The 142,812-nt window shown below is 43.1% G+C and overlaps 6 protein-coding genes, 1 long non-coding RNA gene and 1 other non-coding gene across 19 annotated transcripts; 4 read left to right on the top strand and 4 right to left on the bottom strand.

Moving 5' to 3' along the window:
- Positions 1-8,085: 8,085 nt before the first annotated feature.
- On the bottom strand, positions 8,086-13,152 carry LOC120113250 (uncharacterized). Its single transcript, XM_039134127.3, has 2 exons — positions 12,901-13,152; positions 8,086-8,656 (listed from the first exon to the last, which is right to left on the bottom strand). Exons 1-2 carry the CDS (start codon positions 13,008-13,010, stop codon positions 8,449-8,451), a joined length of 318 nt encoding a protein of 105 aa, XP_038990055.1. The 5' UTR covers positions 13,011-13,152; the 3' UTR covers positions 8,086-8,448.
- Positions 13,153-30,063: 16,911 nt separating this feature from the next.
- On the top strand, positions 30,064-52,090 carry LOC103704236 (cyclase-associated protein 1). Of its 6 annotated transcripts, XM_039134119.3 has the most exons (11): positions 30,064-30,506; positions 38,177-38,345; positions 38,455-38,519; positions 45,288-45,597; positions 45,694-45,841; positions 45,972-46,081; positions 46,171-46,226; positions 46,333-46,389; positions 47,229-47,372; positions 47,868-48,038; positions 51,149-52,090. In XM_039134119.3, exons 1-11 carry the CDS (start codon positions 30,228-30,230, stop codon positions 51,233-51,235), a joined length of 1,596 nt encoding a protein of 531 aa, XP_038990047.1. In that variant the 5' UTR covers positions 30,064-30,227; the 3' UTR covers positions 51,236-52,090. The 6 variants fall into 6 exon arrangements, 4 of the variants coding, with proteins under 4 accessions (XP_038990047.1, XP_088567395.1, XP_026659311.2 ...); XM_088711269.2 differs by lacking the exon at positions 47,229-47,372 and having other exon boundaries at positions 47,868-48,061; XM_026803510.4 differs by lacking the exon at positions 47,868-48,038 and having other exon boundaries at positions 30,067-30,506.
- Positions 52,091-53,162: 1,072 nt separating this feature from the next.
- On the top strand, positions 53,163-55,857 carry LOC103704235 (glucan endo-1,3-beta-glucosidase 7-like). 3 transcript variants are annotated; one of them, XM_039134123.3, is made up of 3 exons: positions 53,163-53,540; positions 54,100-55,103; positions 55,191-55,857. In XM_039134123.3, the coding sequence occupies exons 1-3, from the start codon at positions 53,477-53,479 to the stop codon at positions 55,473-55,475; spliced, it is 1,353 nt and encodes a 450-aa protein (XP_038990051.2). In that variant the 5' UTR covers positions 53,163-53,476; the 3' UTR covers positions 55,476-55,857. The 3 variants fall into 3 exon arrangements, with proteins under 3 accessions (XP_038990051.2, XP_088567397.1, XP_088567399.1); XM_088711271.1 differs by lacking the exon at positions 53,163-53,540 and adding an exon at positions 53,547-53,912; XM_088711273.1 differs by lacking the exon at positions 53,163-53,540 and adding an exon at positions 53,547-53,912 and having other exon boundaries at positions 54,003-55,103.
- A 26,630-nt stretch (positions 55,858-82,487) lies between these two features.
- On the bottom strand, positions 82,488-87,384 carry LOC148699900 (uncharacterized). The gene is made up of 3 exons (XR_015973649.1): positions 84,556-87,384; positions 83,873-83,963; positions 82,488-82,747 (listed from the first exon to the last, which is right to left on the bottom strand). It is a non-coding gene; the product is annotated as an uncharacterized LOC148699900 (long non-coding RNA).
- Positions 87,385-99,845: 12,461 nt separating this feature from the next.
- Positions 99,846-104,573, top strand: LOC103704234 (protein LIKE COV 3-like). 2 transcript variants are annotated; one of them, XM_008787437.5, is made up of 6 exons: positions 99,848-100,061; positions 101,448-101,500; positions 102,270-102,379; positions 103,545-103,712; positions 103,813-104,037; positions 104,112-104,573. In XM_008787437.5, exons 1-6 carry the CDS (start codon positions 99,888-99,890, stop codon positions 104,180-104,182), a joined length of 801 nt encoding a protein of 266 aa, XP_008785659.1. In that variant the 5' UTR covers positions 99,848-99,887; the 3' UTR covers positions 104,183-104,573. The 2 variants fall into 2 exon arrangements, with proteins under 2 accessions (XP_088567720.1, XP_008785659.1); XM_088711594.1 differs by having other exon boundaries at positions 99,846-100,061; positions 103,813-104,573.
- Positions 104,574-105,320: 747 nt separating this feature from the next.
- TRNAE-UUC (transfer RNA glutamic acid (anticodon UUC)) lies at positions 105,321-105,394 on the top strand. The gene has a single exon. It is a non-coding gene; the product is annotated as a tRNA-Glu (tRNA).
- Positions 105,395-109,161: 3,767 nt separating this feature from the next.
- On the bottom strand, positions 109,162-112,879 carry LOC103704233 (proline-rich receptor-like protein kinase PERK15). Its single transcript, XM_088711426.1, has 8 exons — positions 112,212-112,879; positions 111,206-111,802; positions 110,945-111,031; positions 110,778-110,848; positions 110,587-110,663; positions 110,345-110,492; positions 110,110-110,271; positions 109,162-109,990 (listed from the first exon to the last, which is right to left on the bottom strand). The coding sequence occupies exons 1-8, from the start codon at positions 112,765-112,767 to the stop codon at positions 109,721-109,723; spliced, it is 1,968 nt and encodes a 655-aa protein (XP_088567552.1). The 5' UTR covers positions 112,768-112,879; the 3' UTR covers positions 109,162-109,720.
- Positions 112,880-116,588: 3,709 nt separating this feature from the next.
- Positions 116,589-137,531, bottom strand: LOC103704231 (uncharacterized). 4 transcript variants are annotated; one of them, XR_005515046.3, is made up of 5 exons: positions 137,209-137,530; positions 135,925-137,120; positions 133,292-133,591; positions 132,797-132,866; positions 130,755-131,507 (listed from the first exon to the last, which is right to left on the bottom strand). XR_005515046.3 is itself a non-coding variant. In XM_088711455.2 (3 exons), exons 2-3 carry the CDS (start codon positions 137,116-137,118, stop codon positions 133,340-133,342), a joined length of 1,446 nt encoding a protein of 481 aa, XP_088567581.1. In that variant the 5' UTR covers positions 137,119-137,120; positions 137,371-137,531; the 3' UTR covers positions 132,949-133,339. The 4 variants fall into 4 exon arrangements, 2 of the variants coding, with proteins under 2 accessions (XP_088567581.1, XP_038990045.1); XR_015973518.1 differs by lacking the exons at positions 135,925-137,120; positions 137,209-137,530 and adding an exon at positions 116,589-117,964 and having other exon boundaries at positions 129,050-131,507; positions 132,797-134,945; XM_088711455.2 differs by lacking the exons at positions 130,755-131,507; positions 132,797-132,866 and having other exon boundaries at positions 132,949-133,591; positions 137,371-137,531.
- Between the last annotated feature and the right edge of the window lie 5,281 nt (positions 137,532-142,812).

The following is a 142,812-nucleotide window of genomic DNA, read 5'->3' as shown; positions in this document are numbered from 1 at the left end:
TGCATGAGTGGTGTAGAGCTTCAAGTTAAAATTAAACTCAAACCAGGAAATAACCCTCTTGAAGATGTCTTAATTACATTACGTTCCAAAGAACGCCCTACCAAGCTGAGCATGTTTTCCACACCCACCTATCTACTTTTTCCATCATGAAAGATGTAAGGATTTTAGCTATCATTTCCTTGGGTCTATTTGGCACCAATGAACAAAAAGACTTGATGTGGATGTGCTCTTTGGCACTTGGCATTGCCATTCCTCGCTTCCCTACCTCCTCTACTCTTTTTCCTTTAACAATTTCTTTCAATCATGGCACTCTGAGCTCATAAGGACATGTGTGGGAAAGCGAGAAGCCCACAGTAGGACTGTAGTGCCTCCAAGATGTCTCCTTGGAGCACCGGAGACAAAGGAATCCTTCAATGGTAGCTTTGAACAGGTCATTCTCTTTTATCTGATCTTACTAACATATTGAGTTAAGGATCCAAGTGAGTTGCCTTGGCCCGGACCAAGTCCTCACCCAACTCGATTTAGATGATCAGGTCTGACCCATGAGAGTTTATATGTATCAGGGTCCATTGGCTCGTTGTTCAGATTCCCTCAATATCCTGAGACATAGTATCATTCCACTTGATGTCCATCTTAGAACAGCTCTTGATCCCAATATGATTCATTAGCCCCGGTAGCAAAAACCAAAGTCTAAAAACCCTTTCTTCAGATAATGATGGACCAGTTTCACTGCTGAACTTTTTGTAAGCATGCCCAAGTAGGATAGCACAACACAAGGTGTTTTTTAAGATTTTATCGATGAGAAGAACATCTTTGCTGCCGGCAGGAAGATGAAGAGTCACCATCAAGGGAGAACAAGCTAATACAATAGAGAGTAAACAAGCTCCATTAACTTTGCTTTTCCACTCATGAGTTGGGAGCACATGTATCTGTCCTTGTCTTAATGGCCAAAAGGGATTCAGATCAAGATCTAACTGGGAGGGATGAAAGAAAGAGGGCGAGGGCCCTGGAAAGCATGATTGTCCAACCATTTTGATAGATTAAAGGCGGGGGAAAGGTCATGAAGACAACCAGCAAGAATGCTAATGGAGAGATAATTAAGGTGTTGGGTTAGGATGTGACCTTGGCCTTAAAGCAACTATTGGGTGCAATCGTATCAATCACTATACGAAGACCGACAGGGATAGAATGAAGGAAAGTTGGCCCCCAATACATGGGACAAGCAAGAGATTAGCTTGCACTTTTCTTCCCGACTTCTGCATAAAGAATGGACCAACTTCAAGTCTTCCATTCACATGACCCTTGGCTTTATAAAACTCTGAATAAGGATCATATATGATAGATCCATGTTTTACATGGAAAAGCTCAATCAGTACTTTACCGCAGATCATGGATAACTCGAGATAAATTATCTACTGAAGGATCAGCTTAGGTGGTGGTCACATCCCTGATCTCACTCTCAGATTTGAGACTCCAATTGATTTCAGCTTTGTGTGAGAGATAATAAGTACTTTTCTGCTCCAAGGAAAAAAAAATAGAAAGCAAATATATCGTTTTATACACATCCCAAATCTAAACATTGATAAAGGTAAAAATTAGCTCAAGAGTTTCAGCAGAATATATCTCACAAGATGCAGAGCATAACACTTTGCACCCTTCACTGAATTAGATCATTGCACAAAAACTTAAAATGCAAATATTAATATCCATAATCAGCAGACTTGAATTATTTAAACAAAAATAAATTTTTTTAACTAAACAACTGAGTTTTCTGCGAGGAAATGGTTCATGATAATAGTAATACATTGCAAATCATAATAATCCCTTTTTTATTTTCTGAAAAAAATAATCCCAAATAATCCCTTTTCATGAGGAATGATGAAATTTTAGATTTGTTTGAAAGAGAACAAAAGAGGAGCAAGGATTGGTGGAGGCTTTACTTAAAATGGAGAGATTAGGTTTGCATGGAAGGGCAAGGGTTGCGCGCGCGCGCGAGCGAGCGAGAGAGAGAGAGAGAGAGAGAGAGAGAGAGAGAGAGAGAGAGATGGACCAAATAGTGAAAGCATCTCACTATGCATAAAGCCTTTAATGGGTATGTTTTGAAAACAAATATTCTAACAGTGGAAACCATTCGAATTTGACATGTATACTAACTTGCCCAGAAACTTGATACATGCTTAATAAACCAGCTTGAAAAATCTTCGATAATTGCAGTTTCCAGCCTATCAAAAGTATATATTATCGTCATGGAATGGACTAAAATCCTGAAAAGGCAAGTTGCAAACTTCAATCTTATATAGCATGTGACTATCAAACATGAGCTATCCCACACCAACTTACAGCAGATAAGAGAGCCGAAGTCATAATTGCCCTGTTTCTTCCAACTAATCAAAGAACACAGGAAAAGGTCCAAGCAACAACTGGTTTCCACCAAGAATATTTTGGGACCACATTTTCCATAAAAATACATGGACCATTGCTCCAAGATGATCTGTCTTTAGACTATGCCTCATGATCCCCTAGTCAAAGAATAGTCTTCTACTTCAGCCAAACGTACAAAACAGACAACTTCTTGGATTTTGTTTTATTAAGATAAATTCTAGTCATCTTCTGCTTAGGTATATAAATATCCTTCTTATCCATTACTCAGAACTCGGAAAAATTTCCATATAACTGATTTCACATTAAGCAAGAATTCCCCAAGGCTACCCACCCTGATTGCCCTCACTATAAACAACATATATCCCTTATCCAGAGGAGCTCGAAAATTGATGTGAGCATCCTGATTTCAAGGTTTGCTTCTCTTGAATAAGAAAAGTGTAACAGATACACAAGCAACCATTCTGAAAGCCCCTACCATGTGTTAAGGATAGGCTAATATCATCTCAGAAAATCTTGAGAAGAGAGCCTAGTAAGCATTTATGACAAAATGCATATAAAATCTAAATGGTCCAACACTACTGATCTGCATGCTATAATCATTTTAAAACTTACCAACAAGCAGGATCCACTAATACAGATAACATCAACAATATTCAAATTAGAACTTTCCCCCAATTGCCAACGTCCATAATGTTTATCATAGACTACTGGAAATAATTATTAAAACAATTATTGATACTTCAAGTCTTGCTACTTGTTGCAAAGCAACAGATATTTCTTATTGATCAATGAAGAAAAATTTTATTCAGGAAAGAAGAAATAAGCAGTAAGATAGGAAGCCAAAAACAAATTAAGGCTGCTCAAGCCACAAGGTGCAACCACAACTACATAGTTTATTTTGATAATTAATTACTGATCTATATATAATCTTTCTATTGGCACTTCTTGTGAATTTATCAACAATGATATTAGCTTTGATATCACCGTGATAAAAGCACCAATGCTAATCACTACTAAGTTAATTCAACATTTTTAAACAGGCCAGCCGACAAGCACAAAATGTGGCCAGTCAGGTTTCTAACGCCACTTCTTGGGAACTTATCAACAATGGTATTAGCCCCCAAATTACCATGCCAGAAGTTCCATTACTAATCACTACCAAATTGGCACAATGTTTTTAAGCAGACCAGCCAACAAGCACAAAATGTGGCCAGTAAAGGTCTCTGTCGATTTGATCAACTGGAACAATTAAAGGGGACGGGCAAAGAAAAAGTATATGATTGATTCAAGATCACAAACACCGGATGAAACTGGTGAATGCTGCACACACTCATATACCCAAAGGAAGAAGTGAAATGAGAAATCAATTTTTTAAATAAAAAAATTATCCCTATGATGGAGGGTCAAAGGGGGGATTAGTATTTAGCAAATGACCCACAAATTTCTTTTATATATAAAGGGGAATAAATTTGAAATTTCTTTAGTCAGTCAAGGAAATATCATCCAACTCCAGCCTTGACACGTGACTACAGAAGTTCCTACTCATATAATATATCCCACTTGCAACAAGTGATCATCAAGAAAATGATCATAAGGCTTGGAGACATTGTCTCACAGCGAAAAAGAGAAGTTCACTGCAATGCACGAAGTGGGCAAAAAAAGTTCTATATTAGTAGCACCATTCTAATAACAAGGGGACACTATATGTCAGAATTTTGTAAAATGTAAAAGACCAAGGATGAAGGTAAATTTAGAAAGTACAAAGTATCCAATGAATTAGCCCGACTATCTCTGCACAAGCCGATGCTTGTTGTTGAGCAGTTAGAAGTAGAATGAATCAAGAAAGAAGTGCTGAGAATGTTATCATCAAGAAGACAGCTATTGAAAATGATGACTGCTCCATGATGCGAGCAAGGGACCTATATGAACTTTTCGATTTGAGTCGGTTTCTTCCCAAAGCAATGTACAGCTTATCTAGAAAAAAAATCATTTGCTATTTCAAGAAGAGCCACCTCCAAAAGTTCTTTTAGTCAGGGTCTGCTGAACCGGTCAGTTCCGACCGGTTCAGTCTGTACCATATCGGTACCAGCCAGCACCGGTACGGTACAGCCATTGAATTCGATTCTGATCCTTTGGGGTACGAGCCGAATGGCTCCTTGCCCATACCGGTGCGAACCGGTCCGGTTCGAACCGGTACAAGCCCAGTACTGACATCGGGGAAGAAGAAGAGAAAGAAGAAGAGAAAGAGGAGAAGAATAAGAAGAGAAGAAGCCTACCTGTCGCCTCGGGCTGACCTCCTCCTTCGGGCCGACAAGGATCACCCGTCTTGCTCGCGGTTCCGGCCCCATCTTTGCTAGCGGAAAAAGGGGGAAAGCGAGGAAGAAGGGAAGGAAAAAAAAAAGGAAAGAAAAAAAAAGGGCTCGACGTGCAGGGTAGCGCTCCCGCGCGGGCGCAAGTACGCGCGATTCCACACGCAGGGAACCGCGCCACGTGCGGTTCCCCGAGCTCGCGGCACCGCGCGTGAGCGCAAGCCCACGCAGCCCCGCATGGGCATTTAATGCCACGGGGTGACATTTAATGCCACTCCGTGGCTAAAACGCTTTAAAATTTGAGAGAGAATTTGTAAGAAAATAAAAATATGAAGGATTATGATCTATTTCTTCAAACTCCAGCAATCCATTAACAGGGGTCAAGCAGCGAGGAGTGCTTGGGATGCAGTTTTGATAATGGTTTCATTGAGACGCCCAGAAAAGATTTCACCATGAAAATATGACCTCTTGAATCTTGACATTACCCACTCTTAGTCCTGTCTGATTTCCTGAGGTAGTCCTTCTCTCAGTTAAAACATGATATTCTCAGTGTATGCCTTTGAAACACCTTAACTATACTAGGGGATGTTCCCTGTCAGGTGTAACATCTTCTTCATCCTAAAAAGTCCCCCTTAGAGCAATTGGAAACAAGGATAATTCACCTACCATTTGGCCAACATGACAGGCTTCGATGCAGGCTATTTGGGTCTGGGTCATGCAAATTTCATTTTGAGTCAGCATCTAGCCCAAATTATTCAAGGGTTGGACTGAAGGCAGGGCCTTGACATGTTTACTTTAGGAGCAAAGTCGAGTAGCACAAAACAATTGCTCAGTGACAACCGATTTTAAGTACTACTCGGGCCTGATCTATATTGTCCAAAGAGATCTATTTTTAGATGGCCTAAATTTAGTCATAATCCTACCTCCTATTTTTCTTTCTTTCTCCTTGATCATCATCATTCTCACCCCCTCCCCCTTCAACATCCACCAAACTCCAAGCATTCATTGTGGCCATAGGATGAGTTGCGATCCTAGCGATGATTTTCAACTTGCTATCCTTTACCTCTTCTGCCTTTTGCTTAAAATGTCATGTTAATGGATATTTTCCCTCCTCGGCTAAGATGTAGTCCTGTTTACACTAGAATAAACCAATAATATCTGAACCCTTTGCAGCCTCCTATCTAGATGTCCCTCCTTTTCATTGTAGTCCAAGTTATTCAATTATTTCCTTTAAGCATCTCAAATCAACATTAAGTGATCCTTTAGATGGATTGATCGTTATATGTTTATTAACCTCACACAATCTCCCTTTTCTTTACAATCATTATATATTTTTTTTTCCTTTCTTTCTTCACTATTGAGATACCAATAAGTACGTCAAATTGCACCATAGCCCTTGTTTCTATTAGTGTTCGGCTCTGGCATGTTCTTGCTACATAGGGTTATTAGTTACACAATCATTTCATGTATCATGGCAATTGAAAGGCTAGCTAATCATTCAAGAGTCCGGCATTTCAAAATTATGCAAAATCAATTATGACTTACCTCATATTTCCATTAAATCTCTAGTTTGTGAACCTGCACATTCAGTCTTATAAGATGCATACTTCTTTCTTTTCCATGATCCACTATGAATCTGAAAAAGGGAAACACATCCCATATGTTGTACCACATTATAGGTTGTATATATGTATTCTTTGTATTATGCCACATCTACCACCAAGATATTCAGTTCTCCATGTATCATGTGCATTTACAAGGCTGTCATTTTATCAACTAAATCTTGCTTAAACAACTTAAGTTATAATTTTGGTTCTCCCACCATATTTCATCTACTTCTTAGGGTCAGAAAAAGCTATGCCAAATTTTTTAGCACATTAAGGGTGTGTTTGGTGTTGCTTCTGCTTTGTGAAAGAAGGAGAAACCAAAAGCTAGGCTTTCTAGCTTCTCCTAAACGTGCTTTTCTGACATTTTTCCTTGTAGAAGCACTTTTCAGACAATGTTAACACAGTTTTTTAGAAAATGCTTTTCTACTTTAGAAGTCACAAAAGTACTGCTTTTAAGCAATACCAAGCACGCCCTAATCACATAACATAATCACCTATAACAAAATATGACAATACAATGATCATTCGCATATGGGCAGATGCTTTATCATCAGTAGAAATGATGTGGCAAAGAATTTAACAATACTTCCAATTTTTAAGACTTGGCATTTTGATGAGAATGATGGTGGAGAAGGATCTATAAAGTATAACCACAAACATTTGAGTTGAGGCATCTCATTTATGTTCTTATGTGCATGCAAGAAATCCTTAGATTCAAACATTATTGTGAAGGCACCCAGCCATACTGATCGCGATGTGCTCGAGCTACTGTGAAGTCATCAACCACAAGTTAAAGACAGGTACCATGGAGATACTTCAATCATGTATCATCCACCAATAAAGTTCAAGCATTCTTATCTGGCACTATCAACATATCTTCAATAATCACTTAACTCCAACACTAATATACAGATTCAGCTGGCTGTTCAAAGTTAGATATTGCAACTGTAATTTTAAGAAAAGAAAAAAACTACAAGAATCAACTAGAAGCACAAAAGGGAGTTATGCAATATCTGAAGCCTCATTAACATCATTTTGTACTATATTCTTTCCATCAGGTCAAACAACCTAATGCATATACAGATGTAGATGTTTCTATGATCTCAGTATTGCCAATCTTTAGTTAAAGAGAATACATTTCATTTTAATGGTACCAACTCTACAAGAATGCAAGACATTGTCCAAATCCCCAAAAAAAAACCTATCAGAATCATAAAACTCAAAGCCCAATATCAACATTTTTCTAATTTACTAAATAAGGAGCACTGACACAATATATTTTGAACATTCAAAGTTCAGTGGAACCTAATGAATTCTGTGATCATCTGATCAATTTAGAAAAAAATGACTAGGTTTGGTTTACAGTGTTCTTATCCAATTTCTTGTATAATACTGATAAGTAGCCAAAAGTTTTACTTTCACATTCCAAGACTGAAATTTTGAGCAACATGATTCAGACAGCAAAGCCAAGTATTAATTATAATCTGTAAACCAGAATATAGGAGGTAAAAATGTCATTTCCTGTACAAGCACATTTCAAGAAAGATGTAGATACCCACAATGTATGATTTTGAAACCAGACCACATAACAAAATTCTCATGATTTATCCAGGAAAAGGAAACATGTTGACCTAACCCGACTTAAAGGAGCAAAGCAGAAAAGGATTATCATCTTAGCCCCTTTTCTTTTAAGTCTTATTAATTTAAACCTAATGATTAGGTTATTCAATCCTAAAAAAGACAACACAGATTCTTATGATATGGTGTAGATCTTATTGAAAGATACCTTTCAGAAAAGTAACTGACATATCAATTTGATTAATAAATATTGACATTTTACAACCCAACAAAAAATAGATACAGAAAATGCACATCATTTTGATGACATATTCAAGTTAGCTGCGGAGTCATAAGACTTTCAACATTGGCCTCAGCATAATATATTGAAGATAATACCTCAAATACATGGCATTTCAGGACTGAACAGAGAGAAAAGCCATACCATGATAACTCTCCCCGAAAAAGCGGTGGCATGTGCAAGCCAATGTAAATCTTTGATGTGCAATCTCAATACAGTAATCCCAGTTGAGCGACTCTCCACTATTTAGCCAAGTTATCAAGTGAAAAATTTATCAAATCTCCCAGGATATTCACATGGACAAAGGTAACAACATTCTTCTCTCCTTTTTCCTTGAAAGCTTTCTATGCCTAGAAATTTTCAGACACGTAGGAAGAAGAATTCCGAGACATATAAAAACAGCTGAAAGTCTGAAATGTTTGAAATAAAGTGTCACATAGGAAGATATTATGAGGAAACAAAATATCAAGGCATATGAAAGAGCCACAACAACATCCTGCCTGCAAAAACACAAAAAAGGAGTTAAATTTAATCATGCCTATCTAAAAGAATAAACTGACAGATATTCTGATAATGGACAAAAAATAACAAGAATCAGAAGAGCAAATTGTCCAGTAATATCTCAGATAAGATTGGAGACTCCCCCCAGGGAAAAGAAAAGAAAAGAAAAGAATAAAGAGACAGCAGGCTAAGTGGAATGCTTGCCCAATCACTACATAACCTCCATAATTTAACTGTCATCAATCATTAAATTCTCATTTTTTATGTAATAAAAACTAGGTATCACGAGAAAAGAAAATATTCATCCCAACAACTGAGTTCAGGAGTAGTAGCAATGCTCCAATATGCACTCAAGGTTGTTTAGTTAGCTCCTTGTCCCAACTATTTCTTTCTACTCCTCATATTGTGTATCTATTTAATTCAGTCAAAAGGACACAGCAGATATGGTGCTAAAAGTTTGATGATAAAAAGTGAAGACAAATGGCTACAAGGGTGGTCCTTCATCGTGAGAAGGGCTTTAACTAAGGTAAAGGGCATCCCAATGCATGAGGCTCCCACCACTTGAGGGGAGGGGGCGTTCTAGGGAGAGTCAAATCCATGCAACTTTATCTCCGTATGCTGAAAGACTATTTCTGTGTTCCGAACACATGACACCCAGGTCATAGTGCAGCAACATTACCGTTGCCCCAAGGCTCACCCTCTAAGGCTTTTAGTTAAGGTTTAGAAGCCAAAAATGCCCATTTATATTTTGGTTTCTAACATCTTAGGTAGTTTGAAGAAGAAACGGGGCGAACATTGTGTTACCATTGTCACAATACACTTCACTTCTCGTGTAACAAATCTAGCTCTAGACCTTAAATTTTTCACTAAATTGTTTTGTAAACCAACAAATGAATCAAGCCTTTGTCAATAAATCCAACAGCTTTTTGGAGATATAGGAAAGCGTGTGAGATGCAATTTTTTTTTTTTAAATCATGTCCTCTAGGTTTCCATATTTCAAGGTTTTCAAGAGTGTCAAAAAGATTGAAAAAAATCTCCAGTATTTAAGAAATGGTATTGTTGCCAATGATGGCCTTCATAAGTTGAATTTCTAAATAGTTTCAAAAGAACAAAAAAAAGGAGTGACTCTATCACTAGGTGAATGCAGATCCATATAGGTTGAATCCAGAAAAAAGCCATACAGCTTCTAGATAGCAAAGTTTAATGAACAGCACAAAAGCTTAAAAAAGGGATATACTTGAGTTTTAATAGCCATGACTGGCTAAATGATTGAAGGAAAACACAAATATGCAAGAGAAATTGGTTTACGATGAGGAGAAGAGGGATAACTATGATTCTCTGAGAAACTTATGCAAGGATGTGCAATTAGGAACAACAAACATTACAAAATGTTGTAATCTTAGAATCATGTGCTAAACTATGCTGCATATACAACATTTGGGCGACTGCTCATGGTTTATGCATTTTCTAAACTTTGGCCTTTTTTCTTCTTTTTCTTCATTTCTTCATTTCTTTATTATTTTTTTTGAATAGTTTTAAACAAAGTCAAGAGTATTTGGGAATTTAAAGCAATGTGGAATTCTAGGTGTATAATACATTGTTCCATTGCTTCAACCATCTTCAAACAAATCAAGCTAGGTGTTGGCTGGCAAGCACTTTCATAAGTAGAATTTATCAACAAATGCATATGTTGGAAAAGGGTTCCAAAATTCTATGACAAGCTTCCTATCCTCGCCAAAGACAAGTCATCTAAAATGTGATTAAAAAAGAATTGCATTATTGAGTTTGCAAGGAAACCAAAGAAGCAATCTACCATGACTTTTGATAACAGCGGAAATCAGATCCCAAGGGAAATAGAAGAAAGACGAATGAGCTATCCTTTTGTACTGATGTTTGGTAAAGAAGAGAATTAACAAAAAAGATTGATGTAACCCAATAAGATTTTAAAACCTTCAAACTCAGAGCTTGAATCCTTAGCTTTTTGCAGTAATTCTACAGAGATCACTTAGTACATCAATTACTTTCCAACCCATTCTTATACTTCAATAAAAGATTTTTCAAAAAATTGATTGCTTCAATTCACCATGTTTTCAAAGTTATATTACTTTCTTTCCTCAAATACTTCCAATTCAACATCGGTTATTTTCTTTATTAACTCAAATAGTAGAAATCAAGAGTCTTTGACACACTAAAACTTCAAAATAGCCTTAAAATAGCCCCTCCAAAGCATGAAGAATATGATTGCATTTGTAGCTAAAAGGATTAGAAAGGTCTCATCCACAAGTCTTCTACATCCTCCATCCCTTTGTACTATTGTTGCTGCATGTGAGTATCTTAGAAATTTCACTCCACCAAGGTATGCAGGTTTCTGAACATGGTTTTTGTAGCTCTGACTGTAACTATTTATTGTAGAGGTTGAAAACTTCATTAAGAACTTATAACCTTTATAATACCAAGTCCTTTAATCCTTGTAACGAGACTAGGAGAGTGCTCGCAGAAGCATATAAGCATGAGAAATGAAGCAAACTCATCACGTTTTTCATCTCTAGAGTCAACGCTTGGGTGAAAGCATCAAATAACCTTACTCTATCGACTCCATACCATTGTTTTAAAAGATTATAGGTGGGTGGGGGCTAAGACCTAGGTGCTAGGCAGGTGCTCAGGCACACACTCAAAATCAACACAGCAATAAAAGAAATTAATAAATATAAAGAAATAAATAATAATCATTATTTTGAAAAATATAAATACCATATAAGATGCAGTAAGTTACGAGTAGTACCAACTTTGCTGCATTCAGTATCACTTCATATTTAATATCATCCTCGATACTCAAAGATGACACAAAACATCAAGGCAGGAGCATAGGCAGCCAATACAGCTGTTTCCATACATTGCTTCACATAATCATGAATGAGGGTAGATGTTTTCTCTCTAGAAAGTCGAGACAGATATGGAAACACATTATCCGACTTGTTGATTATACCAGACTCTCTAAAGTTTTGCATTGTTTCTTCTTTCTATCCTATAACAAACTTCACCTCGAAAGATTATTAACTTCCAAAGGCCCCTTTCTCGTGCAAGAGATATAACCTTATCGAAGAACTTGACCCTCCCTAACATGCATGAACTTGGGTATCAAAATTTAGTGCAGGCACATGTCAAATTATCGTTTCTTTTGCAATATTTAGAAAAAGCTTTCTTGTGGATTTGTAGACAGATGTCATGCAATACTAATAGTATACATGTCAACACAAGAACTTTACAGTAACATAAGGTCCACCCAACGTAAAATCACATTATAGTTATATCTCTTTATAAGGTCCGTCCAATCTTATCATGTAGTCTCTAAAGCCATGCATCCAAAATAATTTACTTACGTTAGTCATCATCCTCAGGCCTACACCCCTTTCTCTTAGATCCACTAGTTACAACCTCCACACCCCATCCCTCTATGTCTTCTCCTGTCTCTATACCTCCTCCATCTCTAACATAGCCACTTACGACATCTAAATAAATATAACATTAAACTTGTTGAACAACAAAGTTTCCACATCCTTGACCTTCCTTCAAAAGGAAACCATTCACTTTGTACCCATCTGTATATGCCAAGCCCCTCCAAAACCAGATCGTTTACATAAGATTCACACTTCCCATAATAAGTCCCAGATGGTTGATATGCAATTTAGCCACGGAAACCAATATACCTCTCTTTTTCCATCTGATCCTCCATGAAAAGGCAGTTTTACTCTAATTGAACGATAGGCACATCACCCATGCAAACCAGGTTAAAAGCTTGTAGCTTCTCATGGTATCAACACATAGTAGACAAATACCTTCTTACTCAACCTCGCCAATCAATATAGACACAGTTTAAACATTCAAAAATCAAAAAAATTGTTCCATACATTTCATCCCTTCGCATCCAAACCACAATCGACAACTCATATTCCCACCTAAAAGTTCCAGTTTTATAAGTTCTTCTAATCCGTTCCAAATTTCGCCATTTTCTCACTTCAGGGATAATCTTGACAACAAGATTGAAATAAATATAAAAAAGAATCAAATATCTGTCCATTCTTATAAATTTATAAGAAAACAAACGGGCGCTTACATCAAATCAATGGATCCTTATCAAACAATGTTTCCCAGGAGATTGCAGCGAGTAAGAAACGAAAAATCTCCATAAAATCGATGAATTTATCGAGAAAAGGAAAAAGGGGAGAATCGGGTGGAAGAAAACCTGGTGGTGATGTGGGGTTTGGGAGAGAAACTCGTGAGAGCTGCCCACTTGTGCTGAGACCGGATCTGGTATTCTCTCAACTGCTCGACGAGCTTCGAACGGGTGATCATCTCCCCGATCGGGGGGCCGCCCTTCCCCCCTTCCGCCTCCGATCCTCCGATCCACCGATTCACCGAGACGAGGAACCACGCCCGGTTTATTTACCGGGATGGGGGAAATAAAAATGGGAACCAACCGCGTTCTGCTGATTCGCGGAGGAGGGTGGGCTGCGATGACCCGAGGTGGCAATGGTTGGCGTCGGTTTAGAATTTGAGGTCGAAGAGTTGTATATAGTAGTCACGTGCATTGCACGTTTTTTGAGTCTAGTAATTTAATATTCCATAAGTGGTTGAATGTAAACGATGGTTGCATTGTGTTTGAAATAATGTCGGCAGAGCGATGCCGACATCAGTGAAGCATTTTTTTTCCCATTTAAAACCCTATAGGATAAAGAACTCATAATCGTGAAGGTATCTCCCTCCTCCCCATTAGCCTCACCAAACAAAGGACAGCATATCTCTCTCTATTTTTAGTCTGTTTCATCAATTCCTATCTCGATTTTTTTCATCATTGTAAATCGATTTTGTAATTATTTTTTTTTTTTTGGTTCCAAAAAAATTATGCATTGATCCTAAAAATCATACATAAAAAAAATCTATGTATATTTTTTTAATAAATAATTTTATAAAAAAATTTAATTTACATATAAATCGAATCTTTTTTTAAAATATCTGCATAATATATTCCTGTGCTTCCAATTTTTCATCATCACAAGTTAGAACTATTTTTTTCTTGTCTTTTGCGATTCATTCTAGTTTTACTTGATTCCCGATTGTGACTGTCCTATTAGTAAGATCTTTTTTTTAGGAGTGAGTAATTTGTCCAATTCATGGATTGAATTTGAATGATTGATTCGCGAATAATATTAGGTCCATAGATTTATGAATTTTTTTCTCTTTTTAGTTTGGTCTGTAGTACTCTTCATGAGAGATAAACAACAAAAATGCACCAACCAAAAATGCAGCTATTATTATCGAGTTTCATAAATAATAAAAGAATGAAATTAGGCTTTGGTGTATGTTGCATATGCGCATCACGAGTGCAAACGAGGCTAATTATGACCCTTTTCATGCTATGGATCCTAATCTCATTCTAACCTCGAGATGAGGAAAAGTTTAGTATGCAATTACTCGTATAAAAATAATTGATGGAAAATTTAGTATGTCGGAATGTTGTGCAATTGGCATGTGTCTTACAATTAAAGAGGGAGCTGGTTTGGAGAATTGCACCTTACTAATATAATATTTTTTTGTATGAATAAAGAGAGAAAAAAAAGGTGTAAAGTATCTTTTTTGCTGCAATCTTTGTAAATCTTGGTAATTAAATTAATTGTGTGTTGTAAATATAGCGGTGCTTGCCATGTTAGCATATAGTGTGATCTGATAGCCCTTTTGAATTATGTTTGTCAAACTTATTATGTTGTTATGTCATGTTCACCATAATTAAGGAACTAATTGGCAGCCTAAAACTTTATAAATTTTTCATCCTTCAAATTGATAGATAAATGAGGATCTATAATATAATTGCAGTATTTTTTGTGTTTTAAGTAACAGATGTTTTAGAAGGGACAATGGGTCATGGGTCAAATTAGATAAATAATGCAAAACTAAATCTTTCAAGAGGTTGTCTAAACTGTCAATAAAATCTCTTAGGATGCATTTGGTTTGCAACTAGAATCGGAATCGGAATGGATTGGAATGAGAATCTGAATGGTTGTATCTTCCAATGTGTTTGGTTCGTGATCGGAATCGGAATGGTATTTAAATACTATGAGAGAGTAGGGATCGAATTTTGGAGGATTGGGGCATTTTCCGTTTCTCTTGGAATCGAAATGGAAATGAGACTCCTCCCAATCAAATGACTGGAATAGGTGTCACTCATTTCCATTCCCATTCCCATTCCATTCCAAAGTCCAACTCCCCTGACTAAGCATGCTTTTAATGGTTATTGGTGTGGCCTAAATCTAATCCATCCTCACATGTAGACATATGGCAAGCATTTTGAAAAGATTTAAATTTGAAAAGAATTGAATTCTTGACAAGGTCCAAAAAAGAAAAGAGATTATGATTGTTGCTGGAAATTGGACCCGGGGGCGACCGTCAGCTGAGAGGGGGGGAGAGCTCCGCTGCTGGAACAGTAGGTGGCGGCGCGTCAGCTGGTGGCGTCCTCCTGGAGAGTCCTGCAAGAAGCCGGTGGCCGAGATCTCCGGCGCGCCCTCCGATGCTTAAGTCAGAGGGGGGCTAGTGTATGAGTGGAGTAAAAGAGGAGAATGTTTGTTCTTGTGTGTCTGTCCCCTTTCTTTTTTCCCCCAGGTTCCCTTTTATAGTGAGAATATTATGTTACCTGAGAGGTGATAGGGCAAATTGTCTTTTTCGTGATAATTGGGCATGATCATGCTCATTAATGGCGTTGTGGAGAATAAGACCGGATCAGACCGGAGTTAGCGAATTGTCATGGTTGATCGGACCTGTTGGAGTGGTTGAACCGCCGGCCGTGGCGGGCCTGGGGTTCGTAGACAACAAGTGCATTAATTGCTGAGCGAACCGATGATCAGGGAGAGCCATATGCTTTGATGGTCTAGTGATCCGGAGATCATCTTGAGCCGTGTTCATTAATGGTTGAGTGCATTGGAGGCCCGCAGGAGTCGCACGCATTAATGATAGGGCGTGCCGAAGGCCGGCGGAGGTCACGTGCCTTAATGGGTTGACGACGGTAGCAGAGTAGGTGGAGTTGGGTATCCAGTTGTCAGATCCTCTCTAAGGGATTAGGCTGGGGTCGCTCGGCACCTGGTCGGGTGCCGAGCTGAGCCAGTTGCCCAGTGGGGTGCCTCCAATTCGAGCGTTGTGAGGTCGGCGCGTTCTGGTCGGCGCCTTCCTGGTCGGGCGCCTTCCTGGTCGGCGCTCCTTTCTGGTCGGGCGCCTTCCTGGTCGGCGCTTGGGTTTTCCCCCAACAATGATAAATTTAAATCTAGAAAAGGAAGGAGGTTACAGTAGTCCTTGATTCTCACCTCCAAATTATAATAGATCTGATGACCCAAAGAGTGACTTAAAGATTGATTTTGATGATCACAAAACCTTGAAGTATAAATACTAATGTTTGTGTTGCAAGAAGAAAGATATTTATTTTGCAAGGAATATAGCAAGGTGGAAGAATACAAGAAGGCCTCCAAAACTCTCAAGAAAAGGTAGAAGAAAGCTACAATTCATTGGCCCAAGTTTCAAGTTCAAAGAATTCAAGTTGAAGGAGCAAATTCAAAGAAAAATTCAAAAGAATAGTCCTCGAGTCGACTCCTGGAAGTTTAGAGTCGACTCTGGCACTCTAGAGTTTCAAGAAACAGTTCTCGAGTCGACTCCGATACTCTACGAGTCGACTCCGACTAAGAACAAACAAAAAAAAACAGAGAGTTGTTTTTCAGCGCTACAGTGATCTCGAGTCGACTCCCAACTTCAGGAGTCGACTCCCAGCTACAGTGCCGGCAGACTACTATTCACAGATCGACTCCTGTTTCAGCCGAGTCGACTCCTACTTCAGCCGAGTCGACTCGAGCACGCTGGGAGGCATAACGGCTAGTTTTTTCTTGATTCCAACGGCTCTATTTTTGTCTCTAACGGCTAGATTTTTGTTTCCACTCCTTCTAAAACTATAAAATCAAGAGGAGAGCTAGGAGAGAAGGTATGGAAGTGGGAGAAAACATTTAGGGAAGAGATTTGAAAGAGATTACAAGGAAAATCTTCCATAAGCACAAAAGGGCCATTCAAAGTAAAATAGAGAGAAGAAGAGCATCCAAGTGAATCCCAAAGCTTCCTCTCCATCCGTGTGCTGCCTCGGAGATCCTCTACTTCGTGCAAAATCAGAAGAGGGGCAAGTGAAGAAGAAGCCGAGTTCCTCCATCTACAAATTAGTTTGAGGGCTTCTTCTCTTTTCTTTACTTATTTACATTTGCTATATTTGCTTATTTGAGAAGCTTGTATTTGATATAAACTCTTGTTCTAGTATCTTGTAACTTGATTCAATCAAGGGATTGAATCAAGGGGTTAAGGTTTGTTGGTAAGCCAAAGAGAAAAACCAACGTTGTAAGGTTGTGGTTGGTGAGCCTTTGGGGAAAACCAACCGGGTTGATTGTGAACCCGGAAAACAATCATTGTAAGGTTGTGGTTGGTGAGCCTTTGGAAAAACCAACTGGGTTGGATTGTGAGCCCGTGAAAGCAATCGGTTGGTTCTAGTCGGTGAGCCTGTGAAAACCGACCGAGTTCGTTGTGATCTCGCAAAACAACAAGTTGGGTTGTGAGCTTGTAAAACAACCGACTGTAATCTAAGGGATTATAGTGAAATTCCCAAGAGGTCTTGGAGAGTGGATGTAGGTGCTGGGGTGCACCGAACCACTATACATCTTTGTGTTTGTGATGCCTTATCTCTTGTATTTCATGCCTTCCATTCATGCTTAATTGTGTAATATCTCTAGCTTTGTTTTCTATAGAGTTATAAGTGATTTGCTTAGCTTCCACTCCATTCTTACCATACACATAGATTAAAATTGATTATACAACTATAAGTTAGTTTTAGATCAATTGCACCCTAAAGCCATAGTATAATTGCTCTAGCTTAATCTTCCACTGCTTTACTTGTAATTGCCTGGAGCTTAAGTAAATAACATCTTATTATTCCGCTGCATTCTATTCAAAGTAAAAATTAGGGAACATAATTTTTAGAAAACCCAATTCACCCCCCCTCTTGGGTTGTCACCTTGGGCAACAAGTGGTATCAGAGCAGGTGCTCAAGATTAATTGTTGATCTCACGATCAAGAGCCAAAGATCATGACAACTCAAATAGATAGTTTTCTAGGAGAGGGACAGTTAATTGATAGGCCTCCACTGTTTAATGGCATAGACTACACATATTGGAAAGCACGCATGCGCATTTTTATTCAATCACAAAACTATTATTTATGGAAAATCATAATAAATGACCTTCACACACTCTCTCAAACTATTAATGAAAAGGACTTAGCACAATTGAATGCTAATGCTATGAACATATTATATTGTGCTATTCATGAAACGAAGTTTAATGAAATTTCTGCATGCTTATCTGCTAAGGAGATCTGGGATACTTTAGAAAATATTTATGATAAATCTCAGATTAGCTCACATGTGCTTCAATTGCGTACTAACAATGAGATTGCAGAATCCTCCACAGTAGCCGAGTCGACTCCCAGTTTGTCCGAGTCGACTCCTAGAAAAGAACAGTCTGAAAGGCAGAGACACAGTCTTGAAGACCCTGTGAACGAGTCGACTCCAAGTAGTTCCGAGTCGACTCCCAAGTTAGCTGAGTCGACTCCGACAAGGCCCGAGTCGACTCCGAGGCAGAACAATTCAAAAGACAGAGAATCATCTTTTAGGCCTCTGAGAACGAGACGTCTCCCGAAGATCTCGAGTCGACTCTCAAGTCAGTCGAGTCGACTCCAAGTAAACTCGAGTCGACTCGAGGAAGAAATAACAGCAAGAAAATTCAAAAGCTTCCTAAAGTCAAAGAAGAAGAGGAAGCAAGAAGAAAGGAAGAAAGAGATAAAAAGCAAGAAAGCTAGAAGCAACAATGAACTACAAGAGGTAACTAACTTATGTTTTATGGCACTAGAAAATAAAGTAGAATCTGAATCTAGTGAATTTCATGAAGAATTTTCTTATGATGAACTTTTAAATGCTTTCCATGATTTGTATGGTGAATGTAGAAAATTAGCTATGAAAAATAAAAATCTTAAAAAGCTAAATTTGCAAATTTCAAAAGAAAGAAATTCTATTGCTGAAATACAAGACAAACTAAATTCTGAAAATAAAAGCTTAAGGTTAAATTCAGAAGAATTGATTCAGAAAAATCATAGCTTAATCAAAACAAACCAAAACTTGAGTAAAGAAGTTGACCAACTGAAATCTCTTATTAACAAGTTCACTGTAAGTTCAGAAAGATTAAAAATGATGTTTGAAAGCCAACATGCTGATTTTGATAAATCAAAATTTGGCTTGATTCCTTCACTTAGCAATGAATCCCTAAAGAAAAATGTTTTGAATTTATCAAGCAAACCATTAAATAAGATAACATATTTCGAACATGAAAAGAATGGATATAACAACTTTACCTATCGTTCTAACATAATTAAATCAAGTAGTAAAGTTATTACAATTAAACAAATTTGGGTTCCAAAAGGAACCATATGTCCTAACTCTCAAGGACCCAAGCAAACTTGGGTACCCAAAATAAAAATATGAGGATGTAGACATAGGTGTGCCAAGATACCCATGGAACAAAAAGAACTTTCATACAAATGGGTGTTCTAGACACACGTCAAAAAAAAATGAAACTTAAAACATACTTATGAAAAGTAATTTTTAAATAAATAATAATAATAATAATAATAATGAAATCAGTAATCCTTGCATCTCATCATTATTTTTGCTTTAGTATTTGATTAAAATATGAATTGCAAGTATTGATCAATTTTATGATATAGAAAATACTGTTGGAAATATAATCAAATCACTTCATTTTATAGTATACTTTACTCACTATTGGATAAGTTGCTAAATGATTAATCAATTTATTAAAAATAACTCTATGAATTCTCTATATGCTTGATTGAGAGTTTTTTATCCATGGCATTATTGTTTATTGATCATAGATATGATAATGTGTACTTGGTGTGCTTTTGAATATATGCACTATGAATACCAAAATTAAAGAAACCATCTTTGGCATATAAAATCAACTCATGCTAGTATGTACTTAATCTCAAAAGACCTTGCCATTGGCTTACTTAGATTATCTTCTGAAAGGTCAAAGTTTGCTATGCATGCTAACTAAGGAAACAAACAAAAATCAATTTCTAAATTGTTGTTTCCATCACTAAGTTTTCAAAAGCTTACATTGGATTTGTTCTTGGCAAATAAAATTAAAATATTTTCTGTATTTGCTAAATCATGTAAAAATGTTTCAAATGATAAAGGTTTCCAAATTGTGAAGATAAAGAGTATCATGGCACAATGTTGAAAACCAAAATCCTGATAAAGTTTATACAGAAATTAATTATTTCAGCACCAAGGACACCTTAAGTAAAATAGGATTAATAGAATTCTTGAAGAAATGAAAAAAGACAATTGTGTATGATAGTCATCTACTTAAATAATTTTTAAAAGCTATCATCACTACTTGTCATACATATGATTTCTATTAGATCTATTTTTTGATGAAAACTCCTTTTGATCTTCTGAAAAATGGAAAATGAACCATTGCATATCTTTCATATTTTTCAGTCATACACGTTATGCTTGATATGTTCTTTTGAAAATAATGCCAAATCTGATAAAGATACTTCTATCTTTGGATATAATTCATCAAGCAATGCATATAGAACATTCAATGAAAAGATTCGAGTTGTAGAAATATCAATTCATTTTCTTCCTTATGAGATTAATGATTTATTATCAAGATACTAAAATTAAATTATTTATGTATACGGTTAATCTTTTACATATAACAATCTGAAAACATGGTAATAATTATAACCAAATTGAGTTTTTCAGAAATACATTTAATGAAGAAAAATTGTTTGCTTAGAAGATGAAATAGATCTTGATTCTTGCATGATTAGAAGTAAAGATCACCATTATTATTTGCTTGCTTTATGAGCTTTATATTCTATCAAATGAGTGTGTAGAATGGACTCCTATATGCTTACTTTATTAAAGAAGATATATGTTAAATAACCACCATATTTGAAAACACTCATTACAAATATGATAAAGCAATATATAATTTGGAACAAGCATCAAAAGCATAATATAAAAGCTTAAGTAACCTTTTTGATAGAAAGTAATAGTGATAAATCTACACATCAAAAAGAAGAATTTGTGATATCTTATTTGCTCAAAATATGCATTGATGACATCATTTTTGGTTCTACTAATGAAGAGTTATATGAAGATTTTACTTAGCTCATGTAAGGTGAGTTTGAAATACGTATGATGAATGAATTAACATCTTCTCTCAAACTCCAAATTAAGACAAACAAGAAAGGGGATCTTCATTGACCAAAGTTAGTCCACAAGAAAACTCTTATAGAAGATTGGCATGAAGAAGGTATGTCTATAACCCCATCTTGTAGAATTTGAAAAGGATGAGCAAAGTAGATCTATTGTTTTAAAGCTGTAGTGAAGCATGATAGAATAATTATTTTATCATACAGCTAGTAGACCAGATTGTATGCTCATTATGTGACCTTGTGCAAGACTTCAATCTAACTTTAATGAATTATATTTTATTGATAACAAATAAATCAGAATCAGAATCTTGATAGAAACAACTGTTAAGATAAAGTTGATTAAAACTTAGCTAACATGTCTTATTGATAATTATCTTAAGCAAATAGAATCTAAGCTAAATTGATTCTGAAAATAAAAAATTGATTTGACCTTGATAAATCTTTTCATTGCCTCACATGCTTGTCCTTGAACCAGCTTGGTTAATGAAACTATCTCTTTAGTTCAAGTGATATGTGCTTGCTTATATTTAGGCAATCTCTTGAGTAAAGTGACTCAACATGCAACTATTATCATATCTTATATTGAGTCATCTAGTCAAAAAATATGTTGGATGAATGAAGAAACTAATGACTTTCTTTCAAGAAAGAAAAGGAGTTTGTTAATAATGCAGGATCCTTGAGCAAGAAAATGAGAGATCTCAACTTGAAGGATATCTCCATGTAGGATACAATAAACATTCACATGCTAACAAGAGAGAGGACCTTCTTCAGCCAAAAGTTCATACATAAGAAATCTAGTAGGTATTTGACTGAAGAATGCAGAATGAATTGGTAATTCTAGATACTTCTCTCATAAATTAATTGAGCAAAGTCAATAAATTATGGCATGATTAAGGTCTTTAATTATTAATTTTTGATATCATATATATATTGATTGACTTATGCTTTTAGAAATTGTTTCATGGTTTGCCCAAACTATAATATATCTTTGCATATGTCATAACCATGAAATACACAAGTTTATGCTTAAAATTTTGATTTAAAATAACTTGTAAGAAATTATGAATCATTGAGCACAATGAAAATGTTGTTTGCATGATATACATCTATATGATACATAAGATTATTTCTTTATTCTGCTCTTTCATGTAGATTACTTGAGAATAACAAAAAGAGAGAGAGATAAAGAAAAGAAAATGGATATTATTCAAGAGATAAAAAATCTAAGCAAAGGCAAGTACTCCAATCTTAAGGAAAAGCAAAACAAGCATAATATATTCGACACATTTGAAAGGGATAAAATCCGTAATTAATTACACTTAAACAGGGAGAGTTTGAAGTAAATATTTTAACATTTCTATATTGCTCATCATAGGGATGGTGCCAATGTGGAGGCTAGTGGTAGTACCCGGCACTATTTGACCCAACTATTCGGTATAGGGCATATTAGGGACGGCACAAGAGGGAGGCTAGTGGTAGTACCTCGTGCCCCTTCCCAACTCCACCGGATAGGGAGCAAATAGAGTATAGAGCATAAGAAAGTAAAAATGAAAGACAAAGTTAATGAAAGTATATAAGAAGAATCAAGTCATTTGTTTTAAAATCACTTGAAAACACAATTTAAGGATGAAATCAATGCAAGATTATATTTAAATAGGAGGAGTTTATTTGAAAAGAATTGATTTTGATCCTTGACATGCTTGTTCTTATTATTTTGCATGACTTAACACATAATATATTTTGCATGTGGCATGATGTTTTGAATTATGAGTTCTCAATATTTTGTAATGCCCCATGCTTGGATAAGTTGATTGAAATAGGCCTTAACTTGGAATATGTCTTAACATTGCTCACAAATCTTTGCTTCACCCTTGCCTCAAACTAACTTGTGTTCCAATGCTTGAATGTTTAAAATACTACATAAAGTTTTTTTTTAGTAATATTGAAAAGAAATTTCAGTTTTATCATTCACGATTAACTTTGAAAGTTAAATAGATTTACAAAAAGAAGAAGAGAAGGATATTTCTATTTAGGCAAAATGAATTGATCTTGATCTATCTTTCTACTTGCCTAACTTTGATACATTATGTCCTAATACTTGTTAAAATATCCTTTATTTTGTATCGAAACTCAATATTAAATACAAAGATTCTGAAAGTGCTTTAATGTTATTGAAATATGTATTTTTTTTTCAATCTTAGTGATTTAAGATGAGCTACAATGTAGAAGATACATATCTCAAATTATAATTTTGAGAGCCTTCTTGGAAATTCTTATGAAAATTCAGAATCTGATTTTGTGTAAAAGCTTAAACTTAACTTAAAAATGCTTATATCATTACATCTTTGTAACCTTAGTTATATGCTTCAATGATCGTGTCATTTAGGAGAATAACTCAATATGATTTCTAAATGAAAACTTTAACACAAGAAAAACAGAATTAATTTTGACGCCTTGGTTGATTGTCTCGATACGCATCCGAAACATATCTTTTCTTATCGTTAAAATGTACTAATATTGGTCTAAATGATGTGTCTTTCAATGATCTTAATTGCAAACAAATATTTTTAAACATATAATTTTATTTTGATATTAAATAGATTTATTGTGCTTCATGTATACATTGCAAAAAAAAAACTATGATTAAGAAATTGAGTTCTATAAATATATATACTTCAATGATCATGTTTATCTCTCCTACATAATTAAAGACTTCCATCAAATTCGTGAATGATCTTTAGTCTAGAAACATTTCAGCTCACTCAAATGATTCTTAAAAGAAAGAAAATGTAAATGCTTTTGAAAGAATTTGAGCTTCAAATGAATCATTTTTGATTAATAATTCTATACATTTTCTCTAAGATTAGGAGAAAGCATAACTTGTTCTTAAAGGATTAGGAAGAGTGATTACTATAAATTTTGAATAATTCTAGATCACTCTCGATATCAAAAGAAAAGAATGATTAAAGAGGAATGCATCTTTTGAGGGGGAGCTTTAGATATTCAGTATCTTATCCTAAAGATACTTTAATTTGATGCATACCTTGAATTTTATGGATTGATTTTGATGAACCTCCTTATATTGCAAGACATGCTTTAATTACCTTGAGATGAGTTCTATAAAGGTTGTCTTATCTCAAACCTTGAATCTTATGAAAATAAGCTGAAACTTATAGAAAATATATTTTTGAGATTGGCAATTTTATTGAACATTATCTTCAAATTCTAAACTCTTAAATGGAATGATCAATTGAGGGGGAGAAAGAAAATTTCAGAAGGAGAGGTCTTATGGAACTTAATCGCATAAATCTATAACTAAAGGAGAGATGAAGAATACTAAATGAAAAGTGATCCTAATGCTCTCCAATATTTATCATCTGAAATTTAAATCTGAAAATTTTTACGATACACCTTGAGGCTTGTTATTTGGTTAGTATATCCTATGCATCAATCATGAACCAAATTACAATTCAAATAGTTGATCTTAAGAGCCTCTAACTTAATGAAAAAGGGGGAGAATAATGTGTTGAATTTTCTTGAGTATCTCATAGAAAATCTATTTTGGAATTCACTAATGAGTCCTAATTGGCTTGCTCTTTAGAACTTCAATCTTGTGCCAATTCATATCTCTATATATGAATCAAATTGTGCTTATTTTCTAAAAGAATAAAAGAAAGTTTGTAAAAGAGCTTTAAAAGAACCTTCAAAGCTTTGAACTTTATGTATTCTCTAAGATATATCAAAATTGTATGAATCCATATATTGGTATTTGTGCCCCAATGCTCTTATTATCATAAAAGAACTTTGAAGTCATTAAGAGTTAATGATCCAACTTGATGATATGTTTTTCGAGTATATAAGTTTTGATCTTATACTCTGAAAATTAATTAAATTGCTCTCATGTTGATAAAATACTTAATATATTGGGCAAAAGATCTTAAATGAACAAGCTTTCATACTTATTATTGAAGAGATGTTAGATTTCCATTCGTGCTTTCCTTGAATATCATTTGTGGTACTTCTTGAATTAACCTAAGAAAGATTCCACCTACACTTAATTAGAAAACTATCTGTGGTATCAAATTAGAAAACTTCTTGAAATCACATTCGATGTGTTCTGCTCTGAAATTATCTTAATTGGCTCTGATCTATGCTTCTTAATCTGATTCTAACATTATTGCCTTGAGTTATATGATTCATATTCTTGCAATAACTTAACATGCATTAACTAAAAATCAGAGCACCATAAGGAAAAGAAATATTTGAGTACCATTATCTTTGTGCTTAATGTTTCATTATTTTACAACCTTTTTGATGTTGTCAAAAAGGGGGAGAAATATCTAAGTATATGCTCATAATGCTTTATGTTTTGAATTGAATACAAATCAGCTTAAATTGAAATATGTTGATTGTGTTAAGCTGATTAAATCTAAAGCATTATCATGAAGTATGTTTTTAAATATATATGTTTTCTACTTCATGCAACTTAGCTATGCATTAGTTCTAGAACACAACATATTTTATATTGCATATACTCCAAGTTTTGTCATCATCAAAAAGGGGGAGACTGATGACCCAAAGAGTGACTTAAAGATTGATTTTGATGATCACAAAACCTTGAAGTATAAATACTAATGTTTGTGTTGCAAGAAGAAAGATATTTATTTTGCAAGGAACATAGCAAGGTGGAAGAATACAAGAAGGTCTCCAAAACTCTCAAGAAAAGGTAGAAGAAAGCTACAATTCATTGGCCCAAGTTTCAAGTTCAAAGAATTCAAGTTGAAGGAGCAAATTCAAAGAAAAATTCAAAAGAATAGTCCTCGAGTCGACTCCTGGAAGTTTAGAGTCGACTCTGGCACTCTAGAGTTTCAAGAAACAGTTCTCGAGTCGACTCCGATACTCTACGAGTCGACTCCGACTAAGAACAAACAAAAAAAAACAGAGAGTTGTTTTTCAGCGCTACAGTGATCTCGAGTCGACTCCCAACTTCAGGAGTCGACTCCCAACTTCAGGAGTCGACTCCCAGCTACAGTGCCGGCAGACTACTATTCACAGATCGACTCCTGTTTCAGCCGAGTCGACTCCTACTTCAGTCGAGTCGACTCGAGCACGCTGGGAGGCATAACAGCTAGTTTTTTCTTGATTCCAACGGCTCTATTTTTGTCTCTAACGGCTAGATTTTTGTTTCCACTCCTTCTAAAACTATAAAATCAAGAGGAGAGCTAGGAGAGAAGGTATGGAAGTGGGAGAAAACATTTAGGGAAGAGATTTGAAAGAGATTACAAGGAAAATCTTCCATAAGCACAAAAGGGCCATTCAAAGTAAAATAGAGAGAAGAAGAGCATCCAAGTGAATCCCAAAGCTTCCTCTCCATCCGTGTGCTGCCTCGGAGATCCTCTACTTCGTGCAAAATCAGAAGAGGGGCAAGTGAAGAAGAAGCCGAGTTCCTCCATCTACAAATTAGTTTGAGGGCTTCTTCTCTTTTCTTTACTTATTTACATTTCCTATATTTGCTTATTTGAGAAGCTTGTATTTGATATAAACTCTTGTTCTAGTATCTTGTAACTTGATTCAATCAAGGGATTGAATCAAGGGGTTAAGGTTTGTTGGTAAGCCAAAGGGAAAAACCAACATTGTAAGGTTGTGGTTGGTGAGCCTTTGGGGAAAACCAACCGGGTTGATTGTGAACCCGGAAAACAATCATTGTAAGGTTGTGGTTGGTGAGTCTTTGGAAAAACCAACTGGGTTGGATTGTGAGCCCGTGAAAACAATCGGTTGGTTCTAGTCGGTGAGCCTGTGAAAACCGACCGAGTTCGTTGTGATCTCGCAAAACAACAAGTTGGGTTGTGAGCTTGTAAAACAACCGACTGTAATCTAAGGGATTATAGTGAAATTCCCAAGAGGTCTTGGGGAGTGGATGTAGGTGCTGGGGTGCACCGAACCACTATACATCTTTGTGTTTGTGATGCCTTATCTCTTGTATTTCATGCCTTCCATTCATGCTTGATTGTGTAATATCTCTAGCTTTGTTTTCTATAGAGTTATAAGTGATTTGCTTAGCTTCCACTCCATTCTTACCATACACATAGATTAAAATTGATTATACAACTATAAGTTAGTTTTAGATCAATTGCACCCTAAAGCCATAGTATAATTGCTCTAGCTTAATCTTCCACTGCTTTACTTGTAATTGCCTAGAGCTTAAGTAAATAACATCTTATTATTCCGCTGCATTCTATTCAAAGTAAAAATTAGGGAACATAATTTTTAGAAAACCCAATTCACCCCCCCTCTTGGGTTGTCACCTTGGGCAACAAGATCCATGCTCCCTCCTCTATATAAACAAAGCGAAAGGACTCCAAAAATGGAGAAGGAAGGAATGGCTAGAAGCTTCCATGCACATATGGCGAGAGGCTCCCAAGGAGAGGCTCTCAAGCTTTCATGGCGAGAAGCTTCCAGGAAGAGGTTCCCGACCTCTCATGGCGAGAAACTGCTAAAAAGAGGCTCTCAAACTCTCATGGTACAAGCTCTTGCGGTGAAAGGCATTTGCAAAGAGGCTTTCAAGCTCTCATGGCTACCTCAGCATCCGACTCCTCTTCCACAACCATCCCTACATGCTATCTCCTCTCCAGATGAGACCTACATCCTTGGAAACCAAGACGTGAGTCTTTGGAGGCTACCCTTTCTTGCCATCAGAGACACAAGCTCCGTGTGTACGAGACCCACATTCTTGGAGACTAGGATGCGAGTCCCTAGAGGTCGCCTTTCCGTGCCACCCAAGGACAAGCGTTGTGCATATGAGATGCGTGACTGCCGACCAAAAGGTCGAGCTCTCATGCCAAGCACTTCAAGCTGAGTTTCCAAAACAAGCACTCCAAGTTGAGTTCTCATGCCTAGCTCCTAGGTTGATCACTCCAGGATAAGCTTCCAAACAGAGCTACTACACCCAAAGCCGAGCTACCAAGCTCTAGGCTGAGTTCTCATGCCTAGCTCCTAGGTCGATCACTCCAGAATAAGCTTCCAAATAGAGCTACTAAGCCCAAAGTCGAGCTACCAAGCTCCAGGCTGAGTTATCTCTCTACACATGACCCGCATTCTTGGAGACTAGAATGCGAGTCCTCGAAGGCCTCCCTTCCGTGCCACTCGAGATACGAGCACTATGCGTACGAGATTCGCACCATCGAAGACCAAGACACGAGTCCCAGAAGGCTACCTTTTCGTGCCCTCGAGACACGAGTGCCATGCATGCGAGATGCACGACCACTACCAAAAACCTAACCAGAATTAGGCCGAGCACTCCAAGGCACTCTAGGCCGAGTACTCCTAGGCTGAGCCTCCTATCACCAAGCTCCAGATGGCCAAGCCTATGATACTCGAGTCTGTGATAGGGAGCTCCCAAAAGCCGAGCTCCCAAAGGCCAAGGCCAAGTTCTTAGGTCAAGCACCCCAGGCTAGACGCTCAAAGCTTTAACGATTTAGAGAGATCACTCTACTCAGATGTTTTTCATTATATCTTCTCTTGCTATTTCTCACTATTATTCCAAAGTAGGAGATCTGGCTAGAGCTACCTTGATGAGCCTTTCTCTTCTCTTTGTATGCAGATTTGTGACCCTCCATGGTAGATTGGCGCTCCGTCTTCCACCACCATGGACCGAGCAGATTGATCTGTACCCTTTATGTCTCTAGATCATCAAGATATGGTCGGGCACGATTTCGGCATCAACAGTTATAAAAGGGACTTGAGTTTGAAAATCACTTTATCGCGAGTAAGGATTCAACTAATAGGCAAAGCTATCCTACGTTTATATAATTCAAAATTACACATGGGTTTTATTGTTGTAGCGATGCAAATACTTCACAAGGCAAGGCATGTGACTCTATAACATTAAAGTTTTTTAAAAATACTACCATAATCGAGATGCCTTATGAATTTTTGTCAATAAGGGTTACATGCTCACAATGGAAATTTCTTTCACAACACTTTTGAGCATAGAGCTGTCTTTTATTAATCCACCTATCTATGTCAAAAGGAATATAGAAAGTGGAAGACCAATTTTTTTTTTAGCAACATATTTCCTCTTTTGTCTGTTGGTCCCAATTCTAGATTGCTAATGGTGCATTTTGGTAGTGTCGTTAAAAGTTCCTAGATGGTTGTTGCAGGGTCTGCTGTTCACAATAAATCTAGTACCTATTGGAAGCATTTCATTGGTAAATATTTGGTTCCAATGTCCAAGCTAAAGTGTCCTTGGGCAGGTATGCTGTATCCCATTTTTTCTTTAGAGTCGCAGCAATATCCACCAAAAACCACATGACCATGCCATTCTTACCAAAAGAACTATCAAATATAGTAATTTATTTCACGATCAACAAAATTAGTAGTTTAATAATGTTATCACATTATTATAATTTTATGATAAGGTATGTAGTGTTTAGAATATGTATTAATTTTTTTTGCTTGATATATGCAATTTAGTATGTAGTCTAACATTGATTAATTGGAGATTTTCACTATTAAATTAGAAAAATATTGTAAGTTTTATCCAATACATCATCACTTTCCTTCATATACAATTTTTTTTAAGTATTGATGCGCCATTGTATTCAGCAAACACTCCTCGTAAAGATCATCAATATTGTTTTTGATCAACTTCCAAAAAAAAATGCATTCAATAATTCATTAGCACAATATTTATAAGGTGTGTGAGAATTGATTGACGATCCCAATTGAGGGAGTAGTGATAATCACAGCTATTTTAATGAGAATGTAAGCACAATCATTTCCAAACCTTAGTATCCATGATGCTGCTTGCTCTTATTAAATTGTTGGTTAAACATGAAATCAAACAAAAATATGTTTTATTAAATTTAAATTTAAACCTTCATAACCATGAAAGTATAATAATCAATAAAATATTGTTTTTTTCTCTCGAATAAATCATGTGCATGCCTATGACTAGCATGGAAATGAAATAAAGCAAGAACTTGGACACTTCTCTAGTTTCTACGGACGAAGCACACAAAAGTAGGATAAAGTTCATGGGATATCATAGAGCCGCCTGGACGGTGCTCCTTTCTATTTTCGGCAAGTGAATCGCCGAGCCATACGCATCCCGCCTCCTCATCATGAATTAAAGCGAAACCAGAGCCTCCTCATCCCATCCCAACCCCCCGCGCGGCCTGTCTTTTAACCCTACCAATGGAGAAGGAGCTCGTGGAGAGGCTGGAGGCCGCGGTGGCGCGCCTGGAGGTACACGCCGCCGCCGGATCCCGCTCCTCCGTCCCGTCGATCGATCTCGACGGCGCGGCGTTCCTCGATCCGGCGATCTCGGCGTTCGACGACCTGATGTCCGGATCCCTGGCCCGTGTCTCCGCCGCCGCGGGGAAGATCGGCGGGAAGGTCCTTGAAGCGACGAAGATAGTGGAGGAGGCGTTCGCGGTTCAGAAGGACCTCCTCGTCAAGGCCAAGCAATGCGAGGTTGGTTATTTGATCTAGTCGCCTTTTTTGATGATATGTGGCTATGTTATTATATATTTGGAATGCTGGAGCATCTGGTGAGGAAATGGGATTGGAAGCAAGTAGCAAGGGGCATTGAAGAATTCAAACAAGAGAGAAGCTGATTTTTATGATCGATCACTGAACTATCTGCTTTGTTTCGTTTTATTGCGCATTTTTATCGAAAGCCAATACCGAGTAATCACATTGACGTTTGAAATTTGGATCAGCTTGTTAAAATGCAAGTGCATCGAATCATATTAGATACGTTAACCCATGGTAGACTGCAATCGTATACCTTCTTTTGCAATTAGATTCTCGAAATTATGTGCAATTTTTGTTGGATATGTCTTAATTTTACCCAAAATTTTGCGTTCTCATCGGTTTTTGATTTAGGATGACACCATTCACAGTGTAGACGACACATGGACATAGTAAAACTGTAAACTTGTTCTAAAATATTCTGGAATCCTCTATCTCTGCTCAATTCCTAATTGAAGAGATTTTGGTTTATAATCTGTCATCTCATCTTTCATTCACTGATAAGGATTTATAAAGTTGGCTTCAAATAGCTTAGCAAGGCATGATGGTCATACTGCCATAGTAATCCATTGTCTCACTTTTAAGTTATGCTTATTGCAGGTTGGTGTTCGGTTCATTTCAGGATATTTTTCATGTTTTCTTTCTTACTATTTTGTTTTAGTGAAATGGTTTCAGTTGCTGATAATGTAGCATTCATCAGAATGCCTCTTCCTCCTTTTCCTCTCTATTATATGTAGTTGGTTATTAATTCGATCAAGACCTATTGCTCATGTTGCAGATGTTAGCAATAAATCATATAAATAAACAATAAATCTATTAATTCAATTAAAGGAAAATCTTAAAGGGAATAATATACATGCATATTATTCGGCATCCAAATAATTCTATTTCAATGCAAGATAAATCTATTCTAGCACAAAATAAATCTATGCATTTAATAAATTTATATTATAGAATTTCAAATCCTACAAATCTACTAATATTAAATTAAAAATAAAAGTAGAAGAAAGTAGCCTGATTGAAGGCAGGTCGAAGCGCGTAGACGCTGTCCCAAAGAAGTATTTGCCCCTACGTACGGGTCACCCGGCAATCCTTCTCGGAGATACGACGACCCTACAACTTCTTCTTCGGCACGTCTCGGAAGAAGTCAAAGCGAATCCGATCGGACTTGCAGATCCAGCAAAGAACGGAATGAAAAGAACTAAATAAACTGAATAAAAAATGTAAAAACAAAATTTCGAAGTGGCTAAGAGGGAGAAGAATTTTTCCAGAATTTTTTCACTATTTTTCTCAAATTTTTCGTGTACTCAAAGAGATGAAATCAAGGGGTTTAAATAGGAGTTTTTACAGGGGCAATTTGGTCTTTTGCGGACGCGTTTTCAAACGCGTCCGTTTTCAAATGCGTAACGCCCGCTGGGTGTTACCTTTTTCTCAAACGCGCACGCGGCCCGAGATTTTGGCCGCGTGCGCATTTAAGGTTTTTTTTTTTCAACAATCCCCCACAAAAAAAAAAACTTAAATAATTTTAAAATCAAAATAAAATGCTGGATATCTTATATTATGTAATAGGTGTAGGTACCTTTCGGTTTGAACCTTCACTTAGTGACAATTGATTACATCTGTGGAGCCAAGGTGGTCTTAACCTTGAACCTCGGTCCATGGCTCAGATTAAATCAACAACACACATAATATAGCCCGATCTGGGTTCTAAGCGGGTTGCGCTGTTATGGCCATGCGCAGATATCTATCATGTGCTTTTTAGGGAATCGCCCATTTCCCATAATCGCGGCCTCACGACTGCACATATAGGTGAGTCCTAATAAGGAAACTAGCAAGGAAGCTCCTGCCTCTTGGGTCTCGGACTCATTAAGAGTTATACAAACGAACTCATCCTACCGCTTGCTTTTATGAGCACTAGCGCCATAGGGATGAGGAAAACATGAAATAGTGCTCCTCTTAGTCACACTCCGGTTTGTTTCTACCCATTGAACCTTTTAAGGTTGGGTTCCCACCGTGGTGATCTATCTTTATGGGCTAAGCCCCATCCCCCTCGACGACTCTAGAACTACTGTTCTAGACAAGCCTTTAGTAAGCTGATCAGCCAAGTTATTTTCTGATTTAACAAAATTTAAGGCAACAACATTATTTTTCAATTTATATCTTAATGATTTATGACGCACTTTTAAGTGCCTGTTCATTTTTACATTGGCATTTTCTTGGTTGCACTTATCTATTGCAGATTTACAGTCACAATGTAAGGAGACAGGTGGTAAAGGTGACTCATCTACAGGAAGGTCTATTAGTAGATCTCTGAGCCACTCAGCCTCAGTACTAGTAGTGTCTAAAGCTATCAGTTCAGACTCCATGGTACTCCTAGATATTAAGGTTTGTTTGGTGGATTTCCAAGACACAGCAGCACCTCCTAGGAGAAAGACGTATCCTGTGGTGGATTTAACATCTAAGGTATCGCTGATCCAGTTGGCATCACTATAGCCTTCTAGAACAGCAGGAAACCCACTAAAGTGCAAACTATAGGACTTGGTACCCTTAAGATACCTAAGAATTCTCTCTAATGCTGTCCAGTGATCTCTATTTGGATTAATAGTATATCTACTAAGTCTATTTACAGCATATGCTATGTCTGGCCTGGTGTAGTTTGTTAGGAATCCTAGTGAGCCTATGATTTGAGCATATAGGCTTTGAAGGACAGGAGTTCCTAAGTTCTTCTTAAGATGAGTAGAGGGATCAAATGGAGTAGAGACAGGCTGACAATCGGAATAATTAAATTTATTAAGTATCTTGTCAACATAATGACTTTGGGATAACTCAATACTTTTTGCACTTCTAATTATTTTGGTATTTAAAATTAAGTCAGCTTGTCCCAAGTCTTTCATATCAAACTTATGAGTTAAGAATTGTTTTACTTCATCAATTATCTGAAGATCTGTCCCAAAGATCAGTATATCATCTACATAGAGGCACAAGATCACAAATTTGTGTCCAACTCTCTTGTGGTATACACATTCGTCTGTACTATTGATTTTAAATCCAAATGTCAGTATGGTTTCATCAAATTTCAAGTGCCATTGCTTGGGTGCTTGTTTAAGACCATAAAGAGATCTGACTAGTCTGCAAACTTTATTTTCTTGGCCTGGAATTTTAAATCCCTCTGGCTGGTCCATATAAATTTCTTCATTTAAGTCTCCATTTAGAAAAGCTGTCTTAACATCCATCTGATGAATCACTAATTTATGAATGGAGGCTAATGCTATAAGGACTCTAATAGTAGTAATCCTAGCTACAGGTGCATAAACATCAAAGAAATCTACCCCAGGTCTCTGAGTAAAGCCCTTGGCAACTAATCTAGCCTTAAATTTATCTACAGAGCCATCAGGCCTAAGTTTCTTCTTAAAGATCCATTTGCACCCTATAGTTTTACAACCAGGAGGAAGATCAGTCAATTCCCAAGTATGATTTTGGATAATTGACTGCATCTCATTATCCACAGCTTCTCTCCAAAAAGGTGAATCCAAGGATTTCATTGCGTCCTCAAAGGTAGTTGGAGAGTCCTCTATAAGAAAAGTATAGAAGTCATCTCCAAATGTTTTCTCTACCCTGGATCTCTTACTCCTTCTAGGATCTGCTTCTACTTCTACTTCACTTGTCCTTACTTTACTAGAGCTACTAGCTATACCACTATCTACTCTAGTCTTAAGTGGAAAGGTGCCTTCAAAATATGTTGCATCTCTGGCTTCTATGATGGTGTTGTTACTAATATCACTTTCTTCTGAATTTATCACTAGAAATCTATTGGCATTACTATTGGCTGCATAACCTATGAATATGGCATCCACTGTTTTAGGCCCTATTTTCTTTCTCTTAAAATCAGGTATTTTAACTTTTGCCAAGCACCCCCACACTTTCAAATAGCTAAGATTAGGTTTTCTATGTTTCCAAACTTCATATGGTGTTAGATCATTATTTTTAGAGGGAATCCTATTAAGGATATAACAGGCTGAAACAAGAGCTTCCCCCCACAAATTTTCTGGCACTCCTGAGCTTATAAGCATGGAGTTCACCATATCCATTAAAGTCCTATTCTTCCTTTCTGCTACTCCATTTGATTGGGGAGAATAGGGTGCAGTCACTTCATGAATGATTCCATGATCTTCACAAAATTGAGTTATATCATTGGATGTATATTCACCTCCCCGATCTGATCTCAGAATTTTAATTTTCTTTTCTTGTTGGTTCTCAGCTTCGATCTTAAATATTTTAAATTTGCTGAGCACCTCATCCTTGGTTTTAATTAGATAGATATAACAGAATTTGGATAGATCATCTATGAAGGTCACAAAATATTTGTTACCTCCTCTAGAAGTTCTACCAGAGTCACAAACATCACTATGGATCAACTCTAATAGATCTGAATCCCTATTAACGGATTTAAAATGCTTCCTAAGGAGTTTAGCTTCTACACAAATTTGACATTTCTCATGGTTCTTAAGATCACTTTTTGGTATTAGATTTAGGTTCATAAGTTTCTTAATTGAATTATAATTTACATGACCTAATCTACCATGCCAAATAGAAGGAGGTTCTATATTCATAATCAAATGATTTTCATTTATTAAAGGAGCTATTACATTCAACTTGAACAATCCTTCACTAAGGAATCCTTTTCCAATAAACATTACACCATGAGAAATTACAACCTTATTGGACTCAAAAACAAGACGAAAGCCTTGCTGGACAAGCAAGGAACCACTAATGAGATTTCTCCTAACAACTGGAACATGTTGGACGCCGTGCAGGGACAGGACTTTTCCAGATGTAAGCTTTAAGTCCACACGTCCTACTCCTAACACACGCGCCTCCGAGCTGTTTGCCATGATCACAGCTCCTCCACTTGAGATCTGGTAAGAAGAAAACCAGGAGCGATCCGAACAAATATGAATACCAGCTCCGGTATCAATCCACCAATCAAGTGCTTGTAAAGTCATGTTAACTTCAGGAGTGAAGGAAACAGACCTGAAAGCTGTCTCAGAGGAGCTAGCGCCGGAAGTCACCATGTTGACTTGAGCACTGGATGTGTGTGGACCCTTCTTCTTAGATTGAAGAGGTGCAGTTTTCTTATAGAAGCACTGGGGAGACAAATGGTTGGTCCGACCACACACATAACAGAAACGAGCACCACCTTCCTCTTTTTTCTTCTTCTGCTCCTGGGATTGAATAGGCTTCCCATTGTAGTGGTGGTTAGGGTTTCTAGGGTTGTAGGGTTTCTTCTTGAAATTCTTACGGAGGGGTCGGTTCTGATTTTTCTTAAGAGGAGCTTCTACATTATATGCATTATTTTTGGGTCCAGTAGAGGTATTATTTCTGAGCCTATGCTGCTCTTCAATCCTAATGGAGTTTAAGACTTGGGTTAGGGTGAGAACTCCTTGGGTATGGCTCAGGGTCTTGGCAAAATCAGACCAGGAAGTAGGTAGTTTATCTATCAGACAGGCTACCTGGAATGATTCATCCAAATTGGTTCCATTGGCCCTAAGCTGGTGGATCAGGGTTTCAAATTCATGAATTTGGTCATTCATAGGCTTTGAGTCCACCATCCTAAACTTATTGAAATCGGAGGCCTTGAACCTCTTTACCCCAGCATCATCAAGACCATATTTGCTATCTAGGGTGTCCCAGAGTTCTTTGGCACTCTTGGCTGTGTAATAGATATCATACAGCCTCTCAGAAAGAGCACCTAGAATTCTATGGATACAATGATAATCTATCTCATCAGGTGTCCTAGAGGGTGTGCTAGTGGAGGCAGAATGTTCAGTGTTGGAAGAGGTAGTTGGGTTGGACCCATTATCAACTTCGGTCGTACTTTCACCTATGGCTGAGATTAACCCTAATGTGGTGAGCCAGAACCGCATTTGATTCTGCCACCTCCTAAAGTTATGGCCATCAAATTTTTCAGGTTTGGCACTAAGATGGTCACTAGTGTTTGAGGCCATAGGATCAGGGTTACAGAATAGTGACAGAAACCTGATTGAAGGCAAAAAATCTATGTCAAAAGGTTGCACTAATATTTATATTGAACTTTGGATGTCTAATTGATATATTCAAAAAACTAATAGCCAGATCAGCTCCAGATCGGTGGTGGAGCACTAGGCTCACTTAAGTACCAGCCTTTCTTAGGCACGTATGCCTTTTTGACAAGCTTTTCTTAGACACTATTAGTTAGTGGATATAATCACTAGAAATCACACAAATTCAATATTTAAAATAACCTAAATGCAAATTTAAACGAATTAACTAATTTTTGAATTTTTCGTTTGACCTTTCCGAATTAGTAACGATTGATTACTAAATTTAATTCTAGCAAAACAATTATTGTAATTGAAATCTAATTTATCAATTCAATAAATTATATATATTAGAATTGATTTATTTTCTTATTAGAATAATTAATTACTAATTTTGTAGCAAATCAATTATGTAATTAAGATGTCAATTCAATGAATTAAAAGATTTATTTCTTTATTAGAATAATTGATTGAGATCTAATAAGTCAATTCAATGAATTAAAAGATTTATTCCTTTATTAAAATAATTGATTGAGATCTAATAGGTCAATTCAATAGATTAATTATTATGTATCAACCAATTTCCGAATTTCCCGTTTGAATGGGATCTGGAAATTACTCCTTGAGGAGTCCAAATGGAGGTATAATAAACCTCTTGGAGGTTAACCAAATTATTACCTCTTTAGAATAATTTATTATTAATGATGTGCTAGCAAAAACAATTATTGCAATTAAAATCTAATATGCCACAATTGTAATAAAAAAAATTTAATTAATTATATATTACTAACAAAAGCAAATACTTCTTTGGATTGTTAGCAATAAATCATATAAATAAACAATAAATCTATTAATTCAATTAAAGGAAAATCTTAAAGGGAATAATATACATGCATATTATTCGGCATCCAAATAATTCTATTTCAATGCAAGATAAATCTATTCTAGCACAAAATAAATCTATGCATTTAATAAATTTATATTATAGAATTTCAAATCCTACAAATCTACTAATATTAAATTAAAAATAAAAGTAGAAGAAAGTAGCCTGATTGAAGGCAGGTCGAAGCGCGTAGACGCTGTCCCAAAGAAGTATTTGCCCCCACGTACGGGTCACCCGGCAATCCTTCTCGGAGATACGACGACCCTACAACTTCTTTTTCGGCACGTCTCGGAAGAAGTCAAAGCGAATCCGATCGGACTTGCAGATCCAGCAAAGAACGGAATGAAAAGAACTAAATAAACTGAATAAAAAAATGTAAAAACAAAATTTCGAAGTGGCTAAGAGGGAGAAGAATTTTTCCAGAATTTTTTCACTATTTTTCTCAAATTTTTCGTGTACTCAAAGAGATGAAATCAAGGGGTTTAAATAGGAGTTTTTACAGGGGCAATTTGGTCTTTTGCGGACGCGTTTTCAAACGCGTCCGTTTTCAAATGCGTAACGCCCGCTGGGCGTTACCTTTTTCTCAAACGTGCACGCGGCCCGAGATTTTGGCCGCGTGCGCATTTAAGGTTTTTTTTTTTCAACAGCAGAAACCGGACATTATGGGCTTACAAGAGTTTCTGAAACCGCTGAATGAACTGATCCTCAAAGCAAGTGCTTTGACTGAAGGAAGGCGATCTGATTATTTTGACCATTTGAAGGCAGCTGCTGACAGTCTTACTGCTCTGGCATGGATTGCTTACTTAGGAAAAGATTGCGGTTAGTGAATTATGATAATCTTTTTTATTTATTTTTCCTGTTTAATGCATAGTGTTTCTTCCCAAAAGAAGTTCTTTTCATCTTTCTGAATACCCTGGCTTTCTTGAAGGCACGAGTCTTCCAATTGCATATGTTGAAGAAAGCTGGCAGATGACCGAATTCTACAACAACAAGGTACATGCAGCATTCCATATTTAGGTGATCAAATGATTTGATAGTCCATTAGAATGAAAAATAAATTTAAAAAAATGTCGGAGGGTACGTAATGATTCATATTATTTGTTTAAGCTTTTATTGCTTGCTGCAGAAATAGGTAGCTAAAGATATTTTTCTTGTGGCAGTAAATAAAAATTTTAGAAGATTTTTGTGCATTTAGAATCTTGACTGGAGCCTAGTTTACCTTTTGGTGTGCCTAATTTTGCATTCAGTAACCTAAATTCATAATACTTTCTGAGATCTTGGTCATTACCCTGTTATTAAATGTTGTTGACATTAGGATCGTGCCATATATCGTAGAGGGGGCTAAATTGGTTTGATTGCAAACCGGATCGTAGATCATAACATTTTTCTGATTTGCATCAGAAAATCTTAAATATAAGGAAATTGAAAATTGAAATACAAGTCAGCTATAAAGTGGATGGATGGAGAATACCCAGCATATATACAATAAGTCTAATTTCCACCAATTTAGGCCCATATATAGTATTTCTAATGAAACAAATGTTCTTTTTTTTAGTAAGATAAACCAACATTTTGTTTGGTTATTCAAAATGTTATACTATATATAAAGTAATTATCCTTTTATGTAGAATGTTTTAGGATAAACAAAGATAATACTTTAACATATGGCTGTAAAAATACAAAAGCTTGCATCTTATTTTTAACTTTGTGAACTCCTATAATAGACTAACTAATTTTACTCTTTGAGACTAATTAGTGATGAGTAGTTTAAGAACCACATCAAAGACATTATAGAAAATGGAGATATGCATGATTTAATATGTAAATAACATAATGAAATTGGATCCTATATTCCAAACAGATGTATAGTCTACCATATGGATCAAAATCTTGTGATCCTAAATTGATCCTGATCCTAATCCAAGGATTGGATTTGGATCGTTTGGGCCATTTTGTTCCAAATTATGAATTGCAAGATTTAATGAAATGTTGCTATTTGCTATATCTAATATATGTGTGCGTGCTAATTTGCAGTTTATCCTTTTCTATTTAATGAAATGTTGCTATTTGCTATATCTAATATATGTGTGCGTGCTAATTTGCAGTTTATCCTTTTCTTTTTTATTTAAGCTTAACTGAGTGCGTAGTAATAATCATATATGATATTGTATTTTGCAGCATGTTAGTTTTTTCTTAGCTTGGTGATCGGCTGTTTAATTGAGACATCAATTTTTATTTCATTTTGAGATGTTGTGTAGGGTCTTTCTTTATAGCTACTATAGATTGACAGATGAAGCTACACTTTTTGTCTATCCTTCTATATGTTTCTAATGCATATAATTTGATAATGTAGGTATGCATGTGCAGCATTTGTTATATAATATGGGTCAAAAGCTTATTGTAATTAATAAAAAAATGGTATAATTTTATACTTTCCAAAAATTGCTTTATTAGTTTCACCAAACCAGTATCATGAATTATTTTCTTGGCTCACCATCGGTAACTCTGGAAACTCATTTTGAGATATGAGTTCGCTTGTTATTAGTCTTGATTGTTGTTTGCATTGTTGAGATTTGAGTCAGTATCTTCAATGCATGATCATCACCAAATATTTGCTGAAAATTGGACACTTTCACCTGCATATTGATCTAAACATAATTGCTGAAACCTCTGAGCTTGTCTTCTGGTTAAGGGGTGCTGATCTCCCATCTCTGGTATCTTGATGGATAGTCGATTTACGCTCATCTGACGCAGAGTTATTATGTAAAGAACTCTTCCTCTTTTAACTCTTATTAAGAGTCTTAATCATTATCATCTTCATTTTAGGGCTGAGTTACCATTCTATGAATCATCTAAAAAGACATAAAGAATTTCAGTGATGTTATTACCCATGACTAGTTCCCCTTTGTGGACTTTGACTTGACCAAATTTCACTTTTCTTTTTGTAAGAAAGGATGTGATGCCCATCCAAACTCATTTTATAAAGATGGTGAAATGCCAAAATATTAAAAGGAAAAGTGGAAAAAATAAATGGAATAAGGAAAAAAGCAAGGAAGCCAAGGTACTAAAAAAGGCTTTAGCTATGCAACACTGGAATTGGAAATCCTCCAAAGATGAACCAAACCCCTCAATTTGTCAATTTACTTTTGGTTTGCTTAGATACATTCTGAGCTCAAAACATAAAAAGCTTAAGATAGTTAGATAGGTCCTATCTTGGATATTCAGCCTCTAAATGGAAAACTTTGTTGTTCCTTTCCCCCCGGAGGCACTTCTATATCGTAAGACAAGCATATCTGACCTAGTTTTAGGGAAGCTTCAGCTGTCCTACTTCGCCAATCTGACTGTGTTAAGAAAGGTTTTCCTAATCTTCAATCTCTTTCCTAATTCTGATTAAATGAGTTTTGCAAATTGGCAGTGAAGAAGAAGATGCCAACCCAGTCTCCTTATAGTTGCCCCAAAGCACCCAATTGAACAACATTTTATAATTCCTTATATTCTCTTGCATAAGAATATGCTTTTAATGCATAGCCAAGTGATGCTCTTGGCTTTCAGGGGCACAAGGCATCTCCAGAAATGCTTGGAAAGAGGGAAATAATACCACCAAAATTTAGAATCCTATAGAAAGCGGATTAAGAATTTTTGAGGCCATTGTCTTGACAACTAGGGTCTAGGGATCCAAATTCTTCCAACCAAAAATAGTTTTGAGGAAGTACAATGTCAGAGTTGGAATCAATAGAAACTGATTAAGTCATGCACATGTGTGTGTATAATCCTTAACAGGCAAATAACCACCACTTATCTTTCTAGAACATAATTCATTGCCCAATGCTTGACTTGGTTGTCGGCACTACTTGGATCCCTTTCAAGAAGGCTGAGACAAATGGGAAGTGTCGACGAATTTTAGAACAGGATCTTCTATTGTGGTAGTAGGTCATCAAGAAAAGATATTTACAGCATGTAGGTTAGCCTTTAAATGGACTTCAACATTTGCATAGGAGGGCATGATTCATGTCCCAAAGGTTAATCACACCGAGAGTCCCTGGTTTCTGGGCTTGTACATAGTCTTTTGATCGTCAGAGATAGTGTTTGAGAGCCTTTTAACTTGTGCCCTTCTTATGCATCCATGACTTTTATTAGTTAAGAGGCAACAAAGGACATCTAGCAGATAGGCAGGATGAATAAAACTGCATTAACTAATACCAAGCTTGATTATAAAGAAAAGAGACTAAGTCTAAAAAAGCACGATCTTGGTTTCAATTTTGGCAACATGAAATGAGATCCTATTTTGGATATTCTGACAGTTACGATGGTTTTCCTATAGTTTCGGTAGTTTTCATTGAAAATTATAAAGAAATTCAAAGTATTAATTGAAATAAGAAAGTGAAGAGCAATAAAACTACCAAGAATAATAAATTAGACATCATCTCAGAATGTATTATATTGGTTAAGACATTTAGATATATTGCTTCTCAATTTTCACATTGAAACAATATTATTTTTGAAAAATAAAGTGCTTGAAACTCATGTTTAAAGAGTGAACTGTGTCATCAACAAGCAAGGACATGATAAGAGAAATGCCTATGAAATTTGAGATCTTGAATAGCTCACAAGAAATGCCTCTAAATATCTTGGAAATCTACATCTAATTGCTTCCAAATGTTCTCAGAATTTGTAAAATTTAAATTTGGTCCTGAAAAATGCTTCCTAACATTTTGGGAAATGAAGAAATGCAAATAATTAGAATAAACAACCTACGTAGTTTCAAATGGGATTTGTGTTGAAATCAAAATTTTCGGTTTCATTTCCAAAGTTTCAATCTGAACTTTAAACTGGAGGCTAGCTTTCTAGTTGGCATGTATCTTGTAGATTCTAGCGAGCATGGTATTAATCCTGTGAACGTAGAGAATGAAGGGCATGCTCAAGTATGAGAAGGGTAACTCTTCCACTATGCAAGTAAGAATCCTTTCAAATATGCCTCTTCACATTCTTTAAGAGATTAACTGGGAGCTGAAGCTCTTTGGGATGTTAATCTGCAGTAACAAGAATATTTTGAATGCATGATGAATATGAGGTGTTAGATTTCTGAAGTCAACACAAAGGAGCAGGGTATCTGGAAGTTGACAAACCCAAAGAGCTCGAGTCTGCACCTGGACCAAGAAGAGTGGAATGGCCGATGATAGGCGGATTGAAAGTCAGTGGCGCTCTTGAGTCAATGAAAAGGCCATGCTGAAGAACCCACATGAGGGTGCGATTGGGTGATATTCCTTGCCCCTTGTATGCTATATGCTCTGGTGGAGCACTAGCAGCTTCAACCTTTCTTTGCTACTCGTGTGTGTATGGTTATACCTACCAAAGGAAGTATGTGTCTACTTGAAGTCTAGCTTCATTTATGGGTACTAGAAAACTGTTGACTTGCTAGCCTTCCCCTTTCCTCTATTGGTGACTTCGACCGAAGATGGGTTTTAGGAAGATGAGTGGAGTCTTTCCACTAGCTAATCATTCCTCCAGGGAAGCCTATTAGCCTCTTTTTTTTAATAATACCGAGTTGGGCTCTCCTCCTACCAGTATCGAATAGAACATGTAGAACAAAATCTCCATGTAAAACCAGCTAGACTTAGATCGAAAAAATTGTATGGATTTTATGAAAACATGTGCTATGGCTCGAATCTGTAGTCAATCCTATTACCGATAGGAGCACTTGTCAATTGAATCCAATCTTTCCCATTATTTTACTATCCATAATAGTGCGAAAAGAATGTCTAGTACAAGTTGCTCAAGAATAGTGGCATTGAGTTTCTCAACCCTTTACCTTTTAGGATTAATTATTTCTATTCTCAATGGGGCTAGGAAGGGATATAAATTAGCAGTAGAATGTCACCTTGATGTGATGGAAGTCATCAGGTCGAGCTAGATTATCCCTAAACCCAATGTCAATTTTTCTATTTTGACGTTTAGTTCTTTATGAGCAGCTTTCTTTAGGATCCCACCATGAACATCAACAATAGACTCTTAACAAAACAAACATTTATCCATCTAATCCAATAATTTCTGAAGTCTCTATCGCCCATCACGTTGTTAAGGGAGTTCTAATTTGAACCTATCAAAAACTTTATCAAAGTCTAGGACACCATACACTTTTTATCACTTGCATCATGTGATGACTTCATGGGCAAAAGATAATCTATTTAAGATAGATTTGCCTCTAATAGGTGCAAACACCTCTTAATCTACGAGATATAAGATCCTTTTACAGGCTAAGAATTTATTAACTTTTTTTAAAAATGCTTTTAGGTAAGCTTATGGGTCAAGACTCCAAGTTTGCCTTGTTATTCTTGGAAGTCAAGATGATGTGTAAATAATTTAGTCTACTAGATTGACCCTTATCTAATAAAAATTACCAGGATGTTTATAAAGGTCAGCCTTCACCACCTCCCAAAAGGATTGGATGAGAGTCGAGGCCAGGAGTTCTATCTCCCTTTGTCTTTCTGATTTCGTCCTTAGAGAATCTTCGATCGAATAGATACATCAAAAATAATGAATCTTTCCCTAGATCAAACAAGCAAACTAAAGATTCCTCCCTGAAATTGAACAACTTTCTTTTTTTTTTTTTTGTAGGACTCAAAAAAGATTTAAGCAATTGCATTTTACTTACTATTTTGAACCATGTTAACCATTAAGCATGGAATGAAGCTGACTTGTCTTCTTTAGTTTCTAATTTTGTGGAAGAATACTGTACTCCCATCTCCTTCCATTTTTACCTCTTTAGCACCATATAACTTCAAGACAAGTACATGGTCCACTTTGCTCACTCCACCACATGACTAGGTTGATGATATTCCTCCATTACATTACGAAATATAGTTGCCCATGTTTCTACCAGAGTATGGCAAACATCTTTTTTCATCTTTTCACTTGTCCACCAACTTCCTCCATTGTGATTGCCACCATGCTAGTCAAGTCCTAGCGCCATGACATGTCTCTAGGTGATGAAACATGTCTAGATATCATTGTAACCCATCGCCTGGTATTTAAATTGAAAATTTGTTTCACTAGGCTCTTTTATTATGCATTTATTCTTGGTGAGGATGGGTATAGAGTTCAGAGAAACTGCTTGCATTGTTTTTAAAAATCAGGCCATGCGCTCACCTAGGTGCCTGCTCTAGGCAGCTTGAGCCACTAGGCAGCTCGCCTAGGCTTTGGTGGGCTGCCATGAGGTGGGCACCTGGCTGCGTGCCTGCATAAAGCACATCTTTTAGGTGGGCACCTGGATGCTTACTGGGCAGGTGGGGATTTCAAAAAATGGGTTAGGTACCCATCACCCAGGTACCTGATCATAATGATTTTAACCCCTTCATTTTCCCCTTTTATACTATTCTCATTTGACCGCATTGCTAATGTTCTCCCATAAGCTTAAACACTAGACAGGTAAACCCTCCTAATGGACATGAGTTGTGGGTTGGAGATTGGTAGTCCTGAATATTGAAAAATTCTACAAGAAAAATTGCTGGCATGTTGAACCTTTTTAAAATTATTTTGGAGTATGCAATTGTATTGAATGCTAATACTCCCTCCTTGTGTATATTCATTTTATTTGTCATTTAGTTCTAGCTTTTTATAGCCTCCTTTGAATTTGGTCGTATTGCAATGTTTTGCACTTGAAATCCTGGATTTCCAACTGAGTAATTCGACGAAAGGTACGTAGAATTGTGCCAAGTATACTAGTTCATAAACCACTGAATAACTTCCATCTTTCAAATTTAGGTCCTTGTGGAGTACAGAAATAAAGACCCAGACCATGTAGAATGGGCAAAAGCGCTGAAGGAGCTTTATCTGCCTGGATTACGGGACTATGTTAAGGTTTTTTATCCTTTGGGCCCTGTTTGGGGTCCTGCAGGAAGTGCTGCACCTTCATCTGCTCCTTCCACTTCAAAAGCTCCCCTGGCAAAGGCCCCTGCCCCTCCACCTCCTCCCTCAACATCTCTTTTCAGTTCCGAGAATGAACCATTGCAACCTAAACAAGGGATGTCAGCTGTTTTTCAGGAGATCAAGTCTGGCAAGACTATGACTGCAGGTATCCATCCTTGTTTCCTATAAAAATAATGGATCACAGTTCCGTTTTTCATTTTGGGGGCAACTGATGAATGTAATCTGGAGTCCTGCTCCGCAGGTTTGAGGAAGGTTACTGATGACATGAAGACCAAGAATCGAACTGATAGAACTGTTGATGTCGGTACAACTGAAAAAGATTCTCGTGCCAGTTCCTTTTCCTTTTCTAAAACAGGACCCCCAAAATTGGAGCTTCAAATGGGTCGCAAGTATGAATAATTTAACCTTTCTTTCTAATATAAATTTTATTTATTCATGTATTTGAAATTTGGGCTTGCTTTTCCTTATCTTGATGAGTATATATTTTGCAACTTCATTTTTTTGTACATCTTTTGGCAGATGGGCAATTGAAAATCAGATTGGAAGGAAGGACTTGGTAATTGTTGACTGTGATTCAAAGCAGTCTGTGTATTTATTTGGGTGCAAGGATTCTGTTTTACAAGTCAAAGGTAATCTCAAGCTTTACGGTTTAAAAATCTGCGTATTCATTTTTGTTGTTTCTAGTCTTGAATGGGATCATATGATTCACATTGTGCAGGAAAAATGAACAATATAACTGTTGATAAGTGCACTAAAATGGGAATTGTGTTTACGGTCAGTTCGTACATATTCATTTTGCAAATGACTTGTTATAGCATGCTTCTACGTTATAAATCATGTTATAACGTAGTAACACATGCTATTCATGATTTTGACTCAGGATGTGGTAGCAGCTTGTGAGATTGTGAACTGCAATGGTGTTGAGGTGCAATGTCAGGTATCTCCCTGTTCTGATTTGGAATCTAGAATTGAAAAAGAGCTAAGGAATCTATATTTGCGGGAATCCGTTATTTGAGGTATCCACAATTAAGAAAATAATTGCCATATAGCATATGAGCCATCTGGATTTTTCGCTAGTTTTGACCAAAGGTTGAGCTGAAAAGGTATTCTATTGATTTTTTTTTCCTGAAGCATTTGATCTCCTTGTTTCACCTTGTGAAAGGAGTGAAATGTTTCACACAGCTGTTCTGTTCTTCAACAGTACTTTTTAGCCCTTGTCTTTCTCTCCAAAGACTTTATTCAAGGCCAAACTCAGCACACACATTCAATCCAGCACCCTTTAAGTGGAGTCTCTGTAGCTTGTGCATTATAGGACTGCGACCACAGCTCCAATATAGGTGTCTAGGAATTGTTCCAAGTATTCTGAGGAAGAAAATGACTCCACAAAGTTCAGGTGTTTAAGGACTTAGGGTTAGAATATGGAGATATGTTTCATGGAAGAAAGGGAACAAGATATATAGCAAAGAAGTTTGTTTTTCCCCCTTGTGTGCTAATTTTTATCATACAGTGTACAAAATGGTTAGCCTCGTAAAACATATTAAACTTTCTAAACTAATCTAAGCTAGTCAATCAATAACTGGATAGTGAATGAATATTATGGGGATATATATGCAATGAGTGAGTCATGTCAAGCCCGGTTGAATTGGTCATCCAATGATCCAGTCCCAGTATTTAAAAGAAACATTTCTTCACACAGTATCCACAGTTTAGACGTCTTTGTATCTTGTCATATTTTGCTTCATATAAATTGTTGCAATTGTCATCATATACGTGCAGGGTTCAGCATCAACAATATCAATAGACAACACATCAGGCTGCCAGTTGTACCTAAGCAAAGATTCATTGGAGGCTTCTATAACAACAGCTAAATCAAGTGAAATTAATGTAATGATTCCTGGTGCAGGCCCTGATGATGACTGGGTAAGACCTTACATTTATTTTTCAATTTTTACTCCTTTTTTGTCAGATAATAGAAAACTTCTTTTTATTTAAGAATGGGTTTGATTGGAAATCATGATGTCTCCTTTGAATATGATTACATTATTGGCAATTAGACATATGCTTAGTTTCTGAAAAATCAAATTGGCAGTCAAATTACATATGCATTACATCTCCTTGCAATGCTGAATTCAATCTTCATAAAACATAATAATTGGAAATTCCCAAAAGAGAAAAAAAAGCCATTTGGTGATATGCTGTTGGATGATAGCAAGTCTTGCCCTTTTCTTTACCGGTTCAGCAGAACTTTATTTGATATTTTACGTATGAGTGCATCTGACCTGAGTGGAATTAAATTTCTTGCTTATCTTCTTTGTAGATTATGCAGTTCATAACATTGTTTTCTCCCCTTGGAGGCTTGGTTTCTTTTGTTTATAATATTGACTTCCTAAGCTGCATTTATGGATGTTGTATTAGGGTTTGGGTTGTATTTTTCGTGCGAAAGAAGGATTATCTTCTTTTGCGGCATCATCCATTGGATCGCACCCCACACAGATCTCAAAGGATTCCGAGCACCCTCATTCATCAGGATGCATGGATCTCGAACTGATGATTGCGCAATCCATCGGCGGATTTGCACGAAGGAAGGTGAATCCTTCTTCAGCTCGAAAGTACAACCCCTACCCGTTGAATTAGTGGCAAATCATTACAATTTTATATTTTTTAATCTTGTTGTAACTAATTATTGTTGAAACAAGATTTACGAGTGAACCTATGACATAATTCAAGGATGCTGTTTATGTGATGTTACCATAAGCAAGTCTTGTGGTCCTTATTTCATCAATATAGCATTGACCATGAGAAAGAGTTGGTCTAATCAAGTTCTCAAAGTTTGAAAGATTTTACCTCAAAACAATTGTTCTCTATTGTGGAAATTTGGCTTACTGCCAGATCAGGGTGGTTTGGATGATTTTCTTTTAATGAACAGAACGTTTCGTTTGGTCATGCATGTGGGAATGGGTGTGACTATTGGGGAATGAAGGATCAAGGTTCTACATGGAAGGGAAGATGAAACCAGCATTTGGTGGAGGAAAACATTCTGAAACAAGCTTCTATATTTCGAAGTAGAATTTGGAACAAATTTTTTATTTAGCTCTACAAGAATGCTTGATCAGTTCCATTTATCTTTTGGATTGCAGGCAGCACAAATCCACAACACATATTCACATTCCTCTCTGAAAAATAACAAAATAGCAAAAACTATTTCTTTCTTAGTTCTATTCTTAAATTTTGCTTCCTAATCACATCACTAATTGAAGGTATTTTAAACATGTCAAAAGATTTCAGTGCGGGTAGGACTTGTTTAAGCTGAAGTATACTCCTCAAGCCCATCCTCGTTAACATACCTAGTGTCTGGTCCTGTAGCCCCTTACTCAAGCCAGACAGGCTGACTCTCATCCAAAAATGGACTTTCATCGCCGCCTCTTCATGGAGAACAAGTTATCATCTGACTTCTGCTTACAAAAATGCAAGTTATACATGTGCTTTCTCAAAAAGCTGCGATCTATGAATGGCTAATTCACTTTATTATTAGGCATTCCTGTAGGTAGGAAATGGATGTTTCCATTCTTACCATTTTGAATGCTCACAGTAGAACCTACAAGAGATTAATTAAATAGGATATGGTATAAGAAATCAATGGGTCAGTTGTATCGCCTGTCTCTAAACCCTAGACAGATCTCAAGTCGAACCTGTGTGAGGACCCAAGTCATTACTAAGGCCTAAAAAATTACAACCATTATGTATTGGAGATAACAGCCATAATGTATTGGAGATGGCAGACATTATTAGATATTTTAAACGTGTATAGTGGTTTTTACATGATAATCGATATTTAGCTGTTGTTCCATTATAACAAGCATTGTTAATGGGGATAATGGCCATTATTGGACATTTTTAGCTTTTCACCCCAACAAATCAATATTATTATATTCTGATCTTCATGCCAGTTGAACAAATATTTTTTTTATTCCATGAGCAGTGACTTAAAACAAATAATATCATCTTTTTCCCACTTCTATTTGCCTGTTTCTTATTTCCTGTTCTAACCGCCGGCAAAAGCTTGTAAGTTGTAATAACCCCCAATGTCTTAATTTCTAATAAGCCTGGTCCAAGACTAAACTGGATGGATAAAAGGCACTATTTTTGTTTGGAATTTTTTACATGAATACCCTCCTAAATATTGGATTTTGCTTGAATACCTTTCCAAAATTGATATTTGTATGTATACTCTCGTAAAACACTCGTTTTGCTATTCTACCTTTTTTTAACCATTTCAAATTAAAATGACTAAAATACCCTTAATAGGTAGACGTGCAAATAGAAATATTTAGAAGAGTATACAAGCAAATAGCAACTTTGGAAGTGTATTTATGCAAAAAACTCTTTTTTTGGATTAAAGTGGGTGGTTTGTTCAGGCACAACCCCAACCTTATACCGGGTTACTAAATTAAAGGTAGTCCTCACACTCTCAACCAGAAAAAAGTAAAGATAGGTTATCAGAATTAAGACCCATCCATTAAAAAAAATAAAAGCACACACAAACCAAGCTCAAAGAAACAATCAGGTACTACCAGCATTTAGCTGGGCTTTGACGTCACTTTCTTTATTTTATTTTAATAAACAAAAAATAAAAATTTTGTTGCTATTTTTAAATTTTCAATATATATATATATGTATATATTAAAGAAATACAGTGATGGCGGTAGAAATGGTGGTAGCTAGAGCGAAATCAGCTAAAATGATGGTGATGGTGGCAAGTCGGATGATGGTACAGAGAAGATGACGACAATCTAAGATAATGGTATGGAGGAGATAATGATAGTGTCGGAAATGGCAATGGTGGTGACAACTATGGCGAACACCAACAATATAACTGGCGCAATGATGATGGCAGCGACAATATGGTAGAAACAGTGACGGCAACAATAATAGCGATGACAGAGTCACTGTAATATCGAAATAAACTCATGGATATTACTTTTAGAGCATTTATTTTTTCAAAATGCACTAGAACTCCAAATTTTCTTATGTTCCATATTTAAAGCGTTAAATATGACCTTGTGGAGCTTACTGTGGGTGCTCCTAATGGGCGGGGGGAGGGCAAGGAAAAAAAGTAGAGGGTCACCTAATTGCCATTTTAAGAACACCACACACATCCCCTGACAAGGAAAAAAAATAGTAACAGTGACACTTGAACGAACATGAACTTTATTTTATCGGGATCTCGCAAGCACTATTCGCGATCGTGAACGTCCGCGTGATCGCGATCACGATAGCAGAAAAAAAAGACAGGGGCAATAGCATAATTTTAAAATTTTATTTTATTTTTAATTAATATAAATATGATTTTTCTTAACATCGTTAGAACAACCGTTATATTAGAGACATTTCTACAATAATAGAGTTTTACAAGGGTATACATGCAAATATCAATTTGGAAGTGTATTCATGCAAAATCCGATATTTAGATGGATATCCATACAAAAAACTCTTAGTAGAAAGTGGAAGTTTCAGAGGCAGCTCATTATTTGGTTATATCATCTTTATTAAAATCTTTCCCATTATTTGCCTTGATATCAAAGAAAGTCATATTTTGTTGCCATCTCTGCATCAGAGAAGTTCAGCAGTAGTTGTAGAAAATAATGGATAGAATGCTTTGCAACTTACCTGAAATTTTTTTCTTTTGATGATTGTAGGCGGAGCATGCATTGCCACAGCAGTATGTCCACGCTTTCAAGGATGGCCAGTTCACTACATCTCCGGTCTCTCACTCTGCTGGGTAACTGTGCTTATTACCAACATTACCCCTTTATATATGTCTCATAGCATTATTACATGGAGGAGAGAAATAAGACCAAGAGTCTTCTTAATGGGTTTTGCAAGTCTGCATTTCAGTTAATTCTGCAGCTAAGCAGCCCTTTTTTTATTCCCTCTTCTTTTCTGTGGATCTGTTATTTTTGCCGTTTTGTGATTTATTTGGTTTGAAGAGATGCAGAGCTTCTCTTTTGTTGGTGTTCAGCTATTAATTTGATCAATGAGTTTTCTTCGTGGATTTTTAATCTACATTTTTGCAATGGATTTTGCATATTATTATCCCTGCTGTACTGCACAACATTCTCTCATGCAAAGCTCCTGCTTATCTATGTTTATACTGTTATATAATGAAAGCTCCCCAGTTCTATATGAGGCCACTTGTTTTGATAAACAAGTGAGATGGGCCCATCTCATGATTCTTACATTTATTGTGATGGATGTATTAGCAGTCAATGGCATGCCTATGGTTCTGTCTAGTGATCAAATTAACAAGCCGTATGTATAGACAGTTGTATGAACATTATGATTCTTGTATTGATACATAACATCAAATAGGCTTTGGGAACTCTCTCTTCAACCGCAGGAATGATCCAATGGTATTGAATCATTTGGTCTGATAGATCCATCATCGATCATGCTCTAACTATTAATGACTGATTAACTGGAAGCTTTTGCCCTTTTTTTAAGCCACAACTCCAAGCATTCGTCTCTCTCCCTCTTGTGGTTTGGGATCAATCACTGGGATCTTTCAATAGATAAATAATTTGCTGCTACAATAGATTCAACTCTGCTGTCATCTTTCCTTTGTCAATGAAGAATATGAGGTGTCATGTCTCGTGACACATGCTATGATCTAATTGGATAGGGCCCAGTATTTACGCCAATTGCAAGACCTGAGGTTCTTTTCAAGCTTCTATAGCGCAACTTGCCTTCAGTTTATGTAGTCATCAGATGACATATCATCAGTCAAGGTTGTTGGAAATTATTGGGCTATGCTGGCCCACTGAATTAGCTTCTTAAGGGTCCACTTAGGGTCCTACCCACCATTCGATAATCAACTAAATTCTCATTTCTGAGAATACCATTGGTGATGCAGACATGCAGGTGTTTATGTGCTGATAAAACAAGAATTTTTCTTCAGTGGACGTAATCACAGCCAATCGAGACAAGAAGAATGCAAAAAATTGTTTAAAATAGTTAATGTTATATTACATTGATTCTATCTTATATACAACACACAAACTTTACCTGGGGATCTCAACTCATTGCGAGCTCTAAAATGAATGGTACTGTCGCTGTGCTTAAATAACATTCTAGACAGAAGTAAATTATAAAAATATTCATGAAACAAGTAGCTGCAGCTCTGCCTTACCATTTGGTCCTGGTGGTCATGATTACAGCATTACTATTGGAAGAATTGACAAAGAAAATCATAAATTCTTATGAACCCTTTCCTGCTTAAAATGCTACGGCAACAAACTTTCGGAATAAATCGTGAAACTGGGAGTCTGGGACCACCCAGCTCGCGTCTCTTCTTTCATAACGAGTAAACAGAGAGTTCGGTCCTAATAGCGTTTCACTTATTTCATCTCGATAGCAGCTGACGGAAAGCAGCCCTTTTAGTGCTGGTTCCAGGCTATGTACCCCAACCAAGGGGAACTAGTGAAGCGTAAAGATTGATTCCCCGCTAAGTACGGACAATCCCCAATTTTAGAACCTCCATGCCAAAAGAAATTGGCGTGTTATAATAAGACCCAAATTTAAACACGAATGACCCCCAAAGACATCGACCATGAGCGGTCCGACTTTCGTTGGTTCTTAACTTATACTACGCGTCTCCCAGGGGCCACGGCGCGTGTATTTGAGGGAGAGCAGAGGCACGTGTGGCCTTGCTTACACGTTAAGGACAAGGCGACGCCGGTTCCTTCTTCTCTGACCTCGGTCCGAAAATCCAAAGACCACGCCGCTTTTGGTCTCTGGCGACCGAAGGCGATTGAGTCGCTTTGTTTGCTACTTAACGCTTTCGAATTTTGTAGCAGAGTTGTTGAGTCGTCCGTCGAACAACCCTGGAAGACTCGTCCCTGTTGCGACGTTTCCCTGCTCATGCGCCTTTCTTTCTTCTCCAATAAGAAGCAAGCAAAACGAGGGAAGCCTTCCATCCATTCTTTTTTCCCTTCTTCTAACCCCCCTCTCTCTCTCTCTCTGTGGTCATGGAGAAGAGGCATCAGCTCCTTGTTATCTTTCTATTCTTAGCAGCCTTCTTCTCGTCTGGAAGTAAGCTCTCTCTCTCTCTCTCTCTCTCTCTGCGTCTCTGTATATTAAAATAGGGAAAGAAAATCGGTGGATGTTTCGAATTTTATGAGCCGGTTGATGAGTATTAGTTTATTCGGATTTTGAAGTTTTTCTCACAAAAATGGCATCCATTCTTCACTTTCGTGGAAAGCAAGAATTTTCAGCTACATGTTAAATAAATAAGTAAAGGGAAAGCAACCCGATTATTATAAGAAACTCTGGTATAATTACCAATAACCAACTCCTGCCCTTCGAAATCTCAGCGGACTTAATCTTCTTTGTTACATGTCCTCTCCTTTGGAACTAAGAACTGATCCCCCTCTCAGTATGCTTAAAAGCTAAGCAAGTCGAGAGGTAAATTATTATATATGTGCATCTATCTAAATGTTCATATTCCTTTCCGCTCTTGAGAAGAATGATGACTGCCTCAAGATTTTTCTGCAGAGAAAAGAGAAAAGCGGAGAGAAGGGTTTTTTTTTTTTTTTTTTTTTCAACTTGACCTGGCGGGTCGCTGACGGGAAGTCCTGTCTCCACGTGGCAGGATCGCAGTCGTACATCGGGATAAACTACGGGCAGATGGCGGACAACCTCCCGCCGGTGTCGGCGACGGCGAAGCTCCTCGAGTCGACGACTTTCGGAAAGGTCCGGCTGTACGGCGCCGACCCGGGCATCATCCAGGCCCTCGCCGGCACCAACATATCACTCGTCCTCGGCGCCGCCAATGCCGACATCCCCTCCCTCGCCGCCGACCCGTCCGCCGCCTCCCGCTGGGTCTCCGCCAACGTCGCCCCTTTCCTCCCCTCCTCCTCAATCGCCGCCATCTCCGTCGGCAACGAGGCCCTCAACTCCAGCGACCCCTCCCTCGCCTCCAACCTCCTCCCCGCCATGCAAAACCTCCACTCCGCTCTCTCCTCCGCCGGCTCCGCCGCTGCCTCCATCAAGGTCTCCACCGTCCACTCCATGGCCGTCCTCTCCCAGTCCGAACCCCCCTCCTCCGGCGCCTTCCGCTCAGACCTCGGCCCCGCCCTCGCCGCGATACTCGCTTTCCTTCGCGACACCGGTTCCCCCTTCATGATCAACCCCTACCCCTACTTCGCCTACCGCGACGACCCCCGCCCCGAAACCCTGGCCTTTTGTCTCTTCCAACCCAACCCTGGCCGCTTGGATGCGGGATCCAAGATCACCTACACCAACATGTTCGACGCCCAGGTCGACGCGATCCACTCCGCCCTCAACGCCGCTGGCTTCCCTGACGTCGAGATCGTCGTGGCCGAGACCGGCTGGCCCTACCGCGGCGATCCCGGCGAGGCCGGCACCACAGTCGACAACGCTAAGGCATTCAACGGCAACCTCGTCGCCCATCTCCGGTCCATGGCCGGGACGCCGCTGATGCCCGGCCGGCCGGTGGAGACCTACATCTTCGCGCTCTACGACGAGGACCTCAAGCCCGGGCCGACCTCGGAACGATCATTCGGCCTCTTCCGTACGGATCTCACCATGATCTACGACGCCGGCCTCTCCAAGTCCAGCCCCGGCCCCTCCCAGGTCGGTACCAAAAACCCTAGAAACCCTCGCGATCTTGATCTTTTACTCCTGAAATGCTGATCCAGCGGCGATGGTGGTGTTCCACAGGCCCATTCCACGCCTCCGCCGCCGGCCGGGCCGGCAGCGGCGGGGCAGCCGTGCGTGCCGGGGACGGTGGCGCAGGCGAGCACGGGAGGCGGTCCGATCCAGTGCTCCCTACCCAGCGCCGTCGGATCCAACGCGCCGCACACGATGGACCTCTCATACTGGTTCCGCTTTCTAGTTGATCGACGGCTGAGATCGAACGGTTTCATTGTATCAGTCACGTATCGCACTCTGTGTTTTTCTTTTTCTTTTTTATTTTACGCTACGTTGTCGCTTTTGTTGATCTAGCTGGCGCGTACCCATACGGAACGATATGAGCCTCCCGGCGTGCGCACGTAAGAACATATGCGGACGTGGGATAGCCGCCCGTTTTTCTCCCATTCTGCTCTCCCCCATCTCGAGGTCGGGCGGCAGTGGGGCGATCCGCATATGAATTTCTATGTGCGCGTCGGGGAGTCTGCATTGTTCCAATTGGGTTACATTTCAGCGTAGGTATTGGTTTGTTATAGTTCCTGTATATATATATATATATGCGGGGAACTAACTTGTATTTTATTAAGGTGGGGGCCACAAGAGGTGTGGGTGAGTGGCTTGTGGTTCGGGTCTTTAATGGTTGTCTTTTCTGTCATAAATGAATAAAAAGAGAGAAGAACGAAAAGTTTGTGATGTAGTTTTTATGGTCTTATCTTATTCCTTTGTACCTGTCATCCTCTTTGCAGTTTGGCTGGGATTGTCCTGGCTGGTGCCTTCTCACGTAATCATTTCATGAACAAGTGGTGGCCTACGTGTCGCTCGTTCTATGAGATAAATTTGTTTCAAACACATTTATTTGAGATATATTATTTTTGAAGATATAGATTATTCTACAGCATGGTGCTTGCATGGATGTGAATTGTCAGTTGTGTTGGGTTGACTCGTTTTATATATAGGCCTTGTTTGGATGCCGGAGCACACAATATTCTCTAAATAGAAGTTGATGGGATCAAAAGTTGGCAGGAAGAACACATTGGAGTATTCGATCACCTAATGCAACTCAAGAATACATTTTGATTAAGTTTCTGTTTCGAAAAATTATTGGCAGTAGAATTTTTGAAAATAAAATTATTGAAAATAAAACTTTCTGTAGTAGAATTTTTATAAAAAATTATTTATTATTTGGTAACTATATTTTTAAAGTGCTGTAATATTTTAACATGTATTTAATAATTAAACTAAAAATATACTTTTAGTATAATAAAATAATCATAAAAAAATATTATATAATATTATATAAAATAATTGTATCAAGCCTGCAAGCAAAACTAATTAAGGCCAAACAAGCAAGGCGACATGAAAACAAACATTACACCCTCTTCTTATGCGCGCGCGCGCGAAAGTAGCGGACGGTCAAGCAGTCAAATTCATTGGAAAAAATGTGCTGACTCCAACTCTCTCAAAAAAAATTTATAGACAACACTGACCTTGGAAATGGATACAAGCACAGGATTTTAATTTACAAATTACCCGACGGGATTCAATTGGGAATCTGACGGAGAGAGACCATCAGAGTGTAATCTTTTGCACTTGTAGTTTAGCACTAACGCCGTCATTCGGCACACTTTCTGGGTAGGATCCTTGAGAGAAGAATATATATATATATTATTCCAATATAATTAAAAAACCATGGCCATGAACCAAATAGTAGAGGGTGATACTTCATGTGGTGTACTAAAAACAATGACCGGCACAGTGGAAACTGCGGCCGGATAGAAATCACTTGTGAGCGTTTCTGTCAGAATTACAGCAGCAAGAATGCCACAACTAGAGATGGGCGCTGGGCCGGACCACCCATAGCCCGGCACGGCCCGGCACGAAGCGGGCCGTGCCACCCGCTTGCTACAGTAACGGGCCGTGCCTGGCACGGCCCATGAAAGGGGGCCGGGCTGGGTTACCATTTTCTGGCCCGCGGGCCGAGCCCGGCACAGCCCATAAGGGCCTGGGCTGGCACGGCCCGCGGGCCAAGCACGGCACGGCCCGCGGGCCAGCTCGGCACGGCCCATAAGGGCCTGGGCCCGGCACGGCCCGCGAGCCAGAAAATTTTTTTCCCAAAATACCCCTCAAATTAGCCGTTTTTGGACTGTTGGGAGGGGTATTTTGGGAAAAAACCAAATATAGCCGTTGGAAATGGCTATTTTCTCCCCCCTCCAGACGGGCCGTGCCTGGCACGGCCCGTTTGCGCCCGAGACGGGCCGTGCCAGGCACGGCCCGTCTCGTGCCGTGCCCGGCCCGGCCCGCCAATCCACGGGCCTGGGGCCGAGTCGGGCTTGCGTTTTTCGCTGAGCGGGCCATGCCCGGCACGGCCCGCTAACGAAGCGGGCCGGGCCAGGCACGGCCCGTTTAGTCCGTGGCCCGGTGGGCCTAGGCCGGGCCGGCCCGGCACGGCCTGATGCCCATTACTAGCCACAACAGGGGCACCCATAGTCTTGCATAAGAACTGATACTCGCATAGCTCTTTCTTTGCCAGGATAATCTCTCTGCGAACTTCGGACATTCTTAATGGCCAGCTCGAATTAATCATGTTTGAAGTTCGTTCCAGAAATAAGATGCTCTTCTGATAATAGGATCCGTGGAGAAGCCTTCTGCATATGCTCCCAGAGCTCTCAAGAGGGTTGCTAATTTTTCTCCATTGTCCTGTGTTGCTGGAAATTGGACCCGGAGGCAATCTTCGGTCGAGGGAGAGGGAGCTGCGGGTCACCACGGCGGGGCGGCGACCAGTCGGCGGGCGGCGTCCTCCGTCTGGGGTGGCCGGAGAGAGGGAGCTGGAGGTCCTCACGGCGGGGCAGCGATCCGTCAGCGGGCGGCGTCCTCCGTCTGGGTGCCTGCAGACAAACCGGTGGCCGGGTTTTCCGGCGCCGGCCCTCCGACGCTCAAGTCAGGGAGGGGGCAGATAGTGTAAGGAGGAGATGAACAGTGCTTGTAAGGCGCGGAATTTCCCAACCCCCTCCTGAGAGGCCAAGGCTCCCTTTTATAGGTGGGGGTCGGTTTACCTGTGATGTAACAGGGCAAGGCCATAGTACGGCTCGGCATGTGGCTCAGGTCGGCGCACGGTCAGGCGAATCATTGTACTGATGTCGGCGGTGAGGGCGTCGTACGACCCGAACCAGTACGCTACCAGGCGAATCATTGCATTGGTGTCGGAGGTATGGCCGAGATCAGAGACTTATCATGGTTGACCAGACTCTGCTGGGCTAACTTGCGGTGGAGAGCCGAGGATCCGTAGATGTCAGGAGCCATGCGCATTAATGGTGGAGTAAGCCGGAGATCCACATTAATTGTAGAGTAAGCCGGAGATCCACATTAATTGTAGAGTAAGCCGGAGATCCGCATTAATGGTGGAGTAAGCCGGAGATCCGCATTAATTGTAGAGTGAACCGGAGGGTTACAGCGGCCATGCGCAATAAATGCTGAAGCAGTGGCAGGGTATGGTCCTCAGTTGGACCTCAGAGGAGTACGGCCGTAGTAGGTGGCTGACAAGGGTATACCTTGAGCATCAGGATTTTCCTAGGTCGGAGGTCTCGAGGTCGGATGTCTTGAGGTCGGGCGTTCCGAGGTCGGACGCCGACTTCGGCTGTTCAGGGTCGGCGATTGTGCGGCTTCTTAGGGGCATTTGTGTCACTTGGGGGGAAAAATCTTATTCCCCCAACACTACCCCCCGACTTCCGAGTTCGAGCGGCTTGCGGGCTCGGACGTGGGAAGTAAAGTCTATCATTAAAGTTGGGGGGCGAATCTCGTCCGCGCCCTCGTGTTTCTCGGAGTGTTTATGGCGAGACCCGCGCCCTTGGGCGTTTCGAGGTTGCTTTATTCAGCGAACTTATGGTGGAGCTCGTGTCTTTACGTTTCTCGGAGCGGGTGTAACGGGGGTGGCGTCTCTTGGATCGCCAAGATCGCTTCGTGTGGCGGACCCATGATGAGGGTCCTTGGGCTCGACGAGGCGACGCCTCGATCCCGTAATCGAGACTCTCCGCTCATGAATGAGTGTGCCGTTACGGGGTTCAAAACGGACACGCGGCATGACCTAGGATCGGACGCTTCCGATCTCGTATTACTGGATCATGGATCCGGCGAGGTGAAGGCTACGTCGGGGCTCCACGTGCCCCAGGGCCTTATTAAATGAGGGGAGCGGAGGTGCCGTCCGTTCGTTCTTCAAGGCGATTCGATTCTGCGGACCCATAATGAGGCCCCGGGATCCGATGAGACAGGGCTTCGATTTCGTACCCAATTTATTGATCCAGAGTGAATATGGTGCCTCGGCCTCCGAGGTCGACACGTGGCGCGACCCGGTCGGGGGATGGGAACCGACCCTGTTGATCTGGGCCGTCAGGGGGGTCTATATAAACCCCTTGAGGTTGCCCTAAAGGTTTTATTTGGCTGCCTCTTATTTTTGTTGTCTTTCTCCCTTGCTTCCTTCTTCAACCGAACCTTGCCGTTGGTGCCCGGAGCGATTTCCGGCGATGTCCAGTAGGTTTTCACCCTGTTTTAACTAGGGTTTCCTTCCTTTCTTCCTCCCCTATCTTCAGTTCCCCGTTATTTTTCTGTAAAAATGGGTTTGGGTCCCGAGGAGGTAGGGTCGAGTCTGTCAGAGGAGGAGCTGGAGTTGATCCGCTCCCGCTTCTTCTTCCAACCCGGGTTTCGCCTTGAAACCGCGGGGCCGGAGGACAGGGTGACGCAGCCGCCCCCAGGTCGGATCGCGGTCTACCGCGAGACGCTCTGGGCTGGTCTGCGGTTTCCCGTTCACGAGTTCGTGAACAACCTGCTGGCCGAGTACCAGCTCGTCCCGGCGCAGTTGGCTCCGAACTCGTGGAGGACGATAATCGGGTTCTTGTCCCTGTGCCTCGGGCACGGGATCCCGATCTCAGTGGGTCTTTTCCGCCGGTGTTTTCTGTTGAAGAAGAACCCGGCGGACGCAGGGTGGCTATACTTTGCCTTTCGGGGCGGTATGTCACTCTTCCAAGGCGCCCCTTCCTCGATTCATGAGTGGAAGGGGAAGTTTTTCTTCCTGGCGTCCGAGGCGCCTTGGGGGTTCGGCCCGAGGTGGGGACACCCTCGGTTGAAGGCCCTCAACAAGCTCTCCGAGCCGTCGGGGAGGGAGCTGAGGACCCTAGACTCTCTGCGAGCCCTCGGGAGGGGCAACGACCTGACCGAGCTCCTGCGGGAGGGCGCCCTGGCGAGCGTGGGTCTGAGCTCGGCACGCCCCGAGGGTAAGGGTAGTTATATTACTTTCTTTCCTTATCCTTTGTTTTCACTGCTACTGGTCTGACACTTAGTGAAATTTTCGTTCAGACATTCCCTTCATGCCGACCAGCAACACATCGCTTTTTTCCCGCCTGAGGAGGCGAGAGGCCGAGGCCGGCGGAGCTATGCCTCAGCCTCGGAAGAGGGCGAGGTCAGACGGCGCCTCGACGTCGGCCGGGACGAGTGGCCCCAAGGCGGGGGCCTCCACAGCCGACCCGAGGCGGGCACGGGTCGTCAGCGACGTGGGCCCATCAGCCCCTCCTTGCCCTGCCCCCATTGCCCAGCGGGGGGAGCCGTCCACGATCCGGCAGCAGCGCCCGGGACCTGAGCCGACTCGAGGCCCCGAAGCGAGCGGCTCCGGGACCTCGGGCTCGGGCATGCCGGGCCCTTCCCGAGCTTCCCGGGAGGAGTCAGTCGAGCCGGACTCCCCTATTCCCGAGGGGAGCTCGGCCATTCATAACGCCGAGGTCGCACGCTCCGTGTTTTGGCGTGCGATGCTTCCAGCGGACCGGGCCGAGTTCCGGAACATTCCGCTGGAGGTGGTCGTTGACAGTGCTTACTGCTACACCGCCCGGTTTAGCTCTTTTTCTCGATTTCCTTAAGGTCGTCAGCGAGTCCATATGTTTTCAACTCACGATTATTTTGTCTTTTTCTTTACAGCATATTCACGAGCTCGACGCCCGGGTGTGTATCGCCCAGGGTTGTCAGGAAGAGACCCGGCGGTCTGCCGGGAGTTGGAACCGGCCAAGAAAAGAGTCGCCGAGCTGGAGGCGGCGTTGGCCGAGGCCGAGGCTCGGTGGGCGGCCACCGAGGCCGAGCGCCTCGCTATGGCGGAAGGGCTCGGGGAGGAGAAGGCCGCCCACGCCCTAACCAGGTCGGCCTTGCGCGGCACAGAGGCGCGCTTGGGGGAGGTCCAGGCCGAGGTCGCGGCCCTCAAGTATGAGGACGGGGTTTCCCGCCTCCGAATCGAGCAGCTTGAGGCCCGAGAGAGGAGGGCACTTGAGCGGGCTGATCACGCCGTGGAGCTCTTCAAAGGGTCGCAGGAGTTCCGCGACATGCTCGAGGAGGAGACGGTGGACGGGTTCCTCCGGGGCTTCGAGAACTTCCGGCTGCAGATGTGCCGGTACTGCCCCCAGTATGACCTTTTAACGGTCCGTCCGAGGATGACTTGGGTTACGGGTCCGATATGCAAGACCTTCCTGCCATTTTGACGTCCGAGGCAGGATTGTACGAACAAGACCCTGCCGGGCCCTCGACGACGGCGGCCGAGACGGATGACGTCCCGGAGGCGACACCGGCGGCCGAGACGGACGACATCCCGGAGGCGGCACCCGAGGCCCCTGCCCCCGACCCTGAGCCTGTGCCGGCTGAGGTCATTACTGTGCCAGACGACCCCCCGGATGTCGCCCCCGTAGCTTGAGACTTGTATTTTTTCTTTTTCATTGTATCCGAGGTCGGCTCTTGAATGGCCGACTTCCAATTTTGTAATTGGCCCTCCGGCCCTTTGTCAATGAAAAAATACTTTCATCATTCTGTGCTCGTCTTTTCCTTTCTCGTCGTGAATAAGGCTAGAGCCTTAGCTAATCGCCTTTAACTTTGTATCTTGGTTTTCGGGCTGCTTAACGAAGTTGCCCTTTTTCCCAAGTTATATCTTGGCCTTCTCGGATTTTAGTCATTCCGACCAAAGGGAGCTCCGAGCTTAGGTTTCTAGCAAATTTCTCTAAGTCCCACAACTCGGATCTTAGAATTGCGAAAGTCGTCACGTTCGGCCTTCGGGGAAATCCCAAGGCATCGAGGTCGGGCCTTAGCCCTTCGAGTAAGACCGGGGTCGGTCTGTCCGTGCCGCTATTCGGGGAGTTTAGTCGAGTTTCCGAACTCAACTCCGGACCCTTCGTGGGGAACGTGGGCTGATAATTAAGTTATTGCCGAAGATTTCCATAGTTATCGTTCTCGGAATTTACCGAGATTTCGGTGAGTAAGGCAGGAATCTCTAAAGATCGCCTTAGTATCTGTGTTCGGCTGGTATGTTCGTGGCTGAGACCACTTTCTCAGCTAGACATCGGAGTCTGTGTATGGGGGCCGAGTTGGGCCCTAACTTACGAAGACTTTGCTCAAGTTGAGACTTGACGAGTGGAGACTTGTCGAACGGAGCATGCATAATGTAATTAGGAGATCGGTCTTAAGCCGACCCATTGGAGTAGCCCGACTTTGGGGCGAGATAGGACTCCAACGTTAGATGATTAGCGGTATGTAGATAAAATTTGACGAGGAGGGCATCGAATTAGATGTACCTCTTGCATTCTCGGAGTTGTGTTTCACATGGCGGAGTAGGTTGCTTCCCTTCCTCGTCGTCCTCCGGAGTCATTTTTGACTTGTAAGGGGGCTCGGGCTTCTCACGGACCCGACGACACCCACCGAAGTTGAGAGGATCTGGGGAGGCTTTATTGATCTACAGTTCTTTTCGAGGTCGAGGGAGCTTGAGACCCTCTGGTCGGACCCCGGGGCGCCCCAACCTTAGTTGAGGAGTCTTGTGTCAGGTCGGCGGGCCTGTGGGCGCTCTACCGAAGTAGGGTGCGCGCTAGTTCAATGGCAGAGCTCTGCTTCAGAAAGTATTGTCCGCTTCGGGGATCGGGGATCGTCGACCGCTCCCGGGGGTCTACTTTGTGGCGCCCCGGGTGGAACCACCCTTTCCACCCCTCACGGCTTCGTCCCTAGGTCGAGGGAGTTTGGAACTCAGCGGTCGATCCTCGGGGCATCCCGACCTTAGTCGAGGGATCGTTCGTCAGGTCGGTGGGTCTGGGCACGCTCTACCGACCTGTGACGCTTTCCGAGGTCGAGGGAGTCTGGTTCTCTACGGTCGACACTCGGGGCATCCCGACCTTAGTCGAGGAATCGTTTGTCAGGGGATCGGGGATCGTCGACCGCTCCCGGGGGTCCACTTTGTGGCGCCCCGGGTGGAACCACCCTTTCCACCCCTCACGGCTTCGTCCCGAGGTCGAGGGAGTTTGAGACTCTACGGCCGACCCTCGGGGCATCCCGACCTTAGTCGAGGGATCGTTCGTCAGGTCGGCGGGTCTGGACATGCTCTACCGACCTGCGACGCTTCCCGAGGTCGAGGGAGTCTGGTTCTCTACGGTCGACTCTCGAGGCATCCCGACCTTAGTCGAGGGAAAGTATTGTCCGCTTCGGGGATCGGAGATCGCGACCGCTCCCGGGGGTCCACTTTGTGGCGCCCCGGGTGGAACCACCCTTTCCACCCCTCACGGCTTCTTTCCGAGGTCGAGGGAGTCTGGTTCTCTACGGTCGACCCTCGGGGCATCCCGACCTTAGTCGAGGGATCGTTTGTCAGGTCGGCGGGTCTGGACACGCTCTACCGACCTGCGACGCTTCCCGAGGTCGAGGGAGTCTGGTTCTCTACGGTCGACCCTCGGGGCATCCCGACCTTAGTCGAGGGAAAGTATTGTCCGCTTCGGGAATCGGAGATCGTCGACCGTTCCCGGGGGTCCACTTTGTGGCGCCCCGGGTGGAACCACCCTTTCCACCCACTTCTTCCCGAGGTCGAGGGAGTCTGGTTCTCTACGGTAGACCCTCGGGGCATCCCGACCTTAGTCGAGGGAAAGTATTGTCCGCTTCGGGGATCGGAGATCGGGGATCGTCGACCGCTCCCGGGGGTCCACTTTGTGGCGCCCCGGGTGGAACCACCCTTTCCACCCCTCACGGCTTCTTCCCGAGGTCGAGGGAGTCTGGGACTCTACGGTCGAGTCTCGAGGCATCCCGATTTTGGCCGGAGAATCTGAGGATCACAGACGGCCCAACATTAGGAGAGAATTACAGTCATCAAGATAAGAGAATTATTTGCAGAAAAGGAACTGAGCCCATTGTCCTGATTGTCTTGAACCCCTAGGGGTTTTACTGGTAGTACATTCGTAGATTCTCGAAGTTCCAGCTTCGCGGGATCAGGGTCCCCTCTAGGGACTTTAATTTATACGCCCCTGGTCGTTGCACCCGGGCGATTTGATATGGCCCTTCCCAATTTGGGGCGAGCTTTCCTTGCTCGGTCGGTTGAGAAGCCTCGGCTCTCCTGAGGACGAGGTCCCCCACTTTGAAGAGCTTGGGTTTAACTCTGGAGTTGTAGTATTGGGCCGTTCGCTGTTGGTATCTCGCCATGCGGACCCGGGCAACCTCTCTTGTCTCTTCGACGAGGTCCAAGTTGCTCCTGAGCTGGGAGGAATTGGTGTCGGGGTCGTAATGCTCCACCCTTGGAGAAGGCAGGCCAATCTCCAACAGGATGACGGCCTCAGTGCCGTATGCTAGGTTGAAGGGGGTCTCTCCCGTGGGCAGTCGGAACGTGGTCCGGTACGCCCAAAGGACATTGTACAAGTCCTCGACCCACTGTCCTTTGGACCGATCAAGCCTAGCCTTGAGTCCCTGTAAAATAGTGCGATTAGTTACCTCAGTTTCCCCGTTTGTCTGGGGGTGAGCGACCGAGGTGAAACGGTGATCAATGCCGAGCTCAGAGCAAAATTCCCTGAAATGAACATTGTCAAATTGTCGACCATTGTCAGATATAAGGATACGGGGTAGTCCGAATCTGCAGATTATGGACTTCCACACGAAGTCCCGCATCTTTTGCTCGGTGATCTGGGCGACGGGTTTGGCCTCGACCCATTTGGTGAAGTAGTCGATGGAGACGACCAGGAACTTCCTTTGTCCGGAGGCTTGGGGAAAGGGCCCCAGGATGTCGATCCCCCATTGGGCAAATGGCCAGGGGGCGATGATAGAAGTCAGCAGGGCCGAAGGTCGGCGCTGGATATTGGCGTTTCGCTGGCACCGATCGCATTTCCGGACGAAATCCGTCGCATCCTTCTGGAGTGTGGGCCAGTAATATCCTTGCCGCAGGATCTTGTGGCCAGTGCCCGACTCCCCATGTGATTTCCGCAGATCCCTTCATGGACCTCTCGGAGGGCATAGTCCGCCTCGGAGGGGCGGGGGCATAGTCCGCCTCGGAGGGGCATCTGAGAAGGGGAGAAGTGAATGATCGACGATAAAGTCTATTCTCGTACAGGACATACCGGGGGGCTTGGCGCTTGATTCGGCGAGCCTCCGTCTCGTCATGAGGTAAGGTCCCGTCTTGGAGGTAGCAGACGAGCCCATCGATCCAGCTTGGCTCGGAGTCGATGCACATGGTGGGCTCGGGTTCCTCCGTGCTGGGGATCTGGAGATACTCGAGCGTAGTTCCCTTGGGAAGCTCGCTCATGCGGAAGGTTGCCAATTTGGACAGCTGGTCTGCCCTGAAGTTTTCCGCCCTGGGAATGTACTGAATATTGAAAGAATTCAGGGCAGACGTAAGTTCCCGCACCTTTTGGAGATACTTTTGCATGGATGGCTCTTTAGCTTCAAAGTCTCCTTGGATCTGGTTCACTACCAGCTGGGAGTCGCTGAAGGCCGTCAGGTCTTCCACTTTCAGTTCTTTCGCCAGCTTGAGCCCGGCGATGAGAGCCTCATACTCGGCCTCATTGTTCGAGGCCGGAAATTCGAGGCGCAAGTCTTGCTCGGCCACTACTCCGTCTGGACTGGTGAGGATGAGTCCGGCTCCGCTACCCCCCGAGGTTGAAGACCCGTCCGAGTGCAGGACCCATGGCTGCCTCGGGGCTTCCTCCGCGGATACGGGTGGCAACTCGGGGTCGTCCGGCAGAGTATACTCCACGATGAAGTCGGTGAGTATTTGGGCCTTGATGGCCGGCCTGGGCCGATACTCGAGGTCAAATTCTCCGAGCTCAACCGCCCATTTGGCGATCCTCCCCGCACGATTCGACCTTTGCAATATTTGCTTCATAGGCTGGTCGGTCAATATAGCTATTGTGTGGGCTTGGAAGTAAGGCCTGAGTCTCCGAGCCGAGATGATGAGAGCGAAGATGGTCTTCTCAAGTTTAGAATATCGGGTCTCAGCATCCCTGAGAACCCGGCTGGTGTAATAGACCGGCTTTTGGAGCTTGTCCTCTTCCCGGACGAGGACTGAGCTCACTGCGGCTGGGGAGTCGGACAAGTATAAATAAAGGACCTCGCCCTTCTGGGGCTTGGTGAGCAGCGGGGGAGAGGCCAGAAGGCTCCGGAGCTCTTCAAAGGCTCGCTGGCATTCTTCTGACCACTGGAAGTCTTTCGGCCGTTTGAGGCTCTTGAAGAAAGGAAGGCAGCGCTCGGCTGATCGAGAGACGAACCTTCCCAAGGCGGCAACTCGCCCTGCGAGCCGTTGCACCTCCTTAACTGTCTTCGGAGGCGACATCTCTTGCAGTGCCCAGATTTTCTCCGGGTTGGCTTCAATTCCGCGCTGGGTCACTATGAAACCCAGGAACTTGCCCGAGGTGACCCCGAACGCACATTTCGCCGGGTTGAGCTTCATTTTGTATCTTCTGAGCTTGGCGAATGTCTCGTCGAGATCGGCTATGTGGTGTTCCGCCGCTCGGCTTTTCACCAGCATGTCGTCCATGTAGACTTCCATATTTCGGCCGATCTGGTCTTTGAAAATTTGGCTGACCAGTCTCTGATAGGTGGCCCCAGCGTTTTTCAGGCCAAAGGGCATCACCTTGTAGCAGTAGGTGCCCTTGTCGGTGATGAAGGCCGTCTTCTCCTCGTCTTCTGGCGCCATTCGGATTTGATTGTACCCTAAAAAGGCGTCCATAAAAGTTAGCAGTTGGTGCCCTGAAGTAGAGTCGACGAGCTGGTCGATGCTTGGAAGGGGAAAGCTGTCTTTCGGGCAAGCCTTGTTCAGGTCGGTGTAGTCCACGCACATACGCCATTTCCCGTTGGCCTTCTTTACGAGGACTACGTTGGCGAGCCAGTCCGGGTAGGAGACCTCCCGGATGAAGCCGGCTCCGAGGAGTTTGTCCACCTCCTCGGCCGCAGCACGTTGCCGTTCCGGGGCGGAGCCCCTTTTCTTCTGCTTTACAGGCCTGCTGGTTGGCCTCACCTGGAGTCGGTGAACCATGACCTCAGGGTCAATTTCCGGCACGTCCGCAGGCGACCAGGCGAAGACGTCAGCATTGTCCCGCAGGAAGCTGACGAGGCGATCCCTCTCGCGGGTGCCGAGGCCGGAGCCGACCTGCACGGTTAGCTCGGAAAAATTTTCTTTTAGTGGAACTTGAACAAGAAGCTCACCGGGCTCTACTTGCTTCTTCTAGAGGGTGTCCCTCGCATCGAGGGTTTCTATGGGCAATGAAGGGCCCGTTGGCTGAATTGTCGCCTCGGTCGGTTGCTTTACTCCGTGGGCCGCCGTGTAGCATTGCTTGGCGACCAGCTGGTCTCCTCGGACCTCGCCTACTCCTTGGCCGGTGGGGAACCGCATGAGCAGATGGTGGGTTGAAACTACGGCTCGAAGGGCATTCAGCCCTGGCCGCCCAAGGATGGCGTTGTAGACCGAGGGCAGTCGGACCACCAGGAAGTCCGTCCTCACAGTGCTCTCCCGGGGGGCGAGGCCAACTGTGACAAGGAGGCTGATCTCACCTTCGACCGGGACCGAATCTCCGGTGAACCCTACCAGTGGGGCGTTGATCCTCCGGAGATGTCCTTCTGCCAACTCCATTTTTTGGTAGGCATGATAATACAAAATGTTGGCTGAGCTTCCATTGTCAACTAGGACACGCTTTACATCAAACTTATTTACAATCATTGAGATGACCACAGCGTCATCGTGAGGGGTCTCGACCCCTTCTAAGTCCTCGTCCGAGAACGAGATGACTTCATCAGTGCGTGGGCGTTTCGGGGGTGCTCCCAGGGCGGCTGCTCCTGCTGAGGCCCTTCCAATCATGTTGATGGTGCCGGCAATGGGCCTGTTGTCGTCCAGATTTTCGGTTGGTACGACATCCTCCGCCGGCCTCCTTTCCTCGCGCCGATTTCTCACGAACCGGTTGAGTACTCCTCGACGGATGAGTGCTTCTATCTCGTCCCGGAGCTGGAAGCAGTCCTCCGTGTCGTGCCCACGGTCTCGGTGGAAGCGACAGTACTTCCTGGGATTACGGAGAAATTCCGTGTCTCGCATAGGCGGCGGGGGTCGGAAGAAGTCCCGACCCTCGATTTCCATCAGGATTTCGGCCCGGGGGGCGTTGACGGGTGTATAGTTCTCGTACTTTCCCGGGTACGTCCGAGGCCGTGGTGGGGACCTCGGTCGAGGAGGGGTCCTCTGCTGAGGTCGCCCCTGCTGACGGGGCGGGCTCCTCAGTCGGGGGAGATTCTTCTCATGGCGAGGGGATCGGCTCCTCTGTTGGCCGCGCTCCTCGCGGCGCTTCTTCTGCTTCTTCGAGGCGGGCTCAATTGCTCCCCGCCTAGAGGCGACTGCCTCCTCGGCCTTGGCATACTTCCGGGCCCGGGCCAACATTTCGGTGAAGTCGGCCGGAAAGCTCTTCTCGATGGAGAAGAGGAATCAGTAGGAGCGAACCCCAGTCTTCAGAGCCGACATGGCTATCGACTGGTCTAGCTCGCGAACCTCCCATGTGGCGGCGGTGAAGCGGTCCAGGTATTCCTTGAGGGACTCCCCCTCTTTCTGTTTGATGTCGAGGAGGGAGTCTGACGTCCGTCGCTGGCGCCGGCTGGCAGCAAAGTTGGTGGCGAACTGCCTGCCGAGTTGCTCAAAAGAGGACACCGTGTTCGGCTTCAGTCCAGAAAACCAAAGCCGAGCGGTCCCTCGGATGGTTGCTGGGAAGGCCTTGCAAAGTATGGCCTCCGAGGACCCTTGTAGGGCCATGAGGGCCCGATAGCTCTCCAAGTGGTCGAGAGGGTCGGTGATTCCGCTGTAGGGCTCCACCTGAGGCATTTTGAACCTCGCGGGAACCGGCTCATCCTCGATCCGGCTGGAGAAGGGGGAATTGGTAGTGAACTCAAAGTCTCCCTCTTGCCTCGCCTTCTTGCTGTGGAGTGCCGCGATCTGACGCTCCAGATGCTCAACTTTTCGGTCGAGCTCCCCTGCCTGCGGAACTGTTGCCGTGGTTTGCACCGGCTCACGGCGGTCCGGGGCTGACTCAGCCTCAGAAGGCTGGAGCCTTCTGTTGAGATCCTCCTCCGGTAGCTCTCTCTGGGGGGAAGTCCGCTCCTCGTTATTGGCTCTGGAGGAGCCATGTAAATTCTGGCCGGAGAGAACCGGGCCGTTGGGAGGAAATTTCGGCGGGAACTGAGCCCGCGGGGGAAGCGTTGGTAAAGCTTCCTCGCGTCGCAGGCCCTGAACGGCGGCGGCCAGGGCCTGGACTTGCTGTACTAAGGCGTTGAACTGTTCCGGCTGGACCTGAGGAATTGGGTCAGTCGGGGTTGGAGAATTCTGGACGGAGCGTCCAGGACTTTGCGGGGGACGCCGGGAGACGTTGGAGGCTCCCTTGCTTCTCAACTTCATGACTGCTACTCGGGCCCTTCCTCTAGCGCCAACTGTTGCTGGAAATTGGACCCGAGGGCAATCTTCGGTCGAGGGAGAGGGAGCTGCGGGTCACCACGGCGGGGCGGCGACCAGTCGGCGGGCGGCGTCCTCCGTCTGGGGTGGCCGGAGAGAGGGAGCTGGGGGTCCTCACGGCGGGGCAGCGATCCGTCAGCGGGCGGCGTCCTCCGTCTAGGTGCCTGCAGACAAACCAGTGGCCGGGTTTTCCAGCGCCGGCCCTCCGACGCTCAAGTCAGGGAGGGGGCAGATAGTGTAAGGAGGAGATGAACAGTGCTTGTAAGGCGCGGAATTTCCCAACCCCCTCCTGAGAGGCCAAGGCTCCCTTTTATAGGTGGGGGTCGGTTTACCTGTGATGTAACAGGGCGAGGCCATAGTACGGCTCGGCATGTGGCTCAGGTCGGCGCACGGTCAGGCGAATCATTGTACTGATGTCGGCGGTGAGGGCGTCGTACGACCCGAACCAGTACGCTACCAGGCGAATCATTGCATTGGTGTCGGAGGTATGGCCGAGATCAGAGACTTATCATGGTTGACCAGAATCTGCTGGGCTAACTTGCCGTGGAGAGCCGAGGATCCGTAGATGTCAGGAGCCATGCGCATTAATGGTGGAGTAAGCCGGAGATCCGCATTAATGGTGGAGTAAGCCGGAGATCCGCATTAATTGTAGAGTGAACCGGAGGGTTACAGCGGCCATGCGCAATAAATGCTGAAGCAGTGGCAGGGTATGGTCCTCAGTTGGACCTCAGAGGAGTACGGCCGTAGTAGGTGGCTGACAAGGGTAGACCTTGTGTATCAGGATTTTCCTAGGTCGGAGGTCTCGAGGTCGGATGTCTTGAGGTCGGGCGTTCCGAGGTCGGACGCCGACTTCGGCTGTTCAGGGTCGGCGATTGTGCGGCTTCTTGGGGGCATTTGTGTCACTTGGGGGGAAAAATCTTATTCCCCCAACATCCTGTATCCAGATAATAGGTTACTTGGTTGAGAAATGGACTTAACAAACTTCTTCTAAGAAATTGAGTATGTCAATTTTAAAGAATAGCACAAACCTCCGGTTTCCGAAACAGGAAGTCGGATGTTTCAAATGGAACCATGAAGGACCTTTTCAGATGCTTGAATGATCATCACAGAACGCGGATATCGTGGCTAATTGAACTCATGGAAGTTTCAAATATAAGAAGTCTGTCCTACATATATAAAATAACAACTCGCATAAAAAAAATAACAGTTCAGTACAGGAAAGCGGAGAAGATTTGTGGCGGATCAAGAACCAATTTGTCTGACTTCTACGGACTAATTGTTCCCAGTTAGGTTTGAGAATAACTAGGATTCTGATTGATACATCCTTGTCACACACACATGCGCGCATGCATGCAGAGCGAGAGAGAGAGAGAGTCCTGCTAGTATGGCAATTATTGCAGAAAAAAATAACAGTTCAGTACAGCAAAGCAGAGAAGATATGCAGCAGATTGAGGACCAATTTGTCTGACTTCTATGGAGTAATCGTTCTCAGTGGGGTTTGAGAATAACTGAAGATTCTACATGTTACAGAATCCTAAACGTGATGCTTATAACTGAATGTGAAATTTTATGAAATTTTTTGAACTCCTGGGCATATGAAACCTCAAGTTTCAATCATGACCTTAAACAATCAAGAGCAACATGAATGTTCAAGAGTCTCTCTCTACAGCCCAAGTTTCTGACACACCTCTGTCGCATGACTATAGATTGTGTTTGTTAGAAGCCTATGCAAAAAAAATGCGATTAACAGCTTTATTGGGTAAGACATGTATATTTATGTTAGGCTCTGTTTGGAGGAGCTGTTGGAAGTAGAGCTGTTGGAAATAGAGCTGTATGAAGTAGAGCTTTATAAAAAACTGTTTGCTGTTTGGTAACTACATTTCTAAAGTGTTGTGACACTTTAACATGTGTTTGGTAAATAAACTGAGAAAGTACTTTTGTATGACAAAATTACCATAAAAGAACATTGCATAGTATTATACAACAGCGCCTAATAAAATATAACATATATTAATGCATAATACACGATATAGTATAATATTACTGTAATGTAAAATAATATTATTATAATATAGTAATATGACATTGCATAGCATAGCATAATAGTAATATAATTATTAGAGTAAATTAATTTTGCATAATATAACATAATATTAAATTATTTAATATAACATATTAATGTATTATGATATAATGTAATATAATATAATATTTATAGTATAATACAATAATAAAGGTATAAAATAATATAATTATTAGTATAAATTAATTTCTCATAATATAACATAATATTAAATTATTTAACATAACATATTAATGTATTATGATATAATATATTATAATATCATATTTATAGTATAATACAATAATAAAGGTATAAAATATTATAATTATTAGTGTAAATAATTAATAATGTAAATTTATTTAATTATTATTTTATTCATTGAAATATATTAATTTTTTATCTTATTTGTTTATTCATTCATTCATTCATTTATATAAATATTTATTTATGCATTTATTTATTTATTCTTTTTTTTCTTTTCTTTTCTTTTTTTTCTCTTTTTTTCCTTTTCTTCTTTTTTTTTTTCTTTTTCTTTTCTTTTTTTCTTCTCTTTTTCTCCTTCCTTCCTCTCCCCGTTCTCCTTTCTTCTCCTCCCACGCGGCCGACAATGCCGGAAGGGGGCCACGCCGCGGCGGCCGTGGGAGGGGGCCGGGTCGTGTGTTGGGTACCCGGGGACTTGCGGTCCCGATCCCCGGCCCAATCCTCCGATTTGATGTGGCTCGGTTGCCTTGTTGCTTAGGACCGACTTGTGGGTAACGTGGCTCTTCTTGTTGTCTTTGGCCTTCACCAATGCATAGTCCACACAAGGGAAATGGCAAAGGAAATGAATCGATGATGTGGGGAAAACAAACTGAGATTCAATTCCAAGAGGACAACGAATACATGGAATGGTTGGCCAAGGGACGGAAAGTGTCCTTGCCCTATCCTAAGAACAATCTAAGGGGAGTGATATGCTCCTCCTTAGCCCAAGCCTTTCGGCCGAATGACCCCTAAGGGACCTAAGGGATGAAACCCTTTACAAGACTCTAAGTCAAAATGAAATATGATGAAAGATGTCTAACTCGGCCTTAAGGGCCTCTACTTATAGGCCTAGTGCCTTATTGGCTTCATGCCTTCGGAATTCAAAAAGGGAATTGGCCGACTTCATTTGAATTTGAATTCAAATGCATTCGGCCATGTACTTCATGAGTTGCTTGGCCGGCTTCGGTTTGAATTTGGATTCCAACCTTCTAAGGAAGGTCTTCAAGTTGGTGCTTGCGCCGGTTTGAATGCTCCTTGCTGTTGGGCTGATAGTGTGCTTTTGTGCTTGTTGCCCCTTCACGCGGATCCTTGACTTGGCTTGCTGCTGGCCTTCGGTTTGGCAGCCGGATGCATCTTGGCCGCCCATGAATCTGCTCGCCTGATAGCTATGGAAAAGCCTGCAGGCTTCCCCTTCGGTTTTGCCTTGGCGCACATGGGATTTGCTTGGGCGGAGCCTGGGGCGCCGCTGCTGGGGCTGCTGCCATGTGGCGCGGCCAGTTATGGCCGCGCGCCTGGTCGGGCGACTCTGTTGGGCGCGCTGCCATGTGGCCCTGCTCGTGCGCTTGGTTGGGCGCTTCTGCTGGGCGCGCTGCCTTGTGGTCCTGGCTGGGCGTGATGCTGGGCGCCTTGCTTGGCTGTGCTGCCATGTGTCGTGGCTTGCTGTTTTAGGCATGGCGCACATGTCTTGATGGCTGCATTGCTTGGTCGGGCGCCACTTGGACTTTGGCCAGATCCTTGCTAATTCTGTCGGGCGCACACATGCCATTGGTTGTGCGCTGGCTTGGCCTACCCTTGGCTGACTTGGGCGCAATGTGCGCGGGCTCGTGCCGGGTTGCCTTGCTTGACCCTTTGGCTTGGATTGTGCTCGGCCGCTTGGTTGGCTGACCGGACTGTGGACTTGTTGCGCTCGGGTCTTCTCCTCTTGTGCGCGCGTGCCTAGGTGCGCGCGCACGGGCTGGTGCCCCTGGACATCGGCCATGTCCATGCTCATCATTGGCATGCGTGTGGCAGACTGCTGCGCGTGTGCCGGGTGCTGGCGCGGCGTGGCCTGGTGTCCTGGCAGTGCACTGGGCCACTGCGGCTGAGGCGAGGTTCGTTTGGCTGAACCTCGCCAGGATTTTGCTGGCGCGGTCGGGTCGGCCTGGCGCTTGGGCGTGGGTCGGCCCGGCCGGGAGTTGGGCGCGCGCAGGGGTGCGCGCGGCTGGCTGGACTCGGGCGCGCGCATGGGCGCGCGCTGCTGGCTGAGCGCGGGCGCGCGCAGAGGCGGGCGCGGCAGGCTGGGCGTGGGCGCGCTCGGGCGCGGGTGCTGCAAGGTGGTCGCGCTCGGGCGCGCGCGCTGGAAGTCGGGCGCGCACGGGCGCGCGCGCTGCTGGGCCGATGCGCGCGGGCGTGCGCGCTGCAGGGGTGCGCGCGGAGGGCCGCGCGCTTGCTGGGGCCTGTGGGTGCGCGGTTGGCCGCACGTGGCTGGTATGGGCGCGCCGTGGCTGGCGCGCTGCTGTGGGCGCACGCAGTGGTCTGCGCGCGGCTGCTGTGGCCGGGGCTGATGTCCACTGTTTGGACATCCTTCCAAACAGTGAAGGTCGGCTTCCTTGGGACTTGGCTCGGCCATGGACTCCGGATTTGGGCTCGGCGGCCCGAGGTCCCCATCATCCCCCCCTCCTTGGAAAATACCCTTGTCCTCAAGGGTGGCATCTGTTGTAGTCGCCCCACGCCGGAACCCACTCACACCAGCGCCGCCACCGACGTCGGACAAGCAAGAGAGATACAAACGGATAAGCACTCTCTCGCTCCCTCGACTCCGGACTCAAGGATCACCTCTTCGCTCCGCCTACGAAGGGCAAAAGATTACCCCGTGGTATCAGTAGGGTAAAACACTTGAGCACCGCAACGGATTATCAAAGATCAAAGGAAGAAGAAGGAAGAAAATAGCAAAGCAAACACAAAGATGTAACGAGGTTCGGCTACAAATAGCCTACGTCCTCCACCGCTCCAAATCTCAATAAGGATGAACTGATTACAGAGATAGCACACACCCGAACGATCACAAGCGATCGATCTACAAGAGATTCACACAGAATTCCCTTTGCACAAGAAGTAGGATCCCAATCCTCTTCTTCTCTAGAACCCTAGCCTCACAAACAAGAGTATCTCTCAAATATACGGCCAATCCCTTAACCCTAGGACTTTCATGAGTCCTATATATAGTCTCAAGACCTTCAGATGATCATAGCCGTCGAAACGCCAACAAAACACCAAAAGAAACTCATCCGTATGATTTCCCGCGAGCCCGAGTCGACTCGGCTGAAGTCCGAGTCGACTCTGGCACATCTGAACAACTTCCAGTTTAACTGGCACGATCTCGAGTCGACTCCACTGTATCTCGAGTCGACTCGACGATGCTCCGAGTCGACTCGACTGTAGTTCGAGTCGACTCTGACAGTCTAGACAGAAACATGGTTTTTGCGGCTTTCTCCTCTCGGGTCGACTCGACAGACCTCGAGTCGACTCGACTGTTCCCGAGTCGACTCGACTGTAGCTCGAGTCGACTCCGACAGTCCACCAGACGGAACTATTCAGAATTGATTCTCCTTCAATTCTCTTCATCACTAAAGGTCTCCACATACCCCAACAATCTCCCACTTGGAGACCTTGGGTATATTCTCTTGTTACTTGGTTCTCCTCTGTGCTCCCACTGAAACTGGATCATCCTAGTGAAATCGGTACGATGCCTCCTCAACGTCTTCAAACATGAAGACCAGCAGAAGCTGAACAGCTCCTCAGCTTCTCCACCGTGACGACCTTCGTCAACATATCTGCAGGATTCTGACTTGTATGAATTTTCTCCAACTTGACGAGTCCCTGCTCGAGCAATGACCTCACGAAGTGGTACCGTATGTCAATATGCTTCGTCCTTGAATGAAAAGCTGAATTCTTCGCCAGATGAATTGCACTTTGACTGTCTGAATATAACATGCAATCCTTCTGTTCCTTCCCAAGCTCTTTCATCAAGCCTTGAAGCCATATTAGTTCCTTGCACGCCTCTGTGGCTGCCACATACTCCGCCTCCATAGTCGACAATGCAACAACTGGTTGCAACCTGGAAATCCAACTGACGGCTCCACTGCCCAAGGTGAACAAGTACCCTGTCGTGCTTCTCCTGCCGTCCAAGTCCCCTGCCATGTCTGAGTCCACATAGCCCTGTAACCGGATCTCAGAACCTCCATAGCACAATGACATGTGCTCAGTGCCTTTCAGATACCTCAGTATCCATTTGACCGCGCGCCAATGCTCCAAGCCTGGGCAGCTCATGAAGCGACTCACAACTCCCACTGCTTGAGCAATGTCTGGTCTCGTACACACCATAGCGTACATCAAACTCCCCACTGCCGATGCATACGGGATTTTTGACATATTGAGCTCCTCCACCCGCGTCTTCGGACTTTGCCCGTTTGAGAGCTTAAAATGGGCACCCAGCGGTGTGCCAACAGGTTTGGCACCCTCCATGCAGAATCTCCTGAGTACTCGGCTGATGTACTCCGCCTGAGATAGTCTGAGGATATGTTTAGACCTATCTCTGCTGATCCGCATCCCAAGGATCTGTTTTGCTGCTCCTAGATCCTTCATTGCAAATTTTCTTGACAGCTTCAGCTTCAATTTTGCAATCTCATGCATGCTAGCTCCTGCAACTAACATGTCATCAACATACAATAGCAAGATAATGTAAGATGTACCGAAGTCCCGGAAGTAGCAACAGTGATCCTCCTGACATCTCCTGTATCCTATCTCAAGCATGTAACTATCGAACTTGAGATACCATTGTCTGGGTGCCTGTTTCAAACCATAGAGGCTTTTCTTTAGTTTGCAGACTAAGTCACCCGTGCCAGCTGCAATGTATCCCTCCGGCTGCTGCATATATATCTCCTCATCGAGATCTCCGTGGAGAAAGGCCGTCTTCACATCAAGCTGCTCTAAGTGAAGATCCTCTACTGCCACCATGCTCAGCACCGCTCGAATAGTACTCATCTTGACTACAGGAGAAAAGATCTCTGTGAAGTCGATACCTGCTCTCTGCTGAAATCCTTTTACAACCAGTCTGGCCTTGTATCGCTTCTTCCCGCCTTGCTCTTCCTTCAGCCTGTAAACCCATTTGTTTGACAGTGCTTTCTTCCCCTTGGGCAGATCCACCAAATCCCACGTTTGATTCTGTTCCAATGACTTCATCTCATCATCCATGGCCAACTCCCACTCCTTCCTGGTATCAACCTCCAATGCCTCCGTGAAGCATTCAGGTTCGCCATTATCTATGAGCAGCAAATAACTAAGAGTCCCATCATACCTTTGAGGAGGCTTCCCATGAGTACTACGAGTGGACCTTCTTAGTTGTGGAGGGGGTGCCATTGCTTCAGGTTCTTGCTCTGACTGAGTCTTCTGACCAGAATTTGTAGACTCCTCTTCAGGATCCACAAAACACGGCTCAACAGGTTTTGTTTCTGATTCAGTGCTCTGCTGCATTTTCTCATTGAATACCACATCATTACTACGAATGATCTTCTTGTGTTCGGGATCCCAAAGCCGGTACCCAAACTGTTGACCTCCGTATCCAACGAAAATACACTTCTTTGATTTGGCGTCTAGTTTGCTTCTTTGACTGGAATCAACATGGACATAACTGGTACAACCGAATACTCGTAAGTGCGCCAAATCAATCTTCTTCGCTGTCCATGCTTCCTCAGGAATCCCAAATTCAAGTTTCTTTGATGGCCCTCTGTTGATCAAGTAGGCAGCAGTGTTAACTGCTTCCGCCCAAAACTGCTGTGGCAATCCAGCATGTATCCTCATACTCCTGGCACGCTCATTAATTATTCTGTTCATCCTTTCAGCAACTCCATTTTGTTGTGGTGTTCCTGGAACTGTCCTTTGCCTGATGATCCCAGCATCTGCACAGTAGTCCTCAAACTCCCTGCTACAATACTCACCACCGTTGTCCGATCTCAGGCATTTCAACCTCTTTCCTGTCTCGAGTTCTACCATCGCCTGCCATCTCCTGAAGACCCCAAATACCTCTGACTTGTGCTTCAAGAAGAACACCCAAAGCTTCCTGGTAGCATCATCAATAAAAGTAACATAGTACTGAGATCCACCAATGGAAGAAACTGGTGCAGGCCCCCACACGTCCGTGTGCACGAGATCTAGCTTTTCTTGCTTCCGAGGTTTACCTTCTTTCTTGAATGAAACACGCTTCTGCTTTCCGAGAACACAATCCTCACAGAAGTCCATCTCAACACTCCTGAGACCCTGCAGCTTTCCCAACTGGTGCATCACCTCCAGTCCCTGATAACTCATGTGCCCAAGTCTACAATGCCATAACTTGGTGTCCACATCTGCTGCAACAACTCCAATAGAGTTCTCCGTGCCGTTGGTGACATAAAGTGTCCCAACCTTCTTGCCACTAGCCACCGTCAACGAACCTCTGGATATCTTCCACTGATAGCTGTGAAAGTAGCCTTGTACCCCTGGCTCGCCAACTGTCCAACAGAAATCAGATTCCTCTGCAGTTGAGGTACGTGCCGTACGTCCTCAAGCTCAAGTGAAGATCCAGAAACCAACTTCACTTCCGCGCTTCCCCTTCCTTGTATGGTGCAAGGCTCTCCATCCCCTAGGTAGACTTTGCCAAAGTCTCCCTTCTCATATCCTCCAAGAAGCTTCCGTTGGGATGTAGCATGGAAAGACGCGCCCGAGTCTATCACCCAAGACTCGTCACAGGTAGACAAAGATAGAACGAGGGCATCCATATCACCGTCTTCAGCAAGATTTGCCAGATCCTTGCTGACTCCTTCGGTGTGGTCGCCTTGCTTCCCTTTAGGAGATTTGCAATCCCTCCTAAAGTGCCCCGTCTTCCCGCAGTTCCAGCACTTCGCTCCCTTGTTCTGAGGTGCTCGAGACCTGCTGGATCTCGACTTCGAGTCGCTTCGAAATCGACCGTCCTTCTTTTGTCTTCCCCGGTCAGAGGTGTTTAGTGCACTTCCAGACGACTCCGTAGCTCCAGAAGATTTCCTTCTTGCTTCTTCACTCAGAAGCACTCCCACAACGTCATCAAAAATCAACTTCCCCGTTGCCGAAGAGTTGCTCACCGCCATCACCAGGCCCTCCCAGCTATCAGGCAATCCGGAGAGGATTAGCAATGCCCGAATCTCATCGTCAAAACTAATCTCCACTGACTCCAACTGGGCCATGAGTCCATTGAACTCGTTGAGGTATTCTGCTACGCTGCCGCCATTTTTCATACGAAGATTAAACAACCTCTTCATGAGAAATACCTTGTTTGATGCTGAGGGTTTCTCGTACATCCGCGACAATGTTGCCATCAACTCCATCGTCGTCTTCTCGTTTTTGATGTTGAATGCCACTTGGGATGCAAGTGACAATCTGATGGTGCCGAGCGTCTTCCGATCGAGGACCTCCCAGTCTTCATCGGACATCTTCTCTGGTTTCTTTGCTCTACCTCCAAGAGGTAAATAGAGATCCTTCTGGTAAAGGTAATCTTCTATTTGCATCTTCCAAAACCCGAAGTTCGTGCCATTGAACTTCTCAATTCGCAACTTCCCTTCATCCGCCATTGCAGAATAACCAATAGCTCTGATACCAATTGTTGTAGTCGCCCCACGCCAGAACCCACTCACACCAGCGCCGCCACCGACGTCGGACAAGCAAGAAAGATACAAACGGATAAGCACTCTCTCGCTCCCTCGACTCCGGACTCAAGGATCACCTCTTCGCTCCGCCTATGAAGGGCAAAAGATTACCCTGTGGTATCAGTAGGATAAAACACTTGAGCACCGCAACGGATTATCAAAGATCAAAGGAAGAAGAAGGAAGAAAATAGCAAAGCAAACACAAAGATGTAACGAGGTTCGGCTACAAATAGCCTACGTCCTCCACCGCTCCAAATCTCAATAAGGATGAACTGATTACAGAGATAGCACACACCCGAACGATCACAAGCGATCGATCTACAAGAGATTCACACAGAATTCCCTTTGCACAAGAAGTAGGATCCCAATCCTCTTCTTCTCTAGAACCCTAGCCTCACAAACAAGAGTATCTCTCAAATATACGGCCAATCCCTTAACCCTAGGACTCTCATGAGTCCTATATATAGTCTCAAGACCTTCAGATGATCATAGCCGTCGAAACGCCAACAAAACACCAAAAGAAACTCATCCGTATGATTTCCCGCGAGCCTGAGTCGACTCGGCTGAAGTCCGAGTCGACTCTGGCACATCTGAACAACTTCCAGTTTAACTGGCACGATCTCGAGTCGACTCCACTGTATCTCGAGTCGACTCGACGATGCTCCGAGTCGACTCGACTGTAGTTCGAGTCGACTCTGACAGTCCAGACAGAAACATGGTTTTTGCGGCTTTCTCCTCTCGGGTCGACTCGACAGACCTCGAGTCGACTCGACTGTTCCCGAGTCGACTCGACTGTAGCTCGAGTCGACTCCGACAGTCCACCAGACGGAACTATTCAGAATTGATTCTTCTTCAATTCTCTTCATCACTAAAGGTCTCCACATACCCCAACAGCATCTAGGACGGGGCTTCCTTCTTTGTGCGACAATGCATCCGCCACCTTGTTTTCCTTCCCGGGTTGATAAATGATTTCATATTCAAAGCCAAGAAGCTTTACCAAAAATTTTTGCTGATCCGGAGTGACGATCTTTTGAGTAAGGAGATGCCGAAGAGCTTGTTGATCGGTCACAATGGTGAAGCGTCTCCCAAGCAAGTAGGGTCTCCAAATCTTGACCGCATGGACCACGGCAAGCATCTCCCGGGCATAGGTACTCCAAGCCTTCTTTTGCGGACCGAGAGCCTTAGAAATGTAGGCCAAGGGCCTCTTGTTTTGTGCTAGGACCGCTCCAATACCTTCATTGCTTGCATCCGTGTAGACTTGGAATGGTTGGCTAAAATTTGGAAGGGCAAGCACCGGGGTTTGAGTCATGGCTCTCTTGAGTTCTTCAAAGGCTTGCTTGGCGGTGGGAGTCCATTCGAAACCATCCTTCTTGAGCATGTTGGTAAGGGGTTTGGCAATGAGGCCATAATCCCTCACAAACCTCCTATAGTAGCCGGTGAGGCCTAAGAACCCTCTCAAGGCCGAAATGTCTTTGGGCAAGGGCCAATCGGTCATGGCTTCAATCTTGCGTGGATCCACCCTCACGCCTTGGCCGGAGACAATGTGCCCAAGATACTCAAGTTCTTCTTGCATGAAGGCGCACTTGGAAGCTTTGATGTAGAAGTTGTGTTCTTCCAAGATGCTCATGACTTGATCCAAATGCTTCATGTGTTCCTCCTTGGACTTTGAGTAGACTAGTATGTCATCAAAGAAAACTATGACGAACTTTCGGAGATGAAGCTTGAATACCTTATTCATGGCCGCTTGAAAGGTTGATGGAGCGTTGCATAGACCAAATGGCATGACTAGGTATTCATAGTGGCCGGAATGGGTGCGAAAGGCCGTCTTGTGGGTGTCTTCCTCCTTCATTCTAATTTGATGATAGCCGGCTCTTAGATCCAATCTTGTGAAGTACTTTGCGCCATGGAGTTCATCTAGCATCTCATCCACCGTGGGTATAGGAAAGCGATCTTTGATTGTGGCTTCATTCAAAGCTCGGTAATCCGTGCAAAACCTCCATGATCCATCCTTCTTCCTTACTAAGAGGACCGGGGAAGAAAATGGACTTGTACTTGGCCGGATCAACCCTTGCTTCATCATCTCTTCCACTTGCCTTCCGATCTCACCTTTTTAGAAATGTGCATACCGGTAAGGAGGTACATTGATGGGCTTGCTTTCATCCTTGAGCCGGATCGGATGGTCAAAAGATCTTTGTGGTGGAAGATGGGTTGGTTGCTCCAAGACTTTTTGGTGAGCTTCAAGAAGTTGGCGCACTTGCAATGGAAGGGTGTTCATGTCTTCATTTGGCTGCGGTTGAGGTCCCCCCGCAGCCCCTCCTTGGTTGGCCATGACCACGGCGAGGCATAAAGCTCCCCCACGGCATAGCCTCTCAAGCATGTTGGCTTCACAAGGCCGAACTTCCTTTGGATGAAGTGCTGTCCATACCTTCTTCTTAGTGCCGACTTTGAACTCCATTGTCATCGTTTTGTAATCGGTGATGACCTTACCAATACTTCGAAGCCATGCATTGCCTAGAACCACATCCAGGCCAACAAGTTGGAGTACATGTAGATCAGCCACTATGCGGACTCCTTGGATATTGAGCCTGTCACGACCCCCGCCCCGTTCCCGGCGGGCCGCCGCGACGGTCCTAGGGTGCGGGTAGGCATAAGGCCACCAGCCACCGCGTAGAACCCTACTACCTATCAATCATCAATAAATCTTGAAAAATTTGGCATGATACATGCACAAAATGATCACTTTTTCTATAGTGACCTGTCAGGATTATCTCAATACATACAACACACTACCTGTCAGAGCAGCAATCACATAATCCGTCACATAATGAACCTGGACAATATATATCAATACATTATCTCAGGCATATAACTCATCTGTATAAAAATCTGGTTCCCATTCCATCCATGGTCAAACCCATATCCACAACAGGATCTATGACTGTAACTATGCACTATATACAATAGAAGGTTTATAATACACCAAAAGGTATAAACCTCTATTTACATTATACTATACTATACTATGGAGCGGCACAGCTAGCAGGCAACCACTAATCCTGCTCTTCTCTATACAATACCTGCCCTGCAATCAAAAACACCAAACTGGGGAGTGAGTATATAAATACTCAGTGAGTGGAGTAGAGAGTACTATGCACATGAGACAGAATATAATCATGGCTCGAGATGAAATCTCAAGATCAATAACAACATGAACATGAACTCAACATAGAGAATATGGAGTAAATCATCAATATCACCACAATCAATATCCACTCATCTGAAGCATATATGGAATAATCAAGTAAACATATATGCTACTCATGAATATGCTCAACAGATCATAATGCTGGAACATACAAATCAGGTGTCAATATGCTAAAATCATCACTAGACAGCTGTCGGGAGGTGGGTTTTACGCCCCAGGCGAACCAGCAACAACTCCCTACTATCACATGCATATGCAGGATAAGACACCATATCGATAATGTAAATGCCGGCCAGTATCCAGAACAGAAATCCATCTCACATCTACATACTAAACGGCACCTCGCGGAAATTCTACATCCGCGGAAAGCCATACTGCACCTCGCGGGGTCTTACTATGCCCGGCGGCAAGCAGAATATAAGTCGTAGGACCGGCCGATCCTACGCCTAGGGCCGTGTCCCCCCCTAGGAAGGGACTGGGCTCCGCCCACCCAGAAGGCTACTATGTGCACAAAGGCCGATGTTCAACCCCCATCGACTATAGGTGTCCTGCAAATACTGCCAAGCCATGCATAAATGCCATAATGCACCCTCCCAATACTCTACTAAAAAGGAGTATAATCAAGGCTACCACTCACTTGATCATGACCCAATCATAAACTAACATCAGGGTTAGAAGTGAGGGTCAAAGAAGTGCAATACAACTCAATATACTACTAAAAAGGCTCTACAAATCTTTGAAATAGAGGAAATGAAATCAATTTACAAAAGAAATCATTTCACAATTCGGAATCAATTTGATTACTCATCAACCCCTCGTAATTCCTCTCAATGTTCCCTCAAATGCATGTACAGAATAATCAAGCATGGAGAATCAAGATTATAGAGGAATCTACTACAACAATTAATCAATAAGCTCAGGTGGAATCAAGTCACACTTGGCAACATTCATGAAAATGAATAAGGAATGTGCTCATGGTGCAAAGTACAAGCTCCCACTCACCTGTCAATCTGGCACAGCCCTGATACGCCTCCAAAAATCTACAGCAGGCAGTGGGGAACTTCTTCTTCTTGTTCCCTAGCTTCTTGCCCAACTGTGACATGCATTTACAATACATTTAGTCTTGTATCAAGGGCTATAATCTACGTGCCAATTATAACATAGAGAACTTTAATTGATTCAACTCCCCTGTTCCCTAAATCTTTTCTTTTCTTTCTTCTTTTCCTTTTTAATTAATTAACTCACCATTTATGTGTATTAGGGACTCCCTTGCACGAGTACAAGGTCTCCCTTAGCCTAATCTAGGCTTAATACCCTATTATAGCATGAAATCCCTTATTTTCCACCCGGATGAACAGTAACCCGGACCGATAGTGGGTTACTTCATCCCGGTTTTGATCCACTTTCAGGACTCCAAATTTGATGAAATTTTTACCTAACATTCTACACTCATAGAGGATTCCAAAGAGATAACATGCATCATCATCGGAGGCCGTTTGACCCCCTAAATAATTCGCCGAAGTTGGGACTTCGACACAGTTTTTCCGTAGTGCCGGAAAAATTTGTCAAAATCCGATTCTTCCTCTTTTAACCGCCTCTACAACCCTTATCCGACCCCTCTAGACTATATTCACCCTTTGTATAGCCTAATGTCATCAAAAGACTAGATAGGGATGGACATTCACCTTTTTCTTTTTGGAAATCGAGGTCCTTGCGTAGAGGGGAAGGAGATCTACGTTTTTCCCTTCAGCTGGAAGTGCAACCGGGATCCCTTTCCTCCTCGAATCCCCTTCCTCTTCTTCTTTCTTCTTCTTCTTCTTCTCTTTTTCTTTCTTTCTTTCCTCTGTTTCACGCCTGAGAACCCCCTCCCTCTTTCTCTCGGTTTCATTCCAAAAGCCAGCTCAAACCCTCCAATTAAATCACATCAAGATACTATTCACCCTTTTTTTAATATTATTAAATTCCCATTTTGCCCCTAACACTTCAACATATCTACGGTTATGCCATTAACTTTTGATTCCTTTCCAATTTTACCCTTACCACTTTATCGTATCTACAACTATGCCATTATCTTTTGATTCCTTCCAATTTTACCCCTTACATCAATTTTAAAGAACTATTCTATCCCTTTTTATATAAAAAAATATTTGGGGTTATTACATCCTCCCCCCCTTATATAAAATTCGTCCTCGAATTTAAAAGAGTAAATTACCTGATTACTCAAAGGGGTGAGTGTATCTGCTTTTCATATTCTGCTCGGTATGGTATTGGAAATCAAATCAATTAGAAGTGTTTTACCTTCTATCTCTACCACACAGGTAGGATACACATACTTCGCTTTTGTACTATCCCATTAAACTCCGAGGTTCTGAGCCTCAGAAATTCCTGTACAGTAATCCCCTCATCATCTAGAGCTCGCCTGGCCAAACTTCTTGGCACAGGTACAGGAGGTGGGATGGATACTACTGACGGGGCAGGAGATTTTCCCCGAGCAATCTGCTCCCTCAGAGCCTGATTCTCCGCCAGTACTGTTCCATCAATGCATCTCTACTTCCTACCTCTCCTTGATCATTAACCCTCCATCTATCAGCAGGAGGAGATTTTTCTCTTTGGGGCTCGACATGTGCGGAACCCACATCCAATGCTATATCTGGCTCCATCCTCTTTCCAGGACGAGTAGGTCCTCTCCTTGGAGGTATTCTTTATATCTCTCTAAAAAAGTCAAAAAGAGAGGATGGTCGTTACACACTGAGTCATGATATATTTTACTGAATTGTAAATGACTCATAAAATAACATACAGAAAAATCCTATGCTCCATAGTATAATCCAATACTTAATCCTGACTCATCCTATTGCTCTGACAGGACTCTTCTTAACCTTTGCTCTGATACCATCTCTGTCACGACCCCCGCCCCGTTCCCGGCGGGCCGCCGCGACGGTCCTAGGGTGCGGGTAGGCATAAGGCCACCAGCCACCGCGTAGAACCCTACTACCTATCAATCATCAATAAATCTTGAAAAATTTGGCATGATACATGCACAAAATGATCACTTTTTCTATAGTGACCTGTCAGGATTATCTCAATACATACAACACACTACCTGTCAGAGCAGCAATCACATAATCCGTCACATAATGAACCTGGACAATATATATCAATACATTATCTCAGGCATATAACTCATCTGTATAAAAATCTGGTTCCCATTCCATCCATGGTCAAACCCATATCCACAACAGGATCTATGACTGTAACTATGCACTATATACAATAGAAGGTTTATAATACACCAAAAGGTATAAACCTCTATTTACATTATACTATACTATACTATGGAGCGGCACAGCTAGCAGGCAACCACTAATCCTGCTCTTCTCTATACAATACCTGCCCTGCAATCAAAAACACCAAACTGGGGAGTGAGTATATAAATACTCAGTGAGTGGAGTAGAGAGTACTATGCACATGAGACAGAATATAATCATGGCTCGAGATGAAATCTCAAGATCAATAACAACATGAACATGAACTCAACATAGAGAATATGGAGTAAATCATCAATATCACCACAATCAATATCCACTCATCTGAAGCATATATGGAATAATCAAGTAAACATATATGCTACTCATGAATATGCTCAACAGATCATAATGCTGGAACATACAAATCAGGTGTCAATATGCTAAAATCATCACTAGACAGCTGTCGGGAGGTGGGTTTTACGCCCCAGGCGAACCAGCAACAACTCCCTACTATCACATGCATATGCAGGATAAGACACCATATCGATAATGTAAATGCCGGCCAGTATCCAGAACAGAAATCCATCTCACATCTACATACTAAACGGCACCTCGCGGGAATTCTACATCCGCGGAAAGCCATACTGCACCTCGCGGGGTCTTACTATGCCCGGCGGCAAGCAGAATATAAGTCGTAGGACCGGCCGATCCTACGCCTAGGGCCGTGTCCCCCCCTAGGAAGGGACTGGGCTCCGCCCACCCAGAAGGCTACTATGTGCACAAAGGCCGATGTTCAACCCCCATCGACTATAGGTGTCCTGCAAATACTGCCAAGCCATGCATAAATGCCATAATGCACCCTCCCAATACTCTACTAAAAAGGAGTATAATCAAGGCTACCACTCACTTGATCATGACCCAATCATAAACTAACATCAGGGTTAGAAGTGAGGGTCAAAGAAGTGCAATACAACTCAATATACCACTAAAAAGGCTCTACAAATCTTTGAAATAGAGGAAATGAAATCAATTTACAAAAGAAATCATTTCACAATTCGGAATCAATTTGATTACTCATCAACCCCTCGTAATTCCTCTCAATGTTCCCTCAAATGCATGTACAGAATAATCAAGCATGGAGAATCAAGATTATAGAGGAATCTACTACAACAATTAATCAATAAGCTCAGGTGGAATCAAGTCACACTTGGCAACATTCATGAAAATGAATAAGGAATGTGCTCATGGTGCAAAGTACAAGCTCCCACTCACCTGTCAATCTGGCACAGCCCTGATACGCCTCCAAAAATCTACAGCAGGCAGTGGGGAACTTCTTCTTCTTGTTCCCTAGCTTCTTGCCCAACTGTGACATGCATTTACAATACATTTAGTCTTGTATCAAGGGCTATAATCTACGTGCCAATTATAACATAGGGAACTTTAATTGATTCAACTCCCCTGTTCCCTAAATCTTTTTTTTTCTTTCTTCTTTTCCTTTTTAATTAATTAACTCACCATTTATGTGTATTAGGGACTCCCTTGCACGAGTACAAGGTCTCCCTTAGCCTAATCTAGGCTTAATACCCTATTATAGCATGAAATCCCTTATTTTCCACCCGGATGAACAGTAACCCGGACCGACAGTGGGTTACTTCATCCCGGTTTTGATCCACTTTCAGGACTCCAAATTTGATGAAATTTTTACCTAACATTCTACACTCATAGAGGATTCCAAAGAGATAAAATGCATCATCATCGGAGGCCGTTTGACCCCCTAAATAATTCGCCGAAGTTGGGACTTCGACACAGTTTTTCCGTAGTGCCGGAAAAATTTGTCAAAATCCGATTCTTCCTCTTTTAACCGCCTCTACAACCCTTATCCGACCCCTCTAGACTATATTCACCCTTTGTATAGCCTAATGTCATCAAAAGACTAGATAGGGATGGACATTTACCTTTTTCTTTTTGGAAATCGAGGTCCTTGCGTAGAGGGGAAGGAGATCTACGTTTTTCCCTTCAGCTGGAAGTGCAACCGGGATCCCTTTCCTCCTCGAATCCCCTTCCTCTTCTTCTTTCTTCTTCTTCTTCTTCTCTTTTTCTTTCTTTCTTTCCTCTGTTTCACGCCTGAGAACCCCCTCCCTCTTTCTCTCGGTTTCATTCCAAAAGCCAGCTCAAACCCTCCAATTAAATCACATCAAGATACTATTCACCCTTTTTTTAATATTATTAAATTCCCATTTTGCCCCTAACACTTCAACATATCTACGGTTATGCCATTAACTTTTGATTCCTTTCCAATTTTACCCTTACCACTTTATCGTATCTACAACTATGCCATTATCTTTTGATTCCTTCCAATTTTACCCCTTACATCAATTTTAAAGGACTATTCTATCCCTTTTTATATAAAAAAATATTTGGGGTTATTACAGAGCCGCACATCCTTGACAATGGTTTGGCATTGTAGTCGATCTCCACTTGCAATCTTCACATCAAAAGGTTCGGTGGCTACTCCCTTGAGTCCGACTCTATGCAAGGCATCCGGGTTGATGAAGTTGTGGGAGGACCCGTTGTCGACAAGGAGGGATACCTCATGTCTTCCGATCCATGCCATCATCCTCATCGTCGATGGTCGTTGTACTCCGGATAGTGCATGCAATGACACCTCGGCATTCTCATGGGCTGATTTTATGGCTTCCTCTTCTTCATCAAGGGTGCTATCTTCGGAGGATGAAGTAGCACTTGCATCGGTCTCATCTTCGCTGCTCTCAAGGTAGATGGCGAAGGATTGGCCGGGCTTGCATTGGTGGCCTTTCTCCCATTTGTTGCCACACTTGAAGCATAGGCCTTTCTTGATGTATTCTTGCAACTCCTCCCGGTTGAGCCTTCGAACTTCATGTTGAGGTGGTTTGGAGGTCGTTGTTGCAGATTTTTGAGACTTCATTGGCAAAGGTTTGGAGTCCTTGTGGTTGATTGACTCCTTGGTTGGCCGCCGGTCATGGAAGTTGTTTTGATCCATGATTTCGGCCATCCTCATGGCCTCTTGAAGTCGAGTTGGCTGCTTGAGCTTGATCTCCTTGGATAGCCACGGTTTGAGCCCATCCACGAACGTACCAAGGAGAGCTTCTTCGGACCACCCTTCCACCATGGTTTGTAGTTGGCGGAATTGATCGATGTAGTCTTGAACCTTCCCTTCTTGCTTCAATTTGGCCAATTGGCCATGATGATTGATGGTCGGCGATGGTCCCCATTGCTTCAAGAACTCATCCATGAACTCCGTCCATCCCAATGGATTCCCCTCTTTAGCATAGAGGCTCCTTAGCCACCTCCACCATCGGTTGGCCCTCCCCTCCAAGTGATAGGAAGCTAGAGTCACCTTCTCCTCCCTAGGAATTTCGTACACTAGGAAGTATTGCTCCACCCTATCCAACCACTCATAAGGGTCTCCTCCTCCAAAGGTAGGGAAATCTATCTTCGATTTACGGATCCTATCATGCCGATCCGAAACCCTAGCATCATCATCATCCTCTCTTCTCCTCCTTTCCTCTCTTTCTCTCCGGCCATGAGGCCTTCGATGTAGAGGACTCCTTTGGGGCTCACTCTCTTCTCCCTCATACCCTCTTGGCCGATCCTCCTCATGGATACCATCGGCCCATCTTTCAAATGGTTCTTCTCTTCCACTCCTACTTCCTCTCCTTCTTCTCTCATTTCGGAGCCCATCACTACCATTGCTCTCCCTCTCTCCATATCTTCTTTCTAGCCTTTCGGCATTGGCATTGCTCTCCCTCCTCATCTCGGTCAATGTCTCCATCATTTTATCTAGGACATTGCCTAACCTAGCACTACTCCCTTCAATGACTTCAATTAGCTTTTGGTTGTTTGAGTCTCCTCCCGACTCCATGACAACCTTTCTATTTTTCTCCCTTTTGAAAACCAATCCGAACCTCCTATGGCCGTCACCCAAAGGATGATCCAGCCCTCCAAGAGTAGTATTACAAGCAATGCACTCACCCCCAATTAGATCTTACAAAATGAAAAAGAAAAACAAAGATCTAATTTTCAGATCTAATAGAAGTTACAATGAGTGTGTAGATCCGAAAGAGCTTACGTTACCACTTGAGATCGACCTTCCGTGGGTCTCAAACTAGTCGAGCTCCCGACGATCTCCTTGAAGAATTCTCTCAATGAAAGCACCGGTGTTGGGTACCCGGGGACTTGCGGTCCCGATCCCCGGCCCAATCCTCCGATTTGATGTGGCTCGGTTGCCTTGTTGCTTGGGACCGACTTGTGGGTAACGTGGCTCTTCTTGTTGTCTTTGGCCTTCACCAATGCATAGTCCACACAAGGGAAATGGCAAAGGAAATGAATCGATGATGTGGGGAAAACAAACTGAGATTCAATTCCAAGAGGACAACGAATACATGGAATGGTTGGCCAAGGGACGGAAAGTGTCCTTGCCCTATCCTAAGAACAATCTAAGGGGAGTGATATGCTCTTCCTTAGCCCAAGCCTTTCGGCCGAATGACCCCTAAGGGACCTAAGGGATGAAACCGTTTACAAGACTCTAAGTCAAAATGAAATATGATGAAAGATGTCTAACTCGGCCTTAAGGGCCTCTACTTATAGGCCTAGTGCCTTATTGGCTTCATGCCTTCGGAATTCAAAAAGGGAATTGGCTGACTTCATTTGAATTTGAATTCAAATGCATTCGGCCATGTGCTTCATGAGTTGCTTGGCCGGCTTCGGTTTGAATTTGGATTCCAACCTTCTAAGGAAGGTCTTCAAGTTGGTGCTTGCGCCGGTTTGAATGCTCCTTGCTGTTGGGCTGATAGTGTGCTTTTGTGCTTGTTGCCCCTTCACGCGGATCCTTGACTTGGCTTGCTGCTGGCCTTCGGTTTGGCAGCCGGATGCATCTTGGCCGCCCATGAATCTGCTCGCCTGATAGCTATGGGAAAGCCTGCAGGCTTCCCCTTCGGTTTTGCCTTGGCGCACATGGGATTTGCTTGGGCGGAGCCTGGGGCGCCGCTGCTGGGACTGCTGCCATGTGGCGCGGCCAGTTATGGCCGCGCGCCTGGTCGGGCGACTCTGTTGGGCGCGCTGCCATGTGGCCCTGCTCGTGCGCTTGGTTGGGCGCTTCTGCTGGGCGCGCTGCCTTGTGGTCCTGGCTGGGCGTGATGCTGGGCGCCTTGCTTGGCTGTGCTGCCATGTGTCGTGGCTTGCTGTTTTAGGCATGGCGCACATGTCTTGATGGCTGCATTGCTTGGTCGGGCGCCACTTGGACTTTGGCCAGATCCTTGCTAATTCTGTCGGGCGCACACATGCCATTGGTTGTGCGCTGGCTTGGCCTACCCTTGGCTGACTTGGGCGCAATGTGCGCGGGCTCGTGCCGGGTTGCCTTGCTTGACCCTTTGGCTTGGATTGTGCTCGGCCGCTTGGTTGGCTGACCGGACTGTGGACTTGTTGCGCTCGGGTCTTCTCCTCTTGTGCGCGCGTGCCTAGGTGCGCGCGCACGGGCTCGTGCCCCTGGACATCGGCCATGTCCATGCTCATCTTTGGCACGCGTGTGGCAGACTGCTGCGCGTGTGCCGGGTGCTGGCGCGGCGTGGCCTGGTGTCCTGGCAGTGCACTGGGCCACTGCGGCTGAGGCGAGGTTCGTTTGGCTGAACCTCGCCAGGATTCTGCTGGCGCGGTCGGGTCGGCCTGGCGCTTGGGCGTGGGTCGGCCCGGCCGGGAGTTGGGCGCGCGCAGGGGTGCGCGCGGCTGGCTGGACTCGGGCGCGCGCATGGGCGTGCGCTGCTGGCTGAGCGCGGGCGCGCGCAGAGGCAGGCGCGGCAGGCTGGGCGTGGGCGCGCTCGGGCGCGGGTGCTGCAAGGTGGTCGCGCTCGGGCGCGCGCGCTGGAAGTCGGGCGCGCACGAGTGCGCGCGCTGCTGGGCCGGTGCGCGCGGGCGTGCGCGCTGCAGGGGTGCGCGCGGATGGCCGCGCGCCTGCTGGGGCCTGTGGGTGCGCGGTTGGCCGCGCGTGGCTGGTATGGGCGCGCCGTGGCTGGCGCGTTGCTGTGGGCGCACGCAGTGGTCTGTGCGCGGCTGCTATGGCCGGGGCTGATGTCCACTGTTTGGACATCCTTCCAAACAGTGAAGGTCGGCTTCCTTGGGACTTGGCTCGGCCATGGACTCCGGATTTGGGCTCGGCGGCCCGAGGTCCCCATCATCGTGGCCGGTGGCGGCTGCGGCAGTCTCGACGGTCGCGTCTAGCCCCCCGGAAAGTGCTCTCCTCCCGCGAGGCCGACGACACCGGAAAGAGGCCGGGCCGTGGCGGATGCGGGAGGGGGGCGGGTCGTAACCGGCAGCGGCTGCAGGAAGGGGGAGGGCGCCCCCTTCTTCCTCTTCTTTGGCACCTCCCCACCTTGTTCGGCGCCTTCCCTTTCCATGACGGAGACATGGTGGCCGGCGGCGGCTGCGGGAAGGGGAAGACCACCCGTCTTCCTCTTCTTCGACACCTCCCCACCGTGGGAGAGGGAGGGGGTGCGGCGGCGGGCGAGAGGAAGCGGGGTTGGGTGGAAGAGGAACAGGCGGCGAGAGAGAGGTTTTTGGGAGAATTTTTTTTTTTTAATTGAAGGTATTTTGATCAAAAATATAGCTTCCCGACAAAGCTGAAAACAACGTTTTTGGAAAGCTCCAAATTGGAACTTCCTCCCAAAAGTTGTTTTCAGCTTTCCGAAAAAGCTGAAACAGCTTTCTAAAAATTTTACCAAATACAATTTTTTGTCTAAAAGTACTTTTGAAGGGCTAGAAAGTGCTTTTTGGCCCTCCAAAAGCTCCCCCAAACAGGACCTTAGTTGAATAAGAAAGCAACAATAATGGTGTCCCAAGAAACTTGTGAAAGATGTCAAGAAAATACCAGCGGATATATCTATTTCCAGAACAGAATTAAGTAGACAGAGGAAACTGCAGCGAAGTTCAGTGGTATGCCCAGAAGTTTGTATTTTGTGGTCAGACCTGTACATAATTGCAGTTCCGTCAATAAGCAACAATCGTTCATTCAAAAGATCCACACTAGCATCACTTTTAATAAGTTTTGAAGAATCTGCCAATATGTGCTTTTTTTTCCCAAATCTTCAGAAGAAACACATGAATTACTTTGCAAATGCCTTGCTTGAGCAGCAGCCAGTGGCTCCATTTTTGGAAAAATGGGCAGCTTGAAGTAACCGTGAGGATCCGTACGAGCGTGTGTTTAGTCCCATATCGGTTATTCGCTGGGTAGATCTTGGGTACTTATACAGGATCAAAAAACCCAAATAATATTTTCCGGCTAGCCATTTTCGGTGAGATCCTGGGTTATTACAAATGGTAACAGAGCGGACCTAGCTCATAACCTATATGAACCAGGGAATGCTGCAGCACGAATCTATTGGGGCTGACCACAGGCCGATCGCGGTGTTTGTAATTAGATTTAAATAGATTTGAACCTTTAGCCTGACAAGAACGTCATGGCTTGAACGGAGGTTATTCGCTGGGTAGATCTTGGATACTTTTATAGGATCAAGGAATTCAAATAGTACTTTCCAGCTAGCCATTTTGGGTGCGGTCTTAGGTTGTTACAGTAACCCTACTAAATGAACATCTAGTTAAACATAAGAGCAGCACTTGTTGGCAAGTGGATCCTCTCGACTTTCCCATCTTCCTCAACCAGCCGCCTCATGTTTCTTGCTTCACAGCATCCTAAATCCAAAATCAGTTGCCGACTCGATTAGAATCTTACTTTCAGGGCTTTACGGAGGTTATTTTTTTTTTTTTGCTAATGCGAAAAAGGGGAAGGGGGGAGGAAGGGACAAGCCCCACCCCCGCGTAGCAGCCCCGACCACTGGGCCCCCACCCCGCCAGGAGAATGTTCGATGCGGGTAGACCGAGTCGTGTGTTGGGCACTCCGACCTATTTTACTCATACCCTCCCCACCCGTGGGCCGGCTCAGTTTTATCCGACCCGACCCTCCGTGTGAGTACGTCACACCTGGCACCACCCAGGCTACCAGCCGACCAGTAGCGCTTCCAGACCCCGTGTCCAGGCGTGGGGCATCCGGTCCCCGAATTTAATCGACGCCCGCGCGTTTCGAACCTGGAACCACTTGGTTGGAAGCAAACGCCCCGTTCCAACTGGGCTACCACCTTGGTGGTCTTTACGGAGGTTATTCACTGAGTAGATCTTGGATACTTTTAAAGGATTAAGGAACCAAATAATATCTTCCAGCTAGCCATTTTGGATGAGGTCTTAGGTTGTTACAGTAACCCTACTAAATGAACATCTAGTTAAACATAAGAGCAGCACTTGTTGGCAAGTGGATCCTCTCGACTTTCCTGTCTTCCTCAACCAGCCGCCTCACGTTTCTTGCTTCACAGCATCCTAAATCCAAAATCAGTTGCCGACTCGATTAGAATCCTGCTTTTATCTGTGATTGGGATCCAAATTCAAATCATGCAGCTCCTCCCACAGAAATTGGACTCCATCTCAAATCTTCTTCTTAGATCCAACACAGAGTATACGGATTTCCTCTGGTCCCCCATCTCCATCTTTGAAGAAAAGAATCTGAAGGAAGGATGAATCAGAAAACATAAAGACCTGAAGCACGCATCAAAAGACCGAGTAGATCCTCCTCTTTATATCGGAATCTAGAGAGATCTTTCAATGCCTCTTTGTACTCTTTGCAACTCCCATCAACAAAGCAATATAGCTACATCAATATAACTACAGTGCCTGCACGTTGATCAACGTTCCATGGCGCAAGACGTCATCTTTGAAGCGTTCGCTCCCGGTCTTAATACTTGCAAATGGCTTTGAATTAGGGGTGGCAAAATATGACCCGACCCGCCAACCCGATCCATGTTCGACCCACCATAAACAGGTTTGGGTTTGGTCTAAACAGGTTCGGATTGTAAACAGGTCGATCCGTTTAACCTGTTTATTAATTGGGTCGGATACGGATTTTAGATGTCTGACCCGTTTAAACCGTTTAACCCGTTTAACTGTTGGCGGGTTAAACAGGTCTAAACAGGTTAACGGATCTAAACAGGTCTAAACAGGTCGGATTGGGCAGGTTAAACAGGTTGAGTTGGGTATGTTAAACAGGTTTAAACAGGTTAAACGGGTCAGGTTGGACAAACAGATAAAACAGGTCGGGTCGGGTTGGGTAAATAGGTTATCTGTTTATTAAACAGGTTAAACGGGTCGGGTCGGGTTACCTGTTTAATAAACAGGTCAGGTTCAGGTTGTAATTTCTGACCTGTTTAATAAACAGGTCGGTTCAGGTTTATGATTTTCTGACCCGACCTGCATGTAACCCGACCCGTTTATGATCCGACCCGACCCGATTGCCACCCCTACTTTGAATCTGACGAGGGACTTCACCAAGGTGCTCTGATATCATGTTGAAATCATCATTGTCCCAAAAGCTTAAACTAATAAGATGAAATAGATTTATTTATATATTTTATATTTTCTTACACTTTTTCAGACCGGATTATTATTTAATAGATAAGCTTAATATGTGAAATTTTTAATAATGAGATTAAAGAGTATGGAGACAGAATTCAAACTCAGGATCTCTGATACCATGTTGAAATCACCAATTGAGCTTAAGCTTTTATGACAAGTGGTGATTTCAATATGGTATCAAAGCAGAGATTCTGAGTTCGAACCCTGTCTCGGCACTCTTTAGCCCTATTATTAAAAATTTTACATATTGGGCTCATCCATTAAAAGAAAAGTCCGACCTATATATGAGAGGGAGGATAAAAAAATATAAAATATATAAATAAATCTATCTTATGAAGAGAGTGGTAAAAGACTTTTTTTTTTTTTTTTTTTTTTTTTTTTACTACTATCAGCTTAAAGAGATGGGACTAGAGGAAATCCGCGCACTCTGGATTAGATCTAAGAAGCGGGTTTGAGAAGGGTGGAGATCCGTGATTTGGATTTTGGATCCCAATCCCGATGATAGCGGGATTCTAAATAGAGTGTTTGGATTTAGGATGCTGTGAGGCAAGAAACACGAGGAGCCGGTCAAGAAAGATGGGAAAGTCGAGATAATCCACTTGCCAAATACTGTCGACATTTTTCAAAGGTCGGTCTGATGGCTCTTTCGAATAGGAAAAAAAAAGAAGTTAGGCATGAGGAGACCATAAACTGAACGCAAAATGTGGTTGGAAATGAAACACGGAAGCTAAATGGCAAAACCTCATAAAATGGAACTAAATTTTTAAAAAAAAAGTTATATTAGGATTGAGACTCCGTTTAGATCGAGATGGGTTTTTTTTTTCTTTTCAATCGATCTTATTTTTTTCATTTTAAAAGCATTGCGTTATCCCAAGCAGTTCCCTCTGAATGTTAGAATACTCACAGGAGATCACAAATATTGTTTAAATATTTGTTGGATATAAGTGGATCAAAATTGTGATTTTGCCTTGAATTGCACAAGTTTGCAATTCCAATCCCCCTTATTCTAAAGTTATATGATATATCACACCAGTACAATTAAAATATCTAGCATACCATATTAAATTATTATTCTTTTATTACTATATGTATCATAATTATTTTAATATGTATTAGAATATTATAAATTATAGCAAGATATATTATAATATAATATAGTATTATGTAACATATAATATAGTAAGATATTATTATATTATTATTATTTTTCCTTGATTCTTATCAAATTGTACATTGTATAGTATATATTATTGTTTTTATTATATTATATTATTATTTCTTACTTATTGGTTTATTGTATAATATAATATAGTATAATAAAATATACTATAATTTTATATTATCATGTTATTGTGGCACATGATATGGTGACAATACATATTATATATCATTTTAATAAAATGATCCTACTAGCCTTTTTTATACTGAGTTCAAATTATGGTATTGTTTTAGCCTCGTTAAACATGTTTGATTGAACGGGCTAAATTTATCTGCTTATCAATTGATTGTTTCAAGATAAACTAGGGATAAATGCTATATCCTTGATCCAAGTGCAATCCAAAAAAAAATTTTGTATATCACATCTAAGATTTTATCAATATAATACATAACACTTTTTTTGTTCCTATTTACAAATCCAATTTTATCAGATGTTTTTGAAGAGACTATTCCTATTTACAAATCAATTCAAATCAAATTACTTTTTATTTGCAAGAAGGCCCATCTATTAGCCTTCTATTGACTACAGCAACCAAGATTCTTAGTAGAGTTGAATAGATGACTATTCTATTCCTACATATTCTTAGAAACAGCCAAAGATTTGCTTTGACCAAGGTCATTCGTCCACTAAGTCAGAAATTATGAGTTTGTAAGGCAAAAATTCAGTTTTTTATTTTTTATTTTTTGCTGATTTTGCTAAGAAAGTGTACATTATAAACTCTCTGTTTCTTCTCTTTGCAAGGGCACGTATGAACCAAGAAGAGATTCTCCTACTATAGACATATTTTTTAATGATATATTCTTTTTATACTTTTTATGAAATTAAATGATTTCATTTACGGTGTTTCTTCATGTCTAAGCTTTTGGAAACTGTGGTTTCTTGAAGGGAACATGGCAATGGAGAGGATGAAATGGGGTCAATAGTAATGTCGAAGTAGAAGCATGGAAAAGAAAGGAAACCAATGGGAGAGAAAATTAATACCCAGACCTTTCTTTGACCATACTCTAACATACAGTCCTTTGACCATTAGCATTTAATTTTAGCCATGCACATATTTATACATGATTTGCATATATTTATACTTATATTAGTTCTTACATATCGCCATGCACCTAGTTATATTGTCCCTGAATACTTTTATATTTGTATGTATACAGTTATTTGTAACTGTATATATAATAGGGTATAAATGTGTACAACCACTGGGGATTGGGAATCTAAACTTTAAAATTTGGGATACGTGTTAAAGTCCCGATTAACATGGATTAAAAATTATAGCCTGATCAATGGAGGGATTGGCCATCAATTCCCTGCAAAGAATTCATTAGGTTGTTTTGGTCAAAAATATTTAATAGTACCCACTAACACCAATAATAATGGCTTACCTAAGTTGATTTGTAAATAAGAAAAAGGGGAAGTGTTATACTTTATATTGATAAATTTCTCGATGCAATATGCAAAAAAGCCTAACATCTAATAAAAATTTTTTTTGCATGCATATATTTCATTGTTTGGTATTACTTTTATCATCCATTCTTTTCATCAGACAATCTTACAAGAAAATTAAACTAAACTGAACAAATAAACCCTGGAACTCTTTTTTTTAAGTGTTTGTAATATCTTAAAAGTTTTGGCATCAAAAGTTTATTGCTTCCAACAAAATGAAAATAAAAGCAAGGAAATGGCATGCTGTGCAAAAGTTGTCTCCAACCTCAATATCCATGCATAGTATTTACTAAGTGGTAAACGAAGGTGTATAGTATTTTAATAAATAAAATCTATCTTGATATCCTTCTAAGAAATGCAAAAGTTTGCAATATCATCGCTACAACGTCTCTTCATGAATGATAAATGATGAATTTAGCTCGACCTTTTATCTCCCTAAAGATAATAAGACCCATCATTGGTTGTCATAATAATATTTGAGATTTTTCTTTTTTTTTCTTTTTATGAGAATTAGGACAGGAAAAACGCTGGTGGAAATCAAGATAAGGGTGGATCAAATACATATAACCGGTGTCTATTTCAACCAGTTAGCCCCATTCATTATACTATTCTTATTTACCAGTTAGCCCTATTCTTATTCCATAACAATGAATTTGAATATTAAGTTACAGAATGAGTCATTAAAGAAATTAAAAACTTCACAAATATAATGTTTCGCATTCCAAAAAAAATAGTCTTTGCAAGATTTGTAACTTTGTTGACCCTACATACTTTTTCCTTCTCGCCCATTCTTTTTTAGGCTTCATAATGCCAAAATTTATTAAAAATAATAATAATTTTAAAAAATAGTGCTATGTCCAAATATCTAAATATATCTCATCTTATATTATTTATAAAGCAAATTTTAGGCGTGACTATCGTCAACTATTAGACATTCAGTCATCTCATATGCAATCATATAAAATGGGATTATGGAAACGAAGCAATGCAAGTTGGAAAAATAAAATATGTTTTGTGACTAGGTCTCTCCTTGGAGTAGGATACTCTAATTTATATCCACTAAAATTTAAAAATAATAAGAAAATTCATAAAATTAACGTTTATGTTTATCAAGTAGAAGCTCAGTAAAGTTATTTGTAATTTCAAGAACTCAAATATTTGATCAGGCGAGAGAACAAAATATAAGGTTTCTTCAACTCCTAATTGATTTTTTATTAAAAAATCAAACTCGGAATAGGAAAGAAAAAACTTTGATGAAATACATTTTAAATAATTATCTCAGGTGCATTGCACGTGACAAAATGCTAGTTCCAAATAAACGTAATCATGGGATATGAGAACGGCCGCAGGCGACATGGGGATGCGAAATGGTTCATTGGTTCGATTGGCCGAATCGCCAACCCAAGCTATTTAGATCAGACCGGAATATTTTTTCCGGCTCGATGTCCGGTCTGGTTCGAGGACCGCTCGACTCGTTGGCCCAAGTAACGGAGCGGTGGAGAGCGGTAAGCCCAACGGAGAGCCCGACAACTCCGTTCCGTTACCCGCCCGTCCGTATAGTATCAGGCGATGGGCCCGCGGGAGAGGGAAGAGAGACCCCCGCGGCACCGCCCTCCCCATGGCCACCCCGAGAGACAGGGATCGAGATCGCGACCGCGACCGAGAACTCCTCATCCCCGTCGGCGAAACCCTAGAACTCGGCGATGGGGCCTCCCTTTCCGCCGCCTCCCCCGTCATTTCCACCCTTCCTCCCTCCTCCCTCCACCTCCACCACCCACCGACCGGCATCGAGGTTAGCTTGTGATCTCTTCTATTCTCTATTATATTTTTACTTTTTTTTTCCGATTCGCGATCCGGTTACTCGACGAAAAGTGGTTCCTTTTTGCCTGGGCTCTGTTCTCGTTTACATATCCGCTGTAGGAAAATAGTTTTTTTTTAAAAAAAAAAATTGTATTGAATTTGGACCTAATTAATCTTTTGATGATTTGATAGGAAAATCTCTTTTTTGTCTTTCTTTTTTTGTGTGGATTCTGTAATTGATCTAAAAGGAACCGGTTTCTGTTTTTATCGGCTAGTTAATTTTCTTTTGTTATGTTTAATTCTATATATTATGTTGCTGATTTTTAAAAATCTATTCTTTAAGTCTATCCATTCTGATAGTTTTTAAGATCTTTTTGATCAATCCTGGGCGGAATTGGAGATTGTCCAACAAAGTGTGTGTGAGGTAGAGTGAAACTCTGGAAGGCAACCGCAGGGGTTCAATTCCTTTTCTTGGAATTGGTAACGATGCATCTCTAGTGTAGTGATGAAAACCCTAAAAATGAAAAACTTGGTTTGATGGAAGATCTTGAACGACGCCTGTCATGATTGGTGGTGTTATCAGAAAGCTCAAAGCTTGCTGAAGATGGTAGATGAAGGATTTATGAAGACAGTTTTTGCTTCTCTATAAGACTGACCCCGTACCAATTCTAGGTTTATTCTGTTACTATTTTCTGATATGAAGCCCGAAGTAGATAACAAACCTTAAGTGGATCTCCACTCAATCCATAATGGCAATGGTTCTAATGAGCCTAGTAAAAGATCGGACTCAATTGATGTGGTGATGATGATAAATACTGTATCTCCATTAAGTATGAATTTATGATAATTTCATTGTTTTAATGACAGGTAACTAAAATTTATTGTCGAAAAATCGGTCTTTTGATGAATGAAATTCATGATATCGGCACATACATGTTAATATGCAGACAACAGTCGGGAGGAGTTTAAATCTTAAAAAATATCATCTTCATTGAACAAGCCTCGACTCAAGTTAGCAAGTTATCTGAACCAGTAAACATGTACTATAACCATCAGAAACAATCATTATGCCATCTATTTGAGTTGGCTTTATGAGTTAAGGCTCGATCTATTTATATGCAAAATTATGAAAAATATGCTCATTGCAAAATAAAATGTTTGACAACCACCAGTGAGGCTACTTTAGTTATTGGGATTGAAATAATGCATTCTTTGGTTTTGTTATTGGGATTGTTGACCTATGCATTCTTTGGTTTTGTTATTGGGATTGAAATCTTTTGATATTTAGTTACCTTCAGTCTAGACTAATAGGGTATCTTGAACATAGGTTTTCTATAATAATTGGGCTATTTTATTACCTTTTGTTTCAATTTTGTAGGCATTCTCCATGGTCATCCGCAGCTGGGCCTCAACAAAGTTCATGACAGGATGGTGAGTCCTTTGCTGGTCAACATTGCACCAGCCAATTCATAAAAGTGTAGTGGCAACTAATCACTTTGCATGCTTATCTATACTCACAAGCCATACTTTTTGGTTCAATGTGCTCTGCATCATGTTATATATTTTTATGTGGGAGTATCCTTTGCCTAAAAGTACTACAGGCTCTGAAACCTTTATTGGAACTGATATTCTACATATGCAAGACCATTCCTAAATCATGATATATAAGAGATGAAACCAAAATTAATGCATGCATGTGCTTAATGAAGAGAAGATCTTGGAGTTGACAATTGTCCAATGGCTATTCAATAGATCATAACCATAACCTGCTTAATCTTTACAGGGGCCCTCACCATATGTATTTCTCAAAGATCCCCATGAACCATCTTACTGCAACAATTGTAACAGCATTATTTTGTACTTCTGATGTCAATAAACCAGTGTGGTGTATACTTACACTTTTTCTTTGGGGATGGAAAGGGTGGGGGAACCATTACCTTAGTTCAGCAAGATAATGAAGAAATTAAAAAGGACATTCTTCATGAAATAAGATGCAACAGATGTAAAGGAGGAATAACGGATTGGGAAATTTGGACAAGATGGTTTCTTCTTTTTTACTGAAACAAATAAATTGTTTCTACTTGCTTGCACTCTCCAAATGCAATTCTCTATATCTTCAGTTTTTGGCCTAATATGTAGGAGAATATGTATATTAGAATAAGACATGCTCTATCATGACACATTTCTTGTTGTCTTGCAGTGTAATATTGTTTCCCATAGCCATAACATTTTACACTACTTGGTGGTTTATTCGTTTTGTGGATGGATTCTTTTCACCTATTTATACTCATCTTGGGATCGATGTTTTTGGTAAGCATATTCTCATGTCAACTTCTTCATAGAAGCTGTAAGGTGCTGACTAGATATCATGAAGCCTACGTTTGTTTCCCTTCCATAATTTATTGTGTCCAAACTGCTTATCTCTGTGAAATTCTAAATCTTGTAGGAACTTTATTTCATCTAATTTGCCTTAAATAGAAATATTGAATTATTTCACCGTTAGGCACCCCGGTTGGTTTCCAATCAAATTTAACTTTAAATGAAAGTAGATCCAGTGTAATAGAAGGTCCGAAAGATACTCTCAGGGCATTGGAATTGTTTCTTCGTAGCTTAAGCCTGGAAATTTTCCTTTTGTTTTAATCTAGATGGAAAAAGGGGCTAAGTCTCATGAAATCATATCAATTGATAAATTCAGTTTAGGCCATTTAGCTCATAGGAAACACTAAGAAGCTCCTTCTTGGACAAGGCTTGAGTGTGGATAGCCTACATATATTGTCTATACAGAATTCAGATTAGCTGTATTGAATCTATTGATTGCCTGGCATTGCCATCCCATCTGTTGATGCGTGGAGCCACCCTCCCTGCATTCAGAGATTGATGAGCAATACATAGGGAGAAGGGTGTATGTACTATGGGGCAAGTGGTGGAGAGCTGGAGCCCACACAGATATCCCTATGAAGGCTATCTGAACTGGAATTTTTCCCTTATTAGAAATCAATTAGTAATTTAGTGTCCAATTGGAATATCGTTGGAGAGTAGATGCTCGACTTTATTGCAATTCTCGTTCCTTCATTGTAACCGGTATATGAAAAACGATCATCACCAATGCTGCATATCTTTTTTCTTTTCCCCGATAAATATGGTGATGATGCCACCATCTGGGCTCGAACCAAGAACCTCTCCTCAAGTGTAATGAGGATATGGGTGTCAATCAAAGGACCAGAGTCCTGTTGGAATAACTGGTTCTGCTTATAAAACCTGAAGAAAAAAGCAGTCATTGTTCTAGTTAGCTCATTAATGTACTCAGTTCAATGTAAACTAGCAGATGAGTTAATTAACATGATTTTTACAGGACTGCAAAAGGCTGTCTTGGAGGATGGCTTACTAGAACAAAATTTGTCTGAAATATCATATTAATACTATAGATATTTTTGTATATTTAAGCAAATCCCAACTGATCTGCTTCAGTTTAAAGGCCTAGGATTCATCACTTCAATTACGTTCATCTTTCTGGTGGGTATGTTCATGTCATCATGGTTGGGAACTTCTCTTCTTAGCCTTGGTGAATGGTTTATCAAGAAAATGCCACTAGTCCGCCTTATCTACTCTGCCTCAAAGCAAATAAGTGCAGCAATATCACCAGGTAACAAAATGGTGTTATACTTTCCTGAGTTCAAAAGGCAACATAATGAGCCAAGCTCATTTATTTCCTAAATTTCAACTAAAATTGCAGCCTTGTGCAGATCAGAGTTCTCGAGCCTTCAAAGAAGTAGTCATCATAAGGCATCCACGTGTTGGCGAATATGCCATCGGCTTCATTACATCTACTGTGGCTCTTAATAGGAGCACAGGAGATGAGGAGCTCTCCTGTGTTTATGTTCCTACCAACCACCTTTACCTCGGGGACATCTTTCTCATCAGCTCTAGGGAACTAATCAGGCCAAATTTATCTGTTCGAGAAGGGATTGGTAAGGGTCACAACAGAAGTCATGCATCCCTTTTCAGCCAAATAGGTAACTTGCTATTCTTTTTTCTGTTGCAGAAATTATTATTTCCGGTGGCATGTCAATTCCTAAGATCTTGTCTGCCGTGGAGGTGAAGACAACACTTTGAGATTATGTGATTGCTTTGAAAAGCCCAAAACCAGCCACTGCACAAGATTAAAGCTTTTGTGAGCAATTGAATTTTATACTTTGGCTGTCGGTAACTGCAAACCGCATACTCATCTGTGCCATAACCTGGCCTATTGTATTCGCCAAGCTGAATTTGGCCACAGCTCTCCAGAATACATGGTAGTCCGCATATCAGTATCTAACTTTACATGCTCACACAAAGTGGAAAATTTGTAAGCATATCTTTTCTAATTCAATAATGATTTACTAGCATCTCTCAATGATGTTATGTTGGAAAATGACCTCCAAAGTACATTATGTAAGGCAGCTTCACCAGCTGAGTGAAGGTTCTGAAATGAATTATATAACGTGCTTATCGTGTATGTGAGCAATAGAAGGAGTTCACCTTCTTTTCAAGATTCTTCATTCTTTCTTCTTTTTTTTTTTTTTTTGGAGGAGGGGGTGTAACGGCTACTCATCCTACCCTGGTATAGATGCAGCCAGCACAGTCAAGAGCTACAAAATGGTATAATTGTAGAGGACTGGTCTCCTAATGCATCCAGAAGGCTTCTCCGGAATGCTGCGTTGCATAGAAGGCGACCAAGTTGGCTGCCCTGGCTTTCTATACACGTGTACCGCCTAAAACTTCCTGCAATCTTGCACCATCCATTGAATGTCGTCAATAAGAGGGCGTCCGTCCGTCTTACTCCTCTCCTCCCGTATCCAACTAATCACCATGACCGAATCTCCCTCAATGATGATGCGGTCCGCCCTCCAGCCTCCTCCTGGCATAGAAAATGTCTTCTTATGCGGCTCTGAGCTCTGTCCCAAAGGCCGTCAAGCCATAAGTGCATCGTCCATCCGCAGCTATGATTTGTGAGTCATGACCTCTAATCATAAAACTTACTTCTTTATTCTTCAATGCTGTGTCCATGAACAGATTCTAAATCCCTTCATGAAGAGCGAGACATCCTATTTTGTATCAGTGTGACATGCTTTTCTGCTGCAGAAGTGGTTGAGTCCTCGTTGAGAGGGAACGTGGCTTAAATTTGCGCCTTTAAATGACATGCTTTTCTAAATTCGCGGGCTCTTTGATGTTAAATTATATAAAGGATTTGTTTAGTTACAACTTTCATACTTCCATTGTCGTCTAGTCCGGTTAGGATACCTGGCTTTCACCCAGGCGACCCGGGTTCAAATCCCGGCAATGGAAAATTTAGTTTTGCTTTTTTAAAAGAATAAAAATCATGAATATGGCAATCCGAGGGGACTAGTATTATGAGTCTATTCCTTGAAACATTTACTCCAAAAATTTCATTAAGAAAACTAACTTGCCTAATTTTGCAATCATCATTATGCCATTTTAAAGATTTCAACAATTTATTTAATCAATATAAACTATGACCTAGCTCTCGATTTCAGCAAATGATAACGCTGCAGCTTCAATTCAATTGACCACACAACATGGGTGAAAAAAACAATGCACCTTCTAGAGGTGGTCATCCATTGAGGAGTTCATGCTCTTTCTGGAGAAGTCAGCATTTGGATCTAGGTTGGAGGAGAGGGGGACTCATGTTGCCTACCTAGCTTACCACTTGTGGTTGGGCAGGAGCATCCGAGTTTTTGAGAGCAGCAGCTCGCCTCCAGGGTGGCAGCGGCCAGAGCACTACTACACGCAGTGGAGTTCATTAGTCTGGGGCTCCATTTCTGCTCTTGTAGCACCCAGTTATGTGTTCATATCTTGGGTGCCCCCACCCCCGACTTTCTGAAGATGAATTTTGATGGCAGTGTGGCAAACGACGGGAGATAGGGAGGTGCAGGCTTCGTCATCAGAGATTATGAGTCCAAACTAGTGGCGGCGGGGGGTCAGCAGATTTTCGATGCTTCAGTGGTGTGTACCTAGCTCAGAGCTGCCTGGAATAGCATTTCTTTTGCCCGACGGACATTGGGTGCGGTCCGGCTCATTCTAGAGGGCGACTTGGCCACGGTAATTGATTGGATCCAGGGTCGGGATCGTGCAGGTAAGGGTAGACCGCTACTTCTCGATAGTCGCAGACTATTGCAGGAGTGTGATGCCTACCAGACCACACACCTATAGAGAAGCGAATGGAGCAGCCGATTAGGTTGCATCCTATGCGGCCCACCACTCTGACGGATTTGTATGATAGAGCATGACAGAGTACCGACTTCTTTATCTGCTTTGTTGTTTTCTAATTTTGTTGGCCGCATCTATACCCGCAGGGTGTGAACCGCCATTGTACCAAAAAAAAAACCAACCTAATATAGTTTTCTATACCATCATGAGAGTCTTTAAATGATTATAGACTCCCATATATCTTTCTAGCCACTTAGCATAACATATTCCTAAATTTCAGATCACAAAAATTATTCAACTTTGACTCAAATACATCATGAATAACGTGATTAACTCAAACCCAACAAGTAACTCACAAATACTAGAGGACACCATACATGGCTTTGCATGCATATAACCGGCCATGCATTAGTGTCTTTACTATAAAATTTAATAAGGAATTCAATTTAGATAATGATTCGAAACGGATATTCCCAATAGAAAAATATCCTACTTCTTTTATTTTGTACGAAAGGCTTATTCACCCGGCTTATATGAAAAGTTAAAAAATCATCATATAATAATTGAGAAATTGCAATATAAAAAATATATAAAAAAAAGAATAGGGAGATTTGTGATGATTTTAAAACCTGCCGAGTGAAAATAGGGAACATAGTAACTAGACTAAATGGCACATTCCTCCCCCTTTAGAAATAACCCATGTACTCAAGGGTAAACTTTGGGAACTGCATATTGATCTTGCTTAGTTCCTCCCGTGTTGCTTCTATTGGCAACAAGCCTTGCCGGTGGATAACAATGTCATCTTTCCCTACGGTCCAAAATAACCTTCAAGCTCTCCTCCAATCACTTTTCGAAGTTGTGCTTGAACTGAGACCTTTTCTTCCACCATTTTCAATGCAAAGAAGATGGTGATGAGTAGAACAGTGAGTTCCCAATCTGCGAAGATGACATTGAAGGCAGCTACAATGCTGATGCCTAGCATAAGCATGGGCTGGAGTAGATATGAAAGGTCATAATCAGTAATTGTCAAGTCCAAGTGTTGGGTGTCACAGCCTCAAATTGCAGTATACTGTAGATCCTACGGCCCCTATGATCATACTTTTTTTTTTTTTATAGTAAGCCAGACAAATCAGACCAAACAAGTATAAATATATCTGTGGGAGTCAGCAAATAAGAAGATGACCATAACTTCGAAGTAAGGGAAATGGTATATGGTTAGTTCTTTATTTTTTGGAATAATCTTACAACATCAGCGCTACACATTGAAAGACGTTGATCTATCCTTTAGAAAAAGGCTGACTCACATCAGAATACAGAGCTTATATAGTTGCACATTGAAAATACAGTGATCTTTCAAATCACTTATGAGATTGTTCGACTTGTTGAATAGTTTAACATATCTACTTACAAATCATTATTTTTTATTAAAAAATTATTATTTTTTTTATTATAAATTTTTTTATAAATAATTTCTGTAAACTTTTTTTTTTTAATAAAGGCCGGATGACTTTGCCGTCGTGTTCGTAAAAAAAAAACAATACCAACATAGGGAAGAGCCATTTACAGAGCAGAGACACTCATCATTGGTGACGGTTGTTGAGGTCGTTGGGTCAAAACCAATGGTCAAAGTGAGCATGGGAAGAAAGATACCACCTCCAGCGATGCCTCCGAAAGCAGGCCTTCTGAACCTAATGATTAAGCCCACCACGACCCTCCACCCAAACTTCAGCTCCTGCCAGTATTCCCTTCTTGTTTCAGTTTCAGTCTTCATCACCACAAGAAGACTCAGTAGAAACAAAAAGAGACATCAAATAGCTCGAGAAACAAAAGAGAAGGAGAAGAATGTATATAAGGAGAGTGAGAGAGAGTCTCGTACTGGCCAAACATGAGTGTGAGAACTGAGAAGAGTTTCTGGTGTTGAAGAGAGTATGGAAGAGGTTGGCGAGGAGATGCTTCTTGTCCTCTGTGGTTCTTCTCTATGATGCTGCTGTTATCACTAAAACTGCGACCACTTCCTACTTGAATTGGAGAGGATCCAAGGCTCCATTCTGCTAAAATCACCATGTTCCAGGACAGGCGGAGCACCAAAGCCAGCCCCTACGCTCTCTCCCGTCTTCCACCCATTGCTTTCCTCTTCCTCAGACATCAAACCAACCGAACTATCGAGATTAAAAGAAAGGTTACAAGCCACACTCTCTTTCCCCTCTTCTTAGATGAAAGAAAGATTAAGCTCGTGGAAGACTAATTAAAGCCTTCCACAAGCTTCTTTCAATCCATTTGATAGGAGAGAGCTAATGGTACGAGGTCAGACTTTGGCTGCCAAAGAGATGGCATACGAAGTCTCTTTACAATTGGGGGTCATACTTTACATGCTCTTCTATGGGATCCGAAACAATATTAAGAAGGTGAGAAGTTCCTACCCCCACTAGCATGCATGCATTTCAGGTTTCACTAGAATGCGTTTATACAAAACTTATATATATAAGATAGTTCCTTTTTTTTAATCTGTTAAGATAATTCGGTTTTATCAAACAATCATTTGGTTATTTTTTATGAGATCTGCTTTATATGGAACTAAAGGTGATTATTTTATGTCTTAGTAAAACTTACTTAAACTTATCAACCAGACCCTAAAATTTTCAGGCATAGTTACGAGGCACCCTAAGAATTTGACTATGCTCTAACCAGCCCATTGATATTCCAGTAGAAGAGTACCTTAATTGTGAGATCCACTGAAGTAAAACCAATGTTAATCAAGTGACTAGTAGCATGTTGGCCTGCAAGCAGTAAAATATCAAATTTCTTCAAACTAGTCAATAGAAAGTACCGAAAATCTCCTCAACGAATAATCAATGTGAGACTAAACACATGCCTGCACGGATCCTCACATACTCTTTCCATTCAAGCCCTGACATTCTTGTCAGGCTAAGAGTTCAAATATATTCAAATCTAATTACAAGCACCATAATCGGCCCATGGTCAGCCTCCATGAACCCGTACTTCAATGTCTCCTAGTCCACATAGGCTATAAGCCAAATTCGCTCTAATACCACTTGTAACAATCCAGGACCTCACCCAAAAAGGCTAGCCAGAAGATATTTTTTGGGGTTTCTTGATTCTGTATAAGTATCCAAGATTTTAAAAAAAACATAGAAAAAAAGTGAGGCGAAAGAATTCTAGAAAATCCCCAGCCTTTTCCTCACTTCAAACAATAATGGTCCAAGCTGCCAGTAAATAATAGAAGCCAAGTCCAATAATTACAATATTGATAAGAACAGGCACTGATAGACATTAACCAAATCATCTCTCCCACCAACAAAAGAAGGCTACAACACATTCAATTCAACAAGCTCCTTAGTTTCATGATTGAGTATATCTTAATTCTATCGTGATCATATTTTTCCTTTCCTTTTCTTTTCTTTCTTTTTTTAATTTCCAGGGAGATCAACGAGCTCTGTGCCTCTGATTTCCAAAAGCATTCAACTCCCCAGAGCTGCTCAAGTCAGAGGCATTGAGCCCATAGTCATTGGTCTGTCCAGTGTACTCATTGCTGAACTCCTCGCCTCCAAGCACAACCCTCCTGAACTGCCTCATGTTTGCGCTATACGAACCTGACTCATAATCTGAGCTTGAGTTGAAGTATGAACTCTGCCCGGGCTTCACCCCCTCATTCAAGTCTTCAAGCGATGTGTCACCCTCCAATGCCCTCACAATCTGTTTCAGAACAATCATTTCTCACATTCGAACCTTCGAATGATAGGACTTGTCAAATCATTAGGAATTAGATGCGCCATCCTTCCTTTGGGGAGGAAGATGATGCAAAGGCTCCATACCTGACTCATCTTGGGGCGCCTCCTCGCGGAATGGCGAACACAAGCAGCAGCACATGCTATCATGCGTTGCATCTCTATTGCATTGTAATCGTTCTCCAGACGCGGATCTACCAACTCATCAAAATTTTCATTGGACAATGCACGGCTTAAAACAGGCCTTGCCTGCTCCGAACAAGCAAGTTAGATGGAGTTTCATTAGTTAATGAGAAAAGAAAGAATTGAGTAGCACACTAACCCAATCAACCAAGCTATCTTCCATGAATGCATGGGTATCGTCAACAGGACGTCGTCCAGTTATCAGCTCCAAAAGCATCACACCAAACGAGAAGACGTCGGATTTCTCCGTCAGCTTACCACTTGATGCATACTCTGGAGCCAAATACCTACATTTGAGGGAGAAGATTGTGTCAATAAGAGGGAATCCATCTGGATTTGCTATTAATCTTTGATTAATTACTCTAGGATGATCTTCCTCACCCAAAAGTTCCCATGACACGCGTCGAAACATGAGTGTCATTGTCAGAATTTAACTTGGCCAGTCCAAAATCCGCAACCTGGATAAGTAACCATACAGCTGGTCAGGTCCTTTATAATGATAAGAGAACTAAAAGACCATCGCACAAGGTGTTTGTCATATAATAAGAAAAACCATGTCTAGGCCACCTTACCATGGCTTCAAATTTATTATCCAAGAGAATGTTAGCAGCTTTAATGTCACGATGGAAAATGCGAGGGTGGCCTTTATGCAGATACATAAGAAAAAGAACAGTTAAATATGGTAATTCAACTAAGTTAAATTAAGTGTCTAGGAAGAGAATATGAACATGGAACTCACAGTCTTCGTGCAAGTAGGCAAGGCCTTTTGCTGATCCTAATGCAATTTTAATTCTTGTTGGAAAATCCATTACCGGAAGATCTTTTCCTGGAAAAGATAGTTGCAAACTATTAATTTGAATCCTGCAGCGGATTATATGCAGTTGGAGTGCAGAAATACTCATTCTCTTCAGACTAACTATTCTACCGAGATAGAATGAATCACATACACCACAGATTTTAATTTAACTGAAATAACTACGTAAAGAGAGAGAGAGCTAACCATGAAGATGGTATTCAAGAGTTTTGTTGGGAACAAACTCATAGACGAGCATCCGTTGCGACCCAGCAATGCAATATCCAACAAGGGACACAAGGTGGCGATGGTGAACTCTGCTGATGATTTCAACCTCAGCTTGGAACTCTCTCTCTCCCTGTCCACTCCCCGACTTGAGCTGCTTCACGGCGACCTCCTTTCCATTAGGGAGTATGCCCTTGTACACGTAGCCGAACCCGCCTTGCCCTACGAGATTGCCCTGAGAGAACCCGTTTGTTACAGCCGCCAGCTCCTCGTAGGTGAAGGTGCTCTTGTTGAACCCCAAGGCAATGCTGGGTGAAGGGGGAGGCAACGGAGGACCATGGGGGCCTGAGTAACCCGAGCTCATGTCACCGCTGCTCATCATTGCCGGAGGTGGCGACTGCTGCCACCCGCCTCCACCTGGGGCAGCCACTCCTGGAGGTGGTGGAATCTTGCCCATGGGGTCCATCCCTTGGTGTTGCCATTTTGGGAGTGATCCATTGTTATAGTAGCCATCACCTAAAGAGATTACCATATTCACCACCATAAATAAGGTTGAAAAATGCATCAAAGCATACTGACAGGTTTTAGATAGTAAAAGCATGGAAATTCACAAGCCATTCATCATTGCCTGCCAGAAAATTTGCCAATGATCAGTCCATCAGAACTATTAATAGTTCAGGAAATTAATTTCAGGTTACAAATATCACTCTCTCATCTTTAACACAAGCAGAGAACTGGTTTTCGCAAGAATAGTGATGCTTGCATCTTAACAGTAGCTCACCCAGCTACATTGAAATCAACTATCTTCAACAAGAATTAATAAATAAACCGCGGTGGCATGTCATGTATCATTAGCGTCGCGGCATCAGAAAGGCGATTCCATAGACTAATGGCAAATGAATTCAGTATATATTATGTATAAATTTGTTGCATTCTGTGATAGTTGAAATAGAATTATGAACTTGTGAAATCCTTTGAACAAAATTACCTTTGGGCACTGAAGGATCATAATAGTGCATGTTATTGCGAGGCTTCTTCCTCTTAAAGCAGCAGCATATCGCAACGGCCAGCAAAGCAATGACGAATAGAGTTATACCCACAGCAGTCCCCACAACAAGGGGTAAATTAGTTGCCTCGCCTTGGCCGCCACCTTGGCCGGCGCTGCTGCTGCTGTTCTTGTCATTCTTCGAAGGCAGCTTCGAGTCTACCTTGGGTGTCGGCGAAGGTGATGTCTTCCCAGAAGTACTCTTTGGAGGGGGCCCAGGCACTGCACCCGACTGAGTTGGTGGTGGCGGTGGCACAGTAGAATCAGATGGTGGAGCAGGCGGAGAGGGAGATTTGTTTGATTGAGGTGGAGAATTCTTTGGAGGTGGAGCAGTTGGGGTGGCGGGTGGAGGTGCCGAGGAGGGTGGTGGTGATGGGGGCGGTGGCGGCGAAGACTTTGGGGGTGGCGCCGCCTGAGGTGCTGGGGATGAAGAATTGGAAAGAGGGGGAGACTCGGCCATGTTTCTACGAAGATGGAGTACCAGCTCAGGAGACTCCATCCTCCCCCTGGCTGCTTGCCGTTGCTCACCTACGCCACTAAGAACCCGTACAAAAAAATTTGCAAAAGCAACGACAAAATTCAAAACAGATGCAAATAATAGTCAAGAAACAATGATTACTCAAAAAAAACAAAAAAAAGAAACAATGAAGGAAGAAACTTGAGAGGGAGGTTTGTTTTTACACTCATATCATGAAGGGGAAATAAGCAGACTGCACTTCAAAGAGCATGCATAGGTGAGAACAATGTGTAACAAAAAACTATGCTATTATATATATATATATATATATATATATATATATATAGAGAGAGAGAGAGAGAGAGAGAGAGAGAGAGAGAGAGAGAGAGAGAGAGAGAGATTTTGCAGAAATTCAGAATCTTTTTCAAAGGAAGGATAATCAAAATTCAAAAACAGATTTTCTTTTAAGATTCAAGAATTCTTTTTTTTATTTTCAAAAAAGAAATCTAGCTTTCTACATGCTTACATTGATTTTTGCTTAGAAAAAAACAATGAATTTTGATAACAAGGGAGGTTGGTCAATGCATTGGTGAGAAAAAAGCGCAAACAAAAGAATATGCTATTCTATGTTTGAAAAAAAAAGAAAGTTTTTGCAAAAATGCCTAATATTATTTTAAGATATCTAAAACTATTTTTACAAAAAAAAATCTGCATGATTACAATTGATCTGTGATATGAAAACTCGATGATTATAACAAATTGGGAGGTGAGTTCATGCACCGATTGGAGCAATATGCAAAAAAAAAAAAAAAAAAAAAAAGAGAGAAAGCAAAACACTATATTTTAAAAAACAAAAAAGGTGTTTGCAAAGGGCCAAATATTCATCAAAGATTCTAGAATTCTTCTTCTTCAAAAAAAAAAAAAAAAACTTTAGAATTGTGCATGACTCCATTGATTTTGTGCTGCAAAAATTGAATGATTTTTTTATAACAGGAAGGGAGGTGAACTCATGCATTTGGTGAGACAATGTGCACCAAAAACTATGCTATTCTCTCTCTCTCTCTCTCTCTCTCTCTCTCTCTCTCTCTCTCTCTCTCTCTCTATATATATATATATATATATATATATATATATATATATATATATATATATATAAAAGAGAACATCTCTGCAAAAAAAATCAAACGTTCTTTTAAGATTATAAAATTCTTTTTTCAGGAAATAAAAAATCTGTGATCCACCATATTTGCATTGAATTCTTCTTCAAAAACCAAATAAAATTTCATAACAAAAAGGGAGGAGGGTTTAAGATCAAGAGCACCTTTTTTCTGTTTTCCTCCTTAGAAGATGAAAAGGGCTCTCAGAGAAGGACGCTGGGGAGAGGTGTTACACTATGACTCGGCTCCATCCTTCTCCAACCACCACCTCCATTCTCCTGGGATTTTATTTGGGACTCGCTATTTTTGTTCACTTTTTTTGCCATCCACTTGTGCTTGTTCTACAGTTGGAAGGTCAATAAAATTTTTCAGCAAAAAAAAAGGTCAAGAAAATAGAAAAAAAAAAAGAAGAAGAAAAAGAAAAGATTTGTGAGGAAAAAAAAGAAATGAAAAGCCCAGAAGGCCCACAACAAGTTTCTTCCACCAACTCTGGTTGCCGGCTTTTCCTATTCTTAACCGGTCGTTAACCCACGCCCGCGCGACCGTGCGATACACGGTGTCTGGGACACGTGTCGTGGTTGCGACCACAAGAGGGCGCGGACCATCCGGACTCCGGAGAAGCCGCGATCCTGGCAAAATTGTAATACCACAGGAGGAGCCGAGTTTACACGGGAAAACGGGGAGGAGACTGGATTTGGTGTTGGGCTCATAACAACTCCTATCGGGAATGCAAACACCACAGCCAAAGACAAATACTTCCTTCTTTTTTTTTTCTTTTTTGTATAAACACCCTTCTCAAAATTAAATTTACGTGAATATCCTTTTAAAATTTATATTTATTTCTGTACTTTTATAAAATATTGTTTTTGCATAAATGCCTCTGATATAACGGTTCTTCTAACACTGTCAATAAAAATCATATTTATTTTAATTAAAAATAAAATAAAATTTTGAAATTACATTTTAGTCTTCTATCGTGTTCGCCTTATAAAATTTTTTTTTTTTGCACATCTACCTATTAAGAATAAAAAGGGCAAAATAACAAAACAAGTATTTTACGAGGGTATACATGCAAATATCAATTTTGGAAGGGTACTCATATAAAATTCGATATTTAGGAGGATATTCTTGCATTTTTTTTTTTAAAGCAAGCAAAGTTATCCAATTTAACTTTCAGATTTTAACTAACAAATTTCTCCCCTACTCCCAAATTTATCAATTTTAAACTTCCATTAACAAATTTGCCTCCTACTTCCTCTCAAGCCTCCTGGAAGCAAGATTTAAAATAATAGTGCCTTAATAATTATGTAATGATTTTAGAGACCTCATTTTATCCATAATAAGATTTTATATAACAGCAGTTACAATCACTCAAAAAAAAAAAAAAACAGGTGTTATATGACATGTTCATTAGATTAAGATTGTGTCTTTTAAACTCAAATTCTACTCATGTAACACCAATATTTTTCCATTGTTCTCCTTTCTAAAAGCTAATGGTTAATGCTTTACTCCTTTTCAACAACATCTGCATCTTTCCCTCAAAACAGCAACTGCTGCATCTTTATTGTGGAAACTTCTTTAACTTAATCGTATACTGGCTATCATTTAATGATTTCTTGAATTTTATAATGTTGGTAGTTAACAATATGTACTTGCTTTACAGAATTTTGCAAGTAGCTATGCATAAGCTTGTAGAAGTTTGCAGCAAGGATACCTGCTCACGTATTAGCTGTTGAAGCTCTCCATATTTGGTCTATGAGTGCGCTTTTGCTCTTTTAGAAAGAATAGGATAAAAATTAAAACCAAGCAAAGCAGAGACTAATTTTTGCTAGAGAGAATTTTTCAAACATGTTTGCAGTTACCAGAAATAAAGTTTTCTCAATGAATATTGCATCATTTAATTATACACTAAGGAAAGCCAAATTTTCGCTACCTTGAACAAATTTTTTATAATACTGTAGATTACAATGCATCATTTGACATGGTCTAACTTTCAATGATTCAACTGGGAAAACAATAGGAATTGAATTGAATATCTCTACCATTATTACACAAATTCCTGTTAGCCTTATAAGCCAACCACCATCTTATTATAACTTTACTCCACTTTCAGAAAAATACAATCCTTACATTCATTCTGTAGTAAATAACCATATAATCGTTTAACTAAAAAATAACATATAATTGAATATAAAGTTGATGTGGGCCTGAATCCTACCAATTCAACATCGACAACACACATTCTAAATTGAGAATTCAAACCATTGATCATGATCTATATCATAGAAACTATCAAGAAACAAAAAAAAAAGTCAAAAATATTTTGAAAAGCCTCCTACCATAAATCATACGGGCATGAACATTAATGAATGTAATAGCATTAGTGTATCAAATTATTTTGTAAAATATAAATTAAACAACCACACCATTAACCATAATCAACACCTCATAAAATATGTACCTACTAAAATTCCATAAATTTGAATATCTCCTAACCATATATGCAAAACATCATATCAAGCCATTCAAACTATGCATTTTTGGACCACCCGATACTAAAATTTGATTTTTGTTTTCCAAGTGCTTTTTGTGATGGGAATCATAATCAATAGAATGGATTCTCTACTATTGATTTTAGATTAATTGGATTACAATCTCAATCCTTCCAAAGGGAGAGCAAGCCAACTCAAGAGTATATAAACTAAATTAAAAAAAAAAATAAATTCATAAATTTTACTATACACAATCTTGATAAATGCTGGTCATAGCTATCTATCAAATACTCCTTTCTTAAATTAAAAAAACCATGCGGATTACATACACCAAAAGATCTATTAACATAAAGCTCTAACAGTAGTTATATTATGCTTGTAGAAATGCTCATAATCCTGAACTATGCCTCTAGCAATGGTTTCTTAGATTATACAATGATCTATCGGCAATTGTGGGAGCATAGCCGTTCCAGAGCAAGCCACAAATAGCACGGGAAGCAGCTTGGCCTGGCCATGATGAGCACAGCCTGAGCGCAGCCTGCACACGAACCATGATGAAATGGACTTTCTGCAAACATTACTTCACATTTACCTGCACCGAGTCTTCCAATGAGTTTCCACTGGTAATTAAACGGAAATGCTTACACAGTGAAATTAGATAACAACCGCACATATAAGACTTCTTTTTCAGGTAAATGCACAAAGAATCAGACGAATATGTTCTGTATACAATGATCTTATGACGAGGAGCGTCACAATAAAATAAAGTACAGGTTATGTTAAGCTCACAAAAACAGGAGAATACAACCTCAGCACCAAGTAGCGATTTTACATTGATGATGCCAAACCTGAAAGTTCTGATGATCATAAGATTGTTAGTTTTGAACCAACAAAAAGGTCGTATGAATATTTTATCAGACTTTTTTTTATATAAAAAGGAACGAATTGCTTGCAATGGAAAATCGTTGCAGGGAGCAATATGCTACCTTTGCACGAGGAACACGCATGAGCAATAACTAAGGCTGCATATGGTTTTACTAAACTGCTTAGACCCGAGCCGACCCGTGTTAAAGGATCCATGCGGCCGGGTCAGATTCTAAGATTAAAACTATTTTATTTTCGGGCCGGGTTTGGTTTTACTAAATTCGAACCCGACCCGACACAATCTATTTGATTTTTGGAGGAAATTTTGGATTTCTAATCTTACGATGTGATCTGAATTCGGAAAACCCGTTAGGCCCTCGCTCTCCGACCTCAGTCTCTCCCAATTCTCAAATCCCAAATACCTAAGACCGAAGAAGAATGACCATACATACGGGTACATAGAAGGAACATCTAGATAGCCAGACATCATGGCCTTCTAATGGTAAGTGGCCTTGGACCTGTAGTACCATAGACCATTGCAATTCTTGCAGGTAGGGACGGTGGATTTGCTCTAAATGAGGATGTGGGCAGGCCAAGTCAAGCTGCAATTATTTGTGAACGCTCATGAAGAAGCCTCTGTCTTGCTCTGCCTGTTTGTTCCCTTACCCTCATGATGACACTTTCAATGGCAGTGAAGAATGCCAATTTAGCCTCCAGCTTATGCAACTGCAGAAACGCAAGAATTAGCATTGGCACCACTCTAGTAATTTAGAACAGAAGGAAAAAATGCCAGCTTGATGATCAAATCTGACAACATATCTTGCTTATTATCATTCATCCAAAATCGATAATTGAAGAAGTATGGATGTCCATCTCCATGATCTCATACAATACCTGCTTCTCAATAACCATAGAGATGAGCTACCGGATTTGATCTTCTTTCTGTTTGGCAAGAAACTTAGCTTTCACGGTAGCAGCTGAGAGTGCACTAACTGCAGCACGTTTCAACCTATCTATGTTATGATCATCATTTGTAGCAGTTGAGTCACAATTATTCTCCTCTTTGCTCGATGAGTTATTGTTCTTTTATTGAGGTGAGAATTTTACAAAGATATCATTATTTTTTCTAGAAAACTTGATGTTCACACGAGATGTTGCAATCTACTATTGATTTATTTTGGTCATTCTTCTCAACTAAGAGTGATGTCAACACGAGATAATGCAATCTACTATTGATTTTTTTGGTCATTCTTCTCAACTAAGAGTAACTAATTATCATCACTGGAACTGACTTCTGCTATTTGAGCGTATGCCCCAAAGCTAGTTAGATTAATCTTATGATTTGTTTAATTTAAATTGAAATTGGAACACATGGGCCAAAGTTACATAATTTTTTGAATTAAAAATCTTTATTTCATATATTTATTAAATAATTATATCAAATATTTGTCAAAATATGTTAGAAATAAATATTTTAGAAATAAATATGAAATAATCTAATGTTCTGCTTGCCGCACTTCTTCTCGGTTGCAACAAAGGTAGACCGAGTGCAATAGACTTTGAACTTAGATTGCAGACATGGTTGATAAGAGAGGAATGTGCGAGGGTCCACTTGAACTAGTCCGAAAAAAATGAAAACACATGATTAGCCAAAAGCCGATCAAGAAGAGATTGACTCGCCAAATTGGAAACTCTAAACAAAAAAGCAAATCAATGGTAATGATATTATAATTCGGCAATGCAACCTATTTATTGTGACATCCTGATTTGTGACGATATTTCAACTTAGTAAACCAATCAAAAGTTGGATGATCAAAATAAATAAATTGTTCCGACCAATACTCAGTCTTATTCAGAATAGGTGATGGCATCAAGATAGTCAAAAGAAAAAAGATGAGCACCGAGAAGAAAGACAGGGCCTATTTATGGGCCAAGTAAGTATATGAGATATTTATTTCATATACTTATTTCACAAAATATGTATATGCTGATCAAGGCATCATATGTGAAATAAATATTTTACAAATATTTATTTCATATTTGGTTATTTCTAAAATATTTTACCAATATTTGAGAAATAAATATGCTCTGAGTATGTCTGATATGACTCTATTTTGGGCAAGTGAATGATTTGAATATTTCTTCAGAAAATATTCCAGAACAGTGTCAAGCTGAACCACCATCAGCAAAATTAGCAAAAAATATAGAAATACGGGAGGTAAAGAAAGCTTTGGAGAAGAAACCAAGGGAGCAAAAGAACTCATAAGAACAATCAATTTCAGACTCTGGGAAAGGATCATCTGATCAGATGATTTCCAGCTGGCAATCAAATAAAATTTTTGGAGTTAAGGGAGCAAGTGCTGGTTGTTGCTGGAAATTGGACCCGGGGGCAATTGTCGGTCGAGGAGGGGGAGCGGCGGTGGATGCGAGGGAGCGGCAGTCCGTCGGCGGGCGGCGTCCTCCGTCGGGGTGCCTGCAAAAAAGCCGGTGGCCAGGTCTTCCGGCGCCGGCCCTCTGATGCTTAAGTCAGAGGGGGGGCAATCAGTGCCAAGAGGAGGAAGAAGGCAATATATTTTGAGTTTTCTGTGTCCAACCCCCTATCTGAGAAGCAAGGGTTCCCTTTTATAGGGGGGTTGGTGTACCTGTGATGTGATGGGGCGAGGCCGTTGTACGGCTCGGCATGTTGCTTGGACTGGCGAATCGGTCGGGCGAATTATGGCGTTTATGTCGAAAATGAGGTCGTTGTACGACCTGAGCCGGCACGCCATCGGGTGAATTATTGCGTCGGTGTCGGAGGTGAGGCCGAGGTCAGAGACTTATCACGGTTGATTGGACTCCGCTGAGCTGATCTGCCGTGGAGAGCCATGAGTCCGTAGACAACAGGAGCCATGCGCATTAATTGTTGAGTAAGCCGGCGGTGCGCATTAATTGTTGAGTAAGCCGGCGGTGCGCATTAATTGTTGAGTAAGCCGAAGATTTGCAGAGGTCATGCGTAATAAATGCCGGGGCAGTGGCAGGACATGGCCCTCGGCCGGACCTCTGAGGTGGTACGGCCGTAGTAGGTGGTCGATGAGGACAGATCTTCGAGGTCGGGAATTCTCCAGGTCGGAGGTTCTGAGGTCGGACGTCGACCTCAGTCGTCCGGGGTCGGCGATCATGTGGCTTTCCAGTGGCGGGGTTACTATATTACCGGGGGAAAACTGTATTCCCCCAACACTACCCCCCGACTTCCGAGTCCGAGCAGCTTGCGAGCTCGGACGCGGGAAGTAGAAGTTGTCCTTGTGGTCATTGAGGTCGGAGGGGATCGCGTCCGCATCCTTACGTGTCTTGGAGCTTTTATGACGGAGTTTGCGCCCTTTGGTACCTCGAGGTCGCTTTTAGATAGCGGACTTATAACGGGGTCTGCGCCCTTAGGCATCCCGAAGCAGCTGCAACGGGGACAGCGCCCTTTGGATCTCCGAGATCGCTTCGTACGGCGAACTCATGATGAGGGTCCCTGGGCCCGATGAGGTGGCACCTCGATTTCGTGGCCGGGGCTCCCCTCTTAAGTAGGTACATCGCTTCGTGCCTCAAAATGAATACGTGGCACGATCAGAGGTCGAACGTTTCTGATCTCGTATTGGTAGGATAATGATCTGGGGAGGCGGAGGTTAGATCGACGCTCCACGTGTCCCCGAGGCCTATTAAATGGGGAGAGCGGAGCTGGCGTCCGTTCGTCTTTCAAGATGGTCCGGCTTCGCGGGCCCATGATGAGGCCGTGAGATCCGATGGGACGGTGCTTCGATTTCGTACTCGACTTATTGCTCTGGATTGAATGCGGTGCTTCGGCTTCCGAGGCTGACACGTGGCGCAATCCAGACGGGGGGTGGGAACCGAGCCCACCGATCTGAGCCGTTAGGAGGGTCTATATAAACCCCCCGAATCCTGCCCTAAAAATTCCGTTTGGTCTCCTTTCGTCTTTGCCATCTCTTCCTTCGCTCCCCCTTTCGACCAAACCTTGCCGACGGTGCCCGAAGCGATTTCCGGTGACTTTTCCGTAGGTTCCCACCCTGTACCAGCTAGGGTTCCTCTTCCTCCTCCTCTTCACTCTCTTTTCCTCTAGCTTATTTCACTTTTCTGTAAGATGGGTTCTGGTCCAAAGGAAGTAGGGTCGAGTCTGTCGGGGGAGGAGTTGGAATTGATCCGCTCCCGGTTTTTCTTCCAACCCGGGTTTCGTCTCGAAACCGCGGGGCCGGAAGATAGGGTGACGCGGCCGCCCCCAGGTCGGATCGTGGTTCACCGGGAAACGCTCTGGGCCGGCCTGCGGTTCCCTGTCCACGAGTTTGTGAACAACCTGCTGGTAGAGTACCAACTCGTTCCAGCGCAGCTTGCTCCGAATTCGTGGAGGACCATAATCGGGTTCTTGTCCTTGTGCCTTGGGCACGGGATCCCGATTTCGGTGAGTGTTTTCCGCCGGTGTTTTTTATTAAAGAAAAACCCGGCGGATGCAGGGTGGCTATACTTCGCCTTTCGGGGTGGTATGTCACTCTTCCAGGGCGCCTCTTCCTCTATGCATGAGTGGAAGGGGAAATTCTTCTTTCTTGCATCCGAGGAGCCGTGGGGGCTTAACCCGAGGTGGGGGCACCCCCGGTTGAAGACTCTTAATAGGCTCTCCGAGCCCTCGAAGAGGGAGCTGAGGGTCTTGGACTCTCTACGGGCCCTCGGAAAGGGGTTCAACCTGACCGAGCTCCTACGGAAGGACGCCTTGGCGAGCGTGGGCTTGAGCTCGGCGCGCCCTGAGGGTAAGAGTGGTCGCATCACTTTGCTTTTGTCTGTTTTCTCTTTTCACTAACTTTGATCTGACACTTGGAAAAATTTTTGGTTTCAGATATTCCCCGCATGCCGACCAGCAATACGTCCCTCTTCTCTCGGATAAAGAGGCGAGAGGCCGAGGCCGGGGGGGCTATTCCCCAGCCTCGGAAGAAGTCGAGGTCGGCCGGTGCTTCTACATCGGCCGGGACGGGAGGCCCGGGGGCGGGGGCCTCCACAATTTGCCAGGGGCGTACGCGGGACGCCGGCGACACGGGCCCAACGGCCCCTATCTGTCCCGCTCCTGTCGCCCAGCGGGGGAGGCCGACCACGATTCCTTTACGGCGCCCGGGGCCTAGGCCGACCGGGGGCCCCGAGGTCCTCAGCTCGGATGAGCCGAGCTCTTCAAGGGCCCCGAGGGAGGAGTCGGCCGAGCCGGGATCCCCACTCCTCGAGGGGAGCTCGGCCATCCATGACGCCAAGGTCGCACGGGCTGTGTTTCGGCGTGCGATGCTTCCAGCGGACCGGGCCGAGTTCGCGAACTTGCCGCTGGAAGAGATCGTCGACGGTACCTACCGCAATACCGCTCGGATAAGCTACTTTCCTAATTTTCCTTAGGCTGTTGGCGAACATGTTGTACATTTTTCAACTCATAATTGTTTTACCCTTTTTCTCTTGCAGCATATTCACGAAGTTGACACCCTGGTGTTCATCGCCCAGGGGTGTCAAGAAGAGACTCGGCGGGTTAGCCGGCAATTGGAGCCGGCTAAAAAAAAGGATTGCCTAGTTGGAGGCAGCGCTGGCCGAGGCCGAAGCGCGGAGGGAGACCACTGAGGCCGGGTGACTAGCCCTGGTCGAGGTGCTCGAAGAGGAAAGGGCCGCCCATTCGCTGGCAAAGTCGGCCCTGCGCGCCTCTGAGACGCGACTGGGGGAGGCCCAGTCCGAGATCGCCGGCCTCAAGTACGAGGGCGGGGTCTTCCGCCTCAAGATCGAACAACTTGAGGCCCGGGAGAAGAAGGCGCTCGAGCGAGCCGAGAATGCCGTGGAGCTCTTCAAGGAGTCGGAGGAGTTCCGTGACATGTTAGAGGAGGAAACCGTGGATGGGTTCCTCCGTGGCTTCGAGAACTTCCGGAGGCAGATGGCTCGGTTCTGCCCCCAATTCGACCTTTCCACGATTCATCCGAGGATGAGGTTGGGCTGTGGCTCCGACGACGATGTTCCTGATGCCCTCGCGCCCGAGGAGGAGTCTACTGAGGCTGAGGCGGACTCAGTGACGCTGGCAGTGACGGAGGCTCCCCTTCGCGGAGTTACCGGGGATGCTCCTGAGGTGCCTTCAAAACTGTTGATCAGTCGTCCTCTAATTTTGTACTTAGCCTTTCGGCGTTTTATTATTAGTGAAAATATTTCCTTTCACCTCTCTGTGTTTACCTTTCTCCCTTTGTCTTTTTTGCTTGTGAACGAGGTCGGTACTTTTGCCGACTCTCGACTTTGTATCCGAGCCTTCGGGCTGCTTATTAATAAAGGCACGTTTTTTGGCCGTATTTTGCCTTTCTTTCCTCTAATTTGTTTGAGTGTTCGAACTCCGATTACGCTAACTAGGGGGGCTCCGAGCTTAGATTTTAGGAAATTTCACCAAGTCTTGTAGCTCGGATCCGAAGATCGCGGGGGTCGCCGAGTTTAGTTCTTAGATTCTTGAGGCACCGGGTTCGGGCCTCTGGCCGCCAAGTGGGGCCGTGCTAAATTTGCACAGGCCACTACCTGGGGGTCTAGCCGAGCTTTTCGAGCTCGGCTTTTGGACCGTAGGTTTATAAAAGGATTAGCGCCGTCCCCCGAAGGGGAGCACGAGCCGCTAATCGAACTGTCGCTAGGGCTTTCATAGTCATCTCCCTCGGAGCCTGCCGAGGTTTCGGTGGGCGGGGTCGGAACCCATGGAGAACATTTCGACCTTCTTGAGCTCGATTAGTATGCCCACGGTTGAGGTTATCTTCATAAATTGGTGTTGGAGTCCGTATGCGGGGACCGAATTAGGCCCTTGTTCATGGAGGCTTACATAAGTTGTCATGGAGGTTGTCGGCAGACGGAGCATGCATAAGGTCAGCGGGAGATTAGTCTCGCACCGACTCGTAGGAGTAATCCGACCTTGGCCAGATTTTAATCGGGGTTCCGCCGACAATACGTAGATAAATATAACAAGGCGAGCATCGAGTAGGATGTACCTTGTGCATTTCCGAAGTTACGCTCCTTGTAGTGGAGTGGGCGGCCTTATTTCCTTGCCAACTTCCGGAGTCCTTTTTTGACTTTCAAAGAGCTCGGGCTTCTTACGAACCTGGTGGTGCCCACAGAGGTTGAGGATGCTCCATTAATCCGTGACCCTTCCCGAGGTCGAGGGAGTTCGGAACTCTATGGTCGACCCTCAGGGCATCCTGGCTTCAGTCGGAGAGTCGAGCTCGATGCCTGGAGCTCGGGCTTGCAGTTGATCCGGTGGCACATCCCGAGGTCGAGGGAGTTTGAGACTCTACGGTCGACTCACGGGGCATCCCGAACTTTGTCGGGGTATCGTGCGCGAGGTCGAGGGGTCTGAGAACGCACTGTCGACCTGCGACGCTTTCCGAGGTCGAGGGAGTTTGAGACTCTACGGTCGACCTACGGGGCATCCCGAACTTTGTCGAGGTGTCGTGCGCAAGGTCGAGGGGTCTGGGAACGCACTATCGACCTGCGACGCTTCTCGAGGTCGAGGGAGTTTGAGACTCTACGGTCGACCTACGGGGCATCCCGAACTTTGTCGAGGTGTCGTGCGCAAGGTCGAGGGGTCTGAGAACGCACTGTCGGCCTGCGACGCTTCCCGAGGTCGAGGGAGTTTGAGACTCTACGGTCGACCTACGGGGCATCCCGAACTTTGTCGAGGTGTCGTGCGCAAGGTCGAGGGGTCTAGGAACGCACTGTCGACCTGCGACGCTTCCCGAGGTCGAGGAAGTTTGAGACTCTACGGTCGACCTACGAGGCATCCCGAACTTTGTCGAGGTGTCGTGCGCAAGGTCGAGAGGTCTGGGAACGCACTGTCGACCTGCGACGCTTCCCGAGGTCGAGGGAGTTTGAGACTCTACGGTCGACCTACGGGGCATCCCGAACTTTGTCGAGGAATCATGTGTCAGGTCGATGCTCTGTCGTCCTGCGATACTTCCCGAGGTCGAGGGAGTTTGGGACTCTACGGTCGAACCTCGGGGCATCCCGATCTTGGTCGAGGAATCTGAGGATCACAAACGACCCAACATCAGAAGAGTCATAATTATCGAAAAGAGATAAATCATTGTAAAGAGGAGATTTGAATCCGTGTTCCTGGTTGCCCAGAACCCCTAGGGGTTTCATTGGTAATACATCCGTAGATTCTCGGAGTTCCAGCTTCGTGGAATTGGAGTTCCTTCGAGAGATCTCAACTTGTATGCCCCGGGTCGTTGTACTCGGGCAATTTGATATGGCCCTTCCCAGTTTGGGGCAAGCTTTCCTTGCTCAGTTGGCTGGGAAGCTTCGGCTCTCCTGAGGACGAGGTCCCCCACTTTGAAGAGCTTGGGCTTGACTCTGGAATTATAGTACTGGGCCGTCTTCTGTTGGTACCTTGCCATGCGGACCCGGGCGACCTCTCGTGTCTCTTCAACGAGATCCAGATTATTTCTGAATCGGGAGGAGTTGGAGTCGGGGTCATAGTGCTCCACCCTCGAAGAAGGGAGGCCGATTTCCAGCGGGATGACAGCCTCTGTGCCATATGCCAGGTTGAAGGGGGTCTCTCCTGTGGGCAGTCGGAACGTAGTCCGATATGCCCAGAGGACGTTGTACAAGTCCTCGACCCACTGTCCTTTGGATCGATCAAGCCTGGCCTTGAGTTCCTGCAAAATGGTACGATTTGTTACCTCAGTTTTTCCATTTGTCTGGGGATGGGCGACCGAGGTGAAGTGGTGGTCGATGCCGAGCTCGGAGCAAAATTCTCTAAAGCGAACATTGTCGAACTGCCGACCGTTGTCAGATATAAGGATCCGGGGGAGTCCGAATCTTCAGATTATGGACTTCCACACGAAGTCCCGCATTTTTTGCTCGGTGATCCGGGCTACGGGTTCAGCTTCAACCCATTTGGTGAAGTAGTCGATGGAGACGACCAGAAATTTTCTTTGCCCGGTGGCTAGAGGAAAGGGCCCCAAAATGTCGATCCCCCACTGGGCGAACGGCCAGGGGGCGATGATCGAAGTTAGCAGGGCCGAAGGTCGGCGTTGGATGTTGGCGTTCCGTTGACACCGGTCGCACTTCCGAACGAAGTCCACCGCGTCTTTCTGGAGCGTGGGCCAGTAATATCCTTGCCACAAGATCTTATGGGCTAACGCCCGACCTCCCAGGTGATTTCCACAAATTCCTTCATGGACTTCTCGGAGGGCGTAGTCCGCCTCGGAGGGGCGGAGACATCTGAGAAGAGGAGAAGTGAATGATCGACGGTAGAGCTTGTTTTCATATAGGACATACCGGAAAGCTTGGCGCTTGATCTGGCGAGCCTATGTCTCATCACGGGGGAGGGTTCCGTATGAACCGATTGAGCACTCCGCGGCGAATAAGCGCCTCGATCTCGTCTCGGAGCTGAATACAGTCCTCCGTGTCGTGCCCATGGTCCCGATGGAAACGGCAGTACTTCCTGGGATTGCGCGGGAATCCCGTATCCCGCATGGGAGGTGGAGGTCGGAAAAAGTCCCGGCCTTCAATCTTCATCAAAATCTCGGCCCGGGGAGCATTGGTAGGTGTATAATTTTCGTACCTCCCTAGGTACGCCCGAGGCCGCGGTGGAGACCTTGGTCGAGGTGAGGTCCTCCGTTGTGGCTGTCCCCGCTGCCGAGGTGGGCTCCTCAGTCGGGGGAGGTTCTTCTCCTGACGGGGGGATCGGCTTCTTTGTCGGCCGCGCTCCTCGCGGCGTTTCTTCTGCTTCCTTGAGGCGGGCTCGGTTGCACCCCGCCTGGAGGCGATTGCCTCCTCGGCCTTGGCGTACTTTCGAGCTGGGCTAGCATCTCGGTGAAGTCGGCCGGGAAGCTCTTCTCGATGGAGAAGAGGAATCGATAGGAGCGGGCCCCAGTCTTCAGGGCCGACATGGCTATTGACTGGTCCAGCTCACGAACTTCCCACATGGCGGCGGTAAAGCGGTCTAGGTACTCCTTGAGGGATTCCCCCTCTTTCTGCTTGATATCCAGGAGGGAGTCCGACGTCCGCCTTAGGCGTCGGCTAGCGGCAAAATTGGTAGCAAATTGCCTGCCGAGTTGCTCGAAGGAGGACACCGTGCTTGGCTTTAGCCTAGAAAACCAAAGCCGAGCTGTTCCTCGAAGAGTCGCCGGGAAGGCCTTGCAGAGCACGGCCTCCGAGGATCCTTGTAGGGCCATGAGAGCCCGGTAGCTCTCCAAGTGGTCGAGGGGGTCGGTGACTCCACTGTAGGGCTCCACATGAGGCATCTTGAACCTCACGGGAACTGGCTCATCCTCGATTTGGCGGGAGAAGGGGGACTTGGTGGTAAATTCGAAATCCCCCTCTTGTCTTGCCTTCTTACTGCGGAGCGCTTCGATCTGGCGCTCCAAGTGTTCAACTTTTCTGTCGAGCTCCCCAACCCGAGGAATCGTCGTCGTGGTTTGCTCTGGCTCACGGCGACCTGGGGCTGACTCGGCTTCAGAGGGTTGGGGTCTTCCGTTCAGGCCTTCCTCCGGCAGCTCTCTTTGGGGGGAGGCCCGCCCTTCGTTATTGGCCCGGAAGGAGCCGTGGAGATTCTGGCCTAGGAGAATCGGGCCGTTGGGAAGAAACTCCGGCAAGACCTGAGCCTGCGGGGGATGTGTTGGTAAGGCCTCCTCGCGCCGCAGGCCTTGAACGGCGGCGGCCAGGGCCTGAACTTGCTGCACCAAAGCATCGAATTGCTCCGGCTGAACCTGGGGAACCGGGTCAGCCGGAGTAGGTGAATTCTGGACGGAGTGTCCAGGACTCTGTGGGGGACGCCGGGAGGCATTGGAGGCTCCCCTACTTCTCAACTTCATGATCGCGACTCGGGCCCTTCCTCTAGCGCCAACTGTTGCTGAAAATTGGACCCAGGGGCAATCGTCGGTCGAGGAGGGGGAGCGGCGGTGGATGCGAGGGAGCGGCGGTCCGTCGGCGGGCGGCGTCCTCCGTCGGGGTGCCTGCAAAAAAGCCGGTGGCCGGGTCTTCCGGCGCCGGCCCTCCGATGCTTAAGTCAGAGGGGGGGCAATCAGTGCCAAGAGGAGGAAGAAGGCAATATATTTTGAGTTTTCTGTGTCCAACCCCCTATCTGAGAAGCAAGGGTTCCCTTTTATAGGGGGGTTGGTGTACCTGTGATGTGATGGGGCGAGGCCGTTGTACGGCTCGGCATGTTGCTTGGACTGGCGAATCGGTCGGGCGAATTATGGCGTTTATGTCGAAAATGAGGTCGTTGTACGACCTGAGCCGGCACGCCATCGGGTGAATTATTGCGTTGGTGTCGGAGGTGAGGCCGAGGTCAGAGACTTATCACGGTTGATTGGACTCCGCTGAGCTGATCTGCCGTGGAGAGCCATGAGTCCGTAGACAACAGGAGCCATGCGCATTAATTGTTGAGTAAGCCGGCGGTGCGCATTAATTGTTGAGTAAGCCGGCGGTGCGCATTAATTGTTGAGTAAGCCGGAGATTTGCAGAGGTCATGCATAATAAATGCCAGGGCAGTGGCAGGACATGGCCCTCGGCCGGACCTCTGAGGTGGTACGGTCGTAGTAGGTGGTCGATGAGGACAGATCTTCGAGGTCGGAAATTCTCCAGGTCGGAGGTTCTGAGGTCGGACGCCGACCTCAGTCGTCCGGGGTCGGCGATCATGTGGCTTTCCAGTGGCGGGGTTACTATATTACCGGGGGAAAACTATATTCCCCCAACACTGGTGATTCCAGCTCAATGGTTCAAAGAGAAGCAGAAGAATCACTTAATGGGACTCTTTACTGCTGATAATCGGAGGAAAAATATCTGAAATACCTTCTGAAGAACTCTACTTCCTCAACGAGCTGAGCTTTCTTTATCGATGAACATCTCCACTAAAGAAGCTGAAAGCATTAAAATGAAAGCTGGGCAGGGAGAGATCACAATTTTGCCACTTAACTCGCAAACAACTTCAGGTCAACGAGCATGGAAACCTGCTTCAGGGATCAAGGGCCCAAGGCAAAGTCCCTCCTAGAGATTCAGCAGTAGAAATGATATAGGACTCAAAAAATAGCAATGATTTTTGAGCCTGCTTTCATGGTTGACCTTGCAAATGTTTCACCAGCCCCCTGGGTCGGTGTTGTTGCCAAGTCAAATCAATAGACAACTAGAAATATTGTCCATGAGGTAACAACCACACAACTTCTCTATGCACCTCTTTCCCTAAATTATCCCATATAGGCACAGATACCCAATTTCTCTTGATATAAAGGACACCAATGTTGCTTGAGACAGCTTATTATTGTTCCTCCCTTCCCCCCGCTCTCTTTCTTTTACTCTCTCTTCTTCTCCCTCTCCCCTTCCCTCTCTAGCTCTTCCTATGTCGATACGCCCTGGAATGGCACGGTATAGACCTATAATGTGCCGAACCCAGCTGTCAGCCTGTACGCCTTCCGATACTAGTTCAACAAATCTTATTTTAGATATTTTCTGAATGTTTTGGTGGCTTATAAATATCTTATATCTAAAGAATTCTAACTTATTAGATGAAGGACAAGTTGCAAATCCCAGTCACCATGGATCATAGTTTAGATCCATGTAAGAGGGAAGGGTCCTCATTTGCAACCCAACTTCTCAAAGTAGAACTTCTTTGAGATCTAAAACTCCCCAAGCATCTTGTACTCTTTTTATTTGAGATGTTAGTCCTTTTCTAATCTTCCCCACTCTCTTGCAGCTTCATTTGAAAGCTTTGCCTAAGAGGCAGGGAAGGCTTACTCGGCTATGAATAGAGCAAATTCCATCATAAGTCCAGGACACTGTTGACCTTTCAGCTGTCAATGGTGATGACATTATTGAGGCTAAGGACACTAAAAGAAGCCATAAGAAGGCAGATAACGTTAAAGGTGCTGGAGTTAAGATGCCATTGCCAGTGGCTTCAGTTGATCCCTCTGCTTTCCAAATGTCTATATTGAGAAGGACAAAAGCACTTGTCAGACACAGCTAGAGACTGTGTCTTTACCCCGTTCCCACCAGCTGGTCCACCTTTAGCAAGACTTTATTCCCTGGAAAGGGGCCCAAGCAAACTCTATCTCTAGCAGGGTCTATTGACTTAGGGAAGACTCGGAAACCCCCGCATCATTAAGGAACACTTAGAGGGAACAGAAAAGAAAGCAGCATCTGATTCCAATTCCAAATCCTGCTAAGGTTCAATGAAGTCGGAATGGCCATGTGAGTGATTCTTCTTGGCCATTTCCTGGATCATCATCTCCATGCAAGGTTCTACCTTCCATCCAAATGAAGGTTGCATCACCTATAAAAAAAAAATAACAGAACTACTACTGCTCAATCAAAATCCAGAAAGGAGGATGATCTATTTTGTGGTCCAATTGACCAATCAAAGCAAGACAACAAGCAGTATGCTCTTAACATTATTTGTTTTGTTTATTTTATATTCTAGTTTTTTAATCCTCGCATTGCATGTATCACTACATTTTCATCTTGTTTGGAATATTGTGGCATTTTTATATTAAGCTTTCTAGTATAAGTAGGAAGGATAAAGTCTGATGCTGACCAGATTTGTGATATCTTTTTGTTTAATACATACACACATACATAGAAATTGAATACATACATACATACATAAATGTACATATATTGAAAAGTGGACATTGTTAGCAAGTCAAGCAATGCAGAACTCATCAACCTAATCAACTAATAATGGCTGTCGCTCTGATTACTCGGCTCGGAAGGCCAAACCAACATCTTAATGTTTGCAATTGATGCAGTATACCTTCCCTTTAATGAAGCAGAGAGAGAGAACCAGAGAGACAAATAAAGAAAAGAAGCAAAGAAACAGATTAGCGACGTAGATCCAAGGGACAAAGGGCGGAAACTCATCGCCTCAACCAAAGCGCTGGTTGCCAGGGAGTGGGACGAGGAGGCCCTCGACGGCCCCGAACAATTCGCACTTTACTGTAGACAGACCAGCCCATGACGTACGCTGGCCGCCTCCGCCGCTCCGATCGACGCCCCAGGCCCCGGCAGGAGGACGCAACCGGTCGTCTTGAGCGCGTACAGCGACAGGCCGATCACCGGCTTCACCAGAAGGCCCGCCACCGCCGCCAATCCCCGCGTCCTTCGCCTTGCACGTGACCGCAGCATTCTGAGAGACGACGCCATTTACGATAGGGAGCCCGGGGCTGTCTTCGGCTCTCGCCTTCGTTCCCGTTGGTGTCGAGAAACCATTCGTTTCTCGTGAGCTCCGACCGTCCGATTAAAGATCAGGAATGATGATCTGCACCACAAGATGATAACCACCGTCCGATTAGGACAGCCACAAAATTCAGGCCATGTGAAAACTGAAAAGTGGGTTGCGGTTTGCTCGGCCAGGCCGCTATTCCTAGTCAAGTTTGGTTCGATTTATTAGACATGCGACCACTGGAAAGCGGACGTGGACCCACCAAACAGGAATAACAAAGAGGCCCATCAGTTCCGATGTTGACGGTTACCTTACACCCAAAAAATTCATAGAATTTATAATTAATAACGTAAGTAACATCGATTCTATCCACATGGGACTCCTCGGCACCTTTTTAGAGGAGATTAAGGAGGCCAGATTTGTAGGCTGTTCCGCTCCAAGGTTCGTAATTATTTTCTGCAAGAAAATTCCGAGCACTTCATCACGGGCCACAAAATAACAAAAGGCTTCAATTAGAGCAATTTTGCACATGGTCACAGCGAGATGATCCAACAGTCCAGATACGTTCCAAAGGCCCAAACTATCATGTACCTGAACGCTGCAAACCATGTCTCCTAGATCAAAACCTAAATCTAGTTTTGCTGCATTGGTTTGGGCTGAGCAAACCCACTCACACCCTGTAAATGATGTGCGGATGATTACAAAGGCCGAGATATGGAGATATAAATGATCCAGGCTCTACGATCCAACAGCTACACGATTATCCTGAGAGAGACAGCCATGTGGGTTAGCCATTTAAAACAGATCCAATCGGAGCATAATGCGCGTCGTCAGGGGCCTGCTCGGTCCATTCGGGCCCCAAGAGCGACAAATTTCAAAACACCTTCCCTTTATACACGACAGAACCGGGCCCATGACAACCCTGTTTGGAAATGCGTTACCGATACGCAAGGCCAATCCACCACAACCGGTCAACAACCAGATTGCAGCCATCTGACGTCCAACAGGATATTCATCATTTTTTTATATATATCCCAACACCAGATGAGCAGCGTCCTACGCTACGTCCAGACAAAAGACAGCTCCTACGCCCAAGCCAATTCCTTCACTCTGATAGGTAACACGACCACGTGGTGGACAGAACGAGAAGAAGAAGTCAGTGGTGGATTGGCGGAACCATCCAACCCCACATTATTAAAAATATTGAGAGCGAGCGAGATGTCAAGGCTGCTGCAATGACACCTCTAACTCGCAATTGGTCGAAAGAAGGAAAAAAAAGATGTGGAGTTTATCTCAGCCCCAGCATCCAATAGACGTGACGTGGATGTGTTTAAAGTACTCAGCTGTGAAACACACAACAAAAGATAGTCGTAGAATAATCTTACCAGCCCTCATCAACGCATCAAATTTCCTGCAATACATGTGCAACTCCCCCGTCCGTATGCGCCGCGAGACCTGCAAGAAAAAGAAAGCATCCGCCAACGCCACACGAACACCGAACACAAAGAGCGTCAGAATAAATGCTTTGAGGGAAGCGGGAACAGAATAGTCGCGGTCCAAACAGGTACCAGAGAAATTAACCACGAAGTAACAACTTTGGCTCACAGCCGAATCTACAAAATTTGAACAGCATGCAACGGCTACTTGTTTTTGAACTTCCTGAGCTATTTGGAGGGAAAACTCAAACCCCATATATGTATATATACCTGTCGTTTGAAAGTAAGGGTTGCAACGGTCGACCAAGGAACCGTGTTCTTACAAGAACACTAACGAACTTTTGAAAGGAGGAGGGAATAAACCAAGCGACAAATTCATTCCCTCCAAGTTTAAACTACCAAATTCAAGTCTACACTGACATAGATATAGGGAAAAAAACCCACCCCTTGTTTCTTCTACTAGCATCCATGTACACTGCTGCTGAATCATCATCAGTGATGCTTTGAAGACCTCAACTCCTCAACACAGTCATCATCTTCTTCATCTCTCTTTCTCTTGTTGGGTTGAGAAGACGGAGGAGGGTGTGGCAGGACACCATTGCTGTGATTGTCCTCATTATCAACTTCATCATCATCAACCTCATCTTCATCTTCTTCGTTGCAAGCATCAAAATCACTTCCTCCAATCTCATCCACAGGTTGAGCAATCGGCTGCACTAGATATTCTGTTCCGAGATCCTCTTCCTACAAAAAAACATAAGTTCAGAAATATCAGAAACCGCCATTGCATGCATTAGTTAAATTGGGAAGTAAAGGTTTAAAAAAAAAAAACACACATTAAAACAATAAAAAAAGAACAAAAAAAGGTATTAAAAAAAAGGAAAAGAAAAGAAGAACAGACGAACAACAGCAGAGCATCCATTAAAAAGTCAAAAAAAAAAAAAATACAATGAAACAGGAACAGGAAATATGATTGTAAAGAACTAAAGGACAAAGTTGAACCTATATGCATATCAATATCTAGCCAAGTGAAGAAATCCCGAATGCCAGGGAAATAGCAGAAGTTCTACTAGTGCTTACAGCAAAATTACTCCACACATCAGGCACAAACATATTAAATTCAAAATTCTTCAGCATGACATCCAAAATGTAAATCATAATTGCATATTAGAAAGCATACTTTCAATTTACAAAAATTATAATAAAAGGTCAGTAACAGATTATGCACAAAGAAAATATTCAAAATTAACTTATTTTTATGAACTAATAATCAAGCAAGAATAATGATCCAAAAGAAAAACATGTACGATCGGCCAAATCCTCCAATATTTATTAACCAAGTCCACCTAGCTGAAACAACTTGTCAGCATACAACAATGACAAAGCAATAACCCAAAAGCAGTAGACAAAACAAGGATGCGAGGATGAAAGCAAAGAGGAACAGATTACAAAACATAAATAAATAAAATACTACACAGCAGATATATAATTACAGAGTCAATGACCTAGGCAAAAGCCGTCAACCATAAAATTGTAAAAACCTGTTCAAAAGCACTGCTAAGACATTAATAGCGAACCCTGGAAATGAAGAATACTTCCAGCAGATTCCTAAAAACATGCATTAGATATGCCAAAATATTTGTCCAACTCATACCTAAACTCATAAAACCTAAACTGACCTAGGGGTACCGATATCCAGACCAAGGACAAAAAAATGCTTAAAGATTCCAAGACATCACAACATGGTAAAAAATTAATGTACAATTATGATACTTTGAATACATTTATTTATATATTCAAATCCATATATCCTTGTTCCTATGTAATAATTTTTTTTTAAAGAAAAAAGGAACTGAAACGTCCATATTCTTCTAGCCTTCCAAATCATATCTGCTAAAACATGTAAAATATCTAACAATTCATGTCCGGATAGCAATTGTAAGCTATTAAGCCACAAAAAACGAAGCAAAAACCTAATCCCTTTTCTTTTACCATTTCTGGGTCAAGACACATATTAGTAGCATGGTAAAGCTACATTAGCTGATAATACAAAAGGGCTAACCCATTTCTTAAGCCATACTACCAACCAGCAAAGCCAGCTCACCAGAATCACAATTACCCATAAAACCTCCTTGACTTTAACTTTTTGAGTCAAACACATCACACTAGCATGGCAAAAGCCCTGCTACCTGAAAATAAGAAACAGTTAACCTACTTGCCAATGAAATCAACTTTGCCAGAATCAATAGATTCATAAAATCACCAAAAGTATAGCAGAATAAAAATTTTACAGATAACTGCTAAACCCAAAATAGCATAAGAGAACTTTGAGGCTATTAATAACAAACATGCATTCCATAACAAGTGATCACTGATTAGAAACATTAAACCATCTCGATCGAAAGACTGAAATTCTCTGTGAGGAAGGCAAACATAATTTTGTGCTTCACTGTATTCGTGAAAAAAAAATATTATCATCCATGCAGGCAGTGAGATCTAAAGAATACTGCTGTCAGATCATAGACATGCCAACTCACATTCTACAGCTTTTTCACGAGGACTAACCCAGCTAGAACCCTGTCAACATATTAATCAAAATATGCCATTGCTTGGTATTTTCATATGCCACACAGTAATCAAAGCATATTACCATCGTAGATATTGTTTACAGAAGATATTTAAGAACAGCAAAATTAGAAAAGAAGCAACATCTTCTAGTTTCATACTACTTGTAAGTGAATCAGAGACAAATAACAGAATATGGAATTATAGGCCAATCCAACTTAGACATAGCATGTCTTTGCAATGAAAGATTAAAAAAAACAAACAACAGAAGTATACGAAGAGCATGGCAAAATACAAAGGATAATAGTACACTGCTTCCAAACGAAGAAAATGAATCCCTGTAGATCAACATAGTAAACACAAAATACATAAAAATTCTGCATAAAATATGAATAACAAAATAGAGTAAGGCACTGAACCCACAACATCTCTAAATCAATGAAGAGAATATATTTATGAATCAAAATGATATATAAACTAGTTATTGAAAGTAGAATAAAATGGGAATATACCTCATCTTCATCCTCACCATCACCCTCCTCATACTCCCTATCCTCCTCCACTCCCTGCTCATCCTCCTCACCAATCTCCCCGTTCCCATCCTCCTCCCCCTGCTCATGCGCATCAATCTCCCCTTCCGTGCTCGTCAACCTCCCCGTGCTGCCCGGGTCACCATCATCCTCTTCATCCTCCACATCCTCCTCATCTTCATCCCCATCCCCATCCTCCTCATCATCCCCCTCTTCATCTATCTCATCCTCCCCAACCTCCTCGACCCCGTCAGCATCATCATCACTGTCCCCGACATCATGCACCTCAACCACATCATCATCTTCCCCTTCCTCCTCATCAATCTCCTCCACCAAATCCTCTTCCTCCTCATCGTCATCCTCCACATCCTCCTCTTCCTCCTCCTCCTCGTCCTCCATATCAGTGGAAGCTGCTCCGACCGGCTCCACCCGGAACCCATTTGATAGGTGGTGATGAGACCCCCGCCCCAGTCCATTGGCTTCCACCCTCCTACCACTCTCTGTCTCCTCCTCATCAGCATCACTCTCACCGTCCTCATCCACATCGACAATCGCAACCCCTCTACCACTTCCTCCAACGCCATCCACCGACCTCCCAACCCGATCCCCGCCATCAACCTCAACGCTCCCCGGATCCTCCTCCTCCTCTTCGTCATCTTCCTCATCCTCCTCCTCCTCGTCCGACTCCGGCCGCTCGTTCTCATCAGCATCCATCTTGTCAAGATACTTCAACGTCCGGATCATCCCGAACACCCTGGATCGGTAGTCCTTGACCCTGGTGACGGGGCACTCATAGAGATCCAGCGACACGAGACGGAGCTGGGCGAGAGGCGCGAGATCCTCGAGGAACTGTATCCGATTGTTGGAGAGATCGAGATCCCGAAGCGAATCGAGCCCGGCCTCCACCAGGAACTCGAGCCCGCCGGCGATCCGGTTGTCGGAGAGGATAAGCCGCTGTAGGTTCCGGAGTCGCGGGAACTTCTCCAACGACGACACCCCGATGCTGGCGATCGAGAGGTGCTCCAGGCTCTGGTACCTCTCCAGCAGCCCCGGCGGAGGGAGCCGCCCCTGGAGGCACTTCACCGCCCCATCTAGGGTTAGGGTTCGCGGCGCCAAGGACAAGTCCGCCTGTCCTTCGAGGGCCGCCTCCACGGCTCTCTCCCAGGCCTCGTCCATTCCTACAAACCAATGCACAAACCTTATATTCCCAATCCCAATCCAAAAATCCAAAAAAAAAAAAAAAAAACAAGAATAAGCGATTAAGACCTCTCAATCTATCAAGCTCCCCCCAACCCCAACATATAACAATCAATCGATTGCACTCATCAGCGAAGAACAAGGAAGCAAGGAGAACTGGAAAAGGAGAAAGAGAAGACCGAACGCTAGATTCACCAAGAAGGAGATGAGCGAAGAAACCCTGATTCTCACCCTAGGAGTTGGAGAAATTCAAAATTTCTCGCTCTAATTTTCTTCTCCCCTCCCTCCTCTATCCAGCGAGCTCTCCAGCAAGAGAACCCTCGCGACGAGTCCGAGATGCACTTTTCCTGCTTTCCCCCTCTCCGCCCTCCTGCTCTCTCTCCTCTACCCTCACCCTCGCCCTTTTATTTCTTTTTCTATTTTAATTCGAGTTTTTATTTTTGATTTATTTAATTTTTGGATGGGTTCGGTGGCTCGGGGTCACGTCTCGGGTTCGAGCCGGCAACTATTCGGCGGCGCCGAACCGGGTCCGAACGAGCTAGGGGTGGGGCGCTCTTTTTTTATTTTGCGCGGCGGAGCCAATGGCAACCGTTGAATTAGAACTCGCGGATCGATGACGTGGACCATTTGGACGGTGGATGTGTGGTTCAGTGCGTTGTGTTTCTTTTGTGAGAGAGAGAAAGAGAAGCGTGTTTCGTCGGCCGGTGCCAGCCGTTTTTTTTTTTTTTTTATGGGCTGTGGTGGGGCACTGGGGAAAGAAGATATTATCGGTGGAAAAAGCGTGTGAGTCCGTATAAGGGGAACACTTGTGTAAGCCCTCCGTATCCGTTATAAACGGAGATGACGGTCGTTAACTGAGGTCCATCCAATTTTACCCTAACAATAATGACCTAACTAATATGTTTCCTTGCATTATTTCCATTAATGGTATAACAATTAGTCCTTACTTTGCCGAAGCATGGACTGCCCAAGTACCATGTTTCCTTGTATTTTCATTAATGGCGATAATAAAGTAGTATGCCCTATGATAAGAATTTGCTAATCGAAAAATATGAAATGTAATGGTTTCACAAAGAAAGGCATTTCACAATCAAATTTACTCTATCTTCTATAAAGATCAGGTTTCATTCGGTTGCTTAATATATTATAGTTAGGCTTTTTTCTCTCTTTTTTTGCAATATCATATATTTAAAATACGAGATAAGTGATCTTTCTGTGAGATCATGGAACATGGCAATAACCTATGCCTTAGTGCATCAAAAAATGGAACATACAAGATAACAATATATGGCATACCGAAAATGCCACTAATGTTGCTCAATCATGCCAAAACATTTGTGTTTCAACTTGAATTTGATGGCTTAAAAACAAAAAAGAACCGTGGGGGCATGCATGCTAGAATGATTGATATAGTTATACTCACTTAATCACGTCATAACAAGGGAGGGGGCGAATACATACATGCATATAAGTATATATGTTCGTGCCAGATATTGGCGATTAAACCTATTGGAAAATATAATTTTAATTTCATTTGTATTTGAGGCAAGCTTGGCACGATTAACCAATCAATCTTTCCTATTATAATAGAAACTTCGAGGAGAGGACTCTACCCTCGTTTGACTTTTGAGTGCATTCACAGAGGAACTGGTTTAGCTCGCAATATATAATGACTGCAATCTCCTCTTGACATGAAACATGCAAGGGAATTCAATGCCTAAATTCAAAGAAAGGATTAAGTTTCAAAGGGGTGGTTTTGATCCACAAAGTGTTCCGATTCACATTCTCACATCATCTTTCGTCACAATGAATCATTTTCCTTTACAAATGCCTTTCTGCATGATTTCTCGTACTTCTCTAGAAAGCTGTTCTACGTCATCTCCCTCTCTCATGATTTTTTTTTTCTTTGCCCTGCAATCCGTGGACGGGACATGCATAACGCATGGTAAATAATGGTCATTTAAGTTTGTGATGCACTTTGACTATATGACCCTGTGGCCAAAGGTCCATGTTTTTTTATTACTGCTGACTACGCTTCTCAGTTATATGCTTCTCTAGTGCACCAGAAATATCAAGAACCCCGCTTTACCTACATGACTTCAAACCAGCAGAAACAAATGGGCTCTTTTGATCCACCAACTGGCCTTCAGGCATAAAATCTCTAGTTAGCCGTTCAAGTTTCAACTTAAGCCTTTCCATGAGACCTCTTAGCGATATGGAGCAACGGTTCATGCCACAGCCCTGGTTGACCATGTTGATGTACGATCCAATTGTTCAAGGGATCTCTTTCTCCAGTATCCTATTTTGATCTGCATGCAGATTTAGCCGATTGGGATAGCAAATAGGGTTTGCCCGGTCATATTTAATTAGAATTTTCAAAAAAAAAATAGTTTTCCTAAAAAAAAAAATTTATAGAATATAGAAAAGTTATTTTTTTTCAAAAATGACCTTAAGCTAAATACTCAATCAAACACAAGCCACTTCAGAATATGTCATTTTTCAATGGACAGCCAAATATGCAAAAACAATTTTTTCCATACATCATATATTCAAATGTCAATTTTTCAGAAAAAATATTTTAGTAAATTTTTCTTTTCATAACTCAACCAGCCACATTAATTCATTAAATGAGAAGGCCTATAAGTCATGGCCGCTGAAAAAGTCTATGGGTCACCAGAGCCAACATAATTGCATGAAGATCTCATGGAATCATCATCATTATTATTTGTGTGTTCTCCATGAAGCTGAATACGTGTGAAGTCTCTCTTCCTTTTATTTTTGGATCATAAGATTCAGTACCTTGGATGATTCGAAGGACCCATGATAGGGCTGCCGTGGCATTTTCTCCATCCTGTATGAGTAGTATTGATATATTGATGGTCTTCTTCGGAAAATGGAGATTGTGACTCTGTGGGCTCGTTTGATTCGCGGGAAGCATTTTTTCTTCTAGGAATATGATTCCTGAAAAACAAATTCCTAGGAAGAGGATGCCTAGGAAAGTACTTTTGGCATATTTGGTTGACCAAAGAAAAGTGACAAATTTCCAAAGTGCTTATGTTTGGTTGGCCTTCCACTTTCCTATGAAAGTTATATATAATTCCTATTATGCCCTTAATAAAAATTAGGTCTTTAATGCATCTTTAATGCTTCTTTAATGTTGAAGGGCCTTTTTGGAAAAAAAAGTAAAAATGGAGTGCTTCCCACCTCATGGGAAAGTAACTTTCCCATGTTTCTCATGGGAAAGACTTTTTCATGAAATGTGGAAATCATATTCCCACGGGAATACAACTTTTCCATCTCTCTTTTTTAAAAACTCCAACCAAACAAGAGGCATCTTATTACTTTTCCGTTGACCACACTTTCTCTCCTTCTTTTCCTGCGAACCAAACGAGCCCTGTGAGCAAGCATTAGCTCTTAGCATTTTCAATACATGCGCATACGTACACAAATTCTGGGGAGGATCCGACTGCTAATGATGTCTCGAGTATAAAGAACAGCCTCTATTCGAGAAGGTCGATTCTTTCATATGATAGCCGTTGCTCGATATAAATTAAAAGATAAGTCATGTCTATGACATTATTTATGTTACAATACCCATTGAAAGTGCCAAGAGAATGTAGAAATGAAGCAAAAGGATGGATCCAAAACTTTGGAACTTGTTGGGGGGAATAAGATTTTTCCCAAAATGACATAAATGCCCCTAAGAAGCCGTACAACTTCCGACCCCGGACGGCCGAAGTCGGCGTCCGACTTCGGAACGCCCGACCTCGAGACCTCCGACCCAAGAAAAACCCCGATGTTCGAGGTCTACTCTTGTCAGCCACCTACTACGGCCGTGCGCCTCAGAGGTCTGGCCGAGGACCATACCCTGACATTTATTGCGCATGGTCGCTGTAACCCTCCGGCTTACTCCACAATAAATGCGGATCTCCGGCTTACTCCACAATAAATGCGGATCTCCGGCTTACTCCACAATAAATGCGGATCTCCGGCTTACTCCATAATAAATGCGGATCTCCGGCTTACTCCACCATAAATGCGCATGGCTCCTGTCATCTACGGACTCTCAGCTCTCCACGGCAAATCAGCCCAGCAGAGTCTAGTCAACTATGATAAGTCTCCGATCTCGGCCATACCTCCGACACCAATGCAATAATTCGTCTGACAGCGTGCTAGTTCGGGTTATACGACGCCCTCACCGCCGACATCAGAGCAATGATTCGCCTGACCATGCGCCGACCTGAACAACATGCCGAGCCGTACTACGGCCTCGCCCTGTTACATCGCAGGTAAACCGACCCCCGCCTATAAAAGAGAGCCTTGGCCTCTCAGGAGGGGGTTGGAAGATTGATACACTCTACAGACATTATTTATCTCCCTTTCTACACTATTTGCCCCCTCCCTGACTTGAGCGTCGGAGGGCCGGCGCCGGAAAACCCGGCCACCGGTTCGTGTGCAGGCACCCGGACGGAGGACGCCGCCAACTGACGGATCGCCGCTTCGCCACGAGGACCTGCCGCCCCTTCTCTCCGACTGCCCCAGACGGAGGACGCCGCTCGCCGACGGACCGCCGCCCCGCCGTGAGAACTCATCGCCGCTCCCTCTCCTCGACCGAAGACTGCCCCCGGGTCCAATTTCCAGCAACAGTTGGCGCTAGAGGAAGGGCCCGAGTAGCAGTCATGAAGTTGAGAAGTAAGGGAGCCTCTAACATCTCCCGGCGTCCCCCGCAAAGCCCTGGACACTCTGTCCAGAATTCTCCAACTCCGGCTGACCCAGTTCCTCTGGTCCAGCCGGAACAGTTCGACGCCTTGGTATAGCAAGTCCAGGCCCTGGCCGCCGCCGTTCAGAGTTTGCGGCACGAGAAAGCCTTACCTACGCTCCCCCCACGGGCTCAGGCCCCGCCGGAGTGTCTCCCCAACGGCCCGGTTTTTCCAAGCCAAAATTTGCATGGCTCTTCTAGAGCCAATAACGGAGAACGAGCTTCTCCCCGGAGGGAATTACCGGAAGAAGGTTTCGATCGGAGACCCCAACTTTCTGAGGCAGAGTCAGCCCCAGATCACCGTGAGCCGGCGCAAACCACAGCGACAATCCCACGGGCGGGGGAGCTCGACCGGAAAGTTGAGCATCTGGAGCGTCAGATTGCGGCGCTCCACAGCAAGAAGGCAAGACAAGGGAGACTTTGAGTTCACCACCAAGTCCCCCTTCTCCCGTCAGATCGAGGATGGGCCGGTTCCCGCGAGGTTCAAAATGCCTCAGGTGGAACCCTACAACGGGACGACCGACCCTCTCGACCACCTGGAGAGCTATCGGGCCCTCATGGCCCTACAAGGGTCCTCGGAGGCCATGCTCTGCAAGGCCTTCCCAGCGACCCTCCGAGGGACCGCTCGGCTTTGGTTTTCCGGGCTGAAGCCGAATACGGTGTCCTCTTTTGAGCAGCTCGGCAGGCAGTTCGCCACCAACTTCGCTGCCAGCCGGCGCCAGCGACGGACGTCAGACTCCCTCCTCGACATCAAACAGAAAGAGGGGGAGCCCCTCAAGGAGTACCTGGACCGCTTCACCGCCGCCACATGGGAGGTTCGCGAGCTAGACCAGTCGATGGCTATGTCGGCTCTGAAGACTGGGGTTCGCTCCTACCGGTTCCTCTTCTCCATCGAGAAGAGCTTTCCGGCCGAC

This window comes from Phoenix dactylifera, chromosome 15 (assembly GCF_051530095.1).
Source record: "Phoenix dactylifera cultivar Ajwa chromosome 15, Ajwa_hap1_PhDact_Kaust_v1.1, whole genome shotgun sequence".
Taxonomy (NCBI): domain Eukaryota; kingdom Viridiplantae; phylum Streptophyta; class Magnoliopsida; order Arecales; family Arecaceae; genus Phoenix; species Phoenix dactylifera.
This window is presented reverse-complemented; position numbering and strand designations above follow the sequence as displayed.

Excerpts from the sequence above, each read along its gene's own strand:
- LOC120113250 (XM_039134127.3), bottom strand. The coding sequence starts at position 13,010 with ATGATCACCCGTTCGAAGCTCGTCGAGCAGTTGAGAGAATACCAGATC. Across the intron at positions 8,657-12,900 it reads AAACCCCACATCACCACCAG|GCAGGATGTTGTTGTGGCTC; the intron begins GTTTTCTTCCAC and ends GTGTTTTTGCAG.
- LOC103704236 (XM_039134119.3), top strand. The coding sequence starts at position 30,228 with ATGGAGAAGGAGCTCGTGGAGAGGCTGGAGGCCGCGGTGGCGCGCCTG. Across the intron at positions 30,507-38,176 it reads TCAAGGCCAAGCAATGCGAG|AAACCGGACATTATGGGCTT; the intron begins GTTGGTTATTTG and ends TTTCAACAGCAG. Across the intron at positions 46,227-46,332 it reads AAATGGGAATTGTGTTTACG|GATGTGGTAGCAGCTTGTGA; the intron begins GTCAGTTCGTAC and ends ATTTTGACTCAG.
- LOC103704235 (XM_039134123.3), top strand. The coding sequence starts at position 53,477 with ATGGAGAAGAGGCATCAGCTCCTTGTTATCTTTCTATTCTTAGCAGCC. Across the intron at positions 53,541-54,099 it reads AGCCTTCTTCTCGTCTGGAA|GATCGCAGTCGTACATCGGG; the intron begins GTAAGCTCTCTC and ends TCCACGTGGCAG. Across the intron at positions 55,104-55,190 it reads CCAGCCCCGGCCCCTCCCAG|GCCCATTCCACGCCTCCGCC; the intron begins GTCGGTACCAAA and ends GGTGTTCCACAG.
- LOC103704234 (XM_088711594.1), top strand. The coding sequence starts at position 99,888 with ATGGCCACCCCGAGAGACAGGGATCGAGATCGCGACCGCGACCGAGAA. Across the intron at positions 100,062-101,447 it reads ACCCACCGACCGGCATCGAG|GCATTCTCCATGGTCATCCG; the intron begins GTTAGCTTGTGA and ends TCAATTTTGTAG. Across the intron at positions 103,713-103,812 it reads AAGTGCAGCAATATCACCAG|ATCAGAGTTCTCGAGCCTTC; the intron begins GTAACAAAATGG and ends AGCCTTGTGCAG.
- LOC103704233 (XM_088711426.1), bottom strand. The coding sequence starts at position 112,767 with ATGGAGTCTCCTGAGCTGGTACTCCATCTTCGTAGAAACATGGCCGAG. Across the intron at positions 111,803-112,211 it reads TGATCCTTCAGTGCCCAAAG|GTCAGTATGCTTTGATGCAT; the intron begins GTAATTTTGTTC and ends TATCTAAAACCT. Across the intron at positions 110,664-110,777 it reads ATAATAAATTTGAAGCCATG|GTTGCGGATTTTGGACTGGC; the intron begins GTAAGGTGGCCT and ends TTACTTATCCAG.
- LOC103704231 (XM_088711455.2), bottom strand. The coding sequence starts at position 137,118 with ATGGACGAGGCCTGGGAGAGAGCCGTGGAGGCGGCCCTCGAAGGACAG. Across the intron at positions 133,592-135,924 it reads ATGGTGAGGATGAAGATGAG|GAAGAGGATCTCGGAACAGA; the intron begins GTATATTCCCAT and ends GTTTTTTTGTAG.